General features: G+C 54.6%; 6 protein-coding genes across 6 annotated transcripts in view; 3 read left to right on the top strand and 3 right to left on the bottom strand.

Moving 5' to 3' along the window:
• Positions 1-12,890: 12,890 nt before the first annotated feature.
• On the bottom strand, positions 12,891-26,909 carry LRIT3 (leucine rich repeat, Ig-like and transmembrane domains 3). Its single transcript, XM_004612759.2, has 5 exons — positions 26,794-26,909; positions 21,739-22,214; positions 16,144-16,449; positions 13,765-13,996; positions 12,891-13,614 (listed from the first exon to the last, which is right to left on the bottom strand). Exons 1-5 carry the CDS (start codon positions 26,907-26,909, stop codon positions 12,891-12,893), a joined length of 1,854 nt encoding a protein of 617 aa, XP_004612816.2.
• Positions 26,910-28,691: 1,782 nt separating this feature from the next.
• Positions 28,692-41,697, bottom strand: RRH (retinal pigment epithelium-derived rhodopsin homolog). The gene is made up of 7 exons (XM_004612758.2): positions 41,541-41,697; positions 36,209-36,399; positions 33,951-34,050; positions 33,372-33,525; positions 32,616-32,769; positions 30,195-30,373; positions 28,692-28,917 (listed from the first exon to the last, which is right to left on the bottom strand). The coding sequence occupies exons 1-7, from the start codon at positions 41,695-41,697 to the stop codon at positions 28,803-28,805; spliced, it is 1,050 nt and encodes a 349-aa protein (XP_004612815.2). The 3' UTR covers positions 28,692-28,802.
• Positions 41,698-44,382: 2,685 nt separating this feature from the next.
• GAR1 (GAR1 ribonucleoprotein) lies at positions 44,383-49,118 on the bottom strand. Its single transcript, XM_055142386.1, has 6 exons — positions 48,868-49,118; positions 47,872-48,026; positions 46,849-46,908; positions 45,889-46,033; positions 45,277-45,342; positions 44,383-44,844 (listed from the first exon to the last, which is right to left on the bottom strand). Exons 1-6 carry the CDS (start codon positions 49,064-49,066, stop codon positions 44,831-44,833), a joined length of 639 nt encoding a protein of 212 aa, XP_054998361.1. The 5' UTR covers positions 49,067-49,118; the 3' UTR covers positions 44,383-44,830.
• Positions 49,119-54,645: 5,527 nt separating this feature from the next.
• On the top strand, positions 54,646-83,543 carry CFI (complement factor I). The gene is made up of 15 exons (XM_055142656.1): positions 54,646-54,663; positions 54,748-54,887; positions 58,929-58,964; positions 60,017-60,299; positions 61,925-62,078; positions 65,040-65,206; positions 67,055-67,168; positions 67,958-68,077; positions 74,106-74,129; positions 75,803-75,835; positions 77,789-77,892; positions 78,056-78,159; positions 80,066-80,340; positions 81,743-81,847; positions 83,240-83,543. The coding sequence occupies exons 2-15, from the start codon at positions 54,831-54,833 to the stop codon at positions 83,455-83,457; spliced, it is 1,794 nt and encodes a 597-aa protein (XP_054998631.1). The 5' UTR covers positions 54,646-54,663; positions 54,748-54,830; the 3' UTR covers positions 83,458-83,543.
• Positions 83,544-91,465: 7,922 nt separating this feature from the next.
• Positions 91,466-99,810, top strand: PLA2G12A (phospholipase A2 group XIIA). The gene is made up of 4 exons (XM_055142186.1): positions 91,466-91,829; positions 96,431-96,507; positions 97,714-97,879; positions 98,570-99,810. Exons 1-4 carry the CDS (start codon positions 91,619-91,621, stop codon positions 98,686-98,688), a joined length of 573 nt encoding a protein of 190 aa, XP_054998161.1. The 5' UTR covers positions 91,466-91,618; the 3' UTR covers positions 98,689-99,810.
• A 5,513-nt stretch (positions 99,811-105,323) lies between these two features.
• LOC101540223 (caspase-6-like) overlaps positions 105,324-107,024 on the top strand; it is a 9,600-nt gene continuing 7,899 nt past the window's right edge. Inside the window, exon 1 of the mRNA XM_004612754.3 lies at positions 105,324-105,372. Within this exon, the coding sequence (XP_004612811.2) occupies positions 105,360-105,372 (13 nt within the window). The 5' untranslated portion in view covers positions 105,324-105,359. The remainder of the gene's footprint in view (positions 105,373-107,024) is intronic.

Raw genomic sequence — 107,024 nt, 5'->3', positions numbered from 1 at the left:
TCCTCCCTCCCCTCCGCCCCCTCTCCTGGGTACTTGAGAATGGAATTCAAAAGATGATTCTTTCGGCGTCCAAGGGAAATCCCTACAGTCGAAGGCGCAGTCGGCAGTCGGCCTTGCTTCCCAGAGAGCCTCCGGGAAGCGGGTCAGGGAAGCGGGTTGTCATTCTAAGGGAACCAGGTGGGAGAAATTCAGCCGGCCGGGCAGAGGGGGCAGCGGGGTTAGGGACCCCGGCAGTTTGGGCTCGACTCGAAGGCTGCGTCCACGGTCACCGCCGCCCTCGGGAGAGAGCCCAGAAGCACCCCAGCCGGGAACACCCTGCTGCGCAGCCTGGCGGGACCGTGGAAAGTTCTGCCCGTTTCAGTTCATCCTGGAAAAACAGGCTCCCGTTCAAATGGCCCCGAGGTGTTGTTCCGAGTGTGAGTGAGAAGTGTAGGTAGAGCGACAGTCCCAGGAATAACAGCCCCGCAGCACACCCGGGGCTGAGCCCGGTGGCTCCGGGCTGCTTCGTCCTTTTTTTTTTTTTTTAATATATATATATTTTTTTATTGAATCACTGTGAGATACACAGTTACAAAGTCGCTCGTGATGGGGTTTCAGTCGTGCAATGTTCCATCATGCTGAGTCGGCGGGAGAGGGACAGACATAGAATGATCGCACTCGGCTGTGGGCTATAAAATAAACATAGTGTGAGAAGTGAGAGTAACACCCAAGGACAGTGCTCGGTCCTTTGAATCGGTTCCTCAGTGCTCCTCGCACCCTGGGCCGCTCAGCTGACAGGAGGCGGGAATCCACCGAGTGTAGCCAAACTCCGCAGGCGGTTCTGACCGAACCTGGGGAGGTGCGGGCCACAGAGGTCAGGTGGGGTGTCCCGCCGCTTTGTCGCCTCAAAACTCACCCTGAGCGTGCTACAAATCAGCACTGAGCTCCTCCCTCACCTTCTGAGCAAGCTCTTCTCCCCGCAAGCGCTCTCTCAGCGGCTTGGCTGCGGAGTCGGGCCAAGATAACGGCTGGCCAGCGCCCCGAGTACGAGCCAGCTGCCGCCCTTTCTGTCTGGATTTGGGATTTCCCACTTAAAAAAGAAAAAAAGAGTTTGCTTTTACTGCTTCTGCTTCATTGTCCCCGGGGCCAGTGCTCACCTTGGTGTTGCCAAGGCCGGACCCCAGGCCCGCAGGCTCACGCGACAAGCACATGCTCCATCCCTGCCCCGCGTCGCTGTCTAGAATCAGCCCCTGAGGACACGTGGAGCCGTGGAGGCCCCAGAAGGGCCACCCACCAGTGAGAGGTTAGCTCCAGCTGACCCCCGACAAGCTCGGAGAGCGAAGCCACGGGCCAGAGCCGGGGCCGTCTCAGACGTCCAGGGGCCGCCGATACGCTCATCATCTTCTAGGTAAAGCTCACGCCAAAAACATTCATCTTCTGGGGGCCGGAGCGATAGCACAGCGGGGAGGGCGTTTGCCTTGCACGCGGCCGACCTGGGTTCGATTCCCAGCATCCCATATGGTCCCCCAGCACTGCCAGGAGTAATTCCTGAGTGTAGAGCCAGGAGTGACCCCTGTGCATCGCTGGGTGTGACCTGAAAAGTAAAAAAAAAAAAAAATTCATCTTCTTCTAGGTAAAAATTGCCTTCAGTAAGTTTGTCTTCTAGATAGATCTGGAACGTTTCCCGGGCACATGAGCAGCCCTGCTGGTTTTTAAATCGCCCAGAAATCTGTCCCAACCCCTGGCTTTGAGCTGCCTCATTGACATCTTTCAGCGTCTCATACCGGGTCGTCAAGAAATTCAAACAACTCCAGGTGATAGTGCCCTGGGGGGTGGGTGGGGGTGGACGAGACACAGTCCTGGTCTCTGGGTCTGAGAGGTGCTGGGGTGGATGGACAGCAACTCGGGTGTCTGGGTGGGAATGAATGCATGGCCGGGCACCTGGGGCGAAGGGGCAACTCAGCAAGCAAGGGGGAGTCACGGCAGACTCTGGACCAGAGCCGCCTTGGGTGGGCATGGAGGGGAGGGAGACCACCTAGACCCCGCCTCGGGTGGGCATCGAGGGGAGGGAGACCACCCAGACCCCGTCTCAGTGGGCAGCGAGGGGAGGGAGACCACCCAGACTGTAGGAGGCCGGGCGGGCACAGAAGAAGGTAATTGCTTCGTTCCTAGCCCAGTGCCTCCTGACCGGCCCCGCTGGACGGGAGTGGACCCAGTGTCAGTTGGCAAGGAGGCCACTCAGAAACCAGATGAGGGGCCGGAGCGATAGCACAGCGGGTAGGGCGTTTGCCTTGCATGTGGCATCCCCGGCATCCTATATGGTCCCCCAAGCACCGCCAGGAGTAATTCCTGAGTGCAAAGCCAGGAGTAACCCCTGAGCATAGCTGTGTGTGACCCAAAAAGCAAAAAAAAAAAAAAAAAAAAAGAAAAAAAGAAACCAGATGAACACCAGCAGGAGCAGGGACAAGGGTCCTTATCACAGCCCCAAACACCTGGTTCTCCCCTCCCGGGAATCACTGTGCAAGCACACAGCTTTGCTGTGTCGGGCCACACGGCCAGCCAGTGGCGACGCGTGTGCCTCTGACTTGTCTCTGTGTGTCTGTGTTTTGTTTGCGGGGGCAGGGGGTCATACCCGGCGAAGCTTAGGAAACCGTATGGGGCCCCGGGGTTGAAGCTGGGTTCGTTGTGCGCCAGAGACACCTGCGCCCACTGTACGATCGCTCCAGCCCTGGTGTGTGTCTTTCGGGGTCACCTGTTTCTGTTCTTGAATGTGATGTAAGCGCAGTCCTGCCGTGCGGTGGGTTTGGTTCTGTGTCTGGGTCTTTCCCAACTCTGCAGTCTCGTTATTCTTTCCTATTCCTTCTGTCAGGGCTTTCTCCCTGTCGGAACTGGAAGGTTCTGCTTTGAGCGACTGTCCCACCGTCTGTCCTCCGTCCAGCCAAGGGGCATTTGGATTGGTTCCAGGTTTGGGCCAGCGGCTGATTTCGTGGCTCTTTAGGTTAATACCTAATTGCTAGTTGACAGGACAGGTATTTGTTTAACTTCACAAAGTGCTGCCAAACGGTTTCCCAAAGTGACTTTCCCCTTTCACACCCTCACCGGGTTCGAGTGTGAATTCCAACCGTCCCACACCCTCGCCCACATTTGTATTGTGAGCCTTTTTCATTTTAAGCATTATCAATAGGAATGGCACACGGCGATTATAATTTGCCCTTCCTTGGTAATTATTGGCATGGACCGTCTTTTCCATGTGTTCTTTAGTTATTGTGCATCTTCTCTATAAGTTGTCTGTTCCAATAACTTGTCCATTATTTTAAGTTGCAATAATTTTATTATTATTATTATTATTATTATTGTTTTGGGGGTCACATTCGGTGTTGCACAGGGGTTACTCCTGGCTCTGCACTCAGGAATTACTCCTGGTGGTGCTTGGGGGACCATATGGGATGCTGGGAATTGAACCCGGTCAGCCTCGTGCAAGGCAAATGCCTTCCCCACTGTGCTATCGCTCCAGCCCCAACAATTTTATTATTTATTTTTTAATCTCTCTCTCTCCATATTTATGAGATGTATTACCAGCATTTGAATGTGTAAATCGATCTGTGTGTTATACGTATTTTTCCCAACCACAATTTGACATTCACTTTCATTTTTTAATTTTTTTCTTTGGCTTCTCATCAATCTTAATATTATAGAATTTAAGGGGGTTTGGCTCCATCCCTCTGTCTGTGTGTGACTGTCACCACCCCCACCTTTTGCGTTTCCAAGAGCCATTCCACCACCAAAGAGACGCTGTCCTCATCCTCGCTGTCTGTTCATTTCCTTTTTCCTTTTGATTTTGGGCCACGCCCAGCAGTTCACAGGCGTCACTCCAGGCTCTGCGTTCAGAGACCCCTCCTGGCTCTGCTCACGGCACCATACGGGATGCCGGGGATTCAGGGCAGGGTCGGCTGCATGGAAGGCAAATGCCTTAAACTCTGAGCTATCCCTCCAGCTGCATACACACACACACACACACACACACACACACACACACACACACACACACACGCTCCCCGTGTTTCCTCGCCCTCCCACGGGGTCAGCGTGAGGAAGGTGTGCCTTCACACACGTTGAGGCTCTTGCCCGGACACTCAGGCCAGGTGATGGAGGTGACCCAGACGCCCTCAGCAGCCTGACCCTAAGTCTGCACCACAGCTCACCAGGGCTTCTTGTATTCCACACGTCAGACCTAAATGTTGGCGGCCCCTCTGCTCACGCAGCTGGGGACCCCCCAGGAACCGACGGCTCTTCACCTCCTCCTCCTCCTGTTCTCACTCAGAGTCGCCTCGCCCTTGTAATCCTGTCTGACACAGTGTCTCCGGCTGTCCGTGAGCCTGTGATTTATGTTGTCATCTTTGCCGGTGACCCGTGAAGCTGGGTCTGGAGGCAGGAAAAGCCAGTAGCCAGAGGCCCTGCGCTCAAGCCCTGTCAGTGCTCCCCGTGGAGGACAACAGAGCATCCCGGAGAGGATGAGAGTGTGGTCTTGGGGAATGGCCAGTCCACGGCGCGGGGGCAAGTCACTCTTAATCCCCAGGTGGGAGAGAGATGAAGGGAAGAGATGTGCTCGCTTTTGCCGAGACCAAGACAGCTCTTAAGCCGGGGAGTCTGCGGCCCAGGGACAGCTGTCCCCTGACTGAAACATCTGTCGAGGAGCCTTCACTCTGCTCGTTTCTCTCACGCGGCCCCAATCTCCCCAAAAGCTTTTGCGTCGTCTTTGGAACCCTCTCATGACAAGATTAACAGTTGCGCGACACTGGCTTTGCACAGATGAAACCTCTCGTGTATAGTTAAACACACACACACACACACACACACACACACACACACACACACACACACTACTGGGCCCACTCTGGCAGCCCTTATTTTTAAATTTTATTTATTTTATATTTTTGCTTTTTGGGTCACACCCGGCGATGCACAGGGGTCACTCCTGGCTCTGCGCTCAGGAATTACCCCTGGCGGTGCTCAGGGGACCATATGGGATGCTGGGAATCAAACCCAGGTTGGCCGCGTGCAAGGCAAACGCCCTACCCGCTGTGCTATGGCTCCAGCACCAGCAGCCCTTATTTATTTAGGGGCAGTGACGTCTTTCCCAGGGAGTGGGGAACGAGCTATAATCATCACACTTAATCCCCAGGTGGGAGACTATGGCATAAAATGAGCCCCGTGTGCATCAGGCAGAGGCTGACAGAGAACGGGCTTCTTGGGGCTGCCCGGGGGCTGCAGCTGGCCAGGGATGGAGCGTCCAGACGGGCTCTCCTTCCTGAGCAGGGGCAGAAGGGACGGGTAGGAGGTCTGGGGTTGCCTGACCCCCCACAGCATGGCCCTGCTCCTGCATGAGAGCCTTATCCTATTAATCGCACGTTAATAAGTTATTGGTGCAAAGCCTTGGGTTCGAGAAGCAGAAAAAGGAGAAGATAAAAGGAAGAAGGAAAGAGGGGTCAGAGTAGTATTACAGCAGGTAAGGCACTTGCCTTGCAGGAAGCCAGCTCAGGTGCGATCCTTGGCAGAGCACAGAGCCAGGAGTCAGTCCTGAGCACAGCTGGGTGTGGTCAAAAGAGAAAAGAAGAAAAGAAAAGAAAGAGGGGCTGGAGCGATAGCACAGCGGGTAGGGCGTTTGCCTTGCACGGGGCCGACCTGGGTTCGATTCCCAGCATCCCATATGGTCCCCCAAGCACTGCCAGGGGTGATTCCTGAGTGCAGAGCCAGGAGTGACCCCTGTGCATCGCCAGGTGTGACCCAAAAAGCAAAGAAAGAAAAAGAAAGAAAAGGGCTGGAGTGATAGCACAGCAGGTAGGGCGTTTGCCTTGCACGTGGCTGACCCGGGTTCGAATCCCAGCATCCCATATGGTCCTCTGAGCACCGCCAGGGGTAATTCCTGAGTGCATGAGCCAGGAGTAACCCCTGTGCATTGCCGGGTGTGACCCAAAAAGCAAAAAAAAAAAAAGAAAGAAATTTAAAAAAAAAGGAAAGAAAAGCCAGAAGCCAGGGGGTCCTCTCACAGCAAGGGTCAGCTTGGGGTGGCTGGGTAGAGAAACTGTGTATGGACGCACAGCGATACTTCTCACCTGGGACACAAGATGAAACAGTGGAAGGTGCTGTATCTGGATGGACCCGGAGGGGGTCACGCGGTGAAGTTCGTCCGAAGGAGAGAGACAGACACAGAGTGACCGCTCAGAAGTGGATCTAAAGAAACAGGAGGGGTCTACAAACCCAGAGCAGCAGGAGGTGAGAACTGGTCTTCAGGAGGAAGCACTTAGGCAGTGGAACAGGGGACACTGGGCAGTGGGGGCGAAGTGGACGCTGGGGGCGGTCTGGGGAGGGGTTCTATTATGCAGGAGGCCCTGGCTTAATAGTATTGGAAACCATGGGGCCTAAAATAATAAATTTTTTTTCAAAAAGAATCCCCCCCAGTTCTTTTCTTCCTTCCTTCCTTCCTTCCTTCCTTCCTTCCTTCCTTCCTTCCTTCCTTCCTTCCTTCCTTCCTTCCTTCCTTCCTTCCTTCCTTCCTTCCTTCCTTCCTTCCTTTCTTTCTTTCTTTCTTTCTTTCTTTCTTTCTTTCTTTCTTTCTTTCTTTCTTTCTTTCTTTCTCTCTCTCTCTCTCTCTCTTTCTTTCTTTCTTTCTTTCTTTCTTTCTTTCTTTCTTTCTTTCTTTCTTTCTTTCTTTCTTTCTTCTTTCTTTTCTTTTTTTTTGCTTTTTGAGTCATACCCGGCGATGTGGGCTGGAGCGCTAGCACAGTGGTAGGGCATTCACCTTTCACGTGGCCGACCCGAGTTCGATTCCTCTGCCCCTCTCGGAGAGCCCGGCAAGCTACCAAGAGTATCGTGGCCTCACGGCAGAGCCTGACAAGCTATCCGTGGCGTATTGCATATGCCAAAAATAGTAACAACAAGTCTCACAATGAGAGATGTTACTGGTGCCCGCTCAAACAAATTGATGAGCAATGGGATGACAGTGACAGTGACCCAGCGATGCACAGGAGTTACTCCTGGCTCATGCACTCAGGAATTCCCCCTGGCGGTGCTCAGGGGGCCATATGGAATGCTGGGGCAAACGTCCTACCCGCTGTGCTATTGCTCCAGTTCCCCTCACCCAGTTCTTAAGGTTAAATTAACATGATACATAGGTTGATCTTCTATCAAATAAGTCTGATCTATCCAACTTGCACTTGATTTTTCATTTTTTCCTTCATTTTTATTTTTGTGTGGTTCTGGCGACCTCATGCAAGGCCCTCTCCCCAGATGATTCAACCTGTTCAGAGAATAATTTGGCAACAGTTTTGTGTATGAGTGTGTGTGTTGTATGTTTTTCTGGACTTAAGCACACAGGCCCTCATACATATGAAGCATTCACTAACCACTGAACTTCCTCTCTGGCCCTTGGCAACATTTTCCAGAGGCATAAAAATATTGTTAGGCATGACCACAGAATCTCAGCCCAACAATTCCTCCCTAAAGGAATAATCTCTGCACTGAAAAGACAATTTATAATCATGCAAACATGTATTATAATATTATTCATGATAGCAAAAATTAGAAACTACTTTCCATCACAATAGCAAAAATTGGTTAAAATTATTACAAGAATATGATAGTCATTAAAAGAGAGTTGGTTAGGGGTCGGAGCAATAGCACAACAGGTAGGATGTTTGCCTTGCATGCAGCTGACCCAGGTTCGATTCCTGGCATCCCATATGGTATTCTGGCACTGCCAGGAGTAATTCCTGAGTTCAGAGCCAGGAGTGACCTCTGAGCATCGCTGGGTGTGACCCAAAAAGCAAATTAAAAGAGAGAGAGAGAGGGAGAGAGAGAGAGAGAGAGGGAGAGAGAGAGAGAGAGTTGTTCACCACTGGATAGAAAAAAAAAGCAAAATCTTACCTCTGACCCTAGCATTTATCATTTTGTACAATGGTTAGAAATTAATTAAAAACAGTTTTTGAGTAGACACTGAAATGGAGCATATTCCCCTCTGTAAAATTTAAGAGTTTTTTTGTCCAAGCTCGTAATATTATTTTGGTTTTGTTTGCCTGGGGGCCACAGACAGCAATGCTCAGGGCTCACTCCTGCCTCTGTGCTCAGGGTCCACTCCTGGCAAAGTTTGGGGCCCCTTACGGGGTGTTGGAGACTGAACCCGGGTCTGCGGCATGCAAGGCAAGTGCCCTGCCCACTGCGCTGTCTCACTGGCCCCTAGAAGACCTTTGAAATCTTTTTTTCCTTCCCTCCCTGTGGCATTTTTTGGATAACGGGTGGGGTGGTGTTGGGAGGCACCACACTCAGTTGTGATGCTCGAACACAGCTGGCTGCAGTCACAGGAGGTCACACCCTCTGTTGGGGCACCAGGGATGCCCAGGGGGCAGCCCCAAAGGGACCCCACGCAGCCAGGGGGTGGTGCTAGCAGCAAACTCAGCTCTCGGCCGCAAGGCAGGTGCTACCTGCTGAGCCACCCCAGGGACCGGCTGGCTCTTTCCAAGGTCTCAGAGGATTTTGAGTCTTTCCTGGGTCTTCCAAGCAGAGTCGGCTGGCCCAGGAGCTACCCCGGGTGGGACTGGGTCACCTTGCCTGGGAGGCGAGTGCTAGCACCTAGGGGTACGGTCTTCTCTGATCCCACGGTGCTGGGACCACAGGGCTGCTTCCGTGGTGTCGGGGGGTGGGGGGGGGGCGGCGGTTCCGGAGCTGTCCCTGGTGCCACTCAGGAGACTGTATGGTGCAGGCGATTGGAGTGGGGCACCCTCGGGCAGGCGCGCACCTGACCCCCGCACTATCTACCTGACGTCAGAAACCATTTGATACTGTATCAGTGATGGTTCTCGCTTGCCAGTGAGACAATCTGGATTTGGGAACTCTAATGGTTTATCTGAAGGAATGAATCATCCTTGTGGCACTACAGAAATTAGATTCCAAGTCCTAAGCCAAAGGACTTCTGGGCTGTGAGGAGGGAAAACACACACACACACACACACACATGCACACACATACGCACACACATGCACGTACGCGTACACACACGCATGCACACACATACACACACACATGCACGTACTCGTGCACACACATATACACACGTGTACACACACACACGCACACACACACCTGCCTGCAGTAACTCGTGAGCAGGTTTCTGGGATTGTTTGTGCTGGGAATAGAATCTGGACATCACAGATTTTCCATTTCACTTTATGGTTCTCTGAAATCACTACGCCCTAGCCACGGGCTTATTTTGATTTATAATTTATTGCCTCGGCTGGGAATTGCAATTTATTGCCCCAACTGGGAGTTGCTACCAGATTTCTAAGTCCTGTGACCAGCGTCCAGCTTGTCCGGACAGAGGCGGTATCGGCACCAAGCGGGCACTCGGCGTGGCCTTTTGTCAGGTGGAAGAAATAAGTGACTCGCAGGTAAAAAGCATTAAAAAGCGAGGTCCGGGGAGTTCAAGCAGCCGGCACATGCCTGGCATGTGGGGGCCACATGTTCTGTCTCTGGAAGCAGACGGGAGCCCCCGCCCGCTGCACCCTCGGGGCACTGTGTGGTGTGGCCCCGATAAAGAACCTCTTTTGCAGCGTAGGTTGTGTGCATGTGTGTGTGTACACACGCGCGCACACGCCGTAGAGACCCATGCCGATCTCACCACGGACAGATGGTTCCAAAGCCCCAGTTGCTATCTCTGAAGCAGAAGTCTTCTGTGAGGCGGGTCGCAAAGGTTTCCCTTGGGGAAATCCCCAAGCGATTTCCTAACACCACATCAGTCCCAGGCAAGCGCTCCCAGTTCACGGGACTCCCTGGGGTCCAGACAGCCCCCCAGGACGCAGAGACGGCGTCTGTCTGTCCACCTCAGGTGCCCTCTGCAGGGCAGAAGGAACCTGTGACAGTTGAAGGTTCTTCTACTTTGGCCGCCCCATCGTATCCATTCAGAATGCAAGGTCTGTGTCACTGGACACGGGCGGGCAGGGGCGACGCCGTCACGCCTGGTTCCTGCTTCACGTTTTGTTCTACTTAAACCTCTTTGTTTTTCTTAAAACCCTGCTTCTCCCCCCGGCCATCTGCAAGGGGAGGACAACTGGGCTGGAAACTCGGCCTTGGCAAATGGTTTCCTCACCACTAGCCGCTATTGGACAAACAACTGCCAGGACGGTCTGAAGCGTGTCATAGCGAGCCGTCTGCGACTGTCTGCTTGTACCATCTGAGCTGAGGAAGGAAACTTGCAATTTTCACTTACGTTTCTGTTTGAATTTGTGAGCGCGGCTATGATGTAAGCAAGGAAATATAGACCTAGCAGCTCCTCCCTGGCTGGGTCTGGCTTGGGCCTGCGTGCCTAGCAGCTCGACCCCAGCGAGCTGGCTTGATCAACTCCGCTTGTGTGTGGCATTACAGGCTGAACTCTTTGTGCGGGTTCCCAGAGGGGGAAATTACCGACACCGGGCCCTAACTGTGTTGATCCTTGTTAGATGTTATTCTAAATATATATTTTTCCAGTGCCAGGGACCCACCCCGGGACCTCACACCAGGGAAGCAGGGTTGTTTCCTCCCCCGAGTCACACCCGGCAGGGTTGGGCTTCTCCTTTACAGCACGAAAGAATCTGCACTTGGGCCAGAGCGATAGTACAGCAGGGGGGGCACTTGCCTTCCAATGTGGCTGACCCAGGTTCAACCCGCCCTACCGGCCCCCCAGCCCCCACCAGGAGAGAGCCCTGCCTGCAGAGCGGGGAGCGATCCCTGAGCACCGCTGGTGTGGCCCAAGAAACAAAACCAGATCTGTGCTAGTGAGCGCAGGACGGCGCTGCACCGTTCTCTCAGAGGGCTTCGTAGGCAGAGAATATGCACCAATGTTTATTTTTTTGCTGCTTTTTGGATCACACCCAGTGATGCTCAGGAATTACTCCTGGCAGTGCTTTGGGGACCATATGGGATGCCGGGAATCGAACCCGGGTTGGCCGCATGCAAGGCAAACGCCTTAGACACTGTACTATCACTCCAGCCCCCTTGAAAGGGACAGAAACACCAGACTCTCACCTGAAGACTCAGCATGGGGAGGCAGAGCTCAAGGGGCCGAGCCCACACTCTGTATGAGGGAGCCCCAGGTGTGACCCCTGAAAACGCAGGGTTCCCCCAGACTCCCCCTGCCCAGCGCCTCCAGAAACAGGCCGCTTTGAACGGTTGCCCTGAATTTTCCAGACATATGAATTTGCCTCCCCTCCCATTTGGAATAGTGCAGGGGCAGGGTGAGAAGCGGATAGAAGGTGTCCTGTTTCCCCTCGTGTCCTCTGCACAGGTGAGAAGCGTGAGACTTGTTGTTACTGTGTTTGGCATATCGAATACACCACGGGGAGCTTGCCAGGCTCTGCCGTGCGGGCAGGATACTCTCACTAGCTTGCTGGACTCTCAGAGAGGGTTGGAGGAATTAAACCCAGGTTGGCTGTGTGCAAGCCAAACGCCCTACCCGCTGTGCTATCGCTCCAGTTCTCTGTCGTATAAAGCCATTATTAAACATTTTGGAGAGGAAGCAACCACATCACTCTGTTGCTGGGCGGTACTGTCGCCAGCTGCTCCTTGGCCTTTAGCAGAGCTTCTGCCTAGCTACCGGGACCTTTTTCCTTTTCTTGCAGCGTCAGGGATTGAACCAAGGGTGTCATGCACACAAGGCAAGTCTCAGCCCACTGAGCTTTGGCCCTGGTCCCTTCATCTGAAGGAATGTGTCAGTTTATTCAGGTTTGTTCTTCCTGGCATTTGTCGGCTACTGATGTTCACAGCATCCATCCCTGCGTGCTCGGAAGCAAGCCCTTTACCCTCTCCAATCAAGGTGCCTGTAATTTGCAGAGATGAAGGTGGAATTTTTGTGACAAGAGCATCTCTGCTAGCTGGGGAGGCTTTCTGACCTCCCAGAACCTAATTCATCACGCCTCATTCTAAACATCTTGGATTTAAATTGCTAATGGGTGGAAATTCCCACTTTTACTAGTGTGTTCTCTATGTTCAGATAAAAAAAAAACCAAGAAATGAAACAAGAAAAAAATAGAAGTTGAATGATTCTGCTGCTTCTCTGATATACTTTATCATAGCTCAGCAGAAGACTTACTACTTCCTTGTTCTTTATGACAAAAAACAAACACAAGTCTTGCCGTTCTTTTATATCCCTCTACCATTTTTTTTTTTGGCCAAACCCAATGGTGCTCAGGGATTACACCTGGCTCTGCACACAGAAGTAACTCCTGGTGGTGCTCAGGGGACCCTATGAGATGCCGGGGATTGAACATGGGTCAGCTGTGTGCAAGACCAGTGCCCTCCCTGCTATAATCATCACTCCACTCCCTCTTTGCCATTTTTAAAAATACTTAATTTGGTTACTATATAACTCATACTGAGCTGGAGCGATAACACAGCAGTAGGACGTTTGCCCGTGGCGTATTCGATACGCTAAAAACAGTAACAATAAATCTCACAATGAGAGACGTTACTGGTACCCACTCGAGCAAAATCGATGAGCAATGGGATGACAGTGACGGTGATAACTCATAATAGATTCGCGACACATTTTCATTCATCCTCGGTTACTACCACTTCTTTACATCACATGCATATCATTTGAAGATCCAGGCTTCGCTTTTTACAGCTCTTCCCAAGAGAATTTATTCTTCAGATCCCAAACATGACTCGAGACGATACATCATCCGTTTCCCCATCGCAGCCCCGAAAACTCCCTTCCCACACTGTCTGCCCAAACAGCACCCGAGACGGTCTCTTCAACTCCAAAGTCTTGTGGTAACGTCTTGGGTCCGTCTCCGCTGACCCCCCCAGGGGCCGTCCAGGGGTCCAGAGAGGGTCCCTCCCGAGAGCCAGCGGGGGCCCGAGTTTGGTGAGAGAAACGTGGCCAGTCAGCTCTCGGTCGAGCGGGAGGCACAGAGGCCTTCGCAGCGGGGCTCTGGCCCGGACCCTGCACCCGGGTAAGCCCCTGGCGCCTCCGCGCGGGAGCGGGGACCGAGCAGAGGCCTTTCCCACTCGTCCCAGCCCTGCCCAGCCCACGGCTCCCCCGGGCTCTCGAACTGGACGTACGTCTCTCTGGCCAGGTCGTCCTCCCCGAGGGACTCAGGCGAGCACCGCAGCCTGCACAGCTTGTAGAGCAGGAAGAAAGTCAGGGGCACGACGGCCACGCCGGCCGCCCCGCTGGCCAGGACCAGGGCCGAGTGCGAGGGGCCGCCGCCCTCCGTGGCGAAGCTGATGCACTGCTGTGTCCGGGGCGGCGCCCCTGAGGGGCAGACGCAGGCCACGTACCGCTGGCCGGCCTCCAGGCCCGCGATGGTGACCCGGTTCCCACGGGTGTCCGCGTGCAGCAGCCGCAGGTCCTCCTCACCGAGCCTGGAGTACAGCACGGTGACCCCCGAGCCCCCCGGCACGCTCCCGGGGTCCCAGGTCAGAGTCGCGCTCTCCCGGGTCCGGCCCACCACCCTGAGGTTTTCTATCCCGGCAGCGATGATGACTGTGGGCGGGGCCCCATCCAGGGACACCAGCTCGCCCACCCCACGGGGACTGGCCAGGGCATGCGTCCTTCCGCCCAGCCCCGCCGCCGGCTGCCTCTGCCCGCCTGGGCTCAGCGCCGTGCTGGAAGGAAGGGCGGCAGAGGAGGCGGGCGGCAGGGACAAGGCCACGGAGGGGCGAGGAGGGGACGCAGGGGAGGGAGGAAGGGAAGTGGGGGCCCAGGAGGAGGAGGAGGAGGAGGAGGAGGACGTGGGGGCCAGAGGCCAGGGGGACGTGGACGGCCACTCGGGCTGGGCCTCCGGCTGGGGGCCGCCTCCCGTCCGCTCCCGCGTGTCTGCAGACGGCGCGGCCGTGCTGGGACCCACCACCATCACAGCCACCACGGCGTCCGCCGTGCCAGCCGGGTTCTTGGCCCGACACCTGTAACCCCCAGCGTCCGAGTGCGAGACGCCCGCCACGCTGATGACAGACCAGCGGACACCTTCGGCCGGGGACTCCTGGATGGCTGGAAGGGAAACGAAAGTCTGTGAGAAAAGAGAAAGGAAAGGACGAGACTCAGGGGGCAGGGGGTGCGCTGCAGATGGCGGACCCTCCCCTCCCCCTCCTCCCCTCCCCGGACAGAGGAAACGCCCCAAGCACTGGGCTGAGGGGCTGGAGCGATAGCACAGCGGGGAGGGCGTTTGCCTTGTATGCGGCCGACCCGGGTTCGATTCCCAGCATCCCATAGGGTCCCCCGAGCACCGCCAGGAGTAATTCCTGAGTGCAGAGCCAGGAGTAACCCCTGTGCAACACCGGGTGTGACCCCCCCCCAAAAAAAAGAGCTGAGCTGAGCGGCCTAGCACGGTGTAGCCCCCGACTCCTGCACGACCCCGCAGCCCCACGGCAGTGGGAAGGAGGCCCCAGACACATGCCGGCAGCAGGACATGCCGAGGGTGCTGCTCCTGGCACAGTGCTCCTGTGTGCACTCAGGGCGGGTGACGGCTTCAGGCTGGCTGAGGTGCCACGGGTGCGGCGGCAGCGGGGAGACCCAGAGCCGGCCACTGGGGTAGAGGGTCTGTAGAGGGTCTGGAGGTGCTGCGAGCAGGGGCGGGGCAGCAAGTCACCCACCACCATCAACCTCCTTCTCAGGGCCACAGGCCCCAGGCCATTTGCCCAGAGCTGCAGCACGTCAGGGAGGGGCAGGTGGAGTTTCTGTGTGGTGTGTGCGATCCCCGGGCTCCAGGCGCACGTGGTGGAGGCTGAGCCACACTCACAAGCTGCTGTGCCGTCCGCGTGGGGTGGCAGCTCTCTGCATGCGGTAGGGGGACCGGGCAGATGTGGGCTAGCGGGGCCAGGGCAGGGCCGGACTTTCCCTCCGGGCTGCAGACGCCCCCGTGTGGGGCATCAGGACCCTCATGCTAAAGAGGTTTTGCTTCCTGGGAGGTTTCTGTCAACTTGATTATTTAAACAATTATTGGAAAATAATAGATTCGGATGAAAGTACTCTGGGGCCCCTGCAGTGCTCGGGGCTGTTTCTGAGTTTGTGCTGGGGAGTTGGTGCCCACGGTGTTCAGGGCCTGCCCGCTGCTGGGCACTGACCCCGGCGTCCAGCGCGCGAAGCCTGCCTTGGTGTAGGCTGGCAGACAGGGAAAGGCCTCGGCCCTGAAACTCGGTCAACAAAACTTCTGGGAGAGAAACTCTAAGGCTGACCCACCCTGTGGAGACAGGTAAGACTGAGCAGCTGCAGACCCCGAGGAGATTGGACCCTCCCCGGGAAGGAGATTCCTCAAATACCCTCGGACCACTCCCTTAACCTGATTAACTTTAGTGATTCAGCCCAGAGAAGACTCCAGAACAACCTAGACCAAGACATCCTGAGAAGATACTGGGCAAAGGCCCCCTTGAACAGAGGAAGGACACGCCTGTGCTGCCTGAGCCCACGTGCTGCTTGTGCCCACGTGGCCGAGCACATGTGGTGCCTGAGCACACGCGTCACCCGCATCTCCCCTCCTGAGCTGTGGACTTGCATGCTCTCCTGTCCAATGCCGGGGTGTGTAGGGCTCTCTCCGCCCTTGGAGAAGCCCGCGTTCTCTCTTGAGCACGTTACTCTCTCTCACGCTCTCCCCCTCCACCCCTTCAAAAACCCTCCAAGTAAAGTCTATCAACTTCACTGCTTGTCTACCCCTGAAATTCCTTTCTCTGAGGCGAGACGCCCTAACCCTGGGTCCCGGGTGGCAGAGGCGGATGGAGAGAAAGTGACCGTCTTCACATGAGCCACCCGTGGGGCCACCGACATCTCTGTGAGCTGTCACTCAGGCCCGGAAAGGCCTTTTTTGAGGCAATTGCAACAGCATCGCCATGTCCAGAGTAACGGGCCTTTCTGCAACCCGCCAGCCACTGGGCCGTGCCGGGGGCTGTAGGTGGAACCCAGGGCGCCCGTCCCCACCGTCACCCCTCTCTGGCTTCTGGGAGAAGAAAACTGCTCGGCCTGATTTTCTCTCCTCAGCGAGGGCCCCTGCGGTGAGCACTCCCCAACATGAAGAACCTCCTCGGTTCCTCGTGTCCAGCAGCCTGGGAAGAGGAACCCAGCGGCCGGTGTCACGGGGACGCTCCTTGTCTTGCCCACGGGGGATCCTCAGAGCCAAGCTCGAGACACCCTCGCACCCCAGGTACCTGTGTGGTTGACGGGCGAGCCGTCGGCTCGGGTCCAGGCGAGCCTCGGGGTGGGGAAGCCAGTGGCGTCGCACCGAAGCAGGACGTTGCTGCCCGGCACCGACGTGATATGCGTGGCCGAGACCTTCACGGACGGCTTCACACACCGCTCCAGCTCGGCGCGCCCGAACGGGATCCCGGCCAGGCGCTCGGGCCCGTGGCATGTCAGCAGGGGGTCCAGCAGCACCAGGGCCGGGGCCGGGGCCCTGGACAGCTCGATGAGTCTGGAGATGTGGCAGTCACACCGCCAGGGGTTGTCCTGAAGACCTAAAGCAGACGGGGGGGCGGGGGGGGGGACGGGCTGAGCCTCTCGGGGGAGGCAGGTCTGTGCTCGGTCCTGAAACAAGGGCCTGTGGCAGGAGGCCAAGGACCCGGCGTCCGGCCTTGTCGGCTCAGATCATTAACGCTTACAGCGAAACGCTCCCGGGCGCTGCTCTGCCGGACTCTGAGCACTTGCCTATATCGCCTCGTTCAAGCCCAACAACCCCCCCGAGGAAGAGAGGCTCATTATCTCTGTGTTCAAGAGGAATAATCCGGGGCCCAGAGAAGCAGGTGTTTTGACTAAGATCATAGAGCCAGTGCCAGAGCCAGAATCTGAATCAAAGTACCATGAAGTTTCGTACTTCACGTGATGGAGCGTTTCTCAGGGGCGGTGAAAGGACCGACACACCCTAAGTGCCAGGCGGGGCAGGGGGGAAGGGGCTGGCTTTGCACAGAGCTGACCAGGGATGAACCCGGGAGCACCGAGCCTGGTGTAAGCGCCGGGCACTGCTGGACCTGGTCCAACCCCACTCCACACCCCCAGAAAAGCTCTCCGGGACACAGAGAAGCTCGTAGCTCAGCATGAAATATTGCCATCATTTTGTCTGAATTTTAAGGTTTTTTTTTTTTTTTTTTTTGCTTTTTGGGTCACATCCATCAATGCTCAGGGGTTACTCCTGGCTCTGCACTCAGGAATCACCCCTGGCGGTGCTCAGGGGACCATATGGGATGCTGGGATTTGAACCCGGGTCGGCCGCGTGCAAGGCAAACGCCCTACCTGCTGTGCTATTACTCCAGCCCCCTTGTCTGAATTTTATGACCTACTCAGGGTAATGCGAGTTCCACGTAGCAAGAGCGTAGAGGAAGCTGCAGCGAATGTCATGAGACAGGATGGGAGGCCGGGAGACGTGGCCGAGTGTGGGTGTGTGGGTGGGAGGCCGGGAGACGTGGCCGAGTGTGGGTGTGTGGGTGGGAGGCCGGGAGACGTGGCCGAGTGTGGGTGTCGGGAAGGGAGGCCATCAGACGGGTGTCCGAGCTGGCCGAGGGGGTACATTGTTCAAATCCTCCTTCAGGAGGGAACCAGGGCGAGAACGCTGGTCCACTGCCTCGGTGACCTGCCGCGCTTCTCCCGAGAGAGCTGAAGTGCTCCTTTGTCACCGGGGGCGGCCGCTGAGCGACTCTGTCTCCGCAGGGAGACGGGCTCAGGGAGATGAGAGTGTGACTGAGCTTTCCACGGAGGCCTCTCCGCCCCGACGCCGAGCACGGAGGAGATGGTGGCCAGGGTGGCAAGGCGCCCCTTCCCGTCACGCTCTCTCTGACCCGGACTCCAGAGCCCAGCTCAGGAAGGGACTTGGCAGAACACGGTGGAGCCCGGCGGGAGGAACGGCAGACCTGTGGCTGGTACCGGCACCGGGAGGCCGAGGCGTCTGCCCGAGGCCACGCAGGGCCCCGCCGTCAGGGGTGGACGCTTGCTGGCCCGACCCGAGCTCTTCTTTCTCAGCCACCGCGGGATGGACGGGCGCTCTCTGGGGCTGGAGAGGGTCTCTGCACTGTCACACCTGACTGACGACGGGCAGCACAGAGGGGTCACCGCCGTGGCCCCCTAAGTGACACGGGTCGGGGAATGCCCAGCTGTGGAAGCCCCTGTCCCTGCACCAAGCCCCTCTCTGCATCAGCACAGGACGGAGATGCCGCGACGGGCACCAGGAGGTGTCTCCAGAGGCGGCAGATGTCAAGCCGCGGGAGGGAAAGGACACAGACTTGACCCGTCTCAATCACGCCTTGGGACTGTTACATAAACGTGTTAATCACGAGCCCAAAGCGACCCAGCCGGTCCCCTAGGGAAGTTACGTAAGCCAGGACAACGTTTTCAAGTCCCTCAAAAATAAAACCGTGGTCTCTTCCAGCTTGGAAGCAGCTCCGGTCAAAGGTACAGCTTTGAAAACTCTGAGTAAGAGCCGTGATCTGAGGGCTGAGCACTGCCTTGGAGAGGACAAAGGTCCAAGAACACCGGAGTTAAACTGTCATTCTGCTGAATTCCTCCCAGGCGGGACTCCAGCCAGTCACGGTCACTCGCATTCATTAATTTATTTTATGCAACTGCACTCAGCGGCCCAAGTAAACTTTGCCTTGTCTCTTTCCTGGGAGAGCATTGTTGATGTGTCTGCGTGTGTGCACCATGATGGTTGGAGAAGGTTAGGCTCTGTGTGTGTGTGTGTGTGTGTGTGTGTGTGTGTGTGTGTGTGTGTGTGTGTGTGTAAAGTCAGCAATAACTCTCTGTCAAAGGAGCGGATAGGGCACTTGCCTTGGATGTAGTCAACCTGCGTTCCTTCCCTGGCATCCCCTGTGGACCTCCAAGCCAGCCAGGAGTGGTTGCTGAGCACAGAGCCAGAAGTAACCCCTGAGCACTGAATAACTTCTACAAAAATTTTTCTGTGCAAATTATTCTGAATATACTGAAAGTTCCCCAGATAGTTCTGTGGAGGCGGCCATGCTTCCCAATCCAGGGGCAGAAAGAAAGTTTTCAACAAACGGTGCCAGGTCAACTGGACGGCTGTTGGGGGATGACCCCAACCCTTCACCTCAGGCTGTGCTCAGACTGTTTGGAGGCAGGTCACGGACATAAGAAGGAGATCTGGGGCTGGAGCCATAGTACAGAGGGAGGGCATTTGCCTCGCACATGGCCAACCTGGGTTCGACCCCAGCATCCCATAGGGTCCCCCAAGCACCTCCAAGAATAATCCCTGAGTGCATGAGGCAGGAATAGCCCCTGTGCATCACCAGGTATGACCCAAAGAACAAGATAAAACAAAACAAAAAAGCTAAGAAACACTAACACACACACAGAAACACACACATATACACACACACCATACACACACACACATCTGGGGGCTGAGGCAATAGTACTTCAGGTAAGGCTCTTGTCTTGCACACAGTCAACCTGGGTTCGATCCCCGGCACCCAGTATGATCTCCGAGCACTTCCAGGAGTGACCCCGGAGCACCACCCCGTGCGGGACCCCCTCAGAACCAATCTATGTCACTATAGGAGTAAAAGCAATATCTGTGGAAGAGACGTGTGAATTTGAGGTTGGACTTCTGTGGAACCGACGGTGGGGATAATCACCAACAAGGCACCACTGGAAAGCCGGCTGCCGCCCAGAAGCTCCCAGGAGGCCCTGACCGAGCACCCCTCGGGGTGGGGGGAGTTGGCCTGGCTGGACTGGGGCCGCCGCCACATTTCTGTGGGAACCCGTGGACTGCCCGAGCTGCAGACTCAGTTCTTTTTTTTTTTTTTGCTTTTTGGGTCACACCCGGCGATGCACAGGGGTCACTCCTGGCTCTGCACTCAGGAATCACCCCTGGTGGTGCTCAGGGGACCATATGGGATGCTGGGAATCGAACCCGGGTTGGCCGCGTGCAAGGCAAACACCCTACCCGCTGTGCTATCGCTCCAGCCCCCAGACTCAGTTCTAAGAAGCACAGAGCCCGGCTCCCGGCCGAGCAGGCCCGGGCAGTAGAGAAGCACCCAGGGCCTCTCGGCCCCCCTCGGGCTTCTCCAGCACCCTGCCGGGCCTCGGGGACCGACCTGCGCAAATATCTGCTCGTTCTTAAGAAGCAGGCCGTGGAAGCTTACCTGAAATTGTACTGAAATTGAAATCTAATGGAGCTTCACGATTAATTCATAACTTTATGTGCCTGGACACTAATTTACGTTGCTTATTTGGGTTTTGTTTTTTGAGAGACTTTATCTTTAGTTAGGATGGGCAGGGAGGGTGTGATACATCTGGCAGTGCCCAGGACTTTCTCCAGGCTCTGTACGTGGGTTCACATGCTAGAAATCGAACCCAGGTTGGCCGCATGCAAAACGAGCGCCACACTCACAGTCCAGCTCCCCTGACCAACAGCCACGTTACAAGATGGTTCTATTGGCTGTTTTTCCTCATGTAGGAGAGAGAGGGAGTCACTGAAAAGCCTGTCTAAACCGTTTTTTTTTTCTTTTTGGGTCACACCTGGCAATGCACAGGGGTTACTCCTGGCTCTGCACTCAGGAATTACTCCTGGCAGTGCTCGGGGGACCATATGAGATGCTGGGAATCGAACCCGGGTCGGCCGTGTAGAAGGCAAATGCCCTACCCACTGTGCTATCACTCCAGCCCTCCATATCCTTTTTTAAAAAATAAAATAAATATATGATTTTATAAAATAAAATAAATATATGATTTTGAGTATCTGGTTGGACAATAACCCTGGTTTTACCACAAATATCACATCACAGTGACCCAGCCCAACAGTTACCCGGTGAGAGGATTTGGTCAAACAGGCTAGTTTGTGCCTCATTTCTCCCTCCAACACAGAGACGGGGCGAACACGAGGCTGAGGAGTGCCATCTGTCAGACCGAAGCCCGGGCGAGCGCCCTGTCAGCATCAGCTGTCAGCGTCACGACACTTCCAACCACCCTGTGCCAGTGAGAATAACCCCGGGAAGTTCAAACAGCGTTTCCCATTGCAAGAGTTCAGGGGTCTCGGAGCCCATGAGAGACGGTGCTAGAGTTTAAGGCAGAAAGGTCCAGAAAATCTCGAAACGGTGTCACCACCACATGCTGGAGATGACGTGGAATATTCAAGATAGTTAAAGTAGCTGGGCTGGAGCCATAGCACAGTGGGTAGGGCGTTTGCCTTGCACGTGGCCGACCCAGGTTCGATTCCTCCATCCCTTTCGGAGAGCCCGGCAAGCTATCGAGAGTATCCCGCTGGCACGGCAGAACCTGGCAAGCTCCCCATGGGGTATTCGATATGCCAAAATCAGTAACAACAAGTCTCGCAAAGGGGACGTTACTGGTGCCCGCTAGAGCAAATCCATGAGCAACGGGATGACAGTGCTACAGTGTTACAGTTAAAGTAGCGAAGCCAAAATAGAGACACAAGCCTTGAATGAGATTGTCCTGTGGTGGAAGCGACAGCTGCCATGCAGCCCGCTCACTCTGAATACCCACCGCTGACGTGGCTTAGTGCTCAAGCGCCAGCCCCGCATGCGGGAAGTCTGGGTTCAAAGCCTGGCACTGCCCGCCCCATCCCCCCAAAAAAAAGCCAGGACAGTGGTGAGTGATGTGTCTTGGGGAGTAGATGCCTAACGCAAAGGTCCCGAGTTTGAGCCCCACTTACCCTCCCTGCGGCCGAGCACTGCCGGGTGGGTATGGCCCTGCTGGCCGACCCCTGAGCACTGCTGGCCGAGCACCGCCGGCCGGTGCCAGAAGAGACCCCAGGCCCCGCTGCCCCTGGCTGAGCTTACCAAGAACGACTCTCGCGGGGGAGGCGGCCTCCTGGCTCCCGGGCGCGGGGACCACGTGGGGCCAGCTGTCCAGGAAGTCCGGCGGCAGCGTGGCCAGCCCGTTGCCAGACAGGTCCAGGTAGGCGAGGCGCCCGAGGAGGGGCCCCGCGGCGGCGGGCACGCTGCGGATCCTGTTGTTGTGCAGGACCAGGCTGCGCAGGCGGGGCGTGTCCCGCAGGGCTGCCCACGGGAAGGCCGCCAGCCCGTTGCCGTCCAGCCGCAGCTCGTGCAGGCGCCGCAGGTTGTAGAGGCTGCGCGCGTCCAGGCTGGCCACGGCGCTGTAGGTCACCCAGAGCCAGCGGAGCTCGGGCAGCGCGTAGAAGGCCTCGGCGGGGACGCTGCGGAGCGCCGCCCTCTCGATGCGGAGCTTCTCCGTGTCCGCGGGGACGCTGCGGGGCACCTCGGTCATGTCGGGGTCCTCGCACAGCACCACCACCCTAGGGCCGGGCGCCAGGGAAGGGAAGGGGCGAGGCTGTCGGGGCAGGCAGCGCTTCTCGCTCCGCCCCGGCCCACCTGCTCGGGACCGGCTCCTGCTCATTCGCATCATCTTCAGCTGAACCCTGTGAAACGCTCCTTTTTTTTTCCTTTTTGGGTCACACCCGGGGATGCTCAGGGGTTACCCCTGGCTCTGCACTCAGCACTTACTCCTGGCGGTGCTCAGGGGACCCTATGGGATGCTGGGAATCGAACCCAGGTCAGCCACATGCAAGGCAAATGCTTTCCCTGCTGTTCTTTGGCTCCGGCCCCAAAATGCTCCCTTTCATTTTTAAAGGAAAACATTGTCGGGGCTGGACAGACAGCACAGTGGGGAATCCTCGGTTCCACTAATATTCCCCAGAGGCCAAGTAGGGGTGTGGAAGCAGGGAGTAATCCCTGAGCACAGCTGTTGTGGACTCAAAGCTAAAATTTTTTTTCTTTTTGGGTCACACCCGGATATGCTCAGGGGTTACTCCTGGCTCTGCACTCAGCACTTACTCCTGGCGGTGCTCAAGGGACCCTATGGGATGCTGGGAATCGAACCCAGGTCAGCCACATGCAAGGCAAATGCTTTCCCTGCTGTCCTTTGGCTCCGGCCCCAAAATGCTCCCTTTCATTTTTAAAGGAAAACATTGTCGGGGCTGGACAGACAGCACAGTGGGGAATCCTCGGTTCCACTAACATTCCCCAGAGGCCAAGTAGGGGTGTGGAAGCAGGGAGTAATCCCTGAGCACTGCTGTTGTGGACTCAAAGCTAAAATTTTTTTTCTTTTTGGGTCACACCCGGATATGCTCAGGGGTTACTCCTGGCTCTGCACTCAGCACTTACTCCTGGCGGTGCTCAAGGGACCCTATGGGATGCTGGGAATCGAACCCAGGTCAGCCACATGCAAGGCAAATGCTTTCCCTGCTGTCCTTTGGCTCCGGCCCCAAAATGCTCCCTTTCATTTTTAAAGGAAAACATTGTCGGGGCTGGACAGACAGCACAGTGGGGAATCCTCGGTTCCACTAACATTCCCCAGAGGCCAAGTAGGGGTGTGGAAGCAGGGAGTAATCCCTGAGCACTGCTGTTGTGGACTCAAAGCTAAAATTTTTTTTCTTTTTGGGTCACACCCGGATATGCTCAGGGGTTACTCCTGGCTCTGCACTCAGCACTTACTCCTGGCGGTGCTCAAGGGACCCTATGGGATGCTGGGAATCGAACCCAGGTCAGCCACATGCAAGGCAAATGCTTTCCCTGCTGTCCTTTGGCTCCGGCCCCAAAATGCTCCCTTTCATTTTTAAAGGAAAACATTGTCGGGGCTGGACAGACAGCACAGTGGGGAATCCTCGGTTCCACTTAGTCCCCAGACGCCAAGTAGGGGGGTCGGAGCAGGGGGTAATCCCTGAGCACTGCTGGGTGTGGCCTCAAAACTAAATTATTATTATTATTATTATTTTGCTTTTTGGGTCACACCCAGCGATGCTCAGGGTTACTCCTGGCTCTGCACTCAGGAATTACTCCTGGCAGTGCCTGAGGGACCCTATGGGGTGCCGGGGATCAAACCCGGATCGGCTGCGTGCAAGGCAAACACCCTACCTGCTGTGCTATCGCTTCAGCCCCCAAATCTAAAATTAAAAAAATATATATTTTTTTAATTGTCCAATAGCTGTCTCCTATGGTTCTCCCTAACGTCCCTGGAGCTTTTGAACTTGGTCGGGCCTGCGTGGCAGCTGGGACCTCACGGACCCCATAGGCAGGTCCAGCGGCAGCTCTCAGCATGGACCTGGCCGGGTCAGCTCTGGGCTCTGCCTCGGGAAACCTCTTCCTCCTCTCCTGAGACCCGTCTGACTCTCCGTCCCTGTCTGTGTCAGGCCGGTGCCCCCTTAGGCCAAATTGTCACCTTCCAGCATCCCTGGGCTCTGGGACCTGGACGGCGCGTCCTGTCAGCCTGGCCTCTGGCCGCCCCTGCCCTCTCTGGGCTCTGGTTCTTTAGGAAAGGCCCACAAACGGCCTGGTTGCTGGCGTTCTCGCCAGATAGAATGCGCTGTGGTTTGGGTGAAAACCGTGAATAACGGGACCTCCAGGGAGGAGGAAAACGATCGTTTCTCCAATTGTTTCCCCCAAAGTGCTCCGCCCTGCTGTCCTAACTGGGGCTCGTCCAACGAGGGCCTCACGTTGAGTCACTTCCTACTCCTTTTCCTTAATTACCAAGTGATCACCTCGACAGGACACCTAGAGCTGATTAGGTAATAAATCAAGCAAAGCGCTCAAAAAACCATTACCACCAGGATTTGTTGGACAGCCTAAAACCGGGCCATTCTGTTTGTTTGTTGGCTTGCTTTGTTTGGGGGCCATGCCTGGTGGCGCCCAGGACTTACCCTGGCTCTGCTCTTAGGGATCACTCCTGGCACTGTTCAGGGGACCATACGGGGTGCCAGAAATCGTAGCTGAGTTGCCTGTGGACAAGGCAAGAGACCTACCTGCTGTGCTGCCTCTCAGGCCCTAATTTTTTTGGGGGGTGGGGGTCACACCTGGCAATGCACAGGGGTTATTACTCCTGGCTCATGCACTCAGGAATTACTCCTGGTGGTGCTCGGAGGACCATATGGGATGCTGGGAATCGAACCCAGGTCGGCAGTGTGCAAAGCAAACACTCTACCCACTGTGCTATCGCTCTAGCCCCGGGCCCTAATTTTTTTTTTTTATTGAATCACCATGTGGAAAGTTACAGAGTTCTCAGGCTTATGTCTCAGTTATACATTGCTCAAACACCTGTCCCTTCACCAGTGCCCATATTCCACCACCAAAAACCCCAGTATACTCCCACCCCCCGCCCTCCCCACCCCCGCCTGCGTAACTGATAAATTTCACTTCATTTTCTCTTTACCTTGATTACACTCCATATTTCAACACAAAAATCACTATTGTTGTTGGAGTTTTCTCCCCCAAAATTAGCCCTACTTAGAAGGAAGCATTTGATAATTAGTTTTCCATTGCTGAGAATGAAGAGATATGTGGTTTAGGATTTCTGTATTTTAGTATTTTAGTAATTAAGTCCGGGGAGATTTATGTTAGAAATTGCATCATTTCCCTTTCTGGGGCAGGATGGGGCAATAGCTTAGTTCACAGTCTAGAGACATGGCTGCAAGCACTTGCTGGGACTTAAAGTAGTCTAGCTGGCCTCCGGATTTTGGTCGATCAGCAGCAAAGCGGCTGCACAAAAGCGTGACCACCCAGGTCGAATCTCGGTGGAGCATGGAGCCGGTATCGGCCCCAGCCTGAGACTGCCCAAGTGTCCTGCTGTTTCAAGTTCATAACACATTTTTTTTTCCTCCTTCCCACGCCACCAAGTTCATACCTGCTTAATAGTCCTCATAATATGGCGGACACACGCCACTTCTCTCCAAAAAGGGAAAAAAAACGAGAAAGAAGGATATTTCCCCTCCTCGGTCTGCGTGGGGCTATGGCTTAGTTCACAGTCTAGAGACATCAGGCCCTAATTTTTTTTTCTTTTTGGGTCACACCTGGCAATACACAGGGGTCACTCTTGGCTCTGTACTCAGGAATTACCCCTGATGGTGCTCAGGGGACCATATGGGATGCTGGGAATCGAACCCAGGTCGGCTGCATGCAAGGCAAAAGCCCTACCCGCTGTGCTATCTCTCCAGCCCCCGGGCCCTAATTTTTTAACCAAACTGTTTTAAGAACTTCACTGTTCATTTCAAATAGCATACCCAAATCTGATCTTGTTAAAGACACAGTGCTTAAAAGACTACCATGTTTAATAAATGTGTTTTGATTTAACTTCTACCTAAATTTGAGGTAGGGAACATCCAGCCAGGCCCAGGCCAGATGACAGGACACGTCTGGTCCATGCCGGGAGAGACACGGATGTTTAACCTGGGCTGACTGTGGTCCCAGCAGCCTATCATGTGACCCAGAAATGATGTCATCATATCCTAGTGCCCCTTGGCAGACAAAAATTTCCCACCCAAAGAAGACAAGCTTACTGTAAGCCACTGCTCTCACTTCACAGGTAAATGCCAACACATCCTGGAGGTAGAGTCACGTCTCTGCACCCCTGCGCCCCTGTGCAGGGGTGCTGACCCCTCTGACATTTATTTTAAACTCCAGCATCTTCGAATGAAAACCTCACAGCTGTGAACTTCTCTAGCTTCTCTCTTGATAAAGACTCTTCTGAATATGATCAATCCCCAGAAGGACCTGGGGACCCCCCACCTCCCAGAGTCGAACGTGTGGGCACCCAGCATCCTGCCCACCTGCACTCGGGCTTCCTGCAACTTCCCGCAGACGCGCTTCTGAGGCCCGTGCTCCCAAGGGGGCATTTTGTGAATCACAGGGCCAGTGGCTCTGTCTAACACAGAGTGGGCGTGAGGGGCCCAGGGAGCTGGAGGGGCTCTTGGGAACCACACACCGCTCAAGAAGAAACCCGTGACCGGCTGCGACCAGCTGAGCTCCCTGGCCTGGAAGGGAAGCTGTTCTCTCCCCTGCTTGCTCTCCCGGACCCGGCACCGGCTCGGCAAACAGAGCGCCTACCTGGACTCCATGCCGTCATCCGTGCCGAGGGTATCGCAGGAGCACTGTGAGGGACACAGGCCACTCGCTCCTTCCAAAACGCCCAGCATGATGCCCAGGCAGGCCAGGAGCTGCATGGCACCAGGCAGAGGTTATCTAAGTGAGGGGCAAGGGCCAGAGCCTGGCGCTTGGGTGGCTGGTGCCAGGAGCCTGTGGGAACAGCGGCTTAGCTGGGATTAGCTGAGAGCTGCCGCTACTTAACCTTCAAGTGGGTTCTGCAGGGGATCAGTCAATCTAGCCTTCGAGTCCAGGGACAGCCAAGGCACACCTATGGGGACTAAAAATCAGATTCCTGTCCAGAAAATTTCGGTGGCTGGCTGTGTCTGGATTTGCAAGGAATTGCTAAGGAAACCCCTGTCCCGTGGAAGTGCTTGCTAGAACCCCTTGGAGTCAAAACAAGCCAGTGTTTTAACCTAGTGATTAGAAACGTAGCAGATTACTTACACCCTAAGTTACTCAGCTTAACGCAGGCGTTTGCTTTCTTACCATCATGCCTAACAAACTAAAGACAGAAGCACGTGACAGAAAAAGGATTTGGAATGAGCAGTTGCCTCATCCTGGTTATCTCCAGAAACAAGCCAAGTCCGGTGCTTAGAATCTTCAGGTGAGCCCGCCCAGCCCACCACTGACCTGGGGGACTAAGAGACTGATGAGAGCTTGTTGTGCCGCTCTCCCTGGCCACCCTGGGTCTGCAGTGTCCCTCCCTGCTCACCCCTTCGTAAGGGAGCTGTTATCTCTGTCCGAGAATGTCTTTTATTCCAGGTCAGTTTCCCGAGATACCGATATTGGACCATAAGACTCCAATTCTGTGTCATTTGCATGGAATTAAACTTCTCAGAAAATAAAAGCAAAGTAATAAGAGCAATCTAGGAGCAGAGAGATAGTACAGCAGGTAGGGCACTTGCCTTGCACACGACCAGCTGGGGTCCAATCCCTGGTACAACACATGCTCCCCCAAGCCCTGCCAGGAACGATCCCCGAGTGCAGAGCCAGGAGTGAGTCTTAAGAACCACTGGGTGTAGCCCCAAAACAAAAAGAAAAAAAATATTAAGTTCTGAGGGCAGAACTCACATTATTTTTTCCTTACCACCGTGAAATAAAAAGAAATCTTAATCCCTGTAATGAACACCGGGAAATGTGTATAGAAAAACAAAGGGGATTTAAATATGCAAAATGAAAAGTACGTGCAGAAACTATATCCATATGTGAAAATGTATGAACATTGATTGTGATTTGGAAACAACAGTATTGAATGTTTACTGGATTTGGGGTGTAGACACCCCCCGCAGGCAGTGCTCGGGGGGCCCAGGGTCACTCCCCGCTAGGGCTAGGCTGAGTCCCCAGGCTGGACAGTTGAGGGCTTCTCTGGCAAACCTGGACCCTTGCACACATGAGCACAGACCCCCGACCCAGAGCTATGTTCTAGTCTCCTTCAAGGGCGTGTTTTTATTTTCGTGTCAGTAAATAGTTACATGGAACGTCTTCATCAGTGCTCCGTCCCCTGCGAGCCGGGGTGTCTAGTCATTTATTTCCATAATTATTTATAAAAAGCAAAATAACCATTATTACTTAAAATAGAGGCTAATCTAGTGGGACGGCAGGCCCGGGCAAGTGAGCCGCCACCAGTCTGCGCCGTGTCGAAGCGCGGGTAGGGACAAGGAGGCGGATGTCAATGTCACAGCCTGGATTCACCCGAGGAGATCAGGGCCGAGTTTATACCTAATACAAGGACCAGCACAGAGGTTCATGCGCAGACAGAACCGCCGGGCGCTGCGCTGGAGCTCAGTCTACCAGGATTCGCCTGTGTCTGGGTCAGGGCTGGGGAGGGGGCGCAAAGGGCTGAAGTGTGTGCGGGGTCCCGAGTCCACCACCCGGAGAAGCCCCAGAGTGACGCTGGGTGAGATGAGGTCATCACTCCCCAACGAAAAGGTCAGCAGAATGCCACGCTGAGGTGCACCTCCGCTCTCGGTTCAGTTCCTTCCGGAAGCCTGTGGACTGTGAGCTGCATCCATTGGTAAAGTGCTCGCCGCAGGCATCGCCCCCTGGGCCCGGCACGTGAGCATGGCGGACATCGCCCTCCGGAACCTGGAAGGAAAACAGGAACCGTGGCCAGACCCAGGCGTGACTTGGAACTTGGCAAGCGCTTCCCAAGATGGCCAGGGCCGGCCCGTGGGCGCAGCAGAAATCTGGCTCCGGGGCCGCCCCAGGCCCGTTCCTGCATCGGGTCTACCGTGGCTGGCGGGCACTTACGGACGGCTAAAGAACAGGGCGCGGCGGAAGACAGCGGTGAGCCCTTGAGCAGAGCCAGGGGAGAATCTGGCGAGGCTGGACCACGAGGGCCCTTTCGATGCCACCTCTACTGGCAGTTGCAGTAACTTATTTATTCAGAGCGAGGTCTGCATCACGCCTTTGCTCTCCCGACAAAGACCAGAGGACTCCAGGCCACGTGACCTTTCCAAAGAGATGCCAACGGACCCTTAGTGAAATGTGGTTTATTTGGTCTGAGCATCGTCTGTTCCTTCCTGTATTTGACACGCAGCCCAGCGTGCGTATCCAGCTCTTGCTAGAGGCAGTGTTGCCTTCCCGGAGCAAAGGACTCGACATCTGCTCAAGTATCTGCCACAGGACACTGGCTTTCTCCATCTTTCGGCCCTCACAAGAGATGAAGGAGCCTGAGCTTCGCTGGGGAGCGGAAGGAAGACCTTGCTGAGTGGCTGGGGGGCGGGGGGAGGGGTTCTCACCACCCAAAGTCTCCCGCGCCCGAGGCCCCGCAGGCCAGCGCTGTGTTTCACCCTCCCCTTTGAATGACAAGACCTTCTCTGCTGAGTGTACAACTAGGTCACCCGCCTAGGCACTTCCTGCCTTCCTGGACCACCATATTCTCTAATAGTAACACGTAACGGGTCATCTCTCGCTCTACACACACACACACACACACACACACACACACACCCCTTTGCCCCATACAGCAGAGCTCAGGGATCCCTCCTGGCAGTGCCTGGGGCGGAAGCCAAGTGGGTCACATGCAAAGCAGCTCCCCCTCCCCACAACTACACAGCCCCTCATTTATTTATCTTTGAAAACCAGATCTGTGTATTTTTCATAGGATGACCAATGTTTGTCCACCGACAAGCTTCCCGAAGCATTTCTGCACGATGAAACAGACCCTGGGGACGCCCCACTGGTAGGCCTTGGGCTTGGGGGGTGGCTAGGGGTGGGGGCTGCCCTCCTGTGAGGAGCCCCTGTGCGCGACCGGAGTGATACATCTCACTTGGTCCCACACAGTCTTAGCACATTCTTCGCCGCCTCGTCACCATCCTGTGTCCGTTTCCGACTCCTGAAGCGTTCCAGGCAGTACTTACTTCTTATTGGCGACCACGTAAATGCAGGGGTTGTAGAAGGTGGAAGATTTGGCGAACAGTGGTGCTATGATGGCCATCGAGGGGGGGATCTTCTTTGGGTCCCCAAAAGAAGCCCAGAAGCACACGATGGAATACGGGGACCAGGCTGCCAGGAAGGCGAGGATCATTACCACGGACATCTGCGAGAGAAACGGACGTTGGCCCGCTGAAGGCTTAGCTAGGGGAGAATTCGAGGCAGTTGAGAGGATCACAGGTGCAACGCGAAGTTTAATGAGAAAAGAAAAAGAAAATCCCAAATCTACTTTCCCTTTGTCTCGGCAGCCACACCAACTGCCTTCGCTGTGGGGGCAGAAACCCCCGTGGGCTTCGAGGCGAGACGACAGAAGCCCCCTCCTGGCCCAGGCAGCTGCTGCGTGCAATAGCCGGTGCTTCCTGCAACCTACCTGTTCACCCAACAGAAGTTGTCTCGGGCTTGGGACCCAGCCGGAAAGGAAAAACCCCTCCAGGGCGCTCCTGACCCCAGCACAGGCCCCCTGAGCCCGAGAGCAGGCAGATAGCTTGCTTGCTTTTTTTTTTTTTTTTGCTTTTTGGGTCACACCTGGCGATGCACAGGGGTTACTCCTGGCTCTGCACTCAGGAATTACCCCTGGCTGTGCTCAGGGGACCATATGGGATGCTGGGATTTGAACCCGGGTCGGCCGCGTGCAAGGCAAACGCCCTACCCGCTGTGCTATCTCTCCAGCCCCGCTTGTTTTGTTTTGTGCTAGGGGCCACACCCAGCAGTGCTCAGGGCTTACTTCTGAGTCTGTGCTCAGGGATCACTCCTGGTGGAGACCGTCTGGGGTGCTGGGGATCAAAGATAGCTTGCGTGCTTGCTTTCTCTTTCTCCCCCTCTCTCTCCTTCTCTTTCCCTCTCTTCCTCTCTCTCTCTCCCTCTCCCCCTCCCTCCCTCCCTCCCTCCCTCCCTCCCTCCCTCCCTCCCTCCCTCCCTCTCTCTCTCTCTCTCTCTCTCTCTCTCTCTCTCTCTCTCTCTCTTTAATTTTTGGCTTTTTGGGTCACACCCAGTGATGCTCAGGGGTTACTCCCAGCTCTGTACTCAGGAATTACTCCTGGTGGTGCTCAGGGGCCCTGTGGGATCGAACCCGATAGGCTGCGTGCCAGGCCAAGGGCCTCCTCGCTGTACCATGGCTCCTGCCCCTGAGACAGCTTTCTAAAGGAATGCCCCTGCATCTGTTTAGGTGAAAATGCATAGCTTTTACATACACACACCCCCGCCCTGGTTGCCCACTGAAATGGTGGGAAAGAGGTTTAAAGAGACACAAACCCCCGAGGTTATAAGCTCCCTCACTGTCATCTCTACAAAGACAGTTCTCGGTGTGAGAAAGAAAGACGAGAAAGAAAACACCAAGCAAAAAGAAGTTAAACCAAGAGGAGGAGACACTAGAGAGAGACCCTCGGCTTTGCCAGCTTGGGCCAAGGCCGCCCGGGGAGGCCCCAGGCTGACTCAGGTGGGACGCGCATCTGGAGAACAGCTGCATAGCGCGAGACGACAGCAGGGTCAGCTTGCGGCACTGAGGAACGATAGAAAGGTGACGCTGGGGCCGGAGGCTTTAGAATTAGCCACAGGCACTCAGAAGCTCGAGCAAACCAAACTACCGAGAGAGGAGCGGAGTGCAGGGAGGAAAGCGGAAGGAGAAACGAACGGAGTATCAGCCACAAGAGGGGAAGTCGTGGTTTAAAGCCGCAGTGGTAGAGCCCCTCAGTGATCCCTGAGAGTGAACTGGAGACCCCCACAATGACGGTAAAGTGGACCCTTCAGTGGCCGGAGCTAAAGCACAGCGGCAGGACACTCGCCCTGCAAGAGGCCGACTCAGGGCTGATCCCGGCTTCCCATAGGGTCCCCCTAGACCCCCCAAGCTCAACTGGGTGTGGTTCAGCAGCAACAACCACAATGGTCCTTCCGCTAACTGAATGGTAACGTACTGGTCAAACAGGACAGAGAAAGGCTGGGAGAGGAAGGGTCGGTGTTAGAAAGAGAGAGATTCTCAGGGCTGGAGGAGTCGCACAGCGGGGAGGGCGTTTGCCTTGCACTCGGCCAACTCAGGTTCAAATCCCAGCATCCCATATGGTCCCCTGAGCACCACCAGGGGTGGTTCCTGAGTGCAGAGCCAGGAGTAACCCCTGTGCATCGCCGGGTGTGACCCAAAAAGCAAATAAATAAATAAATAAATGGACCCAGACCAAAAAAAAAAAAAAAAGAGAGAGAGATTCTCAGAGTTCACAGAAGGAAAACAGGAGGTAAACAGACGCTTCCCACACAGGCCCGCCCGTGGCTCAGAACAACCGACACACATGAACATCAGAGGGAAGAGGCAGAGAGTGCGGACTGGGGGTCCAGAGAAAAGCGTTTGAATGTCTCACCTTGGTCACATCTACCTGACTCGACCAGTCCCCGTCCAGGTGCCCCGGGCTGCTGTGAAGGGAACGGATCACGTGATAATAGCAGTAGGCCATCACAGTCAGGGGCATGACGAAATTCACAGCCACAACCGTCATCGTGTAAGAAACAAAAGATCTGAAACAGGAAGTGGGATTTGTGACCACTGACGCAGTTGTCTGTGCAGGGGACGGGGAGGTGGAAATCACCCCACCCCGCTCCAGCCACTGGAGAGGAAGTAGCTGAGGAAGTGTTAGTTCTGTCCTACAGTAGGGACTGGCCATCTATGGCTTACGGGCCAAACCCTGCCTGTCCCATCTTTGTAAATAAAGTTTTATTACAACCACACTCATTTCTTCGCCGCATCATTCACACGCTGTCAAGGGACCCTTCCCAGAATGAAAACACTGCACCAGAGACAGCGTGGGGCGCTCATGTCTTCCTCACCCCTTACAGAAGATGTTTCATACTGAGATTTACAAGTTTTTCGTTTGTTTTTCTGGCTAGTCTTTAGCTACTTTTAATGAACTGAATTATCTTCCTCCCCCACCCCAGAAAAGAGCAGCGTCCGTAACCAGCTCTTTGCAGAGACTAACTTTTGCTGCGCGACTCAGAGAAGATGCTTTACCACCAGGTGTGTGGGATGACTTGGGCCTCAGTGGGCGGATCTGACCTGATCTGAGACAGTGAGAAGGTCCCCCCTGGGAGCCTTTGGTTCCAAGGCGTACACACGTCCTTACACATCATTTCCCCGCCAGTTTATGGTGCAGGTGGCTCCCGTAGGGTCCGGGGCGTAACTTGCCCACCCCAGGATGGGCATCAGTGCCCAGAAGAAGCCGTTGATCCAGGCGCCCAGAATCAGACCAACATAAGAGTTGGTGGTCATGCTCCGTCCTGTGAACGAACATAGGATACATACTAGCACCTTGCAGCATCACTGTTTCCGAGTCGGTGCCGTACAGAGCACTTCCGGTCACTCACCCATGAATTTACATTCTGGAAGGGGGCAGGGGAGCTGGACAAGCTAGAGGGTCAATATGGAGAGAGACGCTCCCCAGGCCTTGGGGGTCAACGTCTATCCCCGAAGTGGGGAAGCCCAGTCAGCGCTGGACAGCTGGACAGGATAGATATATAAGGCCTTGGAATTTGGGACCTGACTTGAAGTGGAACAGAAATGAGCTGAGGCTTCTGAAGGAAGACCGTGGAGGGGAGAGACTGACAGCAGGCAGGCCCGTCCGTGTTTCGAGGTGGAAGAGTGTGGGATGGCGCCGGGATGACACGCGGGTTTGTCGGGAAAGCCGCTGAGAGAAGCACGGTACCTGCGTCAGGACGGCAGAGGGTCAGGTATCTGTCCACAGCCACCAGGGTGAGCAAGCCGATGCTTGCCATTCCGAAAAAGATATTCAGCCCAGCATAAACCTGAAAACCAAAATTGGGAGGAATCTGCCATCCTCAGCCTCCTCCCCGAGAAACATTTTCCTCTGCTCTCTTGTTGGATATATTTTGAAGGCATTAAATGATTTCATTTTGCTAACTTACAAAATGCAGTTTTCATTATATTGGAATTGATTTATATGAAAAAACACTTTTTGAACTTAATTAAAACAAAAAAACTCAAGGCAGGAGGCTGGAGAGAGAATTCAGCGGGTAGGATGCTAGACTCGCACACGGCCGACTCAGGTTCAGTCCCCAGCACCCCACACAGGCCCCTGAGTCCCGCCTGGAGTAATTCCTGAGTGCAGAGCTGCAGTCAAACCTGAGCACAGCCAGGCATGACCCGGAAACAAAAGCAGAAGGAAAAGGAGCAGCTGCCTCTTCAGTTACTGGTGCTATCTGCAGTTATTCACAGAAGTGTTCTGTGTCCATCCAAAATTGCCGCCAGACCCTGGCCTGACTCCACCGTCTCAGGACAGACCTCATCGAGCCATAATCTGCTGAAAATTCAGGTATGCAGGTTTTGTGACTCAAATCTCCAGGCTTTCTCAGGGTCGGGATGGGCTACCTGCCCCCACCTCCCTGTACTTTCAGAAGCCTCGGCAGTCACGTCCACACCCCAAGGCTGCCACCCAGTTAAAAAGCTACTCCAGCCTTACTGTCCTGATAAAAATACCGGATGCCCTGAACAAATACGATGACCTCTTAGCACCTGTACTGCAAACCATAATGCACAAAAGGAAAAGGAGAGAAAGAGCAAGAAGGAAAGTGCCTCCCATAGAGGGAGGCTGCGGGGTGAGGGGCGGGGCATTGGGGGATGGTGGTGGGCAAACAGGGGACATTGGTGGTGGGAAATGTACATGATGGAGGGATGGGTGCTGGATTATTGTATGGCTGAAACCCAATCATGAACAGCTCTGGTCTAGCGAAGGCAAACAGTAATGGTCTATCTCACGGATATTCGATTAAATTTTTTTTAAAAAATAAGTAATGTGGAGTTCATGCCTGCTTCAGTCAGCTTAATTGGTGGCTGAATAAATAGCAGTACTCCTGTATTAAAAAAAGAAGTATCATGTGCGAGAACATTTATTAGAGCTGCTTGTGACCAATGATCTTTACAAACAAATACTCAACAGTTAATGCCTATGTAGGGATATGATAGTAAAATGGAATGTCACGTGGCAGTTAACATGAATGTAGCTTGGGCCAGGGCTGCAGCTCAAGTGGAGCGTGTGCCTCGCATGCACTCGGCTCTAAGTTTGAGCCCTGGTACTGTGTTTATTCAGAGATGGCCCCTATGGATATGTACAATACTTATATGTATATCTGTCATCACTGTCATCCTGTTGCTCATTGATTTGCTTGAGCGGGCACTAGTAACGTCTCCGTAGTGAGACTTGTTGTTACTGTTTTTTTGGCATATCGAATACGCCACGGGGAGCTTGCCAGGCTCTGCTGTGTGGGCAGGATACTCTCGGTAGCTGGGCTCTCTGAGAGGGACAGAGGAACAAAACCCGGGTCAGCTACATGGAAGGTGAACGCCCTACTCGCTGCTTATATATACTTGTGAGCACTGGAGCAGGAGAGAGAATGCAAGGTTTTAAGGTACTTGCCTTGCATGCGGCTGAGCACAAATGGTCCCCTGAGCACTGCCAGGAGAGATCCCTGAGCAGAGTCAGGAGTGGCCTTGAGCTCTGCTGAGTGTGGCCCAAGCCCCTTCCTCCCACCCCACATGAATAAGAAGGGTCTGGGTGCGACTTAGCGGGCAGAGCGTGCCTTTCGTGGAGGAGAGCTGGGTTTCATCCTCAGAACCACAAAACAACCACAGGACAAAGGTGAAAGGTGCTCAAGGCTTCCTCCTGGCTCTGTGCAGGGTGACACCTAGCAAGGCCGGGGGACTTCGTGTGGTTCTGGGGATAGGACTGGCACGGGCCGCGCGCACGGCAGAATCATTTCATGCCTCTACCCCTCTGGCCCGATATCAGGTCTCTGAATGAAGGGCATATGCAGTCACTCCTCGCGCTCTGTTCAGTAATAACACCGAGTCTACCTCGTACTCATCTTATTACACTGGAGGTTATTTTTTAGACATTAAAATTTACATCTCCGCCACCTGGTTTATTGTGCATTTCGTCTTCTCTACCTGACATCCAGCATGTCCGAATCTCCAGCTCCCGTGCAGATCGGAGGCAGCAGACATGGGGTAGCCGATGCTGCTGACCCCAATGTCCGTGAGGGCCAGGTTCATGATGATGGCGTTCGTGCGCGTCCGGAGCTCCTTGTACTTAATGAAGATGCCCAGGACGGCTGTGTTGCTCAGGATACTTATCACACCTGAGAACACACACACACGCACACACTTCAGTTGAATGCACAAGAGCTTAACAATAACAAGAAGAATGTCTTTGGATTTGTTTGCAATGAGACATGTTGAATGAACTGGCTGTGAATTGCAGTCTGACGGCCATCAACTATATGCTACAAGGGATGCAGAAGTTTCCCAAATGTGGGGGTGAGGAGCTTTTAGGTGAGAGAAGCTGGAGCCTTAGCGAAGGCAAAGAGACTCATGTTCATCCCTGTGAAGAGAGATTCACGTTCAGCCCCGTGGAGAGACCCAGGCTCATCCCCATGAAGAGAGACCAGGCTCATCCCTGGGAAGAGAAGAGACCCGGGGCTGGAGCGATAGCACAGCAGGGAGGGCGTTTGCCTTGCATGCGGCCGACCCAGGTTCAATTCCCAGCATCCCATAGGGTCCCCTGAGCACCACCAGGAGTTATTCCTAAGAACATGAGCCAGAAGTAACCTCTGTGCATCGCCAAGTGTGACCCAAAAAGAAAAAAACAAAATAAGAGAAGAGACCCATGCTCATTGCCATGAAGAGAAGAGACTCAGACTCGGCCCCATGAAGAGACTCAGGCTCATCCCCATGAAGAGACTCATGCTCATCCCCATGAAGAGAGAGACCCAGGCTCAGCCCCGTGAAAAGAAGAGACCCACACTCATCCCCGTGAAGAGACTCAGGCTCATCCCCATGAAGAGAAAAGAGACCCATGCTCATCCCCATGAAGAGACCTATGCTCATCTCTGTGAAGAGACGAGACTCAGGCTCATCCTTGAGAAAGCCCCGAGCTCATCCCCGTCAGAGACCCGAGCTCATCCCTGTGAAGACAGAGACCAATGCTGATCCCCGTGAAGAGGGAGCCCCGCGCTCATCCTGTGAAGAGAACCACCAGTGGGCAGTCCCCACAGCTGTCAGAGCCGGAAAGGGTTTCCAAGAACCAGTGCACAGAAGTACCCGCTAAGGAAGAACTTCTCTGCTATCTTGACACTTGGGGCAGAACTTCCGTCACGCCATCCTGCCACACTAATCTCCCAGAGTCCCAGGCTCCTCTCCTCATGCTGCTGACGGAATAACCTAGAATTAACCGCAGCCTCCTCCCCTCCTCACTGTCTGTGGGCAAACACCCGCATGTCCCAACTGGTACTCTCTCGTCAGTGCTCACACGTCTCTTAGCAAATGGACACACTTGTCAAGCATGCCCCATCTTCTAGTTACTTATCAAATATATCAGGACTCTGCATATTATTTGGAGGAGGGACAGGGCAGATCTGGAGATGCTCAGGGATTACTGGCTCTGAGCTAAGGGATTAGTCCTGGTGATGCTCAGGAGACCATATGGGATGCCGGGGATGGAAACTGTGTTGGCTGTGTGCAAGGCAAGGGCCCTCCCCAGTGTACTATTACTCCAGCCCCAAGGACCCTGCACATTTAGACTCATATTTCACTCATTTAAAAACATCCTGCCCCCCTACCCCCCATCCAGGTGTTTTCCTGCCCAGTTCTTCCCCCAAATCCTTCTCCTACCCATAGCATACAGTCTTCCTAAGTTCCCAAGACACTTCTTCATGTTACACATAATATTGTGTGATGCTTTATTAAGTGTTTTTCCTCCTCCTGTGTAGATTTCAGGGCCCTAATGACTTCTGCCCTTTGAGTGACATAGAGCAGATTTATTCAATGACTGAACCACAATTAAACTCGTCATTCACATCTACTATTCCTATAAAGTGTAAGTGTAGGACTAAAACAGTGACCGCAGATCTTACTGACCTTTTAATCATCTGTATTGTAGCATGCAGATGAGAAGCACTCCGAAGAGCTCAGTGAATTGAATCTTTCTGGGCTAGCTGCAAGTTTGAGGATCACAGATGCCAGATAAAGGACCGAAGTGATAGTATAGCGAATAAGGTGCTTGCCTTGCACGCGGCCTCCCTGGGTTCGATTCCCAGCATCCCATATGGCACCCTGAGCACCGCCAGGAGTGATCCCTGAGTGCAGAGCCAGGAGTAACCCCTGAGCATGGCCGGATGTGGCCCCAAACCAAACCAGATCAGTCAGGTAAAGACGGTGCGGTAAACTGCCGCCCACCCTCAGGCGCCCAGAACACAGGCAGCGGGCCGTGGGAGACACCCGCTCTCCCTCCGCTCTCAGCTCGGCGGCAAAGCGGCAGCCCACGGATCACAGGGTCTCGAGAGCTCAGTTCCTTCCTCACCGTGTCTTTGGCGACGCTTCCTTGCCTTCTCACGCGTGTTAAGTATGTGTGGTGCTCGGGGTTCTGTGCTCGGTCCCGTTAGCATCCAGCATGCCCTCCCGGGCTTCACACCTGTCCGAGGGTTGAGGCTGGTCCTGTCCGGATGGAGCTCGTAGAACTCAAGCACACGTGTCCAGGCGGTCACCGGGCAGCTCGCCAGTGGACTGCTGGACTTCTCGGGCCGGCCAGCTGTGCTCCTCCCTTGCTTACTGGCTCCACCACCCGGCCAGTCTGAGCCAACCCCATCCCCGCCCCCCACCCCAAAGAAAGGTGTCAGTTATCCTCGCTGAGCCCCCTGCACCCCCCAGCTCGGTCTAGCCCTGGGCTCTAGCTGCATGTTCTTCCCATCCCCCCCCCCGGGCTCCTTCCCGCCTGACTCGCTGCTCCCCCACCTCACGCCCTTCGTTCCCGCCCCTCCATGGCGGGTGTATGTCAGGGCCTTGATTCAGCCCCCCGACTGCCTCCCACCGGGGCGGCAGGAAAGGGGTTACCTCATTTGCTAAGTTCGTGAGAGTTAAACTCTTAAGAGAAATGCAAAATGAAACACTAAACGAGAACTTGCAAATGAAGAGTCATTGATTGTGTATCCAAAAAGTAAGTTAAGAAAGGCCTCAAACAAACAGAAAAAAAAAAAGAAAAAAAAAAGAAAAAGAAAAAAAAAACAAAACAAAAAAAAAGAAAGATAAAAAAAAGAAAAATAAAAGAAAAAAAATAAAACAAAACAAAAAAAGGCCTCGGCGGCTCTCTCTCTCTCTCTCTCTCTCTCTCTCTTGCCGCCTGTGTTCGGTGGTCTCACGCCGCTTTGCCTACCCTGGGGAGGCCGATGGCAATGGGCAGATGAAGGACGGGACGAGGGCCAGGCTGGTTGGTGTCAGCTGCAGGTGATTCCAAGCTCATCTCCATTCTCCTCTGACTCTCCTTCTGTGTCTGCCTCCCCTGAACCCCGTCATCCCCCTCTTGGGTCCTGCTCCTTCATCCTTCTCCTTCCTGCCTCTGCCCCCCCCTTCTACTTCATTCTCCTGGACCCCCCCAGCCCACTCTTCCAGCTTTAGTATCTCCGAAAGCAAGAGGGGTGGGGTAATAATTACACGTAGGTGTGGTCATACAATCAACAGAGGTAAAGTCTTTCCCTCAGGGGAGCTTCTTCTAGGACAGATACTCATTCAGTAAGATGACTTTCCCAAGGCTGAAATTCCAACTGTGGATGTTTCTCCTCTCCTGAGTCCAACAAACATACATTCGTAATATTAATCATTTTGTATGGACACAGTAAAAGATGCATTAACCTTGTAGGGTGGCTCTCCTGGGGACATCTCGCTATAGATCTCAGACTAAAGTGCTCAGGCCAGATTAGTCTTTCCTAACCCTAGCAGGGTCCTAATCTCATTGTTATTTTTTGGATCATGACATAATTTGTCCATGATCATGCTCTTAACTTATAGTTAAATATTGTGGCGCTTTGGCCTGGCCCATTTTGATGCCAGGGTAGCCCACAGCTTGCCCTGGGTTCATTCAGGACCCTGCTTTGGGGGTTTTAGGAACTAAGGGCAACTGAGGCTTAAGTCAAGAAAGCAGATGCCTGGGAGTAAATGTTATACGGAGTCAATTAACTCCCAGTCACAAAAGCATAGTATTAACGGTCTTCCTGTGTCTATACAAAAAGGACACTGCTTTAAAGTAAGCTGTGCAAAAACATAAGGAGAGCAGAAAGGCAATATCACTCATGAATACAAGTCAAGTGTCCTTAGAAGAATCTGACCTTACAAGTTAAGAGTCTGATTAGGGGGAAAAGGTGACAGACCGGTTGGGGAAGAGAGCACAGAGAAGAGGTTACAGATAAACAAAGGAATGAGAGTGTCTCGGGAGCACTGTGATGGGTGTAACCCAATAAACCTAAGTTCCCTGTAGCAAGGGAGAAAGGACAAACCAGTGTTATTCTACAGTTGATTATTGGTAAAAGTACTAATGAAAATGCATTGAATCCTTGCACTGTTTGGATTCTGATGTGTTTGAAATAGCAATAGTAGTGGTACTGGGATAACTATTCTATTATTACTGCTACATATATTCATGATAGAGAAAAGTGGAAACCTTTTTTTTTTTTTTGCATGCTTTTTGTAACCAGATTTTGAAAAAGAGCTTGTCTTTTAAAATTTTTATCTGATTTTTTTTGGAGCTGGATCATAGCTGGCTGTGCTCAGGTCTTACTCCTGGCTCTGCACTCAAGGATTAGTCCTTGCAGGGTTTGGGGGGCCCTTTGGGGTACTGGAGATCGAACCTGTGTTGGCCACTTGCAAGAAAGCGCCTTGACAACATACTAGACAAACATGGCTGACTTTTATGACATTTAGGAAACGTCTCAACCCCACTCCACCACTGTCACCAAGATTAAAAAATAATAATAATAATAGTAATAATAATAATAATAATAATAATAATAATAATAATACCCTGTGACAGAGGCTGGAGTGATAGTACAGCAGGCAGAGCACTTGTCTTGCACGCAGCCCATCCGGGTTCGATCCCTGGTATCCCATATGGTCCCCAGAACGCTTCCAGGAGTAATTCCTGAGCATCCCTGGGTGTGGCCCCAAAACAAAAAGCCTGTGACATTGGCGACTTGTCACAATACACAATCCACGCTGCGTAACTGCAGGAAACAAAGCACTGACTGCCTGCGTCCATATCTGACACTCTGCGGCTGGCCCGAGCATCACCTTCACACGAGCACGTCGCCCAAAGGGCCACTGTCGGGGCGCGGACCCACCAGGGCGAGGTGATGCGGCATCTGAACATCTGACTCCCACCACGCCCCAGAACCGCTGCTTCTGTGCATCCGTCCAAAGCCAGCCAAGTGCCAACAAAGGAATGAGGTGCCCATACCTGCCACGATCAAGTAAGCGGCCACGAGCCTGTGTTCCATCTGGGAGAGGACCGCGCCGCCCTCGGGCGTGGGGCCCGAGCTGTTGTCTGAGCGATTCTCTAGCATCTTAGAAGGGAAGGAGTCGAGGCCGTCTTCACCGTAAGCTTCGACAATCATGCCAAGTTCTAAGAGGTGCCAGGGAGCAACTTCCAGAAGCAATCAATGAAGCAATCGTTTCTGCCCCGAGACCTGAAAGGGCCTTTTCACAGTGGCCGGCCCGTTCCACGTCTAATTGGTCTGAGGGAGGGAAGGATTTGTGCTGCCAGACCAGGGGAAAGCTCCTTAGCCAACTCGGCAGACCCACTGGGCACGCGGTGCAAACAGTGGCCTGTTATTTATGGAGGGTACCGCCACGTGCTACCCCCCGCATACAACAATTCAGAAAATTAGAGCAGAGCCGAGGGGCCCAATTTCCGCTGGAGTCAGCTGAGACGAGCCCCCCTCCCACTCCGAAACTGCTCCCTTGGGATTTCTGTTGGCCCTTTCCAGCTCTTTCTTCTCTCTCTTACTTATACCATTGCCATCGTGGGAGGCGCGTGATCCCTCCTCGGCCATCCTCTCTCGCCTGATGCGCCCTCCTGCGTTTCTTTGCTTCTGCAAACATGTTCCTACAGGGTTTGAGCTTCCCTGCTTCTGGCCGTCCAGGAGCACTTTGGGCTCAGCCTGGGCAGCCCTGCAGCCCTGACGCTAACAGGGCTCTGCCTGGCGGTGCTTCTGGGGGTCCGTAAGAAGCCGGGAATCCAACTCAGGGTTTTGTATATGCTCCACCCTCAAGCCAAGAACATCCAAGTTGGTTTCTTTATGTTCCTTGCTGTGGCTTCGCCACTGCCCTGCACTGGGGCCCCACACTCGGGCACACTGCACCAGACGCACAATGGCAGAGCCGGGTCACACCTGGCAGTCCCGGGTGCTGGAAACAGATCCCACGGCCTCACGAATGCAAGGCAGGCACTCTCCCGGGGCCATCCCAGGCCCTCCGCTCTGCATCTGAACTAGCTTACGGACCAATTGCTCCATGCAGTCATCCAGCTGCTCGTTCCCCTCGAGTCCCGCCTTGGAGTCCGACCTGCTCGCAGCCGGCACTCCGCAGGGGGCTGGTCCATCTGCACCACAACCCGCAGCAAACAATGATCAACTTTATCCAAGTGGCTACACTGCCTTATGTATAGGACAATTCCACTACCCTCGGACCATCCTTTTTAGCCCAAGCAGCTCGTTAGCGAGGGGGCTGCAACCCAGCATCCCCGGTGGCCCCTCCGCCTTTCTGCCCTGAGTACTAAGATGACTCGACTCCGCAGTGAATCTCTGCAGATGAGAAGCGCAGACACCCCCGAACAGTGTGTGGCTCCAATAGAACCAGAGGGGCTGTACTTCCCCACGTCATCTCAGTAAGGGAAGACTAGCCCCTCTGCCTCAGTTCTCTCAGCTGCATCAACGGGAGAAAGTGAACCAAATGGGCTCATCTGCCCCAGTTTTGGCTTTTTTTTGCTTTCTGGATCACACCCGGCGATGCTCAAGGGGTAACTCCTGGCTCTGCATTCAGGAATTACTCCTGGCGTTGGTCGGGGGACCATATGGGATGCTGGGAATCAAACCCGGGTTGGCCGCGTGTAAGGCAAATACCCTACCCGCTGTGCTATTGCTCCAGCCCCTGCCCCAAATTTTATAGTACCAGTACTCAAACTCTTATCACTGTAAAGTTACATCTTAGTATTTATTTACACTGGGAAAATAAATTTCAGTGTTCTGATGTTAGTAAAACTCAAAAGATTGAAAATGCGGTCATTAAAATGTTCATGGAAGATTTTAATGACATTTGCTATAGCACCAAATTCAGTCAGGTTCAACTCTCCGAATGTGAACTTGATTCCAACCAAATACCCCCCGGAAGCCCATTACCATCAGGAATGTAAGCAGGACAAAGATGCGGGCAGAAATAGGGGGCCACAAAGATGGTGCAGCAGGCAGAGTCCAGGCTGGCGCGAGGCCCCGGTTGTCAAACCCCAAGCCCACCAGCAGGGATCCCTGAGCGCAGAGCCGGGTAAGCCCTGAGGCAGCACCACATGCAGACCCCAAACATAATTTCTTTTAAAGGTGAAAGAGAAACATCCAGTACTACTTTGGACCCATATTGAATGAGAAGCGGCAAACATACCCTCAGAAATTCCTCGGCTTCAGTTCTCACTTAAACTTACGGACTCATAATAATAATTTTTCTCTGTCTTTTTGGGCCACCGCTGGCTGTCCTCAGGATCTCTCCTGACGGGCACAGGCGCCAATCAGGGTGCCCGAGAGCAAACCCAGACCAGCTGTGCGCAAGGCCAACACGCCGCACTGCATCACTCTGGCCCCACACACTAAACTTTCGAATTATTAACTGCAACTGAAGAAACTCCTTTGTTAACTGATGTATGAAGGCACACACAGAAAGGTAACTAGAATCAAGGCTGGTTAAGTTCGCACATGCAAAAGGCAGGGTCTGGAGCAATAGTACAGCCCAGCTGACCCAGGTTCAATTCCCAGCATCCCACATGGTCCCCCGAGCACCGCCAGGAGTGATTCCTGAGTGCAGAGCCAAGAGGAACCCCTAAGCATTGCTGGGTGTGACCCAAAAAGAAAAGAAAAAACAAAACGCAAACATAGGGGATAATGAAAGGGGGTATAAATTTGTGACTTAAAGAGTTGCTTTCACAGAAGCCCACTTTTTAAAGACTGAATGTACAAAAAGATCACTTAGCTTACTTTTCCTACTGACGGTTCATTACATGTAAGCCCTCTAATCTCATTTAATAAACACAGCTCTAAACAAAGAAATAAAACATTTTATTAAAAAATTCAACTATTGGGCTGGAGCAATAGCACAGCAGGTAGGGCGTTTGCCTTGCATTCGGCTGTCCTGGATTCGATTCCAAGCATCCCATATGGTCCCCTGAGCACCGCCAAGGGTGATTCCTGAGTGCAGGGCCAGGAGTAACCCCTGTGCATAGCTGTCACCCAAAATACAGCAAAAAAAAAAAAAAAAAAAAAAAAATCCAACTAAGCTTCAAATGAAGTGTCCACTTATAAACACCAAGTGTCCAGGCCTCAAACCCTGCAAAGCTGGTGTTTGCCTTTGAGGCCCGACGCTGCCCGACGCTCTTCTCTGCCTGCAGCTGCCATTTCACTCGTGTCATAAATGACTCTTCAAGACTTGACCAGGAAACGAGTTCCCAATCCACAGAAGACTGTGCTGAAGCCAGCCGGGAAGACGCTAATGTCCTCTCCCTGATCGAGAGAAACAGAAACACAGAAAAACGGAATTCAGTTATTACTCAGTTTAACATCCACATTCTCACAGTGTCTAATGACTCGGCCACTTTGTTGTTCTTATTAATAAGCCTTTTAACGTTCTGCACTAACAGTGCAGCCAAATAAGTGAGAAGGAAGTAGAGAAATGCCGAGGGAAAAGGAAGAATAAAGTCAGGCTACAGCAACAGACATCCGGGATCTGGCAAACAGTTCCCAAGAAGGGGCAGGCGCAATAGTGCAGCGGGCAAGGATGTGGGCGTGAACCCAGCACCCACTACGGTCCCCGGGCCCCCAGGAGGGGTCCCCCATGCTCCGGAGAAGCTCCCGCAGTGAGCCAGAACAAGCAACACAAAACGTGACTTCATACGACTCCTATACATGAACAGACAGAGAATGTTCCGCACTCACCTCTGAAGCCGCCACCCCCTCGTCCACCTCTGAAGCCGCCGCCTCCTCGGCCTCCTCGGAAACCACCTGAGAAGAAAGGGGATGGGACGCCTGGCTGTAGCTGTCGGGCATGCAGGGACAATCCCCCGACAGAGAACCCCATGACATGGTCCCTCACCACTGCGGGCTAGAGACACACAGACACACACACACGCACACACACAGAGAAGTTCTCATATACAAAAGGCAACCACGGGGTAGAGCCAGGGATGTCGATCTGCGCCTTCCGGAGACGCTTACACAGCGCCTGCCCCTCCAGGAGCGGGGGCACAGACACCCTTCCCGGCCCCCAGCCCTCAGACTGCGCCTTCTCAAGCCCAGCCCTGGGGAGCAGCCTCTGGCGTGCTGAGACTTGAACCTTTTTGTTTCCATCATCCAGAGGGGACCCGGCCTCCTCGTTTCCATGATTCCTGCTCACTCAGGAAGCTGCTTTGCAGAGAGCAGCAGATTATACCCAAAGGCGGGCAGGAAGTTCCAGAAAGCAGACTGGGCCGGCTGAGGGAGGGCCAGACAGCGCTCTCCCATAAATGAACCGGGAATAGCAATACTCCCCGGGGCCCAGGGGTCGCTTACCTCCTCCTCGCCCGCCTCTGCCGCCTCGGCCACCGCCACCGCCGCGGGCCCCTCCTCTGCCGCCACCTCGGGGAGGCCCCTTCTCCCCCGGGGGCCGGGGCAGGAACCTCTGCAGGGGCAGCAGCTTGTAGGGGTCGATGTAGAACTGGGCGGAACAGAGACAGTCAGTGACCGGGGGCATCGGGGTGTCAGGGACGTCAGGGGCCGCAGTGCCGCCTGCCCCCCGCCGAGGGCCACAGGGGCTCCCGCAGCTGACCGAGGACAGGCCTTCGGAGGGAGCGGCCGTGACAGCGGGCTCCTCCTCGGGTTCGATGTTCCCAGGGGCCACCAGCGTCACCTACTCCAAGCCAGCTCTGCTCGGGGACCGCCTGACCCCATGTCGCGAGGGCAGGCCCACTGAGGCACGGTGCTCAGCGAGCACTCTCTCTGAGAAGCAACTGCCTGACGGCACTGAGCTCAGCCCAGCACCTTCCTCTCTCTCCTTTCTACCTCGCCCGAGTCCCCAACGGCAACCCGGGCGCCTCCTCTGCCATTAGTCACTGTTCCCTTCTGGGGACCAGCGCCCAGCACCCGGCGGGCTGCAGTCAGGGCGGGAGGGCGGCCCTGCTCGGGGAGCCGGGTCTGACCTGCCAAGAGCTCCGGGCCCCCAGACCCGCCTCCTCCCCGCAGGCGGGGCCTGCCCCTCACCCCAGGACAGCCTGCATCTCTCCCTGGCGAGTTACTGAGTATTTGCAAAACCGTCTACACCTGCCTTCTCCCAGGCAACAGACGCTCTGTAACGACTCGGGACGTTTAGCCCTGCTGCCTCAGGGCGTTACAGATGCTGGGAACGTTCTAGCAGTCACCGAGCGGCAGCGAGGAAAACTCTGATGCCCGAGTTCATCTCGGTGCCCTCGCGGGGCAACCTGCGGTCACCCGTCACTCCCCAGCCCGGGCCCGAGGGCCGTAAGCTCGACTCACCTTCTGCAGTTTCTTAAAGGAAGAAGCCTTCATGTTTTCTGACAATTTGACTGAAAAATACTGTTAATTTAATTAAGGAACAAGCGATTAAGACCAGAGGAGGCATCAAACTTTCTAAGTCCACACCCGGTTTTAAAAACAAGGTTACGATACAGGGCTAAGCCAAAGAGCTAACAGTGCAGGAAGGGCCTGGCCCGGCACTGGCCGGCTGGGCTCCACGCCCCAACAGTCAAGCCAGGAGCAAGCTCTGAGCACTGCGAGGTGCGAGCCCCCGCCAATAAAAGGTCAGGTGGGAAGCTGAGACTGCGTGCTTTGTACACACAGTTCAATCTCGGGCGCACACAGTAACTCTAGAACAAAAACAAGACCTAAATAAATGAGTTTAGAGTAAGCACTGTAGTCCCATTGTTCATCGATTTGCTCGAGCGGGCACCAGTCACGTCTGCATTGTGAAACTTGTTACTGTGTTTGGCATATCAAATACGCCATGGGGAGCTTGCCAGGCTCTGCCATGCGGGCGGGATACTCTCAGTAGCTCGCCGGGCTCTCCGAGGAACGGAGGAATAGAACCGGGTCGGCCGCGTGCAAGGCAAACGCCCTACCCGCTGTGCTATTGCTCCAGTCCTAACTGAGTGTAGAAGAAATCTAATTTCTGATTGTCTTTAAGGTGGGTGCTGCGGCCGAACGTGGCACCAAGTCTGCACGGCCTGCCCCCTCGAGCCCACGGGCGGCTCCACGGGGCTGTGGAGCGACCAACACCCTCGCCCACGCCAAGCGCCTCATCCTGCAGCCCGCAGCCGACAGCAACCGGGCCTCTATTTCCAAAGCCTTACAGAAGCGAAGCCCGCCCTGTAGGACCCACCTTCCCCAAACACGCACGTAAAACCTATTCTCCTCTCCACTCGCCTTGACCGTCCCCTCTCGGCAGTGGCCTCATTCACAGAAGCAACGAGTGTCCCGTGGCGTCACGGGCCGGTAACCCCGAGGGCCGCCACGAGGTGGCGGCACCAGCACGAAGGATACAAAGTCTCTGAGCTGGCCGAAGATCTCGTCCACTTTGCCGATCTGCTCCTTGTTCTCCAGGTACACGGGCGCGTTGAAGTAAGGCACCTTGTTCTCTTCCGTGGTACACTTACACACGATGTCGTCTTCGCAGGGGTGCAGGAACTCTCCCAAAACTGCAGGGCGGCAAGAACACGCGCAGTCGTGACGGGGGGCAGCTCACACCAGCCTGCACCGCCACCTTCTAGGGGGGTACTGACACCTCGGCAGGAACTTTGGGTTTGGTTTTTTTTTTTTTTTGCTTTCTGGGTCACATCTGGCCATTCTGCACTCAGGAATCGCTCCTGGCGGTGCTGGGGGCCCATACGGGATGCCGGGATGGAACCCAGGCTGGCCGTGTGCCAGGCAAGCGCCCTCCCCGCTGTGCTACGGCTCAGGCCCCGTCTGGAGCATGTTAAGTGCTAAGTGCGTCTATAAACGTTCGCCTGCCTTCATGCACTTGGTTCCTGGCACTCCCTGCCCGCGCCAACTGGCCTGCACCTTCTCCCCAGTGCCACCTCGGGGCCGCCCGGTCCCGCCCGCCTCCGGGGCTCCGGCCCGAACCCCTGTGCTCCCCGTGCTCCCCGCGCCCAGATGCACTCCTGGTTCCCGTGCAAGCAAAGCTCTCCTCTCCGCCCCGCCCCCGCGCCCCCTGCACTGCCCGCCGCCCCGAGCACCACCCCCAACTGCCCCGGGAGCACTCGCCCTTTGAGCCTCCCGCTTCCCTCCCGAGTGCTCCCAGCCGCAGGATCCCTGGGGTCGGCAGCGCTGGCTGAGTACTGCGGACCGAGCCTTGGGCCCCCAGGCACGGACGCTCGGACTCACCGTTTTCTAGGAAATGGGGACAGGTGAGGGACCGAGAAAGTGGGACCCCCGTTGGTTTGTCTGGGGGGTGTCACAGCAGGAGATGCTCCTGCCCGCCCTGCCCAGGTACCCCCCCCCCGGGGTCCCTCCCGCCGCTCCCGGGGCGGGACCTACCGACCACGTGCTCGGGGGGCCCGAAGTCCTGGCCCTTGGCGAAGCCCCCGCGCCCCCCGCCCCGGCCGAAGCCGCCCCGGCCGCCGCCGCCGCCTCGGAAGCCGCCGCCGCCTCGGAAGTTGCCGCCGCCGCCGCCTCGGAAGTGGTTGTTGCCGCCGCCGCGGTGGAAGCCGCCGCGCCCGCCGCCCCGGAAGGCCATGCCCGCCCGGCCCGCGCCCGACCCTCGGCCCCCGGCCCCCCGCCCGCCGCCGCCCCGCGCCACGTGCGCGCCCGCCGCGCCCGCCGCGCCCGCCGCGCCCGGCCCTCCGCGGCCACCGTCCCCGCGCCGCGCCGGCCCGGAAGTGACGCGCACGGGGCGCCGGACGGGCGCGCGGGCCCCGCGACGACCGGAAGTGACGCTCATTGGGCGCGCGGAGGCGGGGGGGGCCCTTGGCGCGACCCAGGGCCCTGCCCGGAGGGAGGGGCCCCGCGGAAGGGGGTGTGTGCCGCGCCGCCCCGCCCTGAGTGCTGTGGGGCAATAAACGAGCGCTTGTCTCTTTGTTGCAAGTGTGAGTGTGTGAGCGTGAGTGTGTGAGCGTGTGTGTGTGTGTGTGTGTGTGTGTAGGGCAATAAACAAGCGCTTGTCTCTCTGTTGCAAGTGTGAGTGTGTGAGCGTGAGTGTGTGAGCGTGTGTGTGTGTGTGTGTGTGTGTAGGGCAATAAACAAGCGCTTGTCTCTTTGTTGCAAGTGTGAGTGTGTGAGCGTGTGTGTGTGTGTGTAGGGCGATAAACAAGCGCTTGTCTCATTGTTGCAAGTGTGAGTGTGTGAGTGTGTGTGTGTGTGTAGGGCAATAAACAAGTGCTTGTCTCATTGTTGCAAGTGTGAGTGTGTGTGTGTGTGTGTAGGGCAATAAACAAGTACTTGTCTCATTGTTGCAAGTGTGAGTGTGTGTGTGTGTGTGTGTGTGTGTGTGTGAGAGAGAGAGAGAGATCCCGGCTGTGTATGTGTGCTCGCTATCCAGGGTGTGTGTGTGAGATCCCGGGGTGTGTGGGATGGGGGGGATGGGGGGGTGATGGGGGGGGGAGTGTTTGAGATCCCGGAAGGGGATGGGGGATCCCGGAGTGTGTGTGTGTGTGCCCGGGTGTGAATGTGTGCACACGATCCCAGGTGTGTCGGTGTGTGTGCGTGTGCGTGATCCCGTGGTGTGTGTGTGTGTGTGTGTGTGTGAGAGAGAGAGAGAGATCCCGGGTGTGTATGTGATTCCAGGGTATGTGTGTGCAAGAGAGAGATCCCGGGTGTGGGGGGTGGTGCCGTGCATGATCCCAGCTCTGTGTGTGTGTGTGTGTGTGTGTGTGTGTGTGTGTGTGTGTGAGAGAGAGAGAGAGAGAGATGGGGGGTGGTGCTGTCTCTGCCCTACCATCATCCATCAATGGGCACTTGAGTTGATAGCCGGGTGCTGGAGCAGTGTGTGTGTGAGATAGTTCTTCCCCTCCCTGGTCATTGCGTTGGCGCTGGGACACTGCGTCTAGTGTCCTCTGGGGGTGCCCTAGGCAGAGCCGGGAGCTTTATCCGGCAACACACCTGAAACCTGTTGCTGCCAGACTTGGTAACCGCCCCACCTTTCTGCCTGTGTTTGCCTCTGCTCCTGTTGGGCTGGTTTGCGCGCCTCTCGCGTTTGTTTTATTTCCCTTCCTGTAAATCCTCCCTGGTGTTAATTGGATCCCTTTTCACCTCTTCCGTTTGGTGATTTCTTTGCTGTTGTTTATTTTCAGTGAGATGTGGGAGAGGAGAGGGAACTCTTTGGCTTGTCAGTGGTTGGGAGCCAGCCAGTGAACGTCTTCGTTGCTAACGAATAGGAAAGTCATCGTTCATTCAGGCTTCCGTGAACTGTCGCGTTATAGGCGCAGGGAGCCAGGCGCATCGGCAAACTTTGAGTCAGGAATTCTTTATTGGCTCATCAGTGACTCCTGTGCCCCAAATTTGAACAGGAGCGCAGTCCCCAAACTATCTTCTTGAGCTTTTTATGGACGGGGTTCACCTCCCATTCCCACGCTAAGCGCGCAAGCAAGAGGGTTACAGAAGGCAAAGACGCGCAGTTAGCAAAGCAGTCTATTGATTACAAAATAAGTAGGCCCATAGGTAAATTCCTTGATTAATATAGAAATCTTCCAAAAATAAAAACCAAAGATTAGACAGTTAATCGTGAAACAAGCATCAAACCAGTGGTTAGACAGTAGTTCACTGTCTGATGTAAGGGCCAAGCAGGGGGCTCCCCTCTTGATTGATCCCCGTGTCGTGTGTCTTGTTTTTCTGCCAAGTGAGCACACATCCTGCTTCTCTGCCAAGCTCACTGGCACACATGCTGCTTTTCTGCCACGAGAACATGCCTCCATCGTATCTGTCAGAGGTGCCAGGGTCAAAGACACTTGACGTCTTTCTCGGGAGTGGGGTCAGTCGGTCTACATTTAGACCTGTCCATCATTTCCTGTGTGTTGAATGCATAGTGAATTCGTGAATTTAACATCCTTGGTTTTATTTCAGACACTGATGGGTTTGCTCAGCTGTTTCCTCTGTTGGACGTGGAATTTTCTGTTGGTTTTTACCCTTGAACAGGTCGCTGATACTTGGCCTTTTCCTCCATGGCTGGCTTCTTAAACATTAAGAATTGGTGCCAGTGTAGTTTAAGGGTCACCAGCAAGGCACCTGCCTTGCTTACCGCTGACCCTGGTTCTAACACCCTGCACCACACGTGGTCCCCCAAACTGCCAGGGGTCATTTCTGAGCACAGATCCAGGAATAACTCATGAGCACTGCTAGGTATCACTGTCACTGTCATCACTATCATCCCGTTGCTCATTGATTTGCTCGAGCGGGCACCAGTAATGTCTCTATTGTGAGACTTGTTGTTACTATTTTTGGCATATCAAATACGCCATGGGTAGCTTGCCAGGCTCTGCCATGTGGGCGGGATACTCTTGGTAGCTTGCCGGGCTCTCGGAAAAGGATGGAAGAATCGAACCCGGATCGGCTGCATGCAAGGCAAACGCCCTACCTGCTGTACTCCAGCCCAACATCATAGTTACCTCTATGAAATAACATTTAGGGCTTAATAGATAGTGTAGGAGGTACGCACTTGCCTTGTACACAGCTGAGCCCTGGTACGCCATATGGGCCTCCAAACCCTCCAAAAGTGATCTCTGAGCACAGAGCCAGGAGTAAGCCATGCACACAACTGGGTGTGGCTTAAAATAAAAAACTAAAAAATAAAGGCTTTTAAATCTTGTTGGCTCCCATTTGCTCCTGGTAACATTTTAGTTCTTACAAAGGAGGATAGCCTCATCGTTTCAGAGTGGTTTTAAGTGCTTAGAGGAAAAATAAAGGTCATACTGCTAGGTATGACCCCAAATCCTGGGGTGGGGGGAAGAAGAGGAGTGGGAGGGGGGCTGGAACAGTGGGGGAGGCACTTGCCTTCCACTCAGCAGGGTGTCATCCCGTGCACGCCGTATCCTCGAGCCCCTCCAGGAGGGACTCCCTGAGCACTGCTGAGTGTGGCCTCGACACAAAAAAGAACCTCAAGTAGGGCCTCACAAGGACAACGACCCAAAGGATGAACCCGACAGGGGGTGAGAGGAGGCGTCTGGTCACATTATTCAGTGGCTCCATCTCATTCCACACCACCCTGGAGCTGGCCCCGGACATTGCAGAGCTGAGATGCTTGTGGGAAAGGCCCCTCGGGCTGCATCCTGCGGGATGGCCACACGGAACACACCACCCGTGACCAGCAGGCAGCGTTTAGCTTCTTGTCCCCATAATAACCTCCAAGTCTGGCCCCCGCACTATCTTCCTTTGGGGCCCCAACACCGAGGTTAAACGTTGATCTCCCTGGGGCTGGAGTGGTAGCACAGCAGGTAGGGCTTTGCCTGGGCGTCGCTGGGTGTGACCCAAAAAACAAAAAAAAATTTTTTAAAAAGTGCTGTCTGTAGCACTGTCATCTCATTGTTCATTGATTTGCTCAAGTGGGCACCAGTAACGTCTCCATTGTGAGACCTGTTACTGTTTTTGGCATATCGAATACACCATGGGTAGCTTGCCAGGCTCTGCCGTGCGGGTGGGATATCTCGGTAGCTTGCTGGGCTCTCCGAGAGGGACGGAGGAAAAAGGTTGATCTCCAGGGAGCGCTAGTGGTCTTTGGTCTCCATGGGAAGCACTGCCTGGCATCAGAGGAAACAGCCCTGGACTTGATTCTACACCTTCCACCTGGTCCACGGGGTCTTTCACCCCAGTGACGCAGAGGAGGTAGGACCGAGACCGCCTGGGCCTGGAGGAGAGTGTGGGAAAGCCGTTCCCTGGGCCTGAGGGGAAGCAGCGGCCTGAGCCTGGGAGGAAGTCAAGCTCCTCGGGGGCGGGGGCTTTCGGTGCCCAGTGTGCCAGGGCAGGAAGGCACAGGCTGAGGGACAGCTGCGGCCGGGCTCCACGGCAGCGCTGGGCCGGGGGCTGCACCGTCCGCTCTAAGTGCTCTCACGGAGAGAGTGTGCAGGGGCTCTCCAGAAAGCAGCTCCGAGAGGTGCAAGGGGGGTTCGAGATGCACTAGCAGGCCTCTGTCCGGAAAGGCTCGCCGCGTCTCGGGGAAGCGGAGCCCATGACACGTTCCCCTAAGCCGAGCCTCTCCTGGGCACCCACGCCTGGTGATGGAGCGAGGTAGCAAAGTCCAGCCTCTCAGGCCTGACCCAAGGGCACCACGACCGGTCACACTCACTGGAACTCCCCGTGAGCCAACCCGTGAATTGAGGTCGGCCGGCTTCTCCCTCCTCCCTCCCGGGTACTGATGCCAAAGGAACCCCTCTACCCCTCTACTCCCCTCTACCGTGCGGGAACACGCGCAGACGGCCGTTCGCTCCCACCTGGTTGTGTCGCAAATACAAGAAGAATCCTGCTCTCTCGTTGGTACTGGGGCAAGAATGCTGGTCTTCAAGTTCACTCAGAGACTGCGGCTTAGTCACAGCACCACAGTGCAGCCCTTGAGCAGTTCCTTCGTGGAGGGTTTCTCTGCAATGACTTAGTATTCAGTCTGTGTTCTCCAACTTCTGACCATGCCTCGTTTCAACATTCAAGGAAAATACAGTCCCTGGGAGACAGTGCAGTGGTTAAGGCTTTTACTTTGCACATGCCAACCCGGGTTTGTCCCCCATATTGTCCTCCAGGAATGATCAGAATGCAGAGCCAGGAGGAAGCCTTGAGCACTGTCAAGAGTGTCCCCGTCTCGGGGCTGGAGTGATAGCACAGCGGGGAGGGCGTTTGCCTTGCATGCGGCCGACCCGGGTTCAAATCCCAGCATCCCATATGGTCCCCTGAGCATGGCCAGGGGTAATTCCTGAGTGCAGAGCCAGGAGTAACCCCTGTGCATAGCCAGGTGTGACCCAAAAAGCAAAAAAAAAAAAAAAAAAAGAGTGTCCCTGTCTCTTCCCCACCACCACCACCAATATTTTTGGGTGGGGGTCACACCTGGAAATGCACAGCGATTACTCCTGGCTCTGCACTCAGGAATTACTCCTGGCAGTGCTCAGGGGACCATATGGGATGCTGGGAATCAAACCCGGGTCGGCTGCGTGCAAGGCAAACGCCCTACCCGCTGTGCTATTGCTCCAGCCCCACCACCAACTTTTTTTTTTTAAAAGAAAGCTTCTACTGTGTACTGTGGTTTTGCCTTCCTTGAAAATCGCACCGAGGCCTCACTTGGTAAGCAGATGAGGAAATCGCTTCCCCCAGAGAAGCACAGCCCTGATTGGCCGCTGCGGAGGACTTGCTGTTTCAGTTACGGTAAACTCTGGAGTGGAGCCACTTTGCCAGTTCAAAAGTACAAGGCTCAGTCGGAGCCCTTGCTCTTTTTAAATATTTTTTCAGGAGTTAAAAATTAAATTCCAGAAGAGTATCTGGAGCGGGAAGAAGAGTCCTCGTCAGAGACGCGGGTCCCGGACGTGTCCGGCATGAGGCTGCTGCCCGTCGCGCTGCTCCTGCTCTGCCTCTGCGCCAGCTTCTGCACGGTGAGCAACGCGGTCTGTGTCGAACCCTTCCCGGTAGATGCTTTCAAATATGTTACAATGTAGAAAGCTTACGGGTCCACTGTAACCAACGGTGGCAATATGTAAGTGAGAAGCGAAGGTTCTACGTGACTATCTTGACGAACAAACTTAGAAAACAGCTTCTCTACCCCAGAAATAGAACTGTTTCACTCCTATGGGTCTATAATTTACAACAAATATATGAAATCAGAGGCTTTACCAAGCTCTTTGATATGTAAGGTATTGTATTGGGCAAATGGTAAGAACCATCTTTTCTTTCAAAAGCCTTTTGATAGAGTCCTAGAAAGATGTACAGAAATGCTAAAGAGTGGGCAGGTGCCCTAGTTGGCAGCCTGCCTCATGAGCTGGGGAGAAGGCAGCTGGGATAGAGAAGGGATCACTAAGTCAGTGATGGTTGGAGGGACCGCTCAGGTTGGGAGACGTGGGCTGACAGTAGATAAAGGACCAAACGTGATAGTCTCTCAGTATCTGTATTGCAAACCCTAATGCCCCAAAGTAGAGAGAGAGTCTGGGGGAAATTGTCTGCCATGGAGGCAGGGGGAGGGTGGGATTGGGAGGGATACTGGGGACATTGGTGGTGGGGAATGTGCACTGGTGGAGGGATGGGTGTTCGATCATTGTATGATTGTAACTCAACATGAAAGCTTGTAACTGTATCTCACTGTGATTCAATTATATAAAAAAAAAGAGTGGGCATGTGTTGGAGCAATGGATGTCTACATGGAACTGGCTGATAACCAGTATTGTCAATTACTGGACCTCAGTAACAAACAGGGGAGAAAATCTCATGCATGTTTAATCCTGCCTTGCTTCTGCCTCTTGAAGATCCAAGCTAACACGGCAGGTAAATCAGGATGTCGATTTGTCAGGTGGTAACACTGAAGTTATGAAAGCTTTTGATAAAACAAGAAAGAAATGCCAATGAGGAAATAAAAATCAAATAACTTTGAGAACATAAGTTGCCGAAGAGTCTTGCAAAACTGCATATTGGATTGCCAGGAATGGCTTTGATATCACATGCCAAGGACTCTTAATGACATGAAATGATTACTTTATGCCAGAAAACCAGGAAGAGTTTATCAACCAAGTGGGATTTGAATAGACTTCTAATTCTGGGCTGAATCAACCAGAGGAGAGAAAGTGATTGTCAGCCTCCCCAGCCTGAAAAAACACAGCAAGTGTCCTGGTAGGAAGGGAATAGAGCTTGGGTCCCGGCTGATGAATAAACCCACCTGGTTTCGGAGGGAGGAGGAAGCGTAGCCTGCCCTTTGGAAGGCCTCATCTGAGGTGTGAAATGTTTCCAGTTCTTATCGATGGCCAGCTACTTTTGCGATCTAACCAATCCAGGAAGGATCCTAAAAAGCTATTATGTCTTTTTTTTTTTTGCTTTTTTTTTGGGGGGGGGGGTCACACCTGGCGATGCACAGGGGTTATTCCTGGCTCATGCACTCAGGAATTACTCCTGGCGGTGCTCGGGGGATCATATGGGATGCTGGGAGTCGAACCCGGGTTGGCCACGTGCAAGGCAAACGCCCTACCTGCTGTGCTATTGCTCCAGCCCCAAAACCTATTATGTCTTAATGACAGAGCTAGGAATAAGTGTTTCCAGAAAATTCCAAAATCGGAGTTACATTAAGGTTCTTGAAATTTACCCAAGGTACAATGTTTATAATAGCGGAGGGAAAGTAAGTAAATGTTCATGGAGAAGACACATTAAACATTTTAAGTCATAAATAGACTCGTAAATCATATTTTTATGATTTAGAATTTTTGAAACTTGAATGAGAGGAATATTTCCTCTGATTAAAGGTCCTTGCCCCACAGTAGCCCGACCATCCCTGCAACTCCTGCTGCACTGTTTGGTGAGACTCCTCATCTCACAAAAACGGATTCATTGCGTTCTCCGGGCCGGAGTGATAGCACAGCGGGGAGGGCACTTGCCTTGTGCGCGGCCAACCTGGGTTCCATCCCTGGCATCCTATGTGGTCCCCCGAGCACTGCCTGGAGTACTTCCTGAGTGCAGAGCAAGGAGTAATCTCTGAGCATTGCAGGATGTGACCCCAAAAAGCCCCCCCCAAAATCATTGTATTCTATGTTGAATTTTAAAAGTCCTTGTTAAAACCTTTTTGTTGTTGTTTTAAAAAAATGTTTGTTTCTGGAGCCAGAGAGATAATGCCGGGTTAAGGCACAAGCCTTACATCTCCAGATCATAGAGCATCCCTGGGCATGGCCCTGGAGATCTCTCGGGTACCACTGGGCTGACCCAGGAAACCCCTGGTTCCACAGGGTCTGAGGACGGCCCCTCAAACCGAACTAAGGACCTCTGGGGCTCCCCCAAAGTATATGCAACTATATGTAAACATACACATAAATACACATTTAGCTGCTTATACAGATGGCGATGTAAAACTTCTTTCTGGATATTTACAGAGAGCTCTTGGAATCTGGGCAGTGGAATTACTGATTATATTTCCTTTTTCTTTTTTTTTTAATTGAATCACCATGTGGAAAATACAAAACATTCAGGCTTAAGTCTCCATTATACAATGATCGAACACTCATCCCTTCACATATTCCACCACCAAGATCCCCTGTATACCTCCCCTCCCACCCCCACCCCCCTGCCTGTGTAGCTGATAATTTTCACTTTACTTTGATTACATTCAATATTTCCACAAAAAAAAAAATCTCACTATTATTGTTTGGAGTTTCCCCCGCAAAATCAGACCTGCTGAAAAGAAAGCATTGGATAATTTGTTTTCCATTGCTGAGAATGAAGAGATATGAGGTCACAGCCGCGTGGTTTTGGATTTCTGTATTTTAGTATTTTAGTAACTAAGTCCAGGGAAATTTCTGCCAGAAATTGCATCATTGCAAACTCGTTTCTCTCTTTAGTGGTCCTTATAAGATGGCGGTCGCCACGCCTCTCCACCCCCCCGCCCCCCCACACACACACAAAGGAACAGCCTAGAGAGAAAAACCTTTCCCCTCCTGGGGCGGCATGGGGCCGTGGCTTAGTTCACAGTCTAGAGACATTTCTGCAAGAAGCTGCCGGCACCAAAAGTAGTCTAGCTGGCCTCCGGGATCATGGCCATCCAGCAACAGAGAGGCTGCACACGTGCGGCCACTTGGGTCACATCTCTGCGGAGAGCATATTTTCCCTTCTGAAAATTTTTTTTTAGGTTTTTGGGTCATACCTGATTATTTCAGGGGTTACTCCTGGTTCTGTACTCAGGAATTACTCCTGGAAAATTTGGGGGACCCTGTGGAATGCCAGGGATTGGACCCAGGTCGGCCACGTGCAATTGCAAGGCAAGTGCCTCCCCCTCTGTACTATCACTCTAGCCACCTTATTTTTTTATATACATATTCATGAATTTTTAGAATTCAGAAATTCTTTTTTATCATTTATTTTTATTAAAAAATATCAAGTGAGGGGCGAGAGATAGAGTACAAGGTTAAGACACTTGAATTGAAAACAGCCGATCCAGGTTCGAGCCTTGGCAACCAAAGATGGTCCCCTGAATCCTGACAGGAGTGATGCCTGAGCAATGAGCCACGAATGTGCCAGAAAGCACCTGAGGAAAAGCCGGTGTGTCCCCCAAAACAACAAAACAAAAAACAAGTGAATGTATGCTACGTATTAGTTAAAAATCAACCACAAAGCTGATAATAAGTAATAGGGAATGGACCCCCCAAATAAAGTGAAAACAGTAGCTTTCACTTATAGAAGAGGGAAAGGGACTTTCTCATACGAGTTGGCAAACTTCAACGACACTAACATTGACCTAGTTCCCTTTTTGGAAAAGCATCTTGAGCAGGGAGATGTACTGATCACTTGTCAACGTGGGGTTAGCAGTTCTCGACGAGGGGGTTTTCCCCTGGCCTGGTCGTGTTCTTGCTGCTACAATAAAGAAGAAATCAAAGCACACAACAAAAACAATAGAAAGAAAAAATGGTGGACTTGCTTTCTCATCATTTATCATTCTTTTCTCTTTATAGTCTCATTATAGAAAAGAAAATGAGAAGAAACCAGAGGTAATGCTTCTTTGCCATATCCTGGGGCTAAACAAAGATGGCTTGTTGCTTGTCTGTTGTTTAAGGGTCAGTGGTCTGCCTAAAACGCCTTCACTCTAGTCCCACCTCAACTGAAAGGTCCAAGCTCACGCCAGATCACTGTCACCGCTTTACAAACTCCAAGGGAAGGACTTAAAAAAAAAAATCTTGTGTTAGTAGAAGTTGTTATTGCGCTGACTCAGATTCTGTAGATAATGAGGCAACAGTAACTGCTAATAAATGCTGGGCAGTTGCTCCTGGCCCCTGTGAAGGTGTTTATCCGTAAATCAGAAACACACTGATTAAACCAATACATTGGTTTTTCAATACTCCTATGACCAGTGGTGTCAACCCCGTGTGCAGCCACAGAACAGTGTCCGTTTGTGGACTGTCCACTGGAACCACCCACCCGGGGGCCAGAGAGCATGCACAGTGGGCCGGAATGCGGGCTTTGTGCGCGGGAGCCCTAGATTGGGTCCCTGGTGTCACCAGGAGCGAGAGCCCTGACAGCCCCGCTACGTGTGGCTTGGAGATAAAAGCGAGCACAGAGAACCCTGCCCTGGACTTGTGGCTCTCGAGGTCCGGGTTCCCGGGCAGTGTCTCTCGGGTGCCAGCTGTGCCCATCAGCACTGGCTAGATCATGCAGGAGAAAGAACCCGTCACGGGGCCAGAGGGCTAGTACAGTGGGCATTTATTTGCCTTGCACGCGGCTCAACCCCTGGTGCTCCACATGCTTCCTTTTGTCCCGCTAGGGGAAATCCCTGAGCACAGAGCCAGGAGTAAGCCCTGTGCGCAGCTGGCTGTGCCCCCAAATGGAAAAAGAACCACGCGCAGACGTCAGTGTCTTAGCCCAGCAGAAGCTCCCTAGAGAGGTGTTACTGTGTGTGTCCGGCCGGCTCAGGAGCGCAGGCTGGAGCTAAAAGCCCCCAGACCGCATCTGCACGGGGCCCTGGTAGCCCCCTTCCCTCCCTCGCCTCCAGAGGGATGGTGCTTGTAGCCTGCGGCTGAGTCCCTCTTTGCCTTGTGTGTCCCAGCTCCCCCCGGCCTCGGACGCTGGAGTCTCGAGGGACCTGGTGGACGCGAAGTGCTTAGCGGAGCGACACACGCACCACTCCTGTGACAAGGTCTTCTGCCAGCCCTGGCAGAGGTGCATCGGCGGGACCTGCCTCTGCAAACTGCCCTACCAGTGCCCGAAGAACGGCACCCGGGTGTGCGCCAGCAGCGGGAGGAGCTTCCTGACTTACTGTCAGCTGAAGAGCTTCGAGTGTCTTCAACCAGACGCCAAGTTCCTCAAGAGCGGAGAGTGCACCGGCCACGGTGGGAAACGTGTCCCCTCCGACGGATGGACGGAAAGGCGGCCGCCCTCTCCCGCGCCTCCTCCGGGGCAGACTGGCCCCGGGAAATGCAGCCTCTCACCTTTCTCTAGCCCAGAGCACCCCAGAGCGGGAACTCGTGCCCCGCTGGCTGCAGGGAGCACTGGGCGGCAGGGCACCCCAGGCGCTTGGCGCTTTACACTGCGCTCACCCGTCACTTCTCCCCGGCCACAGCCGTCCTCCCCCACGTCCCCAATCCCTTAAGAACCTAGTGGAGCGTCGTGTCTCTGACATATGTGTAACCTCAGTGTGGGTCACCGCTCCTGCAAATCTCGGACCTCAGTCACTTTTTTCCTGACCCCCAGGCCGTCAGAGTCTGTCCCACTTCCTCTGCCCTTCGCCCCGATGCAGGGACGCCCCCGCCATGGCTGAACAAGAACGTCCCCCTAGTTCTCAGCCTGCACGCTGCTGTAAGCCCCGCCCGGGGTCCTAACGCGGAGAGGACCCGGGTAGACGGGTTAGTGCAGTGGTTAAGGTCAGGGGGCACCGAGAAGCAAAACGAAACAAAAGTCAAGTGGGCTGAAGAGAGAGTCCAGCACGGAGGGCACTTGCCCGGCCCGTGGCCGACCTGGGCTCCGTCTCCGGCACCCCATAGGGTCCCCTGAGCCCGGCCACGACAGACCCCTGAGCATAGGAGCTGCGAGTAAGCCCTGAGCACTGCTGGGGGTGCCCCCCAAGTCGAGAGCAGAACAGGACAGAGGGACTCTGGAGCTGTGGCCAGGGAGAGAGTTTGAAGGGGCGGGCACAGAGAGGCCCAAGCCCCGGCCTGGCTCAGTCAGCGGGTCAGCGCCAACCGGCTCCCAGGCCCAGCGTCCTCTGACCCGCGCCCCACGCCCACCCAGGGAAGCCTGTTTGAAAGACTGTGAGCTTAGAGAGTGTCGCTGAGGGTTTGGTTCTGCTGGGGGCCCCACCTCGCATATCGACGGCCCCGATTTCCACATCTGTGAAATGGGACTAAAGGGTGGGAGATAGTTCGGGCCTTGCACACAGCCCGGCCTGGCCTTGCGGAAAATGTGGTTCCCCGAGCTCTGCCAGGAGTGACCCCCGAGCACAGAGCCAGGAGTAAGCCCTGAGCTCTGCTGGGTGTGACCCAGAGACTGCCACCCGCCACACCCCCCATAAAATAGACTTACTTCTCCTGGGCCCGAAAGAACTCAGTGGGCTTTCCCTGAACAGACCCCCAGCTCTGCCAGGAGCAGAGTCTCAGCACCCAATAGTGAGGCCTGCCCCCCAAAATGGACAGTTTTTTTCTTTTCTCTTTGGGTCACACCCGGCAATGCTCAGGGGTTACTCTTGGCTCTGCACTCAGGAATCACTCCTGGCGGTGCTCGGGGACCCTATGGGATGCCGGGGATCAAACCCTGGTCAGTTGGGTGCAAGGCAAATGCCCCACCTGCTGTACTATTGCTCCAGCCCATGCATAATTTTTCTTACCTCAAATCCTCATGACTTTAAAAGCAATGAGGGAGCATGTTGTTGTATTGTTTTCGAGTGCTTCGGATCAACGGGGCGGGCGGGGGGAAAAATGTGACTATCTAAATGTCGCTCATTCCTGGCTTTTTATTCTAGAGAAGTTCGATATCTCTTTGCAATATGAAGGGACGGATTCCGTGGGCCTTCTCAGGGTCAGGCTGGAGGCCCTGGAGGAGAGCATGTACGTCTGCAAGGACGGCTGGAGCATGACGCAGGCCAACGTGGCCTGCCTGGACCTGGGGTACCCGCTGTGAGTTCTCCCCCTGGGGTCGCTCCTTCCGGCCCCTCCTCTGTAGCCTGAGAATGTGCCTGCCTGGCGCCAGGCTTCCTGCCCGAGCAGGGCTGCGGGATGCTTGTACTCCGCCAAGGCAGAGTCGGCCCCACACTCGCTGTCTGTCCAGCACACCTGCCTGTTCACGCCCACTCTCCTCAGCTTTCACGGGCTCCTCTCTTCGTCATGCTTGCAGAGGGTTGCGTGTCTGAGCAGTGGGTTTGATTTGATTGATTGATTGATTGATTGATTTGCTGTTTGGGCCACACCCAGTCATGCTCAGGGGTTCCTCCTGGCTTTGCACTCAGGAGTCAGCCCTGGTGATACTCAGGGGACCTTATGGGACGCTGGGGATCAAACCCCGGGTGGCTGCATGCAAGGCAAATGCCCTACCTGCTGTACTATCCTTAGGCTCTGATTTTTTTTTCTTTCAGATTGTCTCTGGCTCCTTTGATTTGAGTTTTCTCAGTTCTTACTGTTTGGTTTTCCTTCTCTCTATTTCCCACCAACGCTTTGAGCTAAACCCTCAACTCAGTTTCCGCTGTTTGGTATTATCTAAATGCTAACATGTAACCTGTACCACACGTATTACACATATCCATCCAGGTAATGCTTCTTCTGCATGCTATAACACTCCCTAAATGGCTTTGTAGTTTTTGTGTGATTCAAACATTTTCAAAATCATTTCTTCTTTGAGCCCCCTGTCTTTGAGAAGTGTTGGGTCTTTTTGGGGGGAAGAGGGAGGTTTGTTTTGTTTTTCAGTTCTCTAATACATTAGTTGGCTTTTCCTTATTTTTTGTAATTCATTCTTTATTTAACTGTGTTGTGGTCAGAGAGAGTCTCAAAAGGATGAGAATTGTTTAAATTTTTCTTTTGAGACTTAGTTTGTGCTGCTTACATTCTTTTTTTTTTTTTTACTTTTTGGGTCACACCCGGCAATGTACAGGGGTCACTCCTGGCTCATGCACTCAGGAATTACTCCTGGCAGTGCTCAAGGGACCATTTGAGATGCTGGGAATCGAACCCGGGTCAGCCGTGTGCAAAGGAGACACCCTACCCGCTGTGCTATTGCTCTTGCCCCTTCGTACATTCTTATGCTTCCACCAAAAGGTTCTTTGTAAAAAGCTCTTCCTTAGAGTAAACAAACTTGTTCTCTGCGTTCCGACTTATTGACTTGCACGCTTTCCGCATCTTTATCATCTAAACGTGAGCCTTATATAGTGTGTCCCTAGATGTTTCTCTGAAATCCCGCGTGGGGGCCACTGGAGTGTGACCTGCTTCTGTGTGGTGGCTTTCCCCCTGCTGCCCGTCGTATCTGTGGCTTCTCAAGTACACTGCCTGTCTTGTGCTGTTGCTTTCTCCTTTGTGAATGGCCAGTAGGTAACGAAAGTTTGGGGATGTTTTGCTGTTTTTACTTCCCCTTTTCTCTCTTCTACTGGGTTTGGAAGCCACGGGTGACAGCTCTATCCCTCAGCGATTGCTTTGTCCCCTGAACCCTGGACTTCCGAGGCCCAAGGCCTTCTCCCAGCCGAGACAGACGCTGGGTTTGCAGGAGCATCACCCCCTCCAAGTCGCCAAGACTATGGCCATCCCCGGAAGGGGCTTCCGGAGACCGCCTCCCCATGCCAGCTTCTGGTCGGTTGGCACTACCCACACGCCCCTGCTTCACCCTGGATTCACCTCTGGGAGCACTTCACGAAGGAGGGTTTCTGCGCATTGCTGAGCCACTGGATTTTTCTGGATCTCAGCGACCACCTCTCAGCGGCCACCTCTGACTCACTCTCAGGCGGCCTCCCGGTCTCGGAGCTCCGTCCTGACTCAGCCATATCTGGCAGGACTCCAGAGCAGGCCTCTCCCCCAGAGCCACAGACTCACGCCCCCGTTTTGTTTGGGGCCACACCCAGCTCAGGGGATCATCCTGGTGTCCGTGACCCAACCAAAGTCTGTGTTTGCTCAGCCCGTTGAGCTGATTTCTTTGGATTTTCGGTCACCGGGTACCTCTTTCCCAGCTTTTCACTTTCCCATTTATTTCTAAAGAAAAGCAAGAAGGCACCTAAGGTTCCGGGGTCGTAGAATGTGACGGTGCCTTATCTTAGGGCCCTGAGCCACTGACGTCACCTCTGACCTACACAGATGCTGCACCCACAAGAACGCCAAGCAGCGGTTGGCGTTCCCTTCTTACTGACGGTGCAGGATCAGGTGAAAGCAAAGTGACCGGCAGAAAGCCACCTGCCAAGTCCCGGGCAGTGTTGGGACCCACCAGGCCAGCTGTGCCGTCCAGGGCAGACCAGGAGGCCCTAACGTCACCCACTACCTTGGAGGGAGGGCAGGAAGCCAAGAATCACACATCCCAGGTCGGAAGGAAACAGCAGTGGGAAGGACGCACGCCCTCCCAGGAAGAGACCGTCGGGGAGAAACCCAGCCACAGCTCAAGCTTTGGAAGTCCATCAGTAGTGCTGGTTGCTGGTGTTTAGTTATTCTTTTTTTTTCCTTTCTACCTCTTTCTACATTCATACCCAATGATGCTTAGAGCTTGCTCCTGGCTCTGCACTCAGGAATTACTCTTGGCAGTGCCTGGGGGACCATATGGGATGCCGGGAATCAAACCCTGGTCATCCACGTGCCAAACAAGCATCCTTCCCGCTGTGCTATTGCCCCAGCCCCGGGTCTAGTTAGTCTTTAGGAAACTCCGTGAAATTGTTCTGTTTCCTTTTACAGGTGGATATGTTGAGGCTTGGGAATATTTTCCTGAGCCCACATGTAGAAAAAAAGAGGAAATTCCCCTTGTCTCCTCCCTCCTGTCTGCAGCGAAGCTGCAAATGCAAGGCCCTAACCCCTTCCTCCCCGTGTTGCCTGGCTCCATTGGGAGCGGTGCTCCCTACCCTCTTCCCGTGGTGCTCCCTAACCTCTTCCTCCCTGTGTTGCCGGTTCCGTTGGCAGTGGTGCTCTTGACACGCCCCATGCCACGCGTCCTGACATTGAAGCCACCGAGTGTCTGCACGTGTCCTGCCGAGGCACGGAGACCAGCCTGGCCGAGTGCACCTTCGCCCGGAGAAGGGCCGACGCCCAGGAGTTCGCCGGGGTGGTGTGCTACAGCCATGCCGCAGGTTGGTGGAGGGTCCGAGGGCGCTTCCTCCCCTTCCAGGTGGCTGCCTTCCCCGGGGCGGGCTGTGCTGGAGCTGAGAGCTCCAGGGGGTCTTCTTCCCCAGTCACTTCTGTCCAGCTTCCCGTGTGGGGGCAAATGATTTTCCCCCTGGGCTCGAGCGTCTGGGTCAAGGTTCACAGAGGACTGAGGAGGTGGGGAGAGTGTGGAGCACGCACCTCGAGGGAACCCTCAGTCCTGCGCCCCGCCCCCCCCCCAACTGCTGTGCTGGGCCCAATCAGGTCTCGGATTCTGGACTCCCGAGCACCATCAGGAGCGACCCCGAGCACTGGGGCCAGGTGCAGCGCCCCAGCACTATTAGTTGTGGACCCCAAACCAAAATGGGGGGAAAGAGAACCCATAAGTTTATGGCACACACGTTAAGCCAAGCACCTGAGAAATCCCGGGGTCTCCCACAAGAGGTCGAGGGTGGGCATGTTAGCTGGAGTTGTTTCAGTGATCAGTAAGCTGAGCAGGAAGGACTTTGGCTCTGCGTGTGTGTGTGTGTGTGTGTGTGTGTGTGTGTGTGTGTGTGTGTGTGTGAGACAGAGACAGACAGACAGACAGACAGACACAGACATGGATAGAGTCGGAGAGGGGCCTCTCTGGTGCTTCAAAGCCAAAGCCCAACTAAGCTGGAAAGGTGACAGAGAGCGGGACAGCCTGAGCGTCTGCTCTGCATGCAGGGTCCCGGGTTCCACCCCAGCATTACGTGACCCCCCAGCACCCCTGGATTTGACCCCAGAGCACAGAGTTGGGAGAAGCCCCCAAACCTAGTAATAATAATCACTGTATCACTGTCATCCCGTTGCTCATTGATTTACTCGAGTGGGCACCAGTAACATCTCTATTCCTCCCAGCCCTGAGATTTTAGCAGCCTCTTCTTACTCGTCTTTCTCAACGATTGGAGGCTCTTTCAGGGTCAGGGGAATGAGACCTATTCTTACTGTTTTTGGCATATTGAGTATGCCATGGGTAGCTTGCCAGGCTCTGCTGTGTGGGCGGGATAGTCTCGGCAGCTTGCCGGGCTCTCCGAGAGGTATGAATATATATGTATATGTATATATATACACACATATATATATGTATATGTATATATATGTACATACATGTTACTCTCTATGATGTGTTGCCTACTGTCTGAACTCCATCAAATATGGTAATTATGGAAAAAGGGCAGGGAGCAGCCGCGCGGTCAGGAGAGTGCTCTGGAGCATGGCAGTGGTTGGACAGTGGAGGTTGGCTGCCACCATAATAATAATAATAACAATAAAAGGTACATGACGCAGCTCAAGTCAGGCCTGGCCCGTGCAGGGACCCGTCACAGCAGCACAGTTGTGGGGCGGGTGACTCCTGCATGTGTGTGGGGGGGGGGGGCTCTGCTCTCGGTGGCCCCCAGAGCCCATCCTGGCCTGCAGAGAGCATGGGAAGGCCGGGGGCTGGGGCTGGGCTTACACGGTGCGACCCTGGAGTGTCCCCGGCTCCCCGTGCGGCAGGCGGGTCCCCGGCGTGCCTCAGCGGAGTGTGTGACCCCCAAGAGCACGAGGACGCGCAGCCCGGCCTCGCTCCGAGTCTGGGTGCTCCCCGGGCAGGGACGGGACTCGCAGGCGCCTGGGGCATTTGTTTTCCCTCCCCACGGGCCGTCCAGGCCCGGGGCGGCCAGTGCTGGCTCGGGGGGACTGAGCTGAGCTGGCCGCACGAGGCTCGTGCTTCCCTGCTGTCCTCCCTGGCGCCTCCCTTTTTCCCGCTGTCGTCTGTGGTCCACGAAGGTGACGCGAGTGACGGTCACACACGCGGGGCTCCCGTTTCGCAGCTCCCCCCGCAGAGAAGGCCTTCCAGTGTGTGAACGGGAAGCGCGTCCCGAGGGGCAAGGCCTGCGACGGCGTGAACGACTGCGGCGACCAGAGCGATGAGCTGTGCTGCACGGGTGGGTCGGCGGCTTCCTGGAGAGGGGCCGAGGGGGGGGTGTCCGCAGGGCTGCACCCACTGGGAAAGGGCCCCGAGCAACCAAGCACTGATGGGGAGGCCCGTCCCCCTCCCCAGGCGAAAGACCGTGCAAATGGGGGCCAGAGAGATGGTTCAGTGGGTAGGGCGCTGGCCTCAGACTCGACTGACCCAGGTTCGATCCCCGGCACCCCTGTGGTCCCGAGCACAGAGTGATCCCTGAGTGCAGAGCCAGGAGTGAGCCCTGAGCACTGCCGGGTGTGGCCCCCAAACCAGGAATGAATAACTAACAAAGTGGGGGCTGAAGCCAGGCTGCTCAGCAAAGAGTGTCTGTCACACAGCAACGCAGGACGCACAGACGAGGAGAGGGAAACCAACCTGACGGCTGGATTGGAGACTTTTATTTTTTTAAATGAAATATCTTTCACTGTCAAAAGAGAAAAACAATAAAACACTAAAAAGCAAAAAAAAAATTATAATAAAATAAATTAGAAAAAGTAAATTTAAAAAAAAAGAAAAAAGAGGAACAAAATCTGCCCCGTGGGGCTGGAGAGAGAGTCCAGGGGTGAGGCTCCAGCTCTCACCTGGCACCAGGTCCAGCCAACCCAGCTGGACCCCGGCACCCCCTAAGGCCCCCGAGCCCCCACTGGGATGGTTCCCGAGCAGAGGGCCAGGAGGAAGTCCCGAGCACCCCCGGGTGTGACTCCGCCCCCGGGAAAGGAAGAAGTAAAATAATCATCATCATGAAAGTGCTCTGTGACTGCTCACGCAGGGTGCCAGGGCGCCGGCTCGACCAGCTTCCACTGCAGGTCGGGCGTCTGTATCCCGTGGCGGTACCGGTGCGACGGCGAGCGGGACTGCATCACGGGGGACGACGAGGCCCACTGCGAAGGTAACGCCCAGCCCGGGCAGGGGGGGGCAGGACTTAGGGGGTGACGCGACTGCGGAGGGCCTGGCAGCGGGACGGGAGGGGCTGTGGGTGCCCATCTCTCCCTCCCACCACCCAGTTAGGAGTGCGTTACCAGATGCTGCTGTCTCAGAACGTTTTCATTCGAAAAGCTCCCACGGGCCAAGACAGGATGCTGGGATGCGTAGCTCCCAGCTCCGACAGTCATCCATCGTTTGTTCTGACTTCTTTGCTTATTTTAAAGCAAATCTGAGCTCTTGCCTCTTGTCACCCATCCACATCTCTAAGGATAAAACTAGTTAGTACATAAAACCCAGGCTGGGGCTACGGGGATGACTCAAAAGGGGGAGCACGTTCTCTGCATGGAGGAGCCTCAGGTCTGGTCCCCGGCACCACCATGGACAATATCCATGGCCAGGAAAAAGAGGGGCTAGGAGGAAAGTCAATGGTTAGGTCTGACCACAAGTGTGGGGGGGGGGCTGAGGGTAGGTAAGATAGAGGAGACCGCCGTGGCAATAATTGCCGGGAATGATCACGCTGAACAAGAGCTGAGGTTAAAAGTGGGTAAGGGATGGGGGGGCTGGAGCGATAGTACAGTGGGGAGGGCATTTGCTTTGCATGCAACGGACCTGGGTTGATTCCCAGCATCCTATATGGTCCCCCGAGCACTGCCAGGAGTAATTTGAGTGCAGAGCCAGGAGTGACCCCTGTGCATCGCCGGGTGTGACCCAAAAAGAAAAAACAAACAAACAAATAAACAAAGTAAGTAAGGGATATGCTGGATAACCTTTCAGTATCAATATGCAAAGCACAATACCCAAAAGGAGAGAGAGACAGAGACAGAGACAGAGAGGCAAAGCGCCTGCCATAGAGGCAGGAGGGGAGTGGGGTGAGGGTGATGGGAGGGAACCTGGGGACCCTGGTACTGGACCCCCAGAGCCCCCTTGGCTCGTATACTGGTGGAAGGATGGGTGCTGGAATATCCTATGACTGAAATCCAATCATGAACAGCTTCGTTAGCGTCTATTTCACAGGATTCAATAAAAAAGTTTTTAAAAAAAAGTGTCCCTGGAGGGGGCTGGAGTGATGGATAGTCCAATGGACAGGGTGCTCGCCTGCCTGCAGCCTACTGGCCCCCCTGGACTCGTCGCCAGCATCCCAAATGGTCCCTCCAGCCCCCCAGGGGCTAACCCTGAGCACAGCTGGGCGTGCCCTTTCACCTCCAAAAGAAGTATGCCCGGAACATTCAGATTTCTCTAACCTATTTACTAGCAGCCCATGTTCAATATTTCCCCAGCTGACTGAAAAAAAATTTTTTTCAAATGTCTTTTAGAGCCATAGTGCTAGTACAGTGGGGGAGGGCATTTGCCTTGCATGCTGCCAACCCAGGTTCAATCTCTGGCATCCTGTAGGGTCCCCGGAGCCCTCCTGGAGTGATTCCTGAATGCAGTCAGGAGTGCTCAGGAACTCCTGAGCATGCTGGGGTGGGATACTGGGTGTGCCCCAAAGGGGGCGGGGAGAAAGTGTCTTTTTAGGTTCTTTCCATCAGAATCATTAAGAGTCTAGCATTGTGGTTAGTTACTAGTTTTTTAGTCACTATTAATTATTTTTTTGATTTTTTGGATCACACCCGGCAATGCACAGGGGTCACTCCTGGCTCGTGTACTCAGGAATTACCCTGGCAGTGCTCAGGGGACCATATAGGATGCTGGGAATCGAACCCAGGTCGGCCGCATGCAAGGCAAACGCCTTACCTGCTGTACTATTGCTCCAGCCCCACTATTAAATTTTTTTATTTCTTTTTTTATTTTTAAGGGTCATGCACCAGTTTGTCCCCCAATTTTTCTATTTCTTTTTTCCTTAGTAACATGGGCATTTGCCCATAGGGTATTCCTGATTCTGGATCCACAGGGATCGAGCAGATGCAGAGTCTAATATACCAGGCAGGAATCCGTGGCGGGTGGGACTGCCCACGGGCATCTGGCCTGGTCATCTTTCAGGCGGCAGCTGGCCCCGCGCCAGCTCCCTCTCTTTGCCACGCCCTCTCCCCAGCCTCTCACCTCACTGCTGTGAACAGCCCTTGTCCATGCTGTCTGGACAAGTCTGGACGTAAGGGCTGTGAGATGCTGATTTCTAATTCAATACTTCATTCTGCATCAAAAATTAAAACCAGGGGCTGGAGTGATAGCACAGCGGGTAGGGCATTTGCCTTGCACGCGGCCGACACAGGTTCGAATCCCAGCATCCCATAGGGTCCCCTGAGCACAGCCAGGGGTAATTCCTGGGTGCATGAGCCAGGAATGACTCCTGTGCATTGCCGGGTGTGACCCAAAAAGCAAAAAAAAAAAAAAAATTAAAACCAGACAATGAGGCGGATTTTTCTCACTGTGCCACCCTTTATATAATAATTCCTTTTCATTAAAAAAAAGTGATTGTCTTATTCTATCAATTCTTTCATGGTATCGAAGGGTACTCTAGGCTGTTCTGGTTTTGGTTTGGGGTACAACACCTGGCTCTGCACTCAGGAATCACTCCTGGCGGTGCTGCGGGACCATGGGTTCCCAAATGGCGAGGTGGACAGAGGCATAACCAATATCATGCAAAAGCACTGTAGCACTGTCGCACTGTCACCCCGTTGTTCATCAGTTTGCTCGAGCGGGCACCAGTCACGTCTCCAATGTGAGACTTGTTGTTACTGTTTTTGGCATATCGAATACGCCACGGGGATCTTGCCAGGCTCTGTCGTGCAGGCGGGATACTCTCGGTAGCTTGCCGGGCTCTCTGAGAATGCAAAAGCAGACTTTTTTTTCTTCTTTTTTTTTTCTTTTTTATTTTTGTGGGGTACAGTTACAGACTTACAAACTTTCGTGCTTATGTTTCAGTCATACAACGATCAAGTACCCATCCCTTCCCCAGTGCCCATTCTTCACCACCAATGATCCCGGTATCCCTCCCACCACCCCCACCCATCCCCCCCACCCCACCCCACCTCTGTGGCAGGGCATTCCCTTTTTGCTGTCTCTCCATATGGGTGTTGTGGTTTGCCATAGAGGTATTGCGTGGCCATCATTCGTTCTGTAGTCTGCTTTCAGCACACACCTCCCCCCCACAGCGGGCCCTCCAAGCACCCCATACTTGGTAGTCCCTTCTCTATCTGAGCTGCCTTCTCCCCGTGCATGTGAAGCCGGCTTCCAAGCCATGGAGCAATCCTCCTGGTATTCACTTCTACTGTCCTTGGGTGTCTCCCATTCTGTTTCTTTATATTCCACAAATGACTGCGATCTTTCTATGTCTGTCCCTCTCTTTCTGACTCATTTCACTGAACATGATGATCCACTTATAAGCAAGTTTCATGACTTCATCCTTTCTAACAGCTGCATAGAATTCCATTGTGTAGATGTATCAAAGTGTCTTTGGTACATCTGTTTTTGGGCACTCAGGTTTTTTCCAAATCCTGGCTATTGTAGACAGTGCTGCAATGAACATACAGGCACAGATGTCATTTCTACTGTATTTATTTGTGTCTCCAGGATATATTCCCAGAAGTGGTACTGAAAAGCAGAAGGAGTTTTTTAAATTTTTTTATTGAGTCGCCATGTGGAAAGTTACAAAGTTTTCAGGTTTTAGTCTCAGTTATACAATGCTTGAGCACCCATCCCTTCACCAGTGCACATATTCCACCACCAAGAATCACAGTATAGCTCCACCCCGCCCCCCCCCAAGCAGAAGGAGTTTTATTCCAGTATACCGGGTCACCTGTCTCACCCACAGAGTGGTCTCTTGATAGCAACCCATAGCGACCCAACCTTCAGTGCAAGCAGTGTGTATAGGGTTTGATTACATAAGCTGTACATGCCCTATTGTTTCAGAAAAATCTGACTTAGTTACTAAACAAAGGTGTTTTGGCAGGTGTCTAGGGTATGTGTTTGGCTCCTTACACATTGTTTCATTGCTGGGAAACTGAAACTGTTTCAGTTCCCGTAACTGAACCTGAGGCCCAGCTGATTTTGTGGGTTTCTGCTGCCTCTCATGGCTCAGTTTCGCCCTTACACAGGGACCACAGGGGATGCCGGGGATGGAACCGAGGTTGGCTGCATGCAAGGCAGGCGCTCTACCCGTGGTACTAATGCCCCGACCTCCTTCATCTATAACTGTCCACACAGATGGACTTCCCTCCTCAACAATTCCGTTTCCCCTGGTATGTCCAGTCAAAAGGTCGACTCGAGTTCTTGGCTTTACCTCACCAGCCTTCAAGGTAGCGGCTGGCGCTCTTCTCTTTCAGACGGTCCTTGATCACAAGTTCCCAGAAGGAAACTGTTTACGGGGCCCCTGATCTGGGACTCACAGGACCCTGCGTTCCCGTGGGCGCTAACCGGCGGGAACGACTCGCAGTCAGTACATTCTCGACTTCGGGGGACACGTGTGTTAGGGCCAAGGGGAAGCAGGTTAAGAAGCCACTGCAGCGACTTCCAGGGGAGAGGCGGCAGTTCCTGCAGGCAGGGCGCTGGGAGGAAGGGACTCACAGAGACCATGGACTTGGACCTAGACCCAGGAGCAGGTGCCGCTGGGGTGGGAAGCAGTGAGAGAGCCAAGGACGCGCAGAGAGGACGGGAAGCTATGGGCAAGGCTGACTGGCACCTGTGCACCTTCTCCCGTGATGCGCTGGTCAGTCGCTCACCGTTAGCTTGGGAGAGGACAAGGAAGCGTAGATTTTTAGCATCTGACCGGTGTCGCTGGTGTAAATGTTCTCTTGCTATTGGCTCTTTCTCTTTTTTAAATTTCTCTTCTGCTTTCTTTCTTTCCTTCCTTCCTTCTTTCTCTCTCTCTCTTTCTTTCTTTCTTTCTTTCTTTCTTTCTTTCTTTCTTTCTTTCTTTCTTTCTTTCTTTCTTTCTTTCTTTCTTTCTTTCTTTCTTTCCTTCTCTTTCTTTCTTTCTTTCTTTCTTTCTTTCTTTCTTTCTTTCTTTCTTTCTTTCTTTCTTTCTTTCTTTCTTTCTTTCTTTCTTTCTTTCTTTCTCTCCTTCCTTCCTTCCTTCCTTCCTTCCTTCCTTCCTTCCTTCCTTCCTTCTTTCTTTCTTTCTTTCTTTCTTTCTTTCTTTCTTTCTTTCTTTCTTTCTTTCTTTCTTTCTTTCTTTCTTTCTTTCTTTCTTTCTTTCTTTCTTTCGTTCCTTCTTTCTTTCTCACATCCGGCGATGCACAGGGCTCACTCCTGGCTTTGCACTCAGGGATTACTCCTAGTGGTGCTCAGGGAACCATATGGGATGCTGGGAATCAAACCCAGGTTGCCGAGTGCAAGGCAAACGCCCTACCCACTGTGCTATCGCTCCAGCCCCTGCTATTGGCGCTTAAATTAAAAAGCATTCTAGGGAGAGAGCTCAGAGGGAAGGAGCGGGTGGAGGTTGCTGGTCACCGACACTGGTGGGGGTTTGGAGTTGGGACAGTGAATAGCCAAACTGGTTAACAGCTTTGTCAACCAAGGGCCTAAAAGCAAAGTTGGTGCAAGCTGGCCTGTCTGTGCTTCCCGCTTCTCCTTCTGTAATTATCACCCTCAGTAGCTATAATATTCATGGTGACTCTAGGGCTGGAGTGATAGCACAGCGGGGAGGGCATTTGTCGTGCACACAGCCGACCCAGGTTCGATCCCTGGCATCCCATAGGGTCCCCTGAGCACTGCCAGGAGTGATTCCTGAGTGCAGAGCCAGGAGTAACCCCTGTGCACTGCCGAGTGTGACCCAAGAGGCAAAAATAAAGAAGCAAATGGTGACTGTATATTTTTGCCCAAGCAAAAATAATCTCTTGAGGCCATAGAGACAGTACAGTGGGCAGGAGCTTGCCTCGATGCAGCCGACCTAGGTTCCATGCTCCGTAGCCCGGGGGATCCCCAAGTCCCGTGACCCCTGAGCTCAGAGCCAGGGGTAAGGCCTGAGCACTCCCAGGTATGGCCCAATAATAAAACAAAACGAAGAAAAGTCTTTCAGCTAACATGACTTTTTAATATTTTTTTATTGGTTTTAGGAGCTGAACATCATGTAGCAAGAGGTAAGTCTGTCTTTCTGATAGAAATTCTATTATAGAATCGAACAAGAGAGGATATATATATATTTAATCTACTTAATGACATATATTATGGTAAGGGGACCCTCTATTGACATGATACATATTTATCTCAAATAAAAATTACTCTTCGCTGTAATAACTCTTTGTCCTATTTTTCAGACCTTTCAGCTGTGGCTCACGGTAGAAACTTCATTAACTATTTGGGCTATAGCCCAGCTAGATCCCCGAGGGGCACCTTCCCGCCTGGGGTCAGCCCCGCGTGTACCCGCTAACGCTGCTGCCGCTGTAGCTTGGGCACAACCGCTGTTTTTTAGAGTCTGGTGTTAGATTCCCCGCGAACGTCTCCCGGTGGACCCTCCCCAGTCCCGCCCATCAAGTCCTCGCCCCCTCCCTGCTTTTGTCCACTCAGTCTCAGTCTCGATGAGGAGTCGCAGGCTGTCACTGTGCTGTTCGCTTTCCTGAGTCAGCACCCCCAGCTCCTGGTCTTTCTGGCTACTTTGCTTCCCGTTTTCCTCCCTTTATTCATTTATATTTTATATATATATGTATGTATATATATATATATATATATATATATATATTTTGCTTTTTGGGTCACACCCGGCGATGCACAGGGCTCACTCCTGGCTCATGCACTCAGGAATCACCCCTGGCGGTGCTCAGGGGACCATATGGGATGCTGGGATTCGAACCCAGGTCGGCCACGTGCAAGGCAAACGCCCTACCCGCTGTGCTGTCACTCCAGCCCCTATATTTTATATATTTTTATAAAAATATATTTTTATAAAAATATTTTTCCTCCCTTTTATTATTTTTTGTTTCCCTTCCCCTGCTCTTGATCGTGCCTCCCTGGCACCCAGCACCGGAAACCAACTCTTAGCCCGCCTCCCTCCTACCACAGGCCTGGCCCTCTTCATGGTTGCTGGGCTGGGACCCTCCATCTTACATGAGGACCCCCCAGCCTCCGAGCGGCTCCTCACCTGCCCCCTCTCCACCCCCCCTGCCCTGTGGTGCACACCCCCAAGCCCCCGTCCTCTGTGCCAGCACCATCGCCACTTGACTCATCTGGAACTTGCCAATGGCTCCGTGATCTGAAGGCCATCAGGCCCACGTGCTTTGGTGGCTGTCTTGTCCCCACCTTTGAAAGGAGGACATGTTTGTTTTGTTTTGTTTTCAATTTTTTATTAGTGAATCACTGTGATGTACAGTTACAAACTTTCATTCTTGTGTTTCAGTCATACAGTGCTCGAGTACCCATTCCTCCACCAGTGCCCCTTCTCCACCCCCGATGATCCCAGCATCCCTCTCACCTCGCCCCCATCCCCCCACCCCACCCCGCCTCTGTAGCAGGGCATTCCCTTTCATTCTTTCTCTCCTTTTGGGTGCTGTGGTTCGCAATAGAGGTATTGAGTGGCCGCCGTGTTTGACCTATAGTCCACCTTCAGCTCACATCGTCCCATCCCAAGCGGGTCCTCTGACCACACTTCATCTGCTGCTCCCTTCTCTGTCTGAGCTGCCTTTCCCAAAGGAGGACATGTTTTTAAGATGGACAAGGATTGCCATTGCATACATGAGTTTAATGATTTCATTTTTCCTGTATATACAAAATTTTAAATATTGGGAAAAATAACTTTTTTTTCTTTTTAAATTAATAGAACCGAATTCCTTGCCTCTGGATATGGATACCGGTAAGTTCCTAGTATTCTTTGGGGTTCTGCGCCCTGGGAAGTGGGGGATGGCCCTTAAGGGGGTGTCCACTATATAGCATCATGCATTGAAGCCAGTTTCCTCCGACAGTGATTTAGGTAGAAGTAACATTTCTTTCCACGTCCCTTTCTTGGGGGTCAAGGTTTACCCCTGGCTCGGAGCTGGGGGATCCGTCCTGATGGGTTTGGGGACCATATGGGGTGCCGGGGACCCAACCTGACTCAGCCCCAGGCCAGGCGGGCTCCCTCTCACTGCCTGGTCTCTGCAGTCCCTCCGCAGTCCCTGCAGAGGGAGGGAAGAGGCGCGATGCTTCCTGAGGGCTGCGTTAAGAAAGAGCTGATGGAGGACTGCAGAGACGGTCCTGGGATAAGGCACGGGCCTCGCTGACCTGGACCTGACCACCACCCCCGGGCCCCCTAGCATTGCTGGGATGGCCCTGGAGAACCCCGGCACTGCGCCTTCAGGCCAGGCCTCAGCCGAGGAGCCCAGCATCAAACACCAGACCCATTTCTTGAGAATCCCTGGAGGCGAGGCTGGAGCCATAGTGGGTAGGGAATTGCCTTGCATGAGGCCGACCTGAGTTCGATTCCCAGCATCCCATATGGTCCCCTGAGCACCACCAGGAGTAATTCCTGAGTGCAGACCCAGGAGTGACCCCTGAGCATTGCTGGGTGTGCCCCAAAAAGCAAAAAAAAAAAAAGAGAGAGAGAGAATCCCTGGAGGAGTCCCTAAGCCCCATGCCCTCACCACCTCCCCCCAAAAAAAAGAAAGAGGAAGGGAAAAAAAGCATGGGGGTGCGGGCGGGGCAGCTGGACAGGAGGACAGGCGGTGGAGCGTGCCTGGAGCATGAGGCCCAGGACTGGGTCCCTGACTCTGTGCCCTGCACCCCCAGAGTGGCTCATTTGTGAGCTCCCACACAGTGCTCGGGGCCCTCGGGTGCTCTACTAGGAGTTGTGTGAGTGACTGGGTCGGGGAGCATGTCGGTCGGAGACCCTCGTGCTGGCTGGCTCTCGAATTCTCCCCAGTCCCCAGGGGCTGCTACTGGGGGGTGGGTTTTAGGTTGGGGGCCACTCCCAGCAGTGCTCAGGGGCCACTCCAAGGTCTGTTGTGTTTAGGGGGCAGTGGGGGTCACTCCTAGGGGTGCCTGGGGACCCACCCCACTGCAGAATGAACCTGCCCCCTGCATCATCTCTCTCTCCCGCCCCACGATTTTTTTAAAAATTGTCTTTTTTTTCTTGTCTTTTTCATTTTCCTCCAAAATGAAGTGAGAACAATCCCATTAGGTGATGATTTCTCTCACAGAATTATGATGATGATAATGATGATGATGATGATGATGATGATGATGATGATGATGATTTTGATCAGTTTTGTAACCACAAAGCTACATCTCAGGGCCAGAGAGAGCGGACAGGGAGGAAGGCGCTTGACTTGCAGGCGGCTGACCCCACTTTGATCCCAGCACCCCACAGGCCTCCCAGGCCCCACAGGGAGTGACCCCTGGGCATCAAGCCAGGGGTTAGAAACAGAGCAGAAACAAACAGAAACTGCCTCTTAGAAAGGCAAACACGGTTAAGGGCGAGGGTTGTTCGCTCTCCTCATTCTCCCGCCCCAGGCCCAGCACTGTGGGAAGTTTATGCTCCTGAACCCCCAAATCTGCACCCCATCCCGGGCTGGGGGACCCCTCCCACCTGCCGGAGGTCAGTAAAGGCACCCCCCTCGGCCAGCCCCTGGTGTTGCCCAGCCTGCCTTCAGGGCCCACCGCAGGCCTACAGGAGTGGGTCTCGGCATCCAGAATAACCCGCGACACGGCGGGCCTGGTTTGGACCCCACGGGACGCTGCTGGTTTGCGCACGGGTTTGAGCGTACGTCTGGCTTTGCACGTGGCGTTGAGTTGGGACATCCTGACTGCGCGGCCTCTTCCTCTCCTTAAGAAAGAAAACGTATCAAGTCGCTCCTGCCGACGCTGTCCTGCGGGGTCAAGCAGCAGGTGCACAGCCGGAGGAGGCGTGTGGTCGGAGGCCACCCCGCGCACGTGGTAAGCTGCAGGATGGGCGCCGCGCCCTGCTGCCCAGTCTGGAGACGCAGGGATGGGATGACAAAAGGAGGGGAGTTGGCAGGAGACGCATCGCAGGGCAGAGCACGTGGCCACACACACAGACACACAGACACACAGACACGCACACCTGTGTCTTTTCCAGGGTGACTTCCCGTGGCAGGTGGCCATCAGGTATGGAGAAGGGATCAACTGTGGCGGCATCTACATCGGCGGCTGCTGGGTCGTGACGGCCGCGCACTGTGTCAGGTGAGTGCCAGGCACGTGGTCTCGGACCTCATGGACAGGCAGATATGGACAGAGACGGGACATTGGCACATACCCGAGTGTTGCTATTCGGTGCGGGTGTCTCACAGTGACCTGAGGGTTCGTTCCGTTGGTGCATTTCAACATTGAATCACTGTCCCCTTCCCCCCCCACCCCCCAGCTAACAGAGACGGACAAATGATGGGGGTCTGGGGCGGGCCACCAGACTGGTTGGTAATAGTGGCCGTCTATTCGAATCTCAGGGTTAGTTAGATAGAAATCCTGAAGGGTTGGGGCAGCAATTACACACGGGTGTGGCTAAACATTACCATAGCAATAAACAGATGTTCCTTCAGGGGAAGTTCTTCAAGGACAAAATCTCATTTCAGTGCTCTGCACCCCAGATTCCTGCTAGGAGATCCGCCCAAGGGTGGAATTCCATCTAAGGGTGAATTGCTTTCTCCTCCTCCAGCTAGTAACCCATTTAAACAACTTATTAAATTTACTTCTTATAGCACGGCGGGTAGGGTGTTTGCCTTGCACGCGGCCAACCAGAGTTCTATTCCTCTGTGCCTCTCGGAGAGCCCGGCAAGCTACTGAGAGGATCCCACCTGCATGGCAGAGTCTGGCAAGCTCCCCATGGTGTATTCAATATGCCAAAAACAGTAACACAAGTCTCACAATGGAGACGTTACTGGTACCTGCTTGAGCAAATCAATGAACAATAGAACAACTAATATTTCTAGTCATTTTGTAGGAACACAGTAATAGATCTATTTTTTTTTCTTTTTGGGTCACACCTGGTGATGCACAGGGGTTACTCCTGGCTCTGCACTCAGGAATTACTCCTGGTGGTGCTCAGGGGACCATATGGGATGCTGGGAATCGAACCCGGGTTGGCTGCGTGCAAGGCAAACGCCCTACCCGCTGTGCTATTGCTCCAGCCCAGTAAGAGATCCATTAAGCTTAAAGGTTGACTCTTCCTGGGGACATCTCGCTATATAGCCCAGACCACAGTCCTCAGGCCAGGTTAGTCTTTCCAAACCCCAGCAGGGTCCTTATTCAGTCACTTTTTGGATCATGTCAGTGTTTATTCCATGACTGTGCTCTTAATTCATTATATTTCCTATGGCACTTAGCCTGGTCCTTTCCAGTGCCAGCATGGTTTGCGGCTTGCCTGGGTCCACCAAGTCCCTCACCAGGACCCCCCTTTTGGGGTGTTAGGAAGTAAGGGAAACTGATGCTTAAATCAAGTAAATAAGGCGGATGCCCAGGAGTGAATATTATTCGGAGTCAGTTATCTCCCAAGCTACAACAGTGTAACATTAACTGTCTTCCTGTGTCTACACAAAAAGGACACTGCTCTAAAGTAAACTATGCGAAGGACATAAAGGAAGGAGAAAGGCAACATTTCTCTCCCAGACAAAATCCAGAGCCCTCAGAAGATCTTACCTACAGGTCACAGGGTCTTATTTGGGGAGATTTGTGACTAACAGTAGGAGAAGCAGAGCACAGAGGGGTGGTTGGTGGTAAACACGGAGGACTGGGAGTGCCCAGTGGAATTGGGTGTGCGCCGGAGCACTGTGTGTTACTTCTTTTTTTCCCTTTTTGGGTCACACCTGGTGATGCACAGGGGTTACTCCTGGCTCATGCACTAAGGAATCACTCTTGGCGGTGCTCGGGGGACCATATGAGATGCTGGGTATTGAACCAGGTCAGCCACATGCAAGGCAAATGCCCTACCCACTGTGCTATTGCTCCAGCCCCTGTGTGTTGCTTCTTAAAATGCTCAGAACTGTCATCCAACTCCCCAGGAAGCATCTAATGTACATAATCATTGTGTATTGTGGGTTTTATGGGGTTTTTTTTTCCTCAGCATGTTTCATTTCCCTCCTTCCATTGATTCCAGAGTCAGTAAAATGCATCAGTACCAAATATTCTCGTCACTAATAAGCTGGGTAAAGCCCAACTCGGAGGTGCAGTACCGGCTGGTGAACAAAGTGATCATCCATGAGAACTACAACGGCAGCACCTACCAAAACGACATCGCTCTGCTCGAACTGAAGAAGGCCGGGATCAACTCATGCGAGATGCCTGGCTCCGTGCCCGCCTGTCTGCCCTGGTCTCCATATCTCTTCCAGCCCAATCACAAGTGCATCATTTCCGGCTGGGGGCGAGAAAAAGGTCTGTTGGGCCGTTTGCTTCTTCGGCTCCCAGGGTTGGGACTGAAGGGGAATGTGCGAGAGCTCAGGTCAGCCCAGGGAGAAGCAGTGGTAAGTCCCAAAGCGCCTCAGGCCAGGCGGGAAGTCCCCCCGGGACACTTCCCCTGAACAACAGCAGTAGCCAAGTGGCAGTGTCCCCAGCCAGGGGGAGCGACACCATCTCACAGCCGACTCCGCTAAACGCCGCACAGCTGTTCGCACAGCTTGTGACGTCACTTCCAGTGGGCCACAGACCCAGACAGGGGATTGGGTGATGCTGTCACCGTGGTCGGGCCACACCCGCGGTGCTCAGGGCCTACTCCTGGCTCTGGCTCAGGGACCACTGGGGATGCCGGGGATCAAACCTGGGCTGGACGCCCGCCGGCTGGGGCCTCACTCGCTATCCACTCTCTCTAGTCCCCGGTCACTGTTATTCTAAGCGTCCACATGCTGGGATTAGCCGGTGTGCCTGTGGTGTAGCATTTGACATGTCCTTCTGTTCCGCACACCCCCATACATGTGGGGGTGGGCACTTGCCTTCCCTTGCACTCGTGGGTTTGCTGACGCGCTTGGCTGCGAATTCCCCCGAAATCTCTCCGGCCCGCGGAGAGACAACAGTGGAAAGCGCTCCTAATTGAGGGGGTTCTGTGAGCGGTCCCGACCTGAGAATAAAACTGGTGAGGTTAGGAAGAAAGAGGCTCAAGACAACACATGCTGATCAAGAGCGTCTTTATTACCAGCCATGCTGGTTTTATACCTTTCTTAGCAGGGGGTTGGTACATGAGTTGTCAATCATCAGGGAAGTGTCTTCTCAGACCAGATAAGGAAAGGTTCCGGGTGTTCTTTGATGGGCTACAATATTCTCTAAGAGTCGGTTGAGAAATAGTGGGGAGGGGAAGACAAGGGTTTATCTGGCAGGAACATCTGTCAGGAGGAACGTACAAGGTTTCGTAAGCTAGGGTATGGCTTTTAGTGTAAAGGAAGGTATTGGGCCCTGAGGGTCTCGTGGTTAATTGTCCTGGGCTACTTTTACTTCTTGAGTTTAGCTATTTCCTTTGTCACAAGGGCACCTGTGCCTCAGGTTATGCAAACGCTGGTAATGGAATTTTCCGGTTTGTCCAGAGTAAAGGTTGAGGGGTCCTCTTTTGTTCAGGATCCTGAACAGTCTCCAACACTTGGCTCCTCCCATTCCAGAGCCCTGGTGGCTGTGGAGTGTCGGGACGGCACTGTGTGACTTAGGGGCCCTGTGAGCCTAGCCTTTGAGCTCAGGCAGGCGGGCTGCCCACTCGGGAGGCATGTGTTGGCGTCTCCCTGGTCCTGTGTTTGCTGAACTCTGAGACCTTTGTGTTGGAATTTCCCAACTTTCTCTTTCTCCCTTCATCCAGGGAACTTGAAAGTCTTTTCCCTGAAATGGGGCGAAGTGCACCTCATCGGCAACTGCTCTCAGTTTTACCCGGGCCGCTACTTCGAGAAGGAAATGCTGTGTGCGGGTAAGGCTCCGACACCCCTTCCTCCCCTCCCCCCCGCCCCCCTCCCCCCAGTTTCTGGCAGCAATAATTCCCTCCAGCCATCAACCCCCTCAGGGCGGTTCTGCCAGGCCCCTGAACCACTGCCTGGGGGGGACCCCACTTCCCCCAGTGATGAGCTGTGCGCACGGACCACATGTCCTCGTCTACGAGGCTGGGGGGGTCTTTGTAGATGAAGAAACTGAGGTGCAGCGGAGTGACAGACTTACCCAGAGTCCTACAGGTAAGAAGTCAGATATCCAAGATCCACTCCCAGACTTAGAAATTCAAATGCAAATGGCCTTGGGTAGAAGGAAGTTTCCCCTCCTTGGAGATGACTCAGTGGTCCCTATCACCTGTCACCTGTCACCCTGTCCCTGTTACCATCAGCAGGCGGTGGTGTGCTGGCACATACCGCCCCAGCCCTGCCCTTGGGGGTGACCCCCGCCCCGGGGGACCAGTCGGGCCCAGCATTGGGACATATGACTGAATCCATTTATTGTGTGGTATAGGAAAAGGCAGAGTTATTTATCAAGATCTCTAACTTCTTGGATATACTGGCTTAAAATCCCCTTGGAACTCCTCAGAGTGACGAGAGAGTAAAGAGACCGGCCCGCCCACCCATCCCCAGCGTCCAGGATGACAGAGGGCCAATGTTCCAGGCAGCAGCTCTGAGAACTGGCTCTACCGATTAGCTGTGTGACCTCGGAACCTCTCTGCGTCTTATTGGACCGTCATGAAGGCGGGGTCAGGGCAGAGCCATAAGATAGCGGGGAGGGGGCTGGAGCGATAGCACAGCGGGTAGGGCAGTTGCCTTGCACGCGGCTGACGTGGGTTCGATTCCAGCATCCCATATGGTCCCCTGAGCACCACCAGGAGTAATTCCTGAGTGCAGAGCCAGGCGTGACCCCTGTGCATTGCTGGGTGTGACCCACAAAACAAAACAAAAAGGCAGCAGGCAGGCGCTTGCCTTGCAGGCGCTGACCCAGGTCCCCGAGCCCTGAGCTCTGCCGGGAGTGGGCTCCGAGCACAGGGCCTGGGGTAAGCCCTGAGCACCACTGGGTGTGGCCTAAAATAAATAAATAAGATGGGGCTCCTAATGCTGACGTGACAGGGCAGTCGCCATGACTAATGCACGTTGTCACCCACGAGGGTCTAGACGGTCCCACGATCTTCTCACGGGAACTTTGATGCTCCTTTTTCTCATCCCCCTGTGTAGGGACAGCAGAGAGCACTTGCTAAAGAGCACGGTGAAAAGAAGGCAAATTCCTTCCCGCCCGCATCTCGGGGTCCAGCAGGGGCCCACCGGGGACTGTGTGGGTGACTCCCTGCCCCGCGGCTTCTCCCGGGGAGTGTGTGACTTTCTCGCTCCCTCAGGTACCAACGACGGCTCCATCGACGCCTGCAAAGGAGACTCTGGAGGCCCTTTAGTCTGTCAGGACGTCAACAACGTGACCTACCTCTGGGGTATCGTGAGCTGGGGAGAAAGCTGTGGGAAACCAGAGTTTCCTGGAGTTTACACCAAAGTGTCCAACTATTTTGACTGGATCGGCCGACACGTGGGCAGGTCTCTCATCAGTCAGTATAACCTGTGACTCCGTCTTCCCGGGCTCGCTCTCAGGAGCACTGTTGAAGTGGGGACGAAACTGCATCACCACCGGTCCGCTAGAGGTAAAAATAAAGCACATTTCCTTGGATACGTTTAAAGGCCTCTGCAGAGCTTACACCGTGTTGCAATTCTGCTGTTACATTCCGAATATTGTAGTTAAGCCGATTTTTAGGAAATGTAATTGAATAACCTCCTTATAGAGGAGTGATGTATGGATGTATGGATGTTTGGTGGGCTGAAAGACTGGATTCACACATGCCTGCACTTAAACCTGTGTGTGTGTGTGTGTGTGTGTGTGTATGTGTGTATGCACAGGCTGAAACTCCACTTAATCAGACAAGGGCAATTTACTATTTTATTTTATTTTATTTTATTTTTTTTATTTATTTTTATTTATTATTATTTTTTTAATTTAAATTTTATTGAATCACCATGTGGAGGGTTACAAAGTTCTCATGATTATGTCAGTTTACAGTACTAAAACACCCTTCCCTTCACCCGTGCCCATATTCCATCACCAACCACCCCATTATACCTCCCGCCCCCTCCCACCCCCCCAGTCCCCGCCCTTGTAAGTGATAAGTTTCACTTCGTTTACGCTTTATCTTGGTTACAGTCCATGTTTCAACACATAATTCACTATTGTTGCTAGGGTTTCCCCCCAAAAAAGAGAATACAGCCCCACTGTCAAGGAAGCATTTGATGGCTCTCCATTGCTGAGAATGTAGAGATGTTAAGTCCCGCTGTTTGTTACATAACTTTTCTATTTTTTTCCCCCCTTGTCCCGCGCCACCGAGATCACGCCTGTTTAGTAATCACCACGCTGCCTGACAAAGGGAAAACAAACCAAAAGAGATGGTTATTTCTCGTCATCAGCCGGCGTGGGGCTCTAGCTTAGTTGATAGTCTGGTATAATGTTTGCAAGCAGTTTCTGGAACCAAAAGTAATACGCTGGTATCGGCCCCGGCTCAAGATTCCACCAGCGTCCCGCTGTTCCAAGTACATAATAATTTATTCCCTTGCATCCGGTTCCCACGCCACCAGGTCCGTGTCAGCTTAATGGACATCATACTATGGTAAACGCCACGCCGCGTTTTTTCCCGAGAAAGAAGGATATTTCTTCTCAGCCGGCGTGGGGATATGGCTTAGTTCAGTCTATAGAGATGGCTACCACTTTGGTGGCCTTCAATATTTCAGCAAAAGACTTACTATTCTTGTTAGGATTTCCCACCAAAGTCCGACTCGTTAAAGTCCAGGGAAAATTCTACCTAAAATTCTATTGCTACAATCTTTTACCCTTTAACAAAAAACTTAGTACTATTGTTTGGAGTTTCCCCCCACGTTAAGCCCTGCCAAAAAGGAACATTTACACGTTGCTGACAATCAAGAGATATTAGGTCGCGCGGCTGCGATAGCAGCCGCGCGGTTTTGGATTTCTATATGAAGTCCAAGGAAAATTCTTTTGGTAATTGCATTGCTCGCTGGCATCGCCTGGGCCAGAAGCTCCCAGCACACAGTTTGGAGGCATTTTGGGGGCGCCGCTCGTGTCCAAAGTGGTTCAGTTGCCTCCGGGGTCGATCTCGCGCGGGGCCGCAAAGGCAATTTACTATTTTACGTGTCTCATTTTCCATCTTAAAAGTGGAAACTGGCACTCTAAGAGACTCCTTCCTTGAGTACAACGTTGGCGTTGCTGTGGTGACAGAATTCGCTTAATTGATCACTGGAGACCATCCTAGGCGAGAAAGCAAGGAGATTTCACTCATCAGCGTTCAGATGACCCACAACTAGGTGATCATCTGGAATTCCGGCCAGAGCAGGGCTACAGAGCACTCTAGATAGGGAGATTCCTGGCAATATCGCACACTTCGGGGGCCAAGGGGAGGAGAGCAGAAGAAAAGGGTGTCCACCGAGGTACACTGAGGCAGGAGGGGCACCACAAGCGATTTCAAGGGGGCCCTTGTTGCTGGGAATCTCTGTGGTGGACACAGTCTGCTTCAGGCCCTGTAGAGACGTTTATTAATCTAACTAACAGTTAATCTAATGAGCTGTTGTGGTGGCCGCTCCCCTTCCCGCCTCGCTGATAGGCTGCTTTGGGTCCTTCTGATCTAGTCGGCTTTTATTTGGTCGGGGCTGGGTCACACCCGGCGGTGCTCAGGAATCACTCTCAGTGGTGCTCACATAGGGATGCCTGGGATCAAACCTGGCTTGGCCACATGCAAGACAAGCCCCCTCCCCGCTGTGCTCTCACTCCAGCAAGGCCTGTTTGTCTTTGCCCAGCCACGGCCGCTCTGGCTGCCTCCCTGCTTGCCCGCGCCTAGCGGTTCCACGGCTACCGTGCATGCAGGAAGGGCATTTCTTCATGCTGAGGCGAGCCTGGGCAGCAGAGCAGAGCTGCGGCCTTACCCTGATGTGCCTCAGCACCGTCCCTGTCACCAGGAGGAAACTGGCCTCAGTGTTCTTGCTCCATTTCTTATCTTTTCTTCCCCCGCTTTTTGGGTCACACCCAGCGATGCTCAGGGGTCACTCCTGGCTCTGCACTCTGGAATTACTCCTGGTGGTGCTTGGGGGGGTCAGATGGGATGCCAGGGATCGAACCCAAGTCGGCCGCGTGCAAGGCAAACGCCCTCCCAGCTGAGCTATCACTCCAGCCCCTCTTACCCCTCTTACCACGTTTCTTCGACGTCCTCAGGAACCCCTAGATTTCCCCCAACCCTGTCTCAGATGCTCTGCAGCCCAGCACAGCTGGTCAGAGACTCAAGTGCAACCCCCACCCCCCGCCCCCGCCCCTGAGCCCTGCCCCTGGCTCCCACGTCCTCACTCAAATCAACAAGTGGCCGCTTCATCCCCTCAGGTGGCACCTCGTAGGACCCCGCTGTGTGAGCTGCTCTGGGAGGGTCTGTGAGGGGGCAGTGACCCATCAGATCCAGCATAGGCGACTTTCACCGGCGCCCAGGGAGCTGGGGATCACCCGTCTCCTAGCGCTGGCCCCCGCTTGCATCCCCCTACCCAGGCTCCCATTCCCCACCTCCGCATCCTGGTCAGCACTGCGGGGTCAGGGTCGTGTTCCCTGTCACCCAGGCCAGCCCCAGGGGTGCGAGACCGCCTCTTATCCTGTGGCTCTAGGGCGGTTAGTGTTGTCCTGGAAAGAGGCCTCCGAGGTTCTCCCGGCCCGGGGCCCTGTGAGGACAGTGCAGGTCAGCCGTCTGTGACCGGAAGTGGGCCTTCCCCAGCCCACCCTCCACCAGTCAGCCTCCGGCCTCGGAACTGTAAGAAATGAACTTCTCTTGCTTCGAAGCTACCCCCGCCCCACGGTGTTTAGGTCAGACTCCAGTCCCATTCCTGCATGCCTCGGGCTGAGCCCCGGGGGTTCCCAGCGCCCTGGTTCCCTCCCACCCTTCCCCTGACAGCTGCCACTCATGTTCCCAGGCCCAGGTGGGACCCAGCATTTCCCCTTAACTTGAGATCCTGGTGATTTAGTTTTTTAAATGATAGGGTTTGAATCCCGTCAGGTCACAGGGCACCGATCAGCTGTTTGTTTTTCCATGTTTCACATTTGGGGGGCAGGTGGGGGCACCCCTGGTGGTCACCCCTGTGGCTCTGGGGATTGGACCCGGGTTCCTGCTTCCCAAGCGTGTGCTAGGGCTCCTGTAAGCCTGCTCCCTGGCCCGACTATAATCTTCATAGGGGCCAACCTGACAGCTTGGTGCTCGGGAACGGCAGGGATTGGGGACCACTGGGTGATGCCTCATAGGATCATGGGATGCTGGGGACTGACCTCAGGACCTCGAACTAGCCAGTCCTGGAGCCTCCTTTCACAGGCTAACAGCCTGCAGCCTCCGCTGGCACAGAAGGATCCTTTTGGCTGGAATTTCTTTCTTTCTTTTCTTTCTTTCTTTCCTTCTTCCCTTCCTTCCTTCCTTCCTTCCTTCCTTCCTTCCTTCCTTCCTTCCTTCCTTCCTTCCTTCCTTCCTTCCTTCCTTCCTCTCTCTCTCTCTTTCTTTCTCTCTCTCTCTTTCTTTCTTTCTTTCTTTCTTTCTTTCTTTCTTTCTTTCTTTCTTTCTTTCTTTCTTTCTTTCTTTCTTTCTTTCTTTCTTTCTTTCTTTCTCTCTTTCTGTTTTTTTTTTTTTGTCACACCCAGCAAGGCTCAGGGGTTGCTCCTGGCTCTGCACTCAGGAATCACTCCTAGTGGTGCTTGGGGAACCATATGGGATGCCGGGAATCGAACCCAGGTCGGTCGTGTGCAAGGCCATGTGCACACCTCCCCGCTGTGCTATGGCTCCTGGAATTTCTTAACCTTGCGGAGATATTGGAAAGGAAGAGTTCCTGATCATTTGCTACTTTGTTGAGCTGATGTTATTTCAAATACCACAAAGGGTTGCACAGTTCCCCAGTTTCTCGGGATTCTGCGGTAATGTGTTACATCAAGACCAATGAACTCGGCGTGCTTGCCTGATTAGCAGCCAGGATCCCAGATGCAGCGAGGGGACCATGAGGGGCTTCTAGAGGGGGCAGCCCACCATGCCTCTGACTGTCAGGGAAACTGTGTACAGGAGGCACGGCCTGGCCTCAGCCCCTCAGAGATCCCCTCTGAGTCACGGGGCTCCTGTGTGGTGGGGCTGCTGCGGGATTTCCAGTCAGGGGAAGAGACAAACACGGACTTGGAGGAATAACCCCCCGCCCCAAGTTCATGTAGCGCCGACAGCCGCCCAGCAGAGTCCAGAGGCTGAGTGTGTGGCCCAAGGTTCAGGCCCCGTTCGCACAGGCAGATCCCCGGGAGCGACATGTGACAGGCCGATACAGGTCCACAGGCGAGGTGACAGCAGCCCAGAGTGGGGCCCCCAGAGCGGTGCTGAGCGAAAAGTGGGGACAGGAGGCAGACCCCCCTAACTGGAGGGGGAATGGGAAGCAGACCCCCTCACTGAAGCGGGATGAGAGGCAGGCTTCCGAAAGGAGCTGAGGGCTCACTCCTGGCGGTGCTCGGGGACCGAATCTGGGGCAGACGGGTGCAAGGCGAGAAGCCTCCCTGTGGGACTATTTCCCCAGCCCTGAGAAGGTTTGTTTTACACTGTTAGGGGAAAGGGTGGACGTGGGTTCCCAGAAGGCGTCCCAGGACCGACTGTAACTGTGCTTACCTAGGTTGCATTTCTTGCCAGTGGAAGCACCAGCACTCCAGGGTCAGGAGGCCCAGAGAGGAGCTGAAGAAATGATTCTTCCCTTTCCCGGCCCCCTGAGATGTGCTGTTCTAACACTAAGCTTCATTTGGGGCGACACCCAGGAGTGCTCAGGGTTTACTCCTACTTCTACACGCAGGGCTCACTCCTGGGGCACCATAAGGGTGCTGGGTATTGATTTCGAGTCGACTGCATGTAAAGCAAGCGCCCGCCCGGCTATACTCACTAGCCCCAAGCTCTGTTATCTTTTTAGCGGTGTGAAGGGGGTGGGGGATTGTGGGGGGACTTAGTGATGCTCAGGAATTACTCCAGCAGTACTCAGGGGCCACATTGGATGCTGGGCATCGGCTCTGGGTCAGCTGTGTGCAAGGCAAGCGTCCTACCTCCTGTACTATTTCTCTGGCCCCAAGCTTTGGCACCTTTTGCTGGCAGGAGGAGCCTGGTTTCACTGAGTATCTTTCTGAAACAGGGGATAATGGCTTTCCAGAACATTCTTCCACTGGGGTGCCAGCTCTGTGCCCAGGGGTCCTGGCTGAGGGTCTCAGGGTCCCCATGCCTTGGGCTGTAACTACCTTAAGAGAGGATGCCTCTTCTTATTTCCATTTTGGGGGCCAGGGGGACACACCCAGCCATGCTCAGGGCTCATTCCTGGATCTTCCATGAAGGATCGCTCCTGGCAGGGGTCAGGGTGCCATATGCTATGCCAGGGATAGAACCCAGTTAGCTGCTTGCAAGGCAAACACCTAACTCACTGGACCATCTTTCCCGCCCCTCTTACTTCTAATTTGTGGCAAAGACTAAATTCTTGCAAAGGGGGTTCCTGCAGGGGAGAGCTCTGGTAGTCCAAAGGAAACTCCTGGTAAGGAGGGATGCATTCCGGAACGCTGTACCCCGGAGAGCTTGCTGAGGAACACGCAAACTGGACATGCTGAGAAAAGTTTTAGAAAGGCTGCACTACTTATTCCTCAAACTTGTATTATCACGCTGGATCCTACAGCAGAGATAGTAACCAGATATTTATAGCTCGGGCAGACTGTTATTTAAAGCTCCTGCATAGCGCTGGAGGCGGGTGTGGGGGAGGTGTGAAGGAGGACCACAAAAATGTCAGACACTCCATACACTGGAGTGATCAAGTTACAAAGGAGCAGGGAAAGGGGATTTCCTTACTTTCTCTCTGCGCTGCCTCTGCATTCAGCAGTAGAGGACTGTGCCCTCCTTACCCGGGAAGAAAGGAAAACTCTGATTTCCAAACCATTGTTTCTTTCTGGCAGAGTTTCTAAAGCAGCCTTTAGCTCACAGGTGTGAGTCAGGGACAGTCGACCTTGGCTTGTCCGTCCTGTGTCCTCCCCGGCAGCCAGTGTGGGGCCAGGACACCAAACTGGAACCAAGGCCACAACCCTTGACCTGCAAGGTGAACCCCCTGGAAAATCTGTAGCCCACTGCCGCCAGACCCTTGGGTGACCAAGCTGAGCCAGGCAGGGCTTCGAGGATGAAGTGTGGTCCAAACCCGGTGAAGCTCTGGAGACCGCCTAGGAGGCAGGCGCGACCCCAATTGCAAGAGGATGGCCGGGTGCAATCAGAACAGCCAGCACAGCTGCCTGCATTCATAATGCTCCCAAGTAACAAGTCAGACGCCCAAAATCAGCAAAATCGAGGAAAAGGCGCCTTTCTTGTTCTAGGTGTAGCGTCATTGATCAAACCACAGGGACATCTCAAATAATCCTTCCACTGATATGCCAGGAGTAGCATACCACAAGGTAGAAGACACCAATCTGATTTAAAAAAATAAATATATGCACACAAGACTCAAACTCTAAGATGTTAACGATCTCCGATACAAGGACTTATTGACTCCAAGATGAGCTACAACAATTTTCACACTTTCCTCTCAGGAAAACTTTTTGGATTATTTTTAGTCAATTTTTCATAACAAGCAATACAAAATAAACTATTTGGCATCTGCCTTTGGGGCAGGCTTGGGAGGTGGTGGGAAAATTCTAAATAATGGTGGTGGGAAGGTGTAATGGTGGTGGGACGGGTGTTGAAATATTGATTGTAATCAATTACTGCGAACAATTCTTTGAAAATAAAAAAAAACTCTCTACAAAGAAGTGATTTCGAAGCCGGGACAGGGGGCGGGGCGGCTGGAATGGGCAGAGGGTCTTGGCGCTGAGCAAGTGCTGGACTATGCGCTTGGGGCGTGGGTGGTCATACTCCTGAACAATCAATAAACGGACGGAAACTACGGCGAAATCGGTAAAAAAGACGGGGGAATACACGACCAAGATCGCAACTCAAAGAATGAGAGCTTTCTCTTATCCCGAGAAGCGTGATCAGCTCTGCTGGGGGAGGCGCCACAGAAGGAGACTGGGGAAACGTGGGAACAGCATGACCCATGACTGGAGCACGTGAACAGGAGGACGAACCGCGGCCGGCAGGGGAGCCTCTGCGCAGGCGCATGTGGCAGAGCGCGTGGCCCAGCGGCCCAACCCCGCAGAAGCCCCGCTCCATTTTCCGGTTTCCCAGCCTATAGGAAGCCTGCCCTGCGACCCCGCCCCCTAAAACACGCCCACTTGCTGCCCAGCCCCGTAGAAGCCCCGCCCAACTGCCCGGTCTCTCCGCCTAGTGGAAGCCCCGCCCTGAGACCCCGCCCCTCCGCAGCCCCGCCCATCGGCCCGACTCGGCCTCCCCGCCAGTGCCGGGGCCCCGCAGAAGCACCGCCCAGCGGCCCGAGTAGGTCTCCTCGCCGACGCCGCGGCCCCGCGGAAGCCCCGGCCGGCGGCCCGACCCGGCTCCTCTCCCGCAGCGCGGCCCTTCGGAAGCCCCGCCCAGCGGCCCGGCCCCGCGAAAGCCCCGCCCCGCGAAAGGCACACCCCCTGAAGCCACGCCCTCTCGCGGAAGCCCCGCCCCGCCCCGGAGGCCTCCTGGGAGCGAGCGCGGGTCCCGTGGCGGTCCCGGCGCTCGGCTGGTGCGCGCATGGCCCGGCTCCCCGACCTGGGGCTGCTGCTGCTGCTGCTGCTGCTACTGCCCGGCGCGGCGCGCGGCCAGGAGGAGGCGCCGAGCACCGACTGGAGGGACGCCCTGAAGACCCTCCGCGACGGCGTGCACAAGATCGACACGTACCTGAGCGCCGCGCTCGATCTGCTGGGCGGCGGGGACGGGCAGTGCGTGCACAGGTGCGGCGACGGTGAGTGCGGGCCGGGCAGCGGTGCGACCACGGTGAGCGCGGGCCGGGCACAGGTGCGGCGACGGTGAGCGCGGGCCGGGCAGCGGTGCGGCCACGGTGAGCGCGGCCGGGCACAGGTGCGGCGACGGTGAGTGCGGGCCGGGCAGCGGTGCGACCACGGTGAGCGCGGGCCGGGCAGCGGTGCGGCCACGGTGAGTGCGGGCCGGGCAGCGGTGCGGCCACGGTGAGTGCGGGCCGGGCAGCGGTGCGGCCACGGTGAGCGCGGCCGGGCACAGGTGCGGTGACGGTGATTGCGGGTTGGGCCGGGGACCCCCAGCTGCACCGCACAGAGACGCGCCCGGGGTTGCTGTTTCTCCGGGCGCGCCGTTTCAAGCTTTCCCAAGCACTGGTTGTGATTTTCTTTTTTTTTCTTTTCTTTTTTTAAACCCCTGCAAAGGTACGGAATATTGAGTACAGACTTGATGTTCCCGGTGGTTGAGCGAGTTCTGATCAGAAGGCACAGTTTTCTTTAGACGCCTCTGCATTTTGGGGGACTGTAATTTTTTTCTTCCATTTTTTCCCAGTGTTATTATTTTTTTAATTAATTTTTTTACTGAGTCACCGTGATTGTTCCATTATTTTAAACCTTTAATTCTGTTTGAGAACATCGTTGGTAATAATAACTCAGTATTTCAGGAAGTGATCTCTTGAAGTTCCTGGCGCTTTGCTTAAATATTTTAATCCAGAGTAATTGGACTCCTTTGGAAATTCGCAGTGCTAAGACAGTTACTTAAGAGATGTTTTCCAGAAAAGAAACTGGACAGGGCCCAAGCAGTAGTACATCCAGGAGGGCACCCGCCTTGCACACAGCTGACCCAGGTTTGATCTCTGGCACCTCTATATGGTCCTACTTAGCCTGCCAGGAGTAAACCCTGAACATCTCCATTGTGGCCCAAAAGCCAGCGTGGGGGGAAGAAAAGTCATTTGGACAAGATCTGGCCTTACTTAACACTTGGCAGCTCCCTGACATGAAAAGTAAAGCCAGGTTGCATGTGGAGGCATTCTGAAGGTATCATGTCTTATAAAACACCAGTGCCACCTGTATTTAAATTCTAGAAAGAATTCCAGTTTTAGAAGGAATTTCTAGGTTTTTGTTAGTGCAGATGAAGAATGACCCTTTTGCAGATTGTTCAGCAGAAAGAACGAGGTCCTTCTGCAACTTTCGGCCAGATGTTCCCCTGGCTTGCAGTCAGGAGGGAGGGTTTGCCTTCTGGGACTTGTCAGGACAGCGATCACTGGAAGATAAAAAGGTGCCTTCCCCAGGTAGCAGCCCTGGCCTCCTGCCCGCCTTAGGTATGTAGACATTTGCGTGCCTGTTACGGTGTAAGAGAGTTAGCAGTGGACAGAAGAGGAGCACCCCAGTGCTCAGGTAGGGGGCTGGGAAGGGACAGTGATTGAGTGGGGTTTTGTTTTGTTTTGTTTGGGGGTCATACTGGGTGGTGCTCGGGGCTCACTCCCGGCTCTGTGCTCGGGGCTCACTCCTGGCTCTGTGCTCGGGGCTCACTCCTGGCTCTGTGCTCGGGGCTCACTCCTGGCGGTGCTCAGGGGAATTCGGCCTGGTTTGGGAGACAGTGGAGCAGAGAAAGGAGCATTCGCAGGTCTCAGCAGGACCTGGCTCCGGGCTGTGCAGGAAGGGCTCGTTACTGGGGCGGTGCTGGACGGGAACGTCGGAAAGTGCTGTCCGTTGGAGTCATGCCATGGCCAGGGGCGAGTGCGGGCCAGCCCTGAAGGTCGCCAGGGGAAGGCCGGAGTTTCCACTGACGGGACGGGAAGGCTGGCTGTGGGAGCGCTCCACAGGCTCTGCCGGCTGTCTGAAGGCGAGCGGGCTGGAGGCCTTGGAGAGTGGCATCTTCCTGGGGCACGGGGGTCCTGGCGCTGTGGCAGGTGACCCATAAAAACAAACGAAAGGGGGCTGGAGCGATAACACAGTGAGTAGGGCGTTTGCCTTGCATGCAGCCAACCCGGGTTCGATTCCCAGCATCCCATATGGTCCCCTGACACCGCCAGGGGTAATTCCTGAGTGCAGAGTCAGGAGTGACCCCTGAGCATCACCAGGTGTGACCCAAAAAGCAAAAAAACAAAAAACAAAAATACCCCGAAAGGGTGGCCTGAGCGGGGAGCTGGGTCAGCCAGCTGCACGCAGGAGGCCAGGCCTGGTGCCACACGGTCCCCTGGGCACTGCCAGGCGTGTGCCCCCACCCCGCACAAGTCACTTCTGCCTTCCTCCTTTTTTTTAAGCTTTTTGGGTCTCACCCAGCAATGGTCAGGGTTTACTCCTGGCTCTGCATTCAGAAATTACTCCTGGCGGTGCTTGGGGGGCCACATAGTATCCCGGGGATTGAACCCGGGTCAGCCATGTGCAAGGCAAACGCCCTCCCCGCTGTCCTATCATTCTGCCCCCCCCCAGCTTTTTTTTTTTTTCCTCTTCCTGGCTGAGCTGGAGTTGGAACCCGGGGCCTTACTCATACCCAGGGAAGAGGTCGCTGGTGGGGTGGGCACTGGACACTGCCACCAGTGCATTGCCTGGTTCCTGACAGGGTCCTCGCTGGGGGGTGAGGGCACTGCCCAGAGGGCGGCCGACATGTCCGAGGCTGAGCGCCCAGAGAGCCCGGCTGGCGCCCCGAGTCTCTGGTACGCTGGGTCGACAGGCCATGCTTAGGAATGTCCAGGAGCCCGTGAGTGTTTGTTTTTGGGGTCAGACTCGCGCTTCCCCCGGCCTGGAGCTGGCCATTCCCCCGCGTGGGGGCCAGTGCGCGGGGAAGAGAGGCGCTCACTTCCCTGGCGGTGTGCAGGGGGACCCGCCAGGGAGCATTCGGCAGTGACCAGGCCCCGGGCACAGTGCTGGAGAACGACCCGGAAATGGCCCTGTGCCCACCAGGCCGCAGGCCCCGTCTCGACACTGGCCGTGGTCACCCGAGTGGGGCCTGTGTGAGCAGTTCCGCCGGTTCTGCTCAAGTGCTCGGACTCCCGCAGGCCCTGGCGGGCCCTGGGGACACCTAGCAGGGACCTGTGGCACTCAGCCCTCCCGGCCAGGCGCGTGCTGGACCATGGAAGCCGTGCTCTCGTCCCCACACCCGTTCTAAGGTGCGCCACTCCCCCTCACTGAGCGTCCCAGCCCTCAGTGCTCGCTGTGCGCACGGCCCCAGACCCCCATCTCCAGCCAGTGACCAGGGGCCCAAAGGGGCGTGGCCTCCTCAGCAGTGGGCGTGGCCCGGCTTCAGTGGGTGTGGTCGCCAGGAGCAGTGGCCTCTTTTTTTTTTTAACTTTTTATTAAATCACCATGTGGAAAGTTACAAAGTTCTCAGGTTTATGTCTCAGTTACACAGTATTCAAACACCCATCCCTTCACCAGTGCCCATAGTCCACCACCAAAAACCCCAGTATACCCCCCGCCCCCACCCCCTACCCCCTACTGTATAACTAATGAATTTCACTTCATTTTCTCTTTACCTTGATTACATTCCATAATTCAACACAAAACTCACTATAGTTGTTGGAGTTTCCACCCAAGAGAGACAGACCTACTACCAAGGAAGCATTTGATAATTAGTTTTCCATTGCTGAGAATGAAGAGATATGTAGCCCCACTGCTACAAGTACATAACTCTCTTTTTTTTCCTTTTTCCTTTTCCCTTTTCCCCCCCCCCATCCCCCTTCCGCGCCTCATAGTATGGTGTACGCCACGCCACGTCGGCCAGCGTGGGGCTTTTGCTTAGTTCACAGCGGCCTCTTACACGGCCGAAGTTATTTTCCCCTGTTCTAGTGTACTTGACAGACGTCGCGATCCCCATTAACTGACTTTGTGGAGATCTCCCCAGTTACCTCAAACGCAAAAGCCTAAATTTACCACTAGCCTACTCCACTTGCACCAAAATATCGAAAACCCACACTCATGCTAGAACATTCCCCACTCGGATTCTAGAACGTGACCCTGTGGTCACTTCCCTGAAGGGTTATTGCCAGGAGCATTGCCTCCCCTTCTCCCCACCCTGATTTTGGACAGTCAACTGGACCTGCACTGAAGTGTCCGAGATCTGTGGGTGTGGGGGGGGAGGGCTGGGGGTGGTGGTCGCAGGTGGACGCCCTTCCCACAGGCGGTCCTGCCACACGGAGATCTGACTTCTGGGCCTTTCCTGTTCTCGGGGCCTCGGCTGGGCACTTAACGGCACCCTCCAACGCCTGGGTGGGCTCTCTGTCCCGGGGCCTGCAGAAGGGGGGTCGGGCACGTCCGGGAGGGCTTAGGGGACAGGGCATTGTGTCGAAGCGGGGGGCTGGGCCCCGCCCGCTGATGCTCAGGGCTGACTCCTGGCTCTGTGCTCCAGGATCACTCCTGGCAGGGCTCACGGGGACCATACGGGGTGCCGGGATTGACCCTTGCCGTGCCAGGTGCAGGGCCCATACTGTCCCCGCTGCAGCACGCGAGTCGGAGCGGAGACCTTCGCCGTGGAGCGCCCACGCTGTCCGTTTCCTCGGCCAGTCTCACGCGTGCTGGGCCTGCGTGGGGCGTATTTCCTGTCCCGCTGAAAGGTGCCGATGACGCTGTTTGTGGTTTATGTTTGCAGGGTCTAAGCCTGTCCCCCGATACGGGTATAAGCCGTCTCCGCCCAATGGATGTGGCTCTCCGCTGTTCGGTGTCCAGGTAAATGTTGCGACTCTCCTCTCACTTCCTGAGAGGGAGGCTGCATGATGCTTCCGACAGGCAGGACTCTCCTTCCGTCCTCAGAATCACCAGCGACCTCGCTTGCCTGCAGTGATCAAGGTTACCTTTCAAAGTGAAGCCACATAAGTTTTCTTTTTTTTTCTTTTTGGGTTACACCCGGTGATGCTTGGGGGTTCCTCCCGGGTCATGCACTCAGGATTTACTCCTGGCAGTGCTCGGGGAACCATATGGGATGCTGGGGATCAGACCTGGGTCAGCACTGTGCAAGGCAAACGCCCTGCCCGCTGTGGTATTGTTCCAGGCCCGCCACATAAGTTCTTACAGAGCCAGCTGGGGTCAGTCCCTGTTTCATGCTTTTAATCTTGCTGACGCTTATACCAGTAAAGTGATATTAGTGCCGAGACCAGGCCTTAAGGAGGCAGGAGGGGAACAGCATCTAGGACCAAACTATCAGGAGCAAGCATGGTATTCTCGGGCTGAGACGAGGCTGAGTGGGTTTAGGTGTGTTTGTGGCCGGGAGGCGAGTCCAGGCCAAGTGACCCGGGGAGAGACAGGCTTATGGAGCGATTCTGAGACAAGGGAGGTTTTTGGAAAGCCACTGACAGTGGTTAATGATAATGTTACAGATTTGATTTTTTTTAAAAAAAAATCCTAGTATCTTTAGGAACTGGGTGAACTTTTAAAGATGAAGCTGCAAAAACCACCACAAAATAATTTTTTTTTTTTTTTTTTTGCTTTTTGGGTCACACCTGGCGATGCACAGGGGTTACTCCTGGCTCATGCACTCAGGAATTACCCCTGGCGGTGCTCAGGGGACCATATGGGATGCTGGGATTCGAACCCGGGTCGCCCGCGTGCAAGGCAAACGCCCTACCCGCTGTGCTATTGCTCCAGCCCCACCACAAAATAAAATTTAAGTGCCGGGACTTGAAAGTTTTCTGTGACACTTAGTAAAGGGCATTTTACGGGGCCCGGGGCACGAAACGCTGTGCAGCATCCAGAATGCAGAGGCGCCCGGGTTCAGAGCGAGCCTGGTCTTCGCTTTCTGTTGTTTGCACTCGCTTCGGGGTTTCGGTCCTTGGAAGCCCTGTTTGCCGCTGACCGAGGGACCTTGCACAGCCCGGCACTTTGGCGCGGGCGGCTCCGCAGGGCCCCCGCGAGCTCCGCCCCTCCCTCCTCCCACAGCTCAACGTCGGGATCCCGTCGCTGACCAGGTGCTGCAACCAGCACGACCTGTGCTACGAGACCTGCGGCAAGGCCAAGGGCGACTGTGACGAGGAGTTCCAGTACTGCCTGGCCAGGATCTGCCGCGACGCGCAGAGGACCCTGGGGCTGGCCCAGCACGTGCAGGGTGAGGCGGGGCCGGGAGAGCTGGGGGTCACTGCCCGTCGAGGGGACGCGGTGACGTCCTGTCCTCCTCGGTGACAGTCACAGGGGCCTCCCCGTGGGGCTGGCGCAGGAGGGGAGAAGAATCCACCCAGGCCTCGGGCCCCGATCATGTGGGAGTGGACGCATGAAACCCCAGACCCGGGGGGCTCAGCGTGTAGCACATGGACAGCACGGTGGGCGGGGCGCTCGCCTGGCCCTCGGCCGGTTGAGGTTCAGTCCCCAGCACTGCCTGTGGTCGTCGCTTGAGCCTTGCCGGAAGTGACCCCTGAGTGCAGAGCCAGACTGGAACACAGCCGATGTGACCCCAACTCCTTCACACTCACACCCCCCTAAAAGGGGAGCGCTTTGGGCTTAGACGTAGAAAGTTCTAGAAGGCTTGAGCCTCAGCTGTGCCTCTGCGTCTCTGTATCGGGGCCCTGGCAGTCGCTGGGAGGACTCAGCCGGCAGAGGGCGGGGGGGGGGGGGCCCTCGTCGAGTGGTCACGGGTGACATGGTCACTCACAGGACATTCCCGTGGGGGTGTCTGTAGGTGACGGTCACTGCGCGAGGAAGCGGGCACTCGCTGTCCATCGCTTCATTTGTCCTCGCATGGACCCTGGTGGGGCGGGGAGAGGTGCCCCGGGTGCGCCCGCTGACAGCCTTATCCCCACAGCCTGCGAGAGCACCGTGGAGCTGCTGCTGGACAGCGTCCTGCACCTGGGCTGCCGGCCCTACCTGGACAGCCAGCGCGCCGCCTGCTGGTGCCGCCACGAGCAGAGGAGCGACCTCTGAGGCCGGAGTCGGACCCACCAGCGCCCGGCCTTCCGCTGTGACAGCGCCGAGTTTGCACAAGACACTGCTTGCTGGGGGCTGGAGCGATAGCACGGCGGGGAGGGCGTTTGCCTTGCACTCGGCTGACCCGGGTTCAATCCCCAGCATCCCATAGGGTCCCCCGAGCACCGCCAGGGGTAATTCCTGAGTGCAGAGCCAGGAGTAACCCCTGTGCATCGCTGGGTGTGACCCAAAAAGAAAAAAAAGAAAGACACTGTTTGCTGCTCCGTTTCCACGGCCAGATGATTGACCCGAGAACGGAGGCCGGGCCGGAGCCAGAGTAGGGCAGGGAGGGCCCTGTGTTCTGCCGTGCACGTGGCTGACTCAGGTTTGGTCCCGGCTACCTCAGATGGTCCCCCAAGACCCCCTAGAAGGGACCCCTCAACACAGCCAGGAGTGAGCCCTGAAGACAGCCAGGAGTAACTTTACCCCTGAACACAGAGCCAGGAGTCAGCCTTGAGCACAGAGCCAGGAGTCAGCACTGCCAAGTGTGGCCCCACAATGAGAACGAAGGTCAAACCTGAAATTCCTTGTAAGGCATTTTCTACGTGATCTTCGTTGGAAATACAGGAATTCCTCACGGAGAAGTAAATCGTATGCATTTTTAAACATACCTTTATGCCTAGAAGACTCTTAGTCTCCTGTCTCTGTGTTTTATTTAACACATAATTATTTTCTGTGACCTGCTGAGAATATGAGGTAGGTTGCATTTCTGTTGGTAACAGAATTGGGCGCAGGTAAAGGTGTTGTGACTCTTGCACGGTCGGAACCATCAGCTGATGATCTCAGGGAGCGAATCCAGGAGATGTGGGTGTTATGTGCTGTGCCCGGGAGGGGCAGATGGACAGATGGACAGCATGCAGAAGCAGGGACATGTCCATTTTTCAGGTGACATGTCACGTCGGACTGTGAGCTTTCCCTACCTTGTATAAAAGATGAATATGTTGTCATTCACATCAAGTGTCACTGCTGTTGACTTTGTTCCTTAGCATGACAAGTGTTATTCACAGCCAGTTTGGGGATATTTTAAGAGACTAAACGTTTTCCTAATAGCAGCCTTAATAAAAATGGTTCTTGATACTGGTTTTTTTCTTTTTCTTTTTCTTTTTTTTTTCTGGTCTTAACTATGAAGTCGAAAGGAGGGACAAAGCAAGATTCACTCCCGAAGCTTTCTTTGGTAGACTCTCATTTATGTGGTCTAATAGATTGCCAGCATATATTACTGTGTAAGAGCAAATCCCAGAGCCGGTGGAGGATGTAGAAAAGTCACATCTCTGTTAAGGATGGAGTTGAATATAGGACAAGGAAGAATTCAGAACACCGGAGAGCCTTTCATGCCCCGGCTCGGGGGTCCTCTGTGCCCTTCGCTTCACTGTTGCCCTTCCTGGCAAACCCCGGCCGGAGTTATTAATTGACCACTTGGAAAACCTCGTCTCAGCAGACCCGGGCAGAAGCTGGGTAGAGGGAGGGGCCCCATTCCTGACCCTGCCGATGGCCTTGCTGAGTGCCCCATCCTCCCCCCGCCCCCCGTCCCCGCCTAGCCCCGTGCTGGTCCCTCAGAAGACACAACCTGTGGCCTTTCACTGATACTGTATTTTAAGACTTGTTTGTTTTTGTTTTGGGGTCACGCCCGGTGGTGCTCAGGGGTTACTCCTGGCTCTGTGCTGGCGGTGCCCGGGGGATCATATGGGATGCAGGGAATAGTATTCGGGTTGGCTGTGTGCAGGGCAAATGCCCATTCTGCTGTCCTGTCATGCCAGCCCCTCGAGACTGTTTTAAAGATCCAGGTTGGGGCCATAGCGATAGCACAGTGGGGAGGGCGTTTGCCTTGCACACGGCCAACCTGGGTTCAATATCCAGCATCCCATATGATCCCCTGAGCACCACCAGGAGTAATTCCTGAGCACCAAAAACAAACGAAAAAACAAACTTTTTTGTGAGCCCATTGTTTAATTCTCAGTACTTACTACTGAGATACTTGACCAGGTTACTTAAAACTTACAATAAATTTGTGGGTTTTCTTGGCCACTTTAGCTTTCTCCCGAGGACAGACTCAAGAATGTTTATATGTTCTGAATTTTTTTCCAAAGAACTTTAATTGGACTCAGTTTAGATGTACAGAAGAGGAGCTGTGGTGGTCTCGAGACACTGCTGGTGGGCCGCTTAGCCCTAACGCTAGGAGGAACGCCTGTGGAGAAGAGATCCGCTCACCCCGTGACCACTCCTGGGGCCCGGCCTTGCCTGGACGGTGCTGCCCATCCCACAGGTCAGTGTCTTTCCCAGGAGCCCGTCTGGGGCCCACAGGTGCCGTCAGGGCTCATGACTGTCTGCATTCCCAGCCCCTGGTTTCTCTGTACAGTTAGGGTGAGAATGATGAGCTATTTTATCAAATGCCCCTCAGGTTTTGGGTTTTTTAATTTTTTTTATTGAATATTTGTGAGATAGACCACTACAAAGCTGACCATGGTTGGGTTTCAGTCATACAATGTTCCAACACCCGTCCCTCTACCAGTGTACATTTCCCACCACCAGTGTCCCAGGTTCCCTCCCATCCTCTCCCAACACCCCCACCCCCAGCCCGCCTCTATGGGAGGCACTCCTTCTTGCTCTCCTTTTCCTTTTGTGCATTATGGTTTGCAGTACAGGTGCTAAGAGGTCATCGTGTTTGCTCAGGGCATTCGGTATTTTTATCTGGATAGTAAGGCTGGAGTAACTTTAGCTGGGTGGTAGCTCTGGGTTGTGGATGTGACTGCCGAGGCTTCTGGAAGTACAGGGAGGTGGGGGCAGGTAGCCCATCCCGACCCTGAGAAAGCCTGGAGATTTCAGTCACAAAACCTGCATACCTGAATTTTCAGCAGATTATGGCTCGATGAGGTCTGTCCTGAGACGGTGGAGTCAAGCTGGGGGTATGGCAGCGATTTTGGATGGACACAGAACACTTCTGTGAATAACTGGGCAGCACCAGCTTAATGAAGAGGCAGCTGCTCCTTTTCTGTTTCTGCGTTAGTGTCATACCTGGCCGTGCTCAGGTTTTACTCCTGGCTCTGCACTCAGGAATTACTCCAGGCGGGACTCAGGGGATTCTGTGGGGTGTCGGGGACTGACCCTGGGTCGGCCATGTGCAAGGCAGGAAGCACCCTACCCGCCGAACTCTCCAGCCTCCTGCCTTGAATTTTTGTTTGTTTGTCTGTTTTAATTAAGTTCAAAAAAGTTTTTTTTCTTTCATAAATCAGTTCCAATATAATGAAAAGCATATTTTTAAATTCACAAAATAAAATCATTCAATGCATGCAGAAGATATTTAACAATACAAGAGCAGAGGAAAATGTTTCCTGGGGAGTTGGAGCTCTTTGGAAACGGAGAAGCAGGTATCTTCCTACAGGGAAGAGCGGACCCCAAAGAAGGGAGAAACTTCTGGAGAATCCAAAGGTTGTGAAGAGGGGCTCAAGCGTTAGGCCAGCAGGGGAGGCTCTTGCCTTGCAGCTGGCTGCCTCAGGCTCGGTCCCTGGCACCCCATATGTTCCCCTGAGCCCCACCAGAATTGCGCTCTGAGCACAGAGCAGGAGAAAGCCCTGAGCACAGCCCCCGCCCCAGTTAAAGTGGGATAATGTGAAAGCACCGCCGAAAGTCAAGCCTTTTTTGGACGTTTGCAGACAACTCCAGGTCAAGGCAATTAGGAGAAAATCCACATACAAACTCCCCAAGACCATTGGAGACATTTTGCCCTCTGAGAAGCTGGCATTCCTGTTTGGGTACAGGACCTCTTGTATCCACACATCTTTGCAAGACAGTTTCTCAAAATTCAAATTCGCGTGTCACTATGTTGCCGCCTCCTAAAGTTCTTTTCTGCCAGGGAACACCTGTGTGGGGTGAGGGCCGGGTCTCCCTGCAGAAGCCCTTCCCTCGCCCCGCAGGGGGCTGGTGGGCCTCCAATGGGCCCAGAGCCCACTTGGCCACTCCCGACCTATGACTCACGCCAGGCATTTCCCTGGTGGCCGAGGTGGGCCAAGCACGGGGGCGGGGGGGGGGGGTGCCTCCTTGCTCCTCACGCCCCAGAAGCCACCTGCAAGAACACCTTTCTCACGGGGACAGAAGTGACGGGAGGTGGTCATGCAGTTCATTTGTTTTTTATTATTTTTTCTTTCTGGGTCATACCCAGCGATACACAGGGATTACTCCTAGCCCATGCACTCAGGAATTACTCCTGGTGGTGCTCAGGGGACCATATGGGATGCTGGGAATCGAACCCAGGTCAGCCTCGGGCAAGGCAAACGCCCTACCGGCTGTGCTATGTGTCATGCAGTTTATTTGGAAGGTAGAGTGATACTTGGACCAGCTTCTCCTTCGGTGAACCCCCAGACAAAATCAGGACCAGAGTACTGATGAAAAAAGCTGTTCCTGTTAGCATAGAACAGATTCTAGGGGGCCGGGGGAGGAAAGAGCGTTTTTCGTTGCTTTTGTTTTGTTTTGTGTCGGGCGTGGATTCTAGCGGGAGCGCAGCCTCCAGCGTGAGAAGCAGTTAGGAATGTTTACAGAAACAGCTGCAGCTGGATCAGTGAGTCTGCAGAAAGTCAAGGTCATGTGCCCGTTCCCCCAGGCTGAGTCACTTCCAGGACACCCTTCAAAATCTCCTTGCTGACGCTGAGCAAGTGCAGGAACGGGTGTCATAATAAAATTCCATGGTGACCTCTTCCTAAGAGGAGTTTGGATGGGGTAAATACTAGAAACATTTACAGAATTTTAAGTTTAAGAAACTTAAACTTTTGATTTCTGAATGATTTCTGAATTTAATTTTATTCTATATATTTCATCAGTTTTAGATATTTTAATAAAAGTGAACACTCATGGGGGGAAAAAAACCTTGTTGCTTACGTTTGATCTATCTGAGGTTTTTGGTTTTATTTATCTGGGCTCGTATCTGGTGGTACGTAGGGCTTACTCCTGGCTCTGCACTCAGGAGTCACTCCTGGCTGGATTCAGGGGATCTTATAGGTGCCAGGGATCGAACCCGGGTCAGCTGCTTGCAAGGCAAATGCCCTACCTGCTATACTATCGTTCCAGTCCTCTGAGTTATTCTAATAACATGAATTTGCTGTGAGTTTTAGTTTTCTCTCACCGAGACACCCAGTTTATAAGACACTTGATAATTTGTTTTTCCCTGTTGAGAGAAAGGGTGATGTGTTGGATGCTAGAGGAGAATTTCACCAGGACCTTTTCAAAGCTCCGTCAGACCCCGCCAGGCCGCAGGCTCCCACATTCCCAGGTGGGGTTGGAACTGCAGTTGGAAGTTGGGGGGTGGGGGGGACTTTGGGCTGGGGCAGGTGGGGCCGGGGCAGCTCTGCGCCCCGTAAGCACCACATCCCCCTGTTTTACAGGAGCTGGAGCCTCGCCGGGTGAGTCCACATCAGAGCCCGCCTTTCCCCAGCGGCAGCCCTCCTGTGCGCCCGCGGTGAATGCGCTGATCCTCCCCGTGCCAACCTGACGCATTCCTAATACCCAACTCAGTGGACACCTTAAGGCGACGCTGCTATAGCAGTCCCACATTCCTTTCATCTGCTCCTTGCGGCTGTGTGGAGGGTCCGCCCAGGAGGGGGCTGTGGCGCTCCTATAGAAAGCGCATCCAGAACTTACTGGAATCGGGCCCCGGGCCAGGGAAGGGGGTAGATAGCAAACGGGAACAAGGGCGCAGAGCAAATGGCCAGTAGGCCCCTAATCGGCGCCGCCCCAAGGGGAACCCAAAAGCCATCCTTGCTTTGAGCCAGCCCGGACCCCTCAGGTCCCTAGAGACCCCCCAGCCCCCCCGCCCCCCCCCCCCCCGTGCTGGAGTCACGTGACTCACACCCGGTCCAGTCCACTGAGGCCCCCCCCCCCCTCCTTCCTCCGCAGCCTTCCATGGGCGCAGTGAAGTCGCCAGGGGTGGCTGATGTCAGGCGGGACGGCGGGAATCTGCCGCAGGAAATAACTGGGCACTATTCAGATGGCACCTTTCTCCTCGGAATCATCGAGAAATAAATTATTCCTCCTCAGACGGGTCCCCACAGCCCCCTACCCCTTCTGCGGGTCTGCAGGGGTGAAGAGCGGAAGACCTATTCCCCAAGTCCCTGCTGTGCTTGCTTCCCGCAGGAGGCAGCCGTCTGGGGCCGGTTACCCTGGCGACGAGGCCCCGGGGAATTGAACGCATGAGGTCACCCTCGTACTGGGGCCCCGCATCCCGGGAACCCACTTCTGACTCGCACCCCAGCACCCTGCTCGGGCAGCGCAGGGCTGGGTGAGGACGCGCGCCCACTGGCTCCTTCCGAGCGGCACCCCACGCTGGGCACCGCGTTCGGGGCGCCCTGGGCGCACGAGCCAGACCAGGTTCCCCAAGGACCTCTCGCCCACCTCCCGGGGCCCCCCTCCGGCTCCCCAAACAAGCAGTCTTGCAGGGCTGGGGGGCGGCGGGGGCTGCCTCGGCCTGCGGAGAGGGCTGCTGGCACCGGGGCTGGCCCGTGGGGCAGCCGGACAGCAGGGCCGGGGCGGAGCGTCGGGCGGGGGGCGCGGCCAGCGGGACGGAGGCGGCGGAGGAAGGGGCGGGGGCTGCGGCGGGGCTGCAGGAAGCGGCCGCGGGGCGTCTGGGCGGCGTCGGGGCGGAGATGAGCTCCGTGGGTAAGCCCGGTGGACCCTCGCGGGGGGCGGCCGGGGAGTGGCCGCGGCGCTGGGCGTGTCCAGCCGCTCGTCCCTGCCCGTGCGCTCCCGGGAGCAAGTGGGTGTGGGGGGCAGCTCGGGTGTGTGGGACCCCCGTGGCACGCGCCACCACGGGTTGGGGGTCGCCGCGCCCGAACCCTGAGCCCCAGCCAGCCTGGGCGCGCCCCGGAGAACCGTCGCCTTTCGGGGGCTGGGTTGGAAACCGGATCTTGAGCAGCTCCCGGCGGACCCCACCGGTGGACCCCTCCGGCGGAGTTGGGTCCTCCTCGGGACCCTTCCCCGGGAGGTGTCGCAGCGTGGCCTCGGGGAGGGTGGACGGCGCGGGACGTCCTGCTTCCCTCTCCCTGTGCGCGGGGGGCGCCCGTGGGACTGGCGCGCGTGGAAAGACGCTGCCGCGAGTGGACCGTGGACACGGGGCATGGGGATGGGGGGAGTCTCCTGGTAGGAGAGGCGTCCAGGACCTCGGGGTGGGCTCGGGGGCTGCAGGTGAGCGGGGCGCAGACTTTGGACCCCACGCTGCACACCTGGGCTGCACACCTGGCATGCTGGGTTCGACCTTGTTCGGGGCGCGCCGGCTCCCTCCCCGCCCTCCCCGGCGCACGCTGAGCGCGATAAGGACCCAGGAGCTGCTGCGGGGTCAGAGGTGGCAGGTGTGGGCACCCCCGGTAGGCGTGGTCAGGCGTGGCCGCATGCCCCAGACTCCCCAGAAGCTTCCTCCCGTCTCTCTGCCCTGCCAACCTCGCAGGTTTAGCGTTTTAAACAGCAACAACTAACGGGAGGTGGTGGCACCCGTGGAGGGCAGCCAGCCAGCCGCCGGGCCACCTGCGCCGGAGGTGTGTCACTGTGCTTCTCAGTGGGATGCTCCCGGGCCAGCAGTGCAGCGTCAGCGCCCCCCGGGTGGGAGACGCAGTCTGGGGCTAGGTGGCCGCGCGCTGGCGGCTCCGGGATGATGCAGGACCCTGCGTTGTTATTCGGATCTTCTTGAGTAACAGGGACCGGCTTAACGGTCCCCTCCTGCCCGTCTGGGGAGCCAGTTCCGCAGGCGCCTCTGACTTGCAGAGTTAGAGTCGCGTTAGCCTGGTGAGGCAACGCCAAGCTGAGGTCTGGCCAAACTGGTTCTGCAGCCAGGGCAGCGGGTGAAGACGGTCTGATAACGAGTGCCCACGTCCAGCTGCCGCCGCTGGAGATGGTCCAAGCCAAGGCGGCCCCCGTGGATTGCCCCTGCCCCAGGGCGCTGTCTGGGCTGATGAACGGAGCTGCTGCTCTGCAGATCGCAGAGTTCCCACCCCGGGTGGCCAGAGCCCACCCGGGCATGCGGGGTGAAGAGCGGCCGTTGGGCATCTCCTGGCTTAGTCCGTGTCTCCCGACCCTGGCCACAAGCCACGTGCAGTAGGAGCGGGGACCGCAGGCCCCTGAGCCCCAGAGTGTCTCACTCCATCCCTGACAGTCACCTCTGCCTGCCCCGGGCGCTGGGAAAACCAAGGCAGTGACCAGACGGGGTGGGTGGGGCTGGCACTGGTGGGGCGCCCCCTAGTGGCAGCGGGTCTGCAGTCGCCTGAGGCCAGGCTGGAGCTGGTCTGGTGGAACTTGGGCTTTCAGAGGCCCCCGCCTTC

The sequence above is a fragment of the Sorex araneus genome, chromosome 6, assembly GCF_027595985.1.
Source record: "Sorex araneus isolate mSorAra2 chromosome 6, mSorAra2.pri, whole genome shotgun sequence".
NCBI lineage: Eukaryota > Metazoa > Chordata > Mammalia > Eulipotyphla > Soricidae > Sorex > Sorex araneus.
The sequence above is the reverse complement of the archived record's forward strand: the minus strand, read 5'-3'. Positions and strand labels throughout refer to the sequence as shown.

Coding starts and splice junctions, on each gene's coding strand:
- LRIT3 (XM_004612759.2), bottom strand. CDS start 26,909: ATGCAGCTCCTGGCCTGCCTGGGCATCATGCTGGGCGTTTTGGAAGGA. Junction 22,215..26,793: donor GATGACGGCATGGAGTCCAG/GTAGGCGCTCTG, acceptor GCCCGGCCCTAG/GGTGGTGGTGCTGTGCGAGG. Junction 13,997..16,143: donor CTCGCCCGTCAACCACACAG/GTACCTGGGGTG, acceptor TTTCCCTTCCAG/CCATCCAGGAGTCCCCGGCC.
- RRH (XM_004612758.2), bottom strand. CDS start 41,697: ATGATTGTCGAAGCTTACGGTGAAGACGGCCTCGACTCCTTCCCTTCT. Junction 36,400..41,540: donor CGCTTACTTGATCGTGGCAG/GTATGGGCACCT, acceptor GTGTGTTCTCAG/GTGTGATAAGTATCCTGAGC. Junction 33,526..33,950: donor CCTCTGCCGTCCTGACGCAG/GTACCGTGCTTC, acceptor GTTCGTTCACAG/GACGGAGCATGACCACCAAC.
- PLA2G12A (XM_055142186.1), top strand. CDS start 91,619: ATGGCCCGGCTCCCCGACCTGGGGCTGCTGCTGCTGCTGCTGCTGCTA. Junction 96,508..97,713: donor CTCCGCTGTTCGGTGTCCAG/GTAAATGTTGCG, acceptor CTCCTCCCACAG/CTCAACGTCGGGATCCCGTC. Junction 97,880..98,569: donor GCTGGCCCAGCACGTGCAGG/GTGAGGCGGGGC, acceptor TTATCCCCACAG/CCTGCGAGAGCACCGTGGAG.
- GAR1 (XM_055142386.1), bottom strand. CDS start 49,066: ATGGCCTTCCGGGGCGGCGGGCGCGGCGGCTTCCACCGCGGCGGCGGC. Junction 48,027..48,867: donor GCCCCCCGAGCACGTGGTCG/GTAGGTCCCGCC, acceptor GCCGCCCTGCAG/TTTTGGGAGAGTTCCTGCAC. Junction 45,343..45,888: donor CAGAGGCGGGCGAGGAGGAG/GTAAGCGACCCC, acceptor CTTTCTTCTCAG/GTGGTTTCCGAGGAGGCCGA.
- CFI (XM_055142656.1), top strand. CDS start 54,831: ATGAGGCTGCTGCCCGTCGCGCTGCTCCTGCTCTGCCTCTGCGCCAGC. Junction 75,836..77,788: donor GCCTCTGGATATGGATACCG/GTAAGTTCCTAG, acceptor CCTCTCCTTAAG/AAAGAAAACGTATCAAGTCG. Junction 77,893..78,055: donor GAGGCCACCCCGCGCACGTG/GTAAGCTGCAGG, acceptor TGTCTTTTCCAG/GGTGACTTCCCGTGGCAGGT.